General features: G+C 42.0%; 2 protein-coding genes across 4 annotated transcripts in view; both read right to left on the bottom strand.

The window, feature by feature from the left end:
* LENG8 (leukocyte receptor cluster member 8) overlaps positions 1 to 18,900 on the bottom strand; it is a 25,305-nt gene extending 6,405 nt beyond the window's left edge. Inside the window, exons 1-12 of one of the 2 annotated variants that reach the window (XM_014065777.2) lie at positions 17,991 to 18,900; positions 14,331 to 14,508; positions 13,716 to 13,817; positions 11,876 to 11,986; positions 10,330 to 10,654; positions 8,880 to 9,054; positions 6,660 to 6,845; positions 5,784 to 6,101; positions 4,541 to 4,669; positions 3,218 to 3,506; positions 1,645 to 1,746; positions 265 to 333 (exon numbers count right to left, since the gene is read on the bottom strand). In XM_014065777.2, the coding sequence (XP_013921252.2) occupies positions 265 to 333; positions 1,645 to 1,746; positions 3,218 to 3,506; positions 4,541 to 4,669; positions 5,784 to 6,101; positions 6,660 to 6,845; positions 8,880 to 9,054; positions 10,330 to 10,654; positions 11,876 to 11,986; positions 13,716 to 13,817; positions 14,331 to 14,508; positions 17,991 to 18,028 (2,022 nt within the window). In that variant the 5' untranslated portion in view covers positions 18,029 to 18,900. The remainder of the gene's footprint in view (positions 1 to 264; positions 334 to 1,644; positions 1,747 to 3,217; positions 3,507 to 4,540; positions 4,670 to 5,783; positions 6,102 to 6,659; positions 6,846 to 8,879; positions 9,055 to 10,329; positions 10,655 to 11,875; positions 11,987 to 13,715; positions 13,818 to 14,330; positions 14,509 to 17,990) is intronic. The other variant, XM_087713877.1, reaches the window with a different exon arrangement.
* Positions 18,901 to 26,371: 7,471 nt separating this feature from the next.
* On the bottom strand, positions 26,372 to 128,848 carry TTYH1 (tweety family member 1). Of its 2 annotated transcripts, none has more exons than XM_014065782.2 (14): positions 128,587 to 128,848; positions 93,162 to 93,334; positions 62,489 to 62,600; positions 58,650 to 58,870; positions 56,030 to 56,125; positions 48,469 to 48,541; positions 39,573 to 39,648; positions 37,659 to 37,714; positions 36,794 to 36,886; positions 36,554 to 36,646; positions 33,729 to 33,871; positions 31,122 to 31,313; positions 28,740 to 28,818; positions 26,372 to 27,179 (listed from the first exon to the last, which is right to left on the bottom strand). In XM_014065782.2, the coding sequence occupies exons 1-14, from the start codon at positions 128,710 to 128,712 to the stop codon at positions 27,099 to 27,101; spliced, it is 1,614 nt and encodes a 537-aa protein (XP_013921257.1). In that variant the 5' UTR covers positions 128,713 to 128,848; the 3' UTR covers positions 26,372 to 27,098. The 2 variants fall into 2 exon arrangements, with proteins under 2 accessions (XP_013921257.1, XP_013921258.1); XM_014065783.2 differs by having other exon boundaries at positions 31,265 to 31,313; positions 128,587 to 128,845.
* Positions 128,849 to 144,179: the final 15,331 nt, after the last annotated feature.

Genomic DNA, 144,179 nt, shown 5'->3' with positions numbered 1-144,179 from the left:
GATGTAAGATGACTACTTCAATATATTTATCCAGTTTGTGGGGTTAAATCATTTCAAATTCAAAACAGGGTGTTTCAATTTCAAAATGGTTCAAATGAGAACATTTTGCATGCTACTACATTCTTTCTTCCAAAGGGTATAGCTATATAATATTTATGTGAATAAGAAGTCAAATAGGGGAAAGATAGCAATTGATAAAAATGGAGTCAAATCTGGATCCATGGAGCATTATCTTATTAGAAGATTATACTAGGTAGGTCCTACCTTTTCCAGAGCTATCCTGGCATGGGTTTCATATACTTCCACAGTGAATTCTGCACGGATTCCTTGAACCTAAACAGAGCCAAGAGAGAGATTGCCAAGAATTCATATATTAGCTTGTGTGACTTGAAATTTCTACATACAGCAGAAGAAAGGAATTGGAATAGATATTCACTTAATGGCTACCACTATAGAGATTCACTTAATCACTACCACAATCAACTGTAAAATTGAGCCTGTCATATGGGTGATCCACTTTATAACCATCACAACTTAGGACTCTTAATGAGCAAGGCTCCATCACAATTGTAGCTCAAGAAAAACCCCTTTGATGATCCCCATTCAGATGTACATTAAGGGCAGACTGTGAATATCTTTTACTTCCAGGGGATATTCCAACTCTTATTTCTAAAATCTACTTAACCTTTTGCAATAGAAGGCAACAGTTGGTAATGGTGTAGGTGAACGGAGTAAGTTTTAAATTACTGCCCCACTAATGTCATATAGATGATAATCTATTTACAATTGGCTATATTTAACTAAACTAGCTATCAGGTAAATAGCAATAGCACTTATATTCCGCTTACATAGTGCTTTACAGCCTTCACTAAATCGTTTACAGAGTAGAAGGCTGAGTCAACCTTGAGCCTGGTGAGTCAACCTTGAACCTGGCTGAGTCAACCTTGAGCCTGGTGAGAATTGAACTGCCAAACTGCTGGGCAGCCGGTGATGAGCAGAAGTAGCCTGCAGTACTACATTCTAACCACTGCACCACCATGGTTCATAAAGAACCAGGGATCATTCTAACATTAAAAAATACAGTGTTTGTAGCTCATTCTCCTTTCATGGCATTAGAGTTAAACTCAGATATGTCATTAAGCATGTGTACATCAAAATTTAGAATGCATTCAGCTTCTGGATTCAGCAATTCAGCAATGTTTTAAATCTGGTAAAAAAAAATTCTATGGCATGCAAAAACTTGAAAACCTCCGATTAAAAAAATTACTGTCAAGACATTTTCTGACCTTTTTAAAAAAAAAAGAAGGGTGGGGGGATGACGACACAGGGATTGTTCCAGGTTGTCAAATTTTGCTTTTTCTATCAAAGATTACTCCAATTAGTGTATAAAGCTCTGCTCCAATTTAAAAACCCAATTCTTATTCTAAAGTAGCTGAAGTTCCTCTAACTTCTCCACCTACAAAATGACAACTAGCAACCAAATATATTAAGATACATTTTGGCCTAACTATCACGGTGATAGCCAGCATGAAGTGGCCACATGTGACTTAACATGGTTAAGTCTAATCATGGTCAAAAATTATAGCTTAGCATGCAAATTGTGATCATGACTTTCTGTCCCCACCAACGCCTGAACTGGCTTACTGTAAGGTCCTGGCGGATGGATTTCATCTGCTCGCAAGCATAGGCATAATCTTGCTTCTCTTTCCAGTGGGATTTTACTGCGGATAAGGATTTTTTAAGCACCTGGGGGAAAAGAGGGAAGCAGTTTAAAGATATCTGACAAACATTAAATGACTTCTAAAACAGCTCTGAATAAAACTGGACATAGCCCAGAAAACAGAGCCTTTAAAAAAAAAAAAGGACAAATGAAATATTTTGTACAGTCATAACTGCTGATGGAGGAATGATGACGCCAAGACTGTAGGAAGGCATAATTGATCTACTGGATTAGCCTGCACTTTCTGTCCAGGGAATATTCAACATGATTAACAGAACTTATATTTAACAGTTCTCCATCCTCCCACCCCAAAAGAACACACCCAGTTTGTCATTTCCTGCCTATTATTATTATTAATAATAATAATAATATTTTTAAAGTCAGTCTGCAATTTAGCAGACCAAGTTGGGAGGTGATTGCCCATCCACCTAACTTTAAAAGATGAATACTGTACAAAGCAATTCTGTAGAAGAGCAGTGTATGCTTGTTATAACCATAATAGGAGTAAAGGGATATATAAAGGAAGAGGAGGAAGAAGCAGATTTGCCCAGTCAGGTGTACAAGAATTGAGATAGTGTACTAAGACAGGATGAAGCGGTACCATTTCATCCTATCTTAGTTCACTATCTCAATTATTGTACATCTGACTGGGCAAATCTGCTTCTTCTTCCTCCTCCTCTTCCTTTCTTAGACTTTTTCACATCCTATGAGAGCTTATTTCCTTGAAACCAATCCAGAACTGTATAAAGCAGTGGTCCCCCAACCTTTCCAGCTTTCCGGACCAGTGGTGGCAGAGGGAGAGAGGGATTGGTTCCGTGCAAGTAGTGAGTGAATATGCATAGCTCCATTTAAGCAAGCAGCAGGGCGCCCACCGCTCCCACAAATGGAGCTTCACACACATGTGCATTCACCTGCTGATCACATAAATGGAATTACGTGCATGCACACTCGCCCGCCACTTGTGTGGCCCAGCTCCAGACAGCCATGCCACAGCCTGGGGATTGGGGACCCCTAGAATAAAGGACAGGTCGAAATAGAAAGCAGAAATAGAAGCAAAAACATGTAGTCCTCAACTTACAACTGTTAGTTTAGTGATGTTCAAAGTTACGATGACACTGAAAAAAGTAAGCTATGATCCTTTTTCACACTTATGACCATAGCGGCCTCCTCATGGTCATGTGATTTACATTCAGACACTTGGCAACTGGTTCATATTTATGACGGATGCAGGGTCCCGGGGTCATGTGGTCCCCCTTTGTGACTTTCTAACAAGCAAAGTTCATGGGAAAGTCAGATTCCCTTAACAATGGCGTTGCTAATTTAAAACTGCAGTGATTCACTTAATAAATCTGGCAAGAAAAGTTGTAAAAAGGGGCAAAACTCACTTAACAAATTTCTCACTTAGCAACATAAATTTTGGGCTCAACTGTGGTTGTTAAGTCGAGATCTACATGTACTAGCCAGGCTCTTTTTGCTTTCCCCTTGGTGGTTACTCACTGAGAGAGGCCGGACAGTGGAGGGGTCTGGAGCACAGGTGAGGCGCAGGTAATGCTTTGTGATGTCTTGGCAGGTGCCTACAATTTTCAACTCATTCCAGTCAAGGCCATCAGAGCCAAGAGGGTCCAGAGCATTGATCTGTAAGATAAGAGGTTCGAGACGCAGCTTTTTCGGATGAGCTCCGTGCTGGAAGCGTGCTGCCCTCCGTTCCTTCTTGAACTCCTTTTCAGGGTCTTCATAATCCATAGTGTTGCGTTTCCGATTTCGCTTGGGAGGACCTTGATCATGTCTAGATGGACAGAGAGAGAGAGAGATGAACTGGATGAGTTAGTAAGACCCTTATGTAATCTCCCATGAAATACTTACAAGTGCTCGTGCAAATGTTTTTATACCAATTACTGTAATCATAGATTATTACTGCTTTAATATCTCTGTTCACGGATTACAATTGAAACATAACATAAGCACTTCAAAGCATGAATGGATGTAGGACAATACAACAGGATATAGAAAAAAATGGGCAGAGATGGAGTCAAAAAGCTACAAGCAAAGCAACCATATCAAGAAATGCAATGAGCTAGAAAACTGAAAATTATGCCAAGAAGGTAGGAGGAACTTATGAGGTCTCTAAGAAAATGATTTGTTATCTGCAATCTAAAAAAACGAGACCAGAAATGTATAGAGAAGCTGGAGAAGTCCCAAGCCAATCAAAATCAGAAATGACTTTTTAAGAGCACATTTAAGCAATACACTTATTATACCTCTCCATAGATCTTTACAGCCCGCTCTGAGTGGTTTACAGAGTCAGCGTATTGCCCCCAACAATCTGGGTCTTCATTTTACCGACCTTTGAAGGATGGAAGGATGAGTCAACCTTGAGCTGGTCAAGATTGAACTCCTGGTTGTGGGCAGAGTCAGCCTCCAATACTGCATTCTGACCACTGAGCCATCACAGCTGCTCAGTATATATCTGTAGAGCCAAAACTGAAACTTCTGAAGAAATTTATGGTACCTCAAAGAAAAGCCACATCTGCTATACAAGTAATCGCACATGTCAGTGGGAAACAATAATAAAACTGGATTAACTCTGGGCTGGGCTTCACACTTGAATTGTCCAAATTCCCTAAGGCTCTTGCAGAGTAGCATGTGCCAAGGACTTTATGCGTAACAGTCCTGGATACAGCACTGCTGATTGCTGCTTCCTCTGAGGGCCAGACAAAAACTAAAAAATTCTTACAATCACTCTTACAAGTTCTACTTCCAAATTCCCTATTAGCAACCAGCAATCACATCGAAGGAAGGCCCTCTCCCCATGCAACTTGCCTTTTTCCTCGCTGTGTTCTCATCCGTCCTCTATCCATGTGGCCTCCCCGCCCTCGGTTTTTCTGAGCATTCCGCCGGCCACCCAGGCGACACTCATTTCCAGAATAGGAGCTGTCAGAATCTGAATCGCTATATAAAGATGAAGAAAATATTTACCTTTGGCTGTTATGTTAAACTCAAAGCCTGGTGTTGTTGCAAAAAGCCCCCCCCCCCCCTTGCAAAAAAAGCTCAATAAAATGAACAGTATTATTGGTGCTGTAAAGGAACCAGTTTCCACAAAAGATAGTTCTCAACTTAACAAGTTTGTTTAGTGATCATTTGAAGTTACAAAGGCACTGCAAAAAGTGAGTTATGACCTTTTCACTCCTATGACCGTTGCAGCATCCCCATGGTCACACAATCAAAATTCAGACATTTGACAACCATTTACCACAGCTGCTTTCCAGACTCAGATCTCCTTTTGCAACAACTGTTACTAATTTAATAACTGCAACATTTCACTTCACAAATGTGGCAAGAAAAGTCAGTAAAATGGCACAAAACTCACTTAACCAATTTTGTACTTAGCAATTAATTTTGGCTCAATTGTGCTTGTCAGTTGAGGACTACTTGTAGTCTTGGTTTGTAACTTAAAAAAAAAAACAACAGAAGATTCTACTCTAGTTTAATAGGCATGTCCTTACCAAACAGGTGAAGTTGGTCACTGGGACCAGAGGTTTAGTAAGTTCCCTGAGGATGAGCTCCAGTTTCACAAATCCGAAAGCTTCCAAGACTTACCGTATTTTTCAGACAATAAGATGCACTCCCCGCCCCCCCAAAAAGTGGGTGGTTGTGTCTGTGTGTCTTATAGAGCTAATATTGCCTGGGGATGGAGTGGGTGCAGTGCCAATCAGCTATTCTAGGCAGTGGGGATTGCTGCTGCCTATCACCACTGCCTGTTCAAACAAACAGGCCGCGGAAGCAATTTTTTCCCCTTGTTTTCCTCCTCTAAAGCTAATGTGTATCTTATAGTCCAGAAAATATGATAAATCTCTGGTGCTGGTAACCAACTCAGATTGGATTCTGCAAAATTATTCTGGGACACATATATTTTGCCTTCATTTATCAGGTGGCATTATAATCACCGTAGCTGGGAACACATATGCAGGGAATGAAGTGATAGCTCCAACATAGAACCAATGGAACTGCACGATCCAAGATAACGGTTACAAATATATTCTATTCTTTGACCTCCATTGTTTACCTTCTTCGGAAGTGGCGACTGGGAGATCGGGATGATGACCGTGACCTAGAACGTGAATCAACACTTGAGGATGAACTGTTTTCCTTCATGAAAACATTGCGGTTTCCAAATTTGGTGGGGAAGGCATTCCCACGAATCCGACCAGTCCCAGCTCCTCCGCTACCTCCCCCTCGCTGGGGCTGAGAATTGCCCCCACCACTCCTCTGCTGCTGTTGAGCAAGACTTGACTGCACAGAGGCACGTGGTGGGTGCAGAGAAGACACTTCCCAGCGCTGCTGTTTTTTCTTGGGGCTTTCAGCCAAGTTGTCTCGGCCCAAGCTGTAGAAGGAATAACAGATCTGCTGAATCTTAGGAAATGAGCAAGCTGCTCACCATGGCAATTAGATCATGCATTCATTATATGCACGCTCAACTCTAAAACACACACCAGTTAAAAAAGTGGAACATATTTGTGACCTAACTCGACTAGATGCAATCAAGTCTAGTAGCCTTATTTGCCTCTTAAGGAAAATCCTTAAAAAAATAGAAATCTTCGTTTCTGGCAAAAATGCCCATTTCGGACAACGTATTTGTTGAAATAAATAAAAGTCAGTTACGTTTTGACCCACTTAATGACTGGCACAACTTCTGACCATAAATCAGAGCTCAATCATGGTCATAAGTGGAGGACTACCTTTATTAAAATCGCCAATAAGTGACCATCTTTATCGCTCTCTTGGTGATCACTATCTTTTTGCCTCTTCTTGTCTTAAAATAATACTATCAGGAGGGACATGCATACAAAGCACTGAGCTAATTTGGCTTAATTTATGCACCAATAAAAAGATCAAATGCTCTCCAAATCCTGTGTCACCCTCTGCCTGCAAAGCTACGCACCCAGGCAATGGTTCCCTGCTCCAGTCAATGGTATAGGCAGTGCCATCCTGTAGCCTGGCCTGAAGGACCTCTTTAAGCAGCTTCTCTGTGCGGTCTTTGTCCTCCTCTGACTCACAAGCTGTGAAGCAGCGCTGGACATACTCTTTCATGTCCTGTGGCCAATCTTCAGGCTTACCTGTGGAAGAACTATATGGAAAAAGAAAACATTAAAATAGCAAGGTTCCACTAATATGTTTATTTAACTGCAATCCATACTTTAGAAATGGTTAAGATTAGTTGAAAAGAAGCTAAACAGTTTGCAAATCATGAATGAAAGCTTAACTATCTCAAGTATGCAGCTTGTTCTATTCCATCTCATTTTTTAAGCACAGAATGCTCCACTTTTAAACATTTGCATACTTTCTCATTGGCCCATTTGTTCCTGGTTATATTGTAACATGACAAGTCATAAGCAAATTGGCTGAGATTCAACCACCAATCTAAATAACTCTCCTAGGGCCTTACAAGGTATTACCGGTACAAGGTATGACCTCTATTGAGCCCAAAATTTCTATTGCCAAGTAAGATAGTTGTTAATTGTTTCCTTAATTTTACTACCTTTCTTGCCACAGTTGTTAAGCGAATCACTGTAGTTGTTACGTTAGAAAGGTGGTTGTTAAGCAAATCTGGCTTCCCCATTGACTTTGCTTGTCTGAAGATCAGAAAAAGTAATCACATGACCCCGGGATCATGCAACCATTACAGTTGCCAAGTGGCTGTTTTTGATCACATGACTATGGGGGATGCTGAAAGAGTCAGAAGTGTGAAAAGTGGTCAGAAGTCACTTTTTTCAGTATTGCTGTAACTCTGGTCACTACACAAATGGTTGTAAGTCGAGGACTCCCTGTATTTCTTAACCAACAAACACAATTGCCATGAACCCTGACTCTTAGCATCCAAACATGCGGGCATGGCAGCACTGATTTTCCTGCTTCTGTCCTCTTGACATTACTCCTTCCCTTCCAGTGCATCACAACCTATCTAATGAGAAAGAGGCATCCTTCAAAAGGCTACTGTCACATTATCACAATCATTCCCCTGGATGTGAGGGATGCTCTTATACAATTTTCAAACATCCTCACAGCACCCGCACATGGCTTTATTCCATACTTGTACTTTTCACTTAGCTAGCTGCTAAGTGACCATTCAGAATTACAACAGATGCCCAAAAGGAGCAACCTAAGTATGGAATTCCGACAGCAGAATCCCAGCCACATCACTATAATCTGAGTGTTTGGCAAACGGCTCACTCTTATGGCTGGTTGCAGGATTCAAAGTGACCATGGTTTACAATGTCATATGCTGGTTTTCCAGCAAAACTGTTCACAGGGAATACATCGAGTAGCTTTTTTGAGCACTACATTCACTTCACAAGCACTGCATAAAAGTAAAAGTGTCAGTCATGTGGATGCCTCCAACTTACAACCATCGTGACTTACGAAGGAAATTCTGAGCTTCGCTATGGTCGTATGTTGAGAATTACTCGATGGATCACCTGGTGGTATCAACTATGACCCTTACACTCCATAAAACACTGGAAAAGGCTGTACTTCCTAATATCCCTCAACGAGAACACATAATTTCCATAGCAACTTCATCATATCTGAAGCACCACCACTTTGTGTAAAATATATTTCACGCAAAATATGTCCGAAAATCACCCAGCTAAGATGACCCAAGGATGGGTTATATGCTAACATACTATGATAACCCAAAGAAAAAGCACCAGTATTTTGAGGCTTCCCCTAACCACTTGGCTGGCACAAGTTCGGATTGTGATGCAGCAATCCCTAGCGCACTTTTAAATAAATTTCCAATGAGCAGAATCCGATATATTTTATTTACATTATATTTATATTATTCAGACTCTAAAAGCTCTAGGAATGAGAAACAGCAAGTGATTGCTTCCCAATAGAATTTTCCCCCAAGTCTGGGATTTGCCCAGTGCTTCATCTGAATTCTTTCATTTTACTAAAGCACGATAAACTCTCTATTCAAAGACAAAGAAACAAGAAGGGAGGAAAGTTTTTAGGACATTCCCACACCAAATTATTATCAATTTTGGCCCTCTAGCCTGATTTTAATATTGCTTAAACCCCAAGATGTAAACTGCATGGAGTTACCTGGGTCATTTGGGCTGCAAAATAAATAAACAAATGAGAAAATAGGAAAGTTGCAAACCTGTGATTGTGACGTTTCTCTGAATTCTGCTGGGAGGCAAAGTTTGGATGTTGCTGCTGCTGCTGCTGCTGCGGCTGCTGCTGTTGCTGCTGCTCCCCAGAGCCGAAGTTCTGATTTGTTACTACAAAAGGACGTTTTGGAAGATTGAATTTTAGACCACCAGAACCAGGCGCTTCTGTTTATAAAAATAAAGAGAATCCATAGGTGTGTATATGCATGCATAATTAAAAAAAAAATCTTTCCAGACTATAGCCTATCTCTGCCTCTCTAAATTTACAGATAATCTTCCCCTGAAGAGAAGCAGAGGCACGGAAGATTATTTTAACGGATTTCAATACTCCCAAAATTGGGAACAGCATATGTGAGGAAGCAGCTGTATGCATTTACAAATGCCCCTATGACAGTACCAAGAGCACTTTTGTGCATTTTCAAAAACATTAAAGGATGATATAAGGTACCATTTCCATTTCAAGCCATACATAACTCTTGCTAAAACTCTTGCTACAAAGGCAAGAACCTAGTCTTAGCACCAACAAAATGGCCTGAATCCAGAGAGCTTCTCACATGAATGAAAGGTTTTCCACTTGCCCACTGAAATGCATAAATTCATACCAAACTCCTATTCAATTATATCCTCCTTTATCAATTTATTCATCAGCTTTTCTCTATTCCCGTTCTTAATGCTGAGCTAACAATAACAACAAAATCATGATTTTTGAATCTGGCATTTTGCTGCTTGAATTTGACAACATATTCTTGGAGATATACTAAGATGCATAAGGCTATTTATGTCTTGCAGGATATCCACTACATCCTCAGGGGACTAAAATGTCAGCAGCAGGGAAGCCCCAATCATGATGCCCGTTTCCCAAAGCCCAAATAAGATTTCTAAGTTCAGTAAAGTAGATAGAACCTTTTGCACCACTGTCCAACAGAAATGAGGGGGGACTGTGTATGCACACTGCCAACAATTACTCTTTTAATCCATACCAAAAACATGATGTGAATCTAATGTGGTTTAATATCCCTTCTCGAAGAGTCAGTAATTCTTTAAAAGATGGGTATTATTTATTCTGCATTAGAGAACATTCTCGATTTGACAGGTGAGCTACATTTGTTAAAAATGGCTTGGCAACTCCTTCTATAGGCTCAATCCAACAAATGAATGAAAACTCCTTTTTGAGTATGACACAGGAAGCTAAGCATTTCAGAGGCATTCCTCTTCCCATCTCCCTGTATGCTAATAAATCTCAAAGCAGAAATTATTTCATTAAAGCAAATGCCAGTTTCAACTATGCCAAACAGAATGGCATAACACCAGAAGCCGGAAATAATGCTTCCTCCAGCTACTGACAACTCCCCTTCCAAGTAACAAAGTCCCTGAAAATGCTTTGCCTTCCTTTTCTGAAGGCCTATCCAGGCCCCTCCACCTCTACTCCCGGAAGCTCACGTTTCATGCGATTCCACAGCTGCTGTCCTTTCTTGGGCTTGGCTGCTTCCTGGTAAGAATGCTGCTGTTGCTGCTGCTGCTGCTGCTGCTGCTGCTGGTTATAGGAGGCACTTGACTGGTTTGACTGAGAGGAGTGCAACCCTCCAGCAGGACCACCCTGCTGCTGCTGCTGCTGCTGCTGCCCCCCAGGGCCCATGGGTTGGTTGCTATGCTGTGAAGGGTGGTTGGAATGCTGCATAGAGGACTGTGGCGGATTAGAGATTTGCATTTGCTGAGACTGGCTTGAGTACGACATCCCTCCGTCTTCCATGCCTGGGACTGGAGGCTAGACAAAGGAGATTTGTGCCATTATTACCTCTGCCAGTCCCATTTTTAAAAACAGTTAAAAGCAGAGAGCTTACGGTGGAGTTGGGGAGCTAATTTAAACCCTCTCTCTTTCATGTAAGTTGATATAAAGATGAACTTCTGTACTGTTAACACTAAAAACCCCATCTATCAGATACAATGGCTGGGGACAAGAGAAATACAATACAATGCCCTGAGGATCACAAACTCTTCCACGTGTTTACTCAAAGAGTTTACTTCTTTCTCCAAAACCAAAGATTATTTTAAAGTCCTGCTTTTATTATTTTTATAAACAGCTCAAGGTAGCAAATCATCTATTTTATTCACAACCACCGAGATTGTACTGAGAGAGGCCCAAGGTGGCTTAATCAGCTTTCGTGCCCGACGTTGTACTAGAACTCCATCTCCTGGTTTTCAAGCCAGCACCTTAACCTCTTGACCAAACTGGTCCTCATTTTTCATAATTCCAAAGTGTCTGCTCTCTGCCATTAGTGCAAGAAGAAATGAGAAACCAAACTGGCGACACAGGATTAGAATGCAGTATTGCAGGTTAATTCTGCTCACAGCCTGGACTTTGATCCCAACAGACTCAAGGTTGACTCAGCTTTCCATCCTTCTGAGGTCAGTAAATGATTGTTAGAGGCAACATACTGGCATTTTAAACTGCCCAGAGTGCTATAAAGTGCTATTGGGGCATTATTGGGGTGATATATAAGTCTAAGTGCTATTCGTATTGCATTGCTTTGTTTAGCTTCTGGATTCACAAGCTTGTTTTTATATGTTATTATCTTCCATTAGACTTCATTAACTATTGCACCATTGTCAGATGCTGCTGAAGCAACAGAATTGAGAAGGCAAATTATATTCGCATATTGTACAGTATACAATTGTCTGTGCTCATCAATTGCATGCACCAAGATGGCATTACAACCAGAAAATCTGCTCATCAATTGCTCTCACAGAGCTAGTATTACAGCCAGAAACCTTTAGGAAAGTACCAGAAAAATCTAATCATCTCACTACTTGGCTATCTCTTCTTAATAAGGTAGTACTGAGAATTTCTGAGATGAATTTTGAACCTTTTGTGATTGGATTTGTGTATTTACAGTATATCCTTACCCCACTCCCCCATAAATAGGGGATTTCTTCTATTTCTTAAAATAGAAGAAAAGCAGTATTTAAATAAAGTGAAATATATTACCTGGCTCATACTCCCTTGATGCTGCCCAGGAACTGGTGGCTGTTGGGTTGTTGGGGAATAAGACCCTGAAACACCATATTGCCCAGAACCATATCCAGAGTAAACATTTTGCTGGGAAGGTAAATTATGGATTCAGATCAGTGAAGGGATACTATACACAATATGCAATATATAATTTTTGTTTAAAAGCAGAAGCTAATTGGGTTTCTTGCCTGGATTCCATTTAGTGAATTTCTGATATTTCTGAAATCCTGGCCTCTCTTTGTACAACCTTTATGAAACTTCTGCATTTGTCTCATATATGTACAGTACAGTCCTGTGCTTAAGCCATTTCCCGCACTCTTTTGTGAGCAGCTTTTTTCACAAGTTTATAACTTCTACTCTGTGACTTAATTGATTCTTAGAACCCTTTGCCCCCCCGCAAGGCTGCCTGAAATTGGCAAGACCTGAATCAGTTACATACCCAAGAATTTGCCCCCTAAGTCTCCCTCTAGGAAACAGCAGGAACTAGTGCATTCCTCCCAATGTGTATTCCCCATTGTGTGCCTGTATTCCAAGGGGTGGGGGAGGAAGGAAAAGGTTCATTCCATGAAGTGATATCCTTGCGATTTGGGGTTACCCAGCAGGACTCCCCCCCCCCAATATACTCAGGGTCAATTTCTGAATAAACATTTGCTAATAGACTTGTTGCCATACTGGTATCTTTTTTTGGTGTTCCCATTCTTTGGGATCCATCCTGCAAATCCTAAACTATTCAAATGCGTGCTCTTGAAAAATCTCTTTTTTCGTCATTAAAAACAAAAAGCGAGGAAATGTAGGGTTATTAAAATGCTCATCTGGATGGTTTTTGGAACTGCCCTTACATGTAATTGCAAACTTCAACAATTCTTTGCTTGCAGTGTTCCCAAGCATGTACAAGGACACAGGATGAAACAATGTATAACCTGTAATATTTGCTGCTTTGAATGTATAACATTTGATTCTTTCATTGTGTGTGAAAACATGCATATTCCCATGAACACCAATGATGTAATTACTAACAATTACTGTACCTTGGAGATTTGTTAACCAATAATGAAATAACACGCAAAGTAGGTGAGAACTGAGAAACTAAGAAACTATATAAATCATGTCTGATGCTCAATAAAGGGCTGTTGATTCTGCTATCCAGGGATTGGTTTCTTTTCCCTCATCCTCAGCCTTCAGGAACAAATGCAACATTTTGGCACACAAATAAGTGCCAAGGAGGATCTATTTGCTTTCATCACATTATATGACCACTTTGGGATCGTTCTATTAAAAATGTAGAGTTGCATAGCTGAATTTTCTCTGGAAAATTCTGCCTTGCCTCATTTATTCTACAGTAGTACACAGGTAGTCCTCAACTTATGACAACTGAGCCCAAAATTTATGTTGCTAGGTGAGACATTTGTTAAGCGAGTTTTGCCCCATTTAGGACCTTTTCTTGCCACATTTGTTAAGTGAATCGCTGCAGTTGTTAAATTAGTAACATCACTGTTAAGTGAATCTGGCTTTCCCACTGACTTTGCTTGTCACAAAAGGTGATCACATTTCCCTGGTACACTGCAACAGTGATAAATATGAACCAGTTCTCAAGCATTAGAATATAAATCACATGATCTTGGGGATGCTGCAATGGTCATTAGTGTGAAAAATGGTCAGTGCCGTTGTAACTTCAAACAATCATTAAACGAACTGTTATAAGTTGAGGACTACTTGTATTCTACTTTTAAAGACTTGAATCCCTCTCCAGCATCCTAGTTTAAGACATTCTAAAGGGACCTTATAAAGTTAGCCAAAGCCAAATGCTATTACTTACCATAGGATAATAGTAATTATAAGGGTAGAGATAATTGTATTGTTGATACCACTGGTAGTATTGCTGTTGCTGCTGCAGGGATTCCCCTTGCTGTGCTGAGTACTGTAAAAATAGAAGTGTGTCATGAACTTATCAAAATGCTTCCACCCACTACTATAAAGTGAAAATAAGAGAACTTGTGTAACAAGTTCAAACCTTTTCCTCTGATTGATTTCAGAATGGCAGATCCTGTGGCAGACCAGTGCTTTAAAACTCCCAAAATGCAGATTCTAAAACCGTTTCAGAATACAGAAGTTCTCCTCTTTTTACATAGTCCCCAATTAAAAAAACAGTGTGTTCCATCATCTCCAAGAGATACATCAATAGAATACTGGCATTAACTTCATTCATTTCCAGATTCCCCACTTAAGACTTTCCTCAGAATACAGATTTTGAACAGAATTTGGTTTCTTATTGATTCTGAAATTCCAGGTTATCAATAAACAAAATGAAGTAAATTTTAATCCCACTTTAAATGACCAAGGCTGATTCAAGCAATTTTATGTTTTCAAATTATAAATTTAAGACACAAACAGTAACGCAAGCACATTTAAAGAATCAATGGCTCCCTCTTACCTGTGCGTTAGCTTGGCCATTGGTGGCCCCTTTACTGTTGCCAGAAGCAGCTGCAGCATTGGCCTTGCTAATATTAGCCAGTGCTTGCCGAGCCTTCTCCCATTCGGGGTTCTCATGCATTGGGCCTTCCATCCCGTTTTCTCTGGTGCTTGCAGTACCCAAGTTGTACTGTGAAACCCTATAAAATAGAAGATAAAATAGATGAAAAAGAAAAAAGAAATTTGCTAAGACTTTTATTCCCATTATCATTGAAACCACATAGGATCTTCAACTTTCAGATGTGTTTGTCTTCAGTTTTTCAGAACTCACTGCCCAAGAGTTTGAATAAGAACAGCTAGTAAATTTAATTTGAACTCAGATTCAGTCTAATTGAGCATTGTTTTTCAGTTCCTGAGTCATCACAGAAAATCCATCTACATAAACACCAGCTATTATGACTTTAGAGTTGCTAAAGAATAGTTTCAAACCAGGTCGAGAAAAAAGTGATGCAGGAAGAGATTCTGTTTCATTAGCTTCACATGATTACAAGAGTAAAAATTACCAAAGATGTTATGCTTCTCTGCTCATGGACCTTAGCCAATATATAATGCCAACTCAATTATATCTGTCAATCCAGAATCTATGTTTTACTTCCATTTTTTATGTCAGTTTCTAATTCCACCTTGAAATAAGATTAACAAGCTCATACATCTATGTAGACTATTATCTGCCCATCTATTTGCATTCAAAATATTTAACATTTATAACCTCTTTACTTTATTCTCCATATAGTATACTTCAAATTAATTAATTGTGAAACCAGCTTTCAGATTAATAAATTTCTGACAGTTCAATTATCAATTCTAGTCACAATGAAAGTTTTCGTAAGTGTATACATTACAGGTACTCGACTTACAACCATTCATTTAGTGACTATTTAAAGTTAAACGGCAAGGAAAAAAGTGATTTATCATTGTTTTTCTATATTTACGACCATTTCAGTTTCCCTGTGGTCACATGATCAAAAATTGAGCCCTTAGCAACCGGCATGTATTTATTATGGGATCATATGATCACCTTTTGTGATCTTCTGAGAAGCAAAATCCACGAGGAAGCCAGATTCACTTAACATCCTCATTACTAGATCAACAACTGCAGTGATTCATTTAACAACTGTCACAAGAAAAGTTTTAAAATGGAGCAATGTTCACTTAACAATGATCTTGCTTAGCAATAGAAATTTTGTAGTTGTAAGTTGAAATTACCTATGTAAACTTTTTTACCCAAGCTGTCATTACTCTTTTCCTACATTAGGCACTAGGATATTACACTGAAACTCCCAGTATCAGTCATCATACTGTCTGCTATTGGAAGGCCAGACACTGCCCACTTGTGACTCAAAAACCTTGTGAAAAATGACATTACAGTATATTCCTGTTTACTTCATTTTTATGATGCATTCTCAGGTACGTCAGAAAAAAATATTTTTTTTAATGAGACAAAGTACTTAGTACTTTTAGATTATTTCTAGAACACAACCAGTTGCATATTCCACCGATCCAGAATTCTGGGATTTTAACCTCATCTTAAATGAGCAACATACTTTTCCTGCCAGCAAGAATGAAGTGCCTTCTGTGCTGTTTAGTATTATGCACTAAGAAATTTGACTTCTCCCATTAGCAAAATGTGTTTAGTCACTCCAACTGGCAAGCATAAGCAGTTTTGCTCAACTAATACCGGCATACTTTTTTTTTAGTTTCACAATTCGCCCCCTTTACAACATAGGTTATGGTAAGTCTGTCAGGTGGCACAAGATACTGGATTTTGTTTTTTAAGAATTAGAATTTTTATTCATATATGTGGCAATGCTACAAAAATTAGTTTCACATTTAATATTAAGAATCTGAAAAAGGTTCTTTTTATATATATGTTGAGAGCCTGCCCCCTTATTATGTTCTGGTGATAGGAGTAAGGAGTTAAGAGAATTAGCTTAATGCTTAGCTGCCTTATAATCAAATTCTCAGGACAGCTCACAATAAAAATAAGAACAAATTAAAGCTGCCTATATATCACAAAAAAGTAGAAAAATAAAATTATCAATAATCATGCATTTTACTAAGACAAAATGACAACAAAATTTCAACATTATTTGCCCAAGAATTGATTTTTATCAAGTAATGAATGAGCCAAAACCAATACTCACCCACATCTGATGGCTAAAAGAGTTATTTAACCTATCCTTCTACCATGATATCTTGATGGTCAACTATGCAAGACCTATAAGCTTGTGATATCATCAGCATTATGATGTCATAAGCAGAATGTTAATTTCAACTTGAATCAAGTTTAACAAAGTGGTTTTGCTTTGAATTTTGTTACAAAATACTGCTTTTTAAATTAATACAAATACATTGTTTCCATTCCTTGTCAAAAAACTCAAAATCAAATAATTCTCACGAAATCACTCTTTGAAGATATGAACACCTTTAGCTAAGATACATTAATTCAGAAAGCTGTTGTAATTAATCTTTATTGATGAGATTTTTTTTACTTTATATGGTCTGTTATTTCCAATATCTAATTTATAAAGTCCTAAAATATTTTATGTAACTTTAATTATTTACGTATTTAAAAATCCACATTGTCTAACCCAAATCCAAGGAAGTGCATTAGTTTTAAAGCAGGGGTGTCAAACTCGCAATCTGAATGCAGCACATGCTTGCCACGCCCATCACTGGTTTAGCGAGGGGGGGGGAAGTTGTGATATGTCATGTTGATGATGTGTCATCACGAGTTTGACACCCATGTTTTATAGTGTTTTATAACAGAAACCAAAAGAGTTATCTTCAGGGAACATGTTTATCTTTTAACATGCAAAACGCAGTTAACCTCTAGAAAAGTTAGATCAGCTCTATAGGTTAGCAGTAACTAAAATATAAGGTTAGATAACAATAAAAAAGCAAATCCAAATTGCTTACAGAAATGAGATGATCTGAAAAATTTGAAAGAAATTACACTAATTTTTTCCCCAAAAAACCTTATAAACAAGTCTGAAAGCAAAACTTTTTAAAAAAAGAGCTAAATTGAAACCCAGACTAATCATTCCTGATTAGTGTAACAAAATTTACTGCATTTACTAAAGATACTGCAATGATTATCCCTTTTACCTCAAACCTCTTACCCTTGAGAATTTCGTAGGAGTTCCTATCAAAAAAGTCAACATGTCACAATTTAATAGCCTTGCCGTCCCATAATTACAAACAGATGCAGTTGCTTTTCTTCCCTCTCTCTCAGTTTTAAGTTTGACTGTGATATTATCAGTTGTAGGTTGGAATCCTCACTTTAGAGATACAGAAGAAAAATCCAATACCTAGTATCTTTCAATTCAGAAGTGAATAATTTGTATTTCAAAAGATGTTGCTGTCCCAGCAGCCATTACAGCAGGTGGGAGTTGGTCCATCAACATCTAGACTTGTTGCCTATCTTTAATTACAACATGGAAAGAGGATAATGTGCTTTTAAAAACAAACACCCACTTAAAAAACAGTACATCACTTCACATAAACAATGCCAAGTTATAAGGCTTTGCTAGTAGACATATTTTAAATCGGCTCAGCCGTACCCAAATCTTAATTCTCCCCTTCATCACAAGCTGAAATTAAAATAAAAGTGTGCAATCACCATTCTGAAGAATGCTGGTCCCCTATATTGGCAGCCATAATCTAATTTGTGGAAGACAGCAGCTGTAGGTATGGAATGGTTGCAAATCCACAGCCTGGCAAGGTGTCTTTTCTTCCTTCTTCCACAAGTAGAGGCCAAAGAAAGGAAATTAACCAGGGAACAGGCACATCTCAAGATCGTGGGTACACCTGTATAGCACACCTCCTGATGCCCCTTTTAATCATAGGGCAAGCCAAGCGCTCAAGAGCCTCGGGAACTTCAGATTTCTCAACTAGTAAGTCAAGGGACCCTCTCTTCCAGCTTTTTCAACAAAGCGAGATGCTATGTAGTATCACCCCGCGTCCCCCCCCTGGGTTTTATATTCTTTGTGCTCCCCCCCCGTTTGTAATTACATCACACCTGAGGCCCTTCTGTAGTGTAACATACTCTCCCCGCTGTCTGAGGCATTAAAGGCTAAGATTCCCCCACCCTCGGGGTCCAAAAGCTTCACCCACAACTCTCTTCCTTGGCAGCAGACCCCGCCGCCCACCCTTCCCTGCTACCCCCTCTCAGCGCCCCGAAAAAAAGACTCCCACCAGAAATTACTCGCTCGGTGCCTGCATACCACAGGCACCCCCTGCACGAGCTGCCCTCGGCCTTTTCCCCCGCGCGGCACTTACTCCGGCAGTCTCACTGCCCTCGCCCACCCACTCCCCACTTCTTCCTCCTCCGGCCCTCAGCCTAACGGAAGGAGCGACGGGCCACCCGCTCAAAGCCCCGGCCGCCTCGCCCCCCGTGGCAAAAGAAGGCCACGTCCTGGCGCCACAGTCCGAAGCAGCCCCGCAGATTTCGTCAGCTCGAGTACGGAGCAGAGGAGCCCTAGCGCTTCCCAAAATGGCGCCCGCTGACTCTTCCCTTCCTCTCCCCAGTCTCAGCTACCAGACTCCTTCCTTCCGGTTGTCCCCCGGAAGCGATGAGCGCGAGGGCGGTGAAAGGGAGGACGTCGGCGTGCGTGGTGACGTTACGCCCCGCGACCGACGTTTCGCGGAGCTTCCTCACGTGGTTTGTTCCGGTGGGTGGGATATTACCTTCAGAAGCTTAGAACTACAACTCCCATGACCCTGCAGGTTTCATTTAAGTCCAACCTGAGGGTCTGTAGAGATTCAGTCATCTAATAGATCATGGTTGTTTCAAAGCAAATGTGCTTGTTCAGAAGGCAACTGGACTATCTGGTTTTTTTTTCTTTTGAAGGCAAGAAAGTCCAGTTGCCTCCCAAATAAGCACCTTTGCATCAACCTGAGGGGATCCACTACAGGATGTTATCTCAGGACATGGGAGATGCAGGTTGCAACCGCCATCCATCTCAGTGTCTTTGGACCGTTCGTTTTCTTGTATCCTAATTTACCTTACTCGAGGTCCCCTGTCTTGAAGATCCAGAAGAAAGACAAAACAACACACATGAAATAAAGAAGGAAACTTTCTGTCCCGCATCCTTTATCTTTTACCAGCTATGTAACTTTAATAGCTGGGCAAAAGAAAATTTGGATAGTTGGGCTTCTTTTTCCATTAATATTATGATTTTTTTTGTGGTTTTGTTTCTGAAATGTGTCAGGCAAGGATGAAAGATTGCACTGCTGCAAATTCCATTTCCTAATGTAAAGACTACTATGCCCTTTTGGAAAATAATTATCCCTTCCCCTCCCTTTTTTTTTTCCTTTTTACAATTTCCCCACCCAAAATAGAATAATTATTTTGTAGCATGACCAACTTTTACTAGCTCTTGGTCAAAACAACTGACTTCTGATGTGTTGGCTTCTGTACCATCTAACTGGCCCTGGATCCATCTGCAGCACTCCATGCTCCATTTCTAGGGTGACATGACAGCAGAATTCCAGTATTTGAGGGACTGCCACAAATAATAGGGAATCAACTTATCTTTCAAAGCGCCAGAAGGCAGGGCAATAAGCAATTGAATTGAATTGAATTGAATTTATTGCACTTATATGCCGCCCTTTGCCCCGGAGGGGACTCAGGGCGGTTCACAATCCAAGTCAGGGAAGGGGATACAGATAAGGGATAAAAGACAAACAAAACAATACACAATTTAAAAGCACACAATAACCATACAATTCGAGGGGAGGGGGGCAATGAATAGAAACTAATCAAGGAGAGAAGCAACGTGGAAAGAGAAACTTTTTAACAGTGAGAACAAAACCGGTAAAACAGTGTGCCTTCAAAGTTGTGGGTACTTAATAACTGGAGGTTTTTAAGAAGAGACTGGACATCCCTTTGTCTGAAATGATATAGGGTTTACTGCCAGAGCTGGGGATTGGACTAGAAGACGTCCAAGCCCCCCTTCCAACGCTATTATTATTTTATGTTATTTTATATAGGAAAAAGTCTGAAACCTGAACTCATTCGCTGTAGGAATGGAAAAGTATATATTGCTCAAATGGACCTGTTATAAGTATACTTTTACGGGTGTTTTAACTGAAAACCATTCTTGGAGCAAAAGTGGGCTGAATCATGAGATTTAAATGTAATGCTGGAAGTGCTTCAATATGGCTGCCCAGTGCTGCTCACTTGAGTCTTCTGCTCCTCCTTGCAATGGTCATCATCTTGAGTATTTCTCTATTTTCTTCCCTTAGCAAGTTATCTAAATCAAGTTCAAAGAAATACAGTCATGAAGTGGCTTCCTGTGGAAGATGTCTGTGGAAGATTCTCAGTCATCCAGATCATAGTTGTCTCAAAGGTGTTATTTCTTTTCAAAAGGCAACTGGACTGTTTTTTCCTTGAGAAAGAAGAAGAAAACATTTCACTGCTCATCCAAGAGGCTTCATCAGTTCTGAAGGGGGGTGGGAGATGGAAGGATAGGTGCTGACAATTGAGACTGGACAGAGGTTTTTTTTTTTTTAATATAGCTTTTGATAGAATGATGAGGAAGGGAAATGAAAGCAGGGTTGGGATTCTACTGGGATTCGGACCAGTTGGGGTGAACCGGTAGCTCTGACTCTCAGCTGGGAGTGAACCGGTTCGCTGTGACTTTGAAGTAGGCCTGCCTGCCCGCCCCTGCACTATACTCTCCTATATTTCCTTTTCTGACGCTGATAGACGTGGAAGAGGGGATTGCCGCGCTTCAGCTGTTTTCCTCACCAGCAGTAATGCTGAAGGTGAGATTTCGGTAAATTGCGCACGCAGCACTCATCAGGTACTTTCAGCGCATATGCTCAGCGAATCAGTTGTTAAACTGGTAGGATCCCATCAGCGACCCAGGCCTGCCATGCCTCTGAACCGGTTCCTGGTTGCCACTGCCACCGCCATCTTGGTTTTTAGTTCTGCGCATTCTGCGTTTAGGCAGTGCGCCGATGAGGGAATCGGCAGTAGTGCCTGCCGGAACCCAACCCTGATCCCACCCCTAAATGGAAGGATTGTATTTCTTTGCAATAATTTTTAGCAGTCTCTCTGAGAGCTGTTGAAGCCACTTAGAGGGTTATTTGTGCCCTCAGGGTCACCTGAATCAGGGGGCGATTGGTTGTGAAATTTTCTTGGAATTGCTGCAAGGGCTGTGTTGTAGACTGGAGATAGGTGGTGTCTTATTCCTCTCTCTGTGTAGTGGGACGGGTGTTCAGTTCTGACCCTTCTTTCAAACCAAAGGACCTCTATCCAAAATGTGGACTTTGCTATCTTCAGAAGAGTGACCTTTGTCTTTCAAATGCAGATGGCCGCTGAATCTTGTCTTGATAGTTTTATTTTCCCTATATTATGCTATGTGCTTGTGAAGTGAGGAAGTTTTACTTTATCCCCTATCACATTGGTCTCACATCATGGTCAGGATTAGCATTGTATGTTTATATCCTGGTATATTTGTCCAACATTCTGATAGAGTTCATGTCAGAGCCAGCCTAAGAACAACACAGAATAATCCAGCCAAAGTTCAATTCTTTATTTGCTTATATCCAATAGACAAAATTTTGTCAACTAAACCTTTAATACTAATCACCCAAAGAGTATACCTTGGGAGATTCTATTCTCTTTCTCTGCCTCCTATCCAACTCCCAGCTGTGTAGTGTCTCGTCTCCTTCCCCTCTGGTCATTGGGGGGTCATTCAGATCTTTGTGAATGGAAAATTCACCCCCCCCCCAAAAAAAAAGATTCTGGAAGTTGTTTGCATTAGCATGCCTACTTTCTCTTTGTTTAAGAGTGAAGTAATAATAATAACAGGGAAAGTGTGTCAGTCAAGGAATATTACAGCCTCAAGCCAGAGTTAGGTTTTGGATCTTGAGGATATGGCTGTGGGATTAACCATCAAGTGTTGCTTGGAGTGCCAGATCATATATTTTTTAATGGTGCAGCCTATTAGCCAAAGGAAATGAGTTGTGACTTGTGAGGGATGGTACCTACAGAGGAGGAGGAGGACATTCGTAGTGGAGGCAGGAGCATCTAAAATGGAGTCACATGACACTAGGAAGGGGGGAATCGATGTCCAAACTGTGAAACCAGGTCATCAGTAGTTTTTGAGGGAGGGTTATAACTGTTATAATTTTAAACAGTTGCTAAACAACCGGTTGTAGGTTGAGGACTACCTGTAAGTAGGCAAAGTGGCTGCAGCTCAGTGCTTTCTATTCCAGACAAAAGAGAAAGTCGGTAGAGGGCTTTTAACAGTGAAATATCCTGAGGAGGGGACCCCTAATGAGAGTGACAGGGAACAGCCTCACCAAGTTGCTTTCTAGTTTTCTCAGCCCCTGTGGTGGTTACTTTGTGAATGAACATTGGTTCAGACAACACTGTTTAACAGCAGTGTAAGAGTCACGGTGGCGTAGTGGTTAGAGTGCAGGCTACCTCTGCTGATCACCGGCTGCAGTTCGGCAGTTCAAATCTCACAAGGCTCAAGGTTGACTCAGCCTTCCATCCTTCTGAGTGGGTTAAATGAGGACCCAAATTGTTGGGGGCAATAGGCTGACTCTGTAAACTGCTTAGAGAGGCAGGCAAAAGCACTATGAAGCGATATATAAGTCTAAGTGCTATTGCTAAGAATAGGTGACTTAACCCAGGTCCCCAACCCCTGGGCTGCAGTCCATTTCCAGGCCTTGAGCCATTTGGAACCAGGCCGCAGAAGTGGTGGGTGAGCATATGTGCATGAATCCTCACTTGCATGAGCAGCAGGCAAGCTGCTCACCACTCGTGCAGAACCATCCTTTCAACCCCACCCCACCCCTCCCGGCTGATTTGTAAAGCCAGAAAATTTGGGGAACTCTGAATTAACCCACTGCTCAACACTGGCAGGAAGCATTGTCACGTAATCAGATAAACTTGGATTTTGCTATGGCTAAAGAGGGCCCAGAGAGGGTTTTGCCGGAAGATCTTCAAACCTGGAAGCAGCTTCGTTGATGTTTCTTATATTGGATAACATAATTCTAAATGAAATCAGAAGAAGAAAGAAACTCATTTGTGACTGGATCAATCAACACTGCCCAATCATTTCAAAACTAAGCGGGAATGAAATGTGATACTATGTACATGATCACTAAGATCATGGCATCCTGCCCTCTCAATTCCTGGCAAATAGATGGGGAAGAAATGGAGGTAGTGACAGATTTTATTTTCCTGGGCTCCAAGATCACTGCAGATGGGGACTGCAGCCAAGAAATTAAAAGACGCTTGCTCTTGGGGAAGAAAGCTATGGCAAATCTAGGCAACACACTAAAAAGCAGAGACATTACCCTGCCAACAAAAAATTGTATAGTCAAGGCTATGGTTTTCCCAGCTGCAATGTATGACTATGAAAGTTGACTGCTCTTTAGAAGGCCAGATCCTGAAGATGAAACTCAAATACTTTGCCCACCTAATGAGAAGGAAGGACTCACTGGAGAAGAGCCTAATGCTGGGAAAGATTGAGGGCAAAAGAAGAACAGGACGACAAAGAATGAGGTGGCTGGATGGAGTCACTGAAGCAGTAGGTGTGAGCTTAAATGGACTCCAGAGGATGGTAGAAGACAAGAAGGCCTGGAGGAACGTTGTCCACGGGGTTGCAAACACGACTTCACAGCTCACAACATGTACATGATCAGAAATACAGAATCTATTTTTCCCAAATGCAGGGATGATGACACCATGCTTCATGCATTCTGTCCCTGGGAAAGAAGGAATTAGTACAGGTAGTTCTTGATTTGCAATTGTTTGCTTAGTGACAGTTTGCAGTTGCAATGGCATTGAAAAAAGTGACATTTCATATTTAGTGACCATTATCGCATCCCCAAGGTCATGTGATCAATTCAGATGCTCAGGAACTGGCAGGGATTTATGACGGTTGCAGGGTCTCAAGGTTGTGTGATTGCCATTTGTAATCTTCTGACAAGCAAAGTCAATAGGGGAAACCAGATTTACTTAATAACTGTATTACTCAACCACTGCAGTGATTCACTTAACAACAAGAAAGGTCATAAAATGGGACAACACACATATAACAACTGTCTTACATAGGTGTGGAAATTCTGCACTCAATTTTGGTTGTAATTCAAAGATTACCTTTCTCACAGCAAAGTGCAATGGTATGAAAAAGTACATTTTCACATTCTATTTAGCCCAACCGAATCACTGAAAGAGGATAGAAAAAGTAGCTGGTATTAAGATGCTCAACAGCTAAAAAAAACAACCCAGTTGTAAATATAAGAATGCTATGAAGAACTTTATCAAGAGAAGAAATAGTATCTTTGCAGTGACTTGGGAGTGCACCATTCAAATCCTTTATATCTGAATTTAAATTTCAACAACAGGTGTGTTTTGACTGTACAATGTGCTGTTTTGACGCATTCTCACTATCAGTGACCTTGAGTAGGGAACGCAGAGAGAAGTGGAAATAAGAGGCTACTCAGACGAAGAGAGTTATTGTGTTTGTGTGCTCAGAACAGTTTTTTAAATTAATAGAATTATAAAGCAATGGCATATACTTTTTCTGAAACTTCATTTCATGCAAATTGAGTATGTTCATGTTGATAAAATGTTGGAACAAAATTGTATTATATTACAGTTCTCAATGATTAATGATCTAGTTTTTGGTGTTACTTGAATTACCCAGTCTTGCTATTAATTTGATTGATAGGTGCTATCAACTCAATGTCAGCTGTTTCTGGCTAAAGATTTCCCCCCAAAGGGCAGCCTATCGCCAACTTAGTCCTTCAAGTCTTCCAAAGTAAATCCATTGCTACTATAATTGAGTCCATCCATCTTGCTTCTGGTCATCCTTTTCTCCTTCCTTTCATATTTCCCAGCGTATCACTTTATAGTGTATACCCATGCTGTTGTTTTTTTTATAATGAAATCCATGAGTGATGTACCATTAACTTCTGCACATTATGAAATGATACCTTTGTAATGCATCTGCCCCCAGCCTCTTTCTACGTTGCTGCTGTCCGATATATAATAGGTGGCCTTCTTGGTTCAGTTGGGCAGCTAGGATGATCCTTGAATTACGCCATCCGTTTAGCAACCATTAGAAGTTACGACTCTGAAAAAACCGACTTACAGCTGGTCTTCACGCTTATGACCCTAAGCAGAATCCCCAAGATCACGTGATCAAAATTTGGGCATTTGACAACGGGCAGGTATTTACAATGGTTGCAGCATCCTGGGATCGTCAGATTGCCATTTGAAAGATTTCCACCTACCCAGCTTCTGACAAGCAAGGTCAATGCTGAAAGCCACATTCGCTTAATGACTGCATGATTCACTTAACAACTGCAGTGATTTGCTTCACAACCATGGCAAAAAAAATTATAAAATTGGGCGCAACTTGCTTAACAACTGATTAGTTAGCAACAGAAATTCTGATGCCAATTGTGGTTGAAAGTCAAGGACTACAACAGTTCATTTAGTGACTGTTCAAAGTTACAACAGCATTGAAAAAGTGACATGACTCTTTTTCACAGTTATGACCTTTTTGGCATCCCCATGATCACGTGATCAAAATTCAGAGGCTTGGCAATGGGATCATATTTATGACCATTGTTGTGTCCTGAGATGATGCGATCACCTTTTTGCGACTTCTGACAAGCAAAGTCAATGGGGAAGCCAGATTCAATTGATAATGGGTTACTAACTTATCAACTACAGTGAGTCACTTAACAATGGAAGAAATGTCATAAAATGGAGCAAAATTCACTTAGCAAATGTCTCACTTCATAACAGAAATTTTGGGCTCATTTGTGGCCCTAAATCAAGGACTACTCGTACCTATACATACTCTTGGCATATACTCCTAATGTTCTTTGATTCTTCCTCCAAATAACATGCCTCCCCTCGCCAAGATGAGGCAGCATAGCAATATACAGATATACTTACCTCATGACTGCATATTCTCTCACACAGTTGTGTGTGTTGGTACAAAATCAGAGATGGACACCATGTAAAATAAAGTTTCCCTTTTATTTTAAACTGGGCAAGTTCCAAATGCTTGTTAGTGTGGGGAGGGGGGTTCTAATTAGGAGCAAGGAGGCTGATAGGGAAGCATGGGTAGCTCTGGGCCCCTAATGGATTCCCCTATTCTCTCAAGTCTCTTGGTAGGACGCAGTGGTGTCCTCCATTTTTCCGGCATGCCCACGGTCAGAGCAGGAGCATCCCTCTCTAGCTGGATGGCTTTTGCTGTTTTGTCTCCACCATCCATATACTCTTTCCATCTATCTATCGTGTGCACCCATCCGGTGTTTAAATGTATTTTTCCATCCATTCTCTGGTTTTTTCACACGCTTCTTTATATGTAAACTTCCATTTCTATTTTGAAAGTAGTTCAGCTTCTAATTATTTTCTGCCATTCACCCTTTCACATGGCTCGCACTCTTTCTATCTCTCAACCATGTCTCTCTTTATTTACATCTCTTAATGTATTCACACTGCTCAGCCCCTCCACTGAATGTCTCTTGTCCCAAGGAATAGTCTCTTTTCCCCTCCCCCTTTCCCTTTCCTTTCTTAGAGAAGGTAGGCAAATGAAGAGATTCAAGTGAAGGAGGAGGGGGCACCTGGTGAGAAAGGCTCACTTAAGTTGTATTCTAGTAAATGTTTGGGTGGGGGGGGAGGTCTCTCTGTGTTAGTTGGGGGGTGGTGTGCATCTGGGTTGGGGGGTCTTCGGGGTTGCATCTAGGACTGTAATCTGGTCTGGCGGGGGAGGACCACTTCTTCGCTAGCACCGACATAAGACGCTCGCATGCTGGGAGAATACTATGGAATGATAAAAAGAGAGGAGCAAGGAAGTTAATAACCAAGCCATATTACAACAGCAGTCATTCTACCTTTTCAACCTGACACTTTTCAGGTGAGATGGGGCTGCAAATTTTAAATCTCCAACCAACATACTGGCTGAGTATTCAAGTAGTTATATTTGTAGAAACATTGAGGGGTGGGTATTCGGTTCAATCAGGGGTCCCAATCCCAACCCCTAGACTGCAATCCACTCCTGGGCCGCAGCCTGTTCAAAACCGGGGTAGGGGAGAATTGAGCAAGCGTGCACGTGAAGCTTGCATTTGTGCACGAAGTTCCACTTGTGAGAGCAGAGAATGCTTGCCCTCGTGAGCAAATCTCCACTCGCACAAGTGTCCTCCACACAATGGAGTTGTGGGCACATTCATGCACCTGCCACTCACATGCCCTCCCCATGCCGGGCCATTAAGCTGGAAAGGTTAGGGTCTGCTAGGTCAGGTGATTAGGTAGCTCAGAAACTGTGTGTAGCTTCAGATCTTTTTGATGGCCCGGAATTACCACCAAATTACTTCTCATCCAAAAAAAGGGGGTTAAATAGATATATGGTGTCTCAGGCTAAATACATCTATGTTACAAATTGTACAAACCATGCAAGAAATCATAAAAAAAATCTGCTTTTCTGCCTCTGGTGACAGCCAGGGGTAGGTTGCTGCCGGTTTTACTACTGGTTCGCAATCCACGCGCAATGTACGCACGCCAGATGCACGCTACACAATGTAAATTGTTCTTCACCTATGAGCAAAACAATTTACAGTGAACTGTGCATACGCAGTCACTAAAAAACAAAATGGCGGTGGCCCAGTGGTGGCGAGAGAACCGGTTCGGGGGCATGGCAGGCCTGGGTCACTGCCGGTTCTGCGACCCAGGCCTGAATTCCACTACTGGTTCAGCCGAACTGGGCCATACCAGGAGCAACCCACCTCTGGTGACAGCAGCATCTGGAAACCCCCTCAGAACCACCACCACTGCACCCCCCCCAGCAAAGAAAGCACAAAGAAAACTTGTGCTGAAAAAAATGTTGCTTTACTGCACAATTTAGAAGTGATTCAACCCACTTTGACCAAAACAATTAAAAAAAGTTATTTTGCCACCTAAGTCCGTTGTTAACATTAGGTGATTGTCTTTGGAGACTCTCAGTCATCCAGATCACGGTTGTCCCAAAGCTGCTTTTCCAAAAGGCAACTGAACTTTCTTGGTTTTTCTTTGGAAATGTTTCACTTCTCATGCAAGAAGCTTCTTCCGTTTCTGAAAGTTCTTCAGTTCCGAAGAAACTTCTTGGATGAGAAGTCAAATGTCTTCAAAGAAAAAAACAAAGCACCTTTGGGATGGTTTAGGTGATTATTTTTATTATTATTTTGAGAATCCTACACCTCGGACATATATGCACCAGATTTTCAATCCCCCACAATTCAGTGGGGATCATAAAACCAAAGCCACGTCGTGTCTCTGCTCTGTCATAGCCTACTGCTGGCGTGCTGCATTTGGTTACCACACATGGAGGACTCCACGCTTCTGACTTACCGAAGGGGGTGGGGAATGACGGTCAATGAGGGGGATGCTTTCAAATTGAGGACTGCCACTGTACGAAGCGCTTTGACTCCTGCAAGGGACACCAAGAAAGATGCTGATAACAAATCCCTCCCTCCCCAAACTAAGCTATCTAAGCTCTGGAAGGCCAGTCCATCACTTCATAAATACTAGAAACCTCTATTTTATTGGACGTCGGCAACTTTCTGGAGGACCTCTGCAGAAATGTCTATATCAGGGGGCTGATACACAACAGCCCATTCAGAATCAGGCTGTGGAAATTATGAACGAGTACATGCATTTGTGAAAGCGGTGCATGCGCACACGAGAAACCATCCCCTATCCCGCCGCACTGCCTCCATCAGTCCACCAAGCCAGAAAGGTTGAGGACCACAGGTCTATGTGTCCATTGAAATGAAGGCCCTTGGTTTATTTAAATGTCATGACCATAAACCATAGCCGGGATTATACAGTAGATGCCAACGTTCATCATGACTTACTTGATCTTCTTTATTTGGAGGAATACATATATGCCCCATCTCACTATTGTCATGATAGTATGACATGAAAACTCCAAATGGAGATCATTTTTGTATAATTCCTCTTTTTTTTTTTTTAAAAAAAGGAGAAGATCAGGGATCTCAAGATTTGCGCATTTGCCTCTTTTTGGAGAGAATATTTATGTAGGGAGGGGCAATACCTGCTTTTCCAATATATAAATAGAAGTTGCAGCCCAATAAGTTAATTAGGTAGACGTAATTTCTCTGAATATGCATTTGATCCGGATTGCACTCCAGAGGATGGGGCATGAAAAACAGTGAAAAGGTTAAAGATTGGGGAGAAAACAATAAAACGGTAGCAGTTTTGCTTAGTATGGAAAGATAAGATAAGATAGTGTAAGCAACTCCAGTGTAGAAAACCTGGAGTGAGAAAAGGATCAGCCACTGGGAACACATTAGTGAAGGGACTAGAGTGGTATTTCCAGAAGCGCATTTTGATAAATGGATCATCTTAGGGAAGGGGTGCTCGGGCCAGGAATGGAAAGTGATACAAAGGGCTGGCACGCTGTTATGGAAAAAAGGTGGAAGACATTAAAAAAAAAAAAGACAGGTGAAGAAAACAAAGGAATTAATGATTCCATCTCTATGGGAAACTGCTTTAGTGGGATCACTCCTGATGGCACCGTAGTAAAAGAAATCTAAAATTGTGTTTAATGGAGAGGAGTAATGTGGAAGAGACTGCATCTCCAGGCAATAAAGCCTTCTCTGTTGGAGGTGTTTATATCCTTTTTTTGAGAGCGGGCAACAGAATTTAATTTTTAAGGCGTGCCAGTGTGCTCACAGTAAAAAAAAATGACAACAAAGGTTAACTCATCTCAACATCTTATGTTTAAACAGATGCTGATGGGCACAATAGATTCCTGTACTAGTCAGGGAGTCAGACTACATGATCTCCCAGGCCCCTTAAAATCTGTATACTCTATGAAAGTAAGAATAAGAAGAACTAAGTATGCTGCTTAGATGTTTCTATAGGAAACGGGGCGATATTATAATGCAGTATATAAAATAAACATCCTTCTCCTATTCTGGTGATCTAGACAGTGGGAAATACAGGTAGTCCTCAACTTACAACAGTCCGTTTAGCGACTGTTCAAAATTACTTATGGACATTGCAACATCCCCATGGTCAAAATTCAGATGCTTGGCAATTGACTGATATTTATGACGGTTGTAGGGTCTCGAGGTCAGGGGATCCCCTTTTGCGACCTTCTGACATGTGAAATCACTGGGGAAGCCAGATTTGCTTAACAACCGTGTTAGTAACTTAACAACGGCAGTGATTCACCTAACAAGGGTGGCCAGAAAAGTCATAAAATGGAGCAAAATTCACTTAACAACAGCCTTGGTTAGTTAAAAAATGTGCTCAATCATGGTCGCAAATCGAGGACTTCCTGTAAGCGTTCCTTACGCAAACTATTGTAAATCAATTATTCTCCATACTGTAAACTTCAAAATGGCTAAACAATGTTGACCATTGCATGAGCTCTTCTCCTTGATCAGGGAGCCCACTGAGGTGGTTTCAGACAACTAAAGCAGCGGTGGGGAAGGAGGATGAATGGGATGAGGAAAATGCCAGGGAAGTAGGGAAGGAGGAGATAGGAGTGAGGAGGAAAGGAAAAGAGCTCGAAGAGGTAGAGGGAACAATCCATTCCTAATTTTTTTGGGGGGGGGGGAGTCTGTCCTCCCTTCCCCCTCCCCCTCACGCACTCGGATCTGGGCCACTGGGGGCCTCTCTAAGCCCCTCCCGCCTTGCAGGGGGTATTAAGACCAAGCGCGTGGGGAGGGGGTTGGGAGGTGGGGGTTGGGGGTTACTCACATGTACTGTGAGACGGGGGCGTTGGAAATGGGGGGGGCTGAAAGGCGCAGGCTGCCCCGGCTGCCCCAGCTTGAACAGTGGCCAAAGGAGCTGGGCAGGCTGGGCCCAGCCCCCCCTGTGCGCACTGTTGGCGGTCTACGTGCCTGGGGCGTGAAAGGGTCGTCATCCTCCATGTCGTCATAGTCCGAGTCCCTATGCAGGAATTCAGGGGAAAAAAGAGGGGTGGGGGGGAAAGGAGCAAAGAAGTGAGTAACCAGGAAAGTGTTGCCTACTCTAATGACTGTGAAGAAAACTACGGTTCTAGAGCATCTATCCAGGAAACAAGAGTCTATCCCAGGGATAGTCAACCTTTTTATACCTACCGCCCACTTTTGTATTGCTGTTAGTAGTAAAATTTTCTAACCACCCACCAGTTCCACAGAAATTGTGATTTTATGAAAACCTAATGAAAATGTTTTTAAATAATGCTATGACATTTTTAAAAAAAGTCAATTAAATTTAAAAAAGGGAAAGTGCTTCAGTATCGGACAAAACCCTTACCACCCACCATGAAAGTTGGAACGCCCACTAGTGGGTGGTAGGGACCAGGTTGACTACCACTGTTCTATCCAGAAAATCAGCATCTAGGTTTTCCTTACATTCCTTGCATTGGACTGCTGGTCAGGATGGTCACTTTTATAACTTGTGGACTTCAACTCCCAGAATTCCTGAGCCAGCATGGCTAAGGAATTCTGGGAGTTGAAGTCCACAAGGGCCATGGTTTCCCCTTCCCTGCTTTAATGTGTAAATTCAGAGCAGGAAAACAGGACAACTTGGCCCAATCTTCTGATCTAGTTCACAGATTTTACATTTGTCTTGTCAAATAAGGCACACTCTTGTTTCATTTGGACTTCCAATCCCAGAATTCTCCACACACCTTTGTTTAAGGACATGAAGTGGGTGGGGATACTCAAACTTAACAAACAGTTAAAGCTTTATTCTGAATCGGATCATCTTGCTTTGTATTTTCTATATTAGGGATGTGCAACATTTTTGGCCTATGAGTGGCCTACTGAGGATCATCATCATTCTCTTTTAACAACCCCATAATCTCTTGCAGCACAGAGTTATTTCTCTCTCTGGGTAACTGAATAGAGCTGAATGTTTACTGGCTGGATGACCTTCCCGGTGCCAATGGAGGGTTTTTTTCAGCAGATATATTCTCACTGTGCCCAGAGAGAGACATATCTGCCTCTACCTAGGACTGAACTCACAGCCTCCTGATTGTGAGGCGAGAGCTCCGCCTCTAGGCCACCATACTAGTGAGGAAGCATGCCAAAAAATAGGCAGAGTTTGGACAAAACCAAGATTTTATTAATATACCATTTAAAATTGAATAACTTTTCACATTAAAATTCTTTAATTTTAATTAAATAGGACTAATATGATTTAACTCCCTATTGGTAGTCCTTGACTTACAACAATTCATTTAGTGAGCATTCAAAGTTACAATGGCACTGAAAAAGTGATTTATGATCGTTTATCACACTTACAACTGTTAGAGCATCCCCATGATCACATGATCAAAATTCAGGTGCTTGGGAACTGACTCACAATTATGACGGTTGCAGTGTCCTGGGGGTAGGGGTGGTTATTTGATAATCTTTTACGACCTTCTGATAAGCAAAATCAATGGGGAAGCCAGATTCACTTAACAACTGTGTTACTAACTTAACAACTGCAATGATTCAGTTAAAAACTGTGGCAAGAAAGGTGGTAAATGGGGCAAACGAATGTCTCACTTAACAACATAAATTTTAGGGTCAATTGAGGTCGTAAGTCAAGGACTACTTGCATTTCATAGTTCCTTCCTCTGGTTATATTAAAAGCTACAATTTGGTGACTGGATTTGGAGAAGCCCGTGAGCGTTCAAGGCTTGGGCATTTATACAGATCCTGAAGACTGTGGCTATTCATATCTACTGATGGACTGGCTGCTAAATCAAGGTCATAGCGCACACTTGAAAGTAAATCAGGAAGACTGTAATTGTGGTGGTCTGTCTGGCAAGAACAAAGAATGCTTATCCACCACATGAAATATGCATGTGTAAAGTTTGTAGCAATTATGGGTAGTTAGACAACTTACAGACCTCAGTTAAAAGTTAGGGATAACCTCCAGCAAATGAAATGTGTATTAAATAAGTCCTGGGGCATTCATTAGCTAAGGGACAGCTGGAGACCAATAGAACAAATTGTACAATTGTTACTAAAATGTTATTATATGATATGTCTTTCTTATCTCATTTTGTCCTGCCTTTTCCTTTAATGAAAATGTATAAAGCTTACTTAATCCTTTGTTCTTGGTTCTTGGCCTTTTGACCAGGAACCTTTTTCCTTGGAGTACTCCAATAAAAAGCAATCAGAAAACTTGCACCTCGCGTCTGGTGTCCATCATTGGCTTCGGCACCAGGCTCAGGCCCGAATTGGGGACAACCCTACAGCAACTACCTTCAGTGTATTTGAGCTGCAGGATATATTTCTTTTTGCCTAATCTGGAGGTGGTGAAGAGAAATTCTGCATGCATAAAACTGAGGCTCACAATTCTCATACCCTGGATATTAGCGCTCACCTGTTCTGGAACCTCTTCCAAGCCCGGGGCAGACTACAGACAGCTGTGGTGAAGGAAAGGGCAGAGAGGAAGGAGAAGAGGAGGAGGAAAAGCAATCCCTCCATGCCATCATAGCACAGCCCTTTGAGGCCATCCACATAGTCCTAGGAGACACAGAAAGTGACATAGAGGTAGCTTCCAGATGGACTTTTTAAAGTCTATTGGCAATGATTCCTGGTTTCTTATGAGAAACATTATCTTTTTTAACCACTAACCCACACTTTCTCTCCCTTTTACAGCCTCCTCCCCCCCTTTAATGGGAATTATTCACTCCGTCTGAAAAACCAAGATGAAAAGTACAGGTCTGTAAAGTTATAAGTATGCCATGGCTCATTCATCCTCTAGATTTAGAGCATTAGCACTTAGACTTATATACCGCTTTACATTGCTTTACAGCCCTCTCTGAGCAGTTTGCAGAGTCAGCATATTGCTCCCAACAATTTGGCTCCTCATTTTACCCATCTCAGAAAGCTGGAAGGCTGAGTCATCCTTGACCTGGTGAGAATCGAACTGCCAAACTGCTGGCAGTTGGCAGTCAACAGAATTAACCTGCAGTATTACATTCTAACCACTGTGCTACCATGGCTCTTCATGGCTTTGATATCTGGCCTGAGACTTATAATCCCTCCATGGTTCACTCTCATTGGTTGTGAGCAGGTGTACCGATGCTTCAAATCCTTGTGTGCAAACTGCTTATAAAATTACAGTATGCCGTAAGTGTGCCGTGTTGAGATTCTGCCCTGTAGAGATTGCTCCCTTTTGCTTTGAATGGAAAACTGTTCATATAAAAAGGAACATACTCTTTGGGATGACCCCAGGCAAGGCACAGAGGCAACACAATCAGCTAATAGTTCAAATCGCCCCTTAACTGCTCCCACATTATGGCAAATCCCTGAGCAAAGTGATCCAGGGGTGAAATGCTAGCGGTTCGGGCCAGTTCGCCCAAACCGGTAGTAAAAAAAAATCCTTTAAATAAATTTTTTTAAAAAAAAGCTCCAACGATCAGCTGTGTGACAATCAGCTGTGCCACGCAATTTATATTTGCTAGAAATCGCGCGGCACAGCTGATTGTCACACAGCTGATCATCGGAACTTTAAAAAAGATTTTTAAAGCATTTTTTTACTACCGGTTCGGGCAAACCGGCAGTAAAAAAATGCTAAAAAGTTTTTTAAAAAGTTCTGATGATCAGCTGTGTGACAATCAGCTATGCCGCACAATTTATATTCGCTAGAAAGCAGGAAATCCTGCTTTCTAGCGAATCTAAATTGCGCGGCACAGCTGTTTCCCCCCCCTCGCTGTTCTACTTACCTTTGCAGACTCAGAAAAGGCTTCTTAGCGCCTGTGCGAAACGAACCGGTAGCAGATTTCAGAGCATTTCAGCCCTGAAGTGATCTCACACACACACACACAAACACACACACACACACAAACAAACACTCCTCCAGCATCCTCTGGCTGTAAGTAGTCCAGCAAAATGCTGTGAGCACAATGGCTGCAAAGTAAGTAATCCAGCGGGGCAAGGGAATAAGTCAATGAGCCCAGGAAGCAAAGGAACAAGGCAATTAATCCAGGAAGCAAGAAATAAAGCAAGAAGTCCAGGAAACTCCAAACGTCGGCAATGGCACACAAAACTCCATGAATTCAGCGTTTGTTCCCGACAAACACCCTTCTCCACAGCATTTCAGTCCCCAGGTGTGCATTGTGAAGAGGGGCGGGGCCAGTGGTGGGATTCAAATAATTTAACAACCCGTTTCTCTGCCCAGCTGGGTAGGCGGGGCTCGGTGTTCATGTGACTGGGTGGGCGTGGCCAACTCAACGTCACTCACGTCGATGGGCGCTTCGCCTTAGCTGTTACAATGTAATAAGGGTTAACCGCAGTTTCTGTAAGCAGGGCAATAAAGATTAGGCTAGAAACAACACCAGAATGTTTCCTTCCTGCCTTCCTTACAGGATTAGCCCTGTAAAGTGGAAAAAAACAAAATGAGATTTCTTCCAACAACCGGTTCTCCCAACTGCTTAGAAAGTTAACAACGGGTTCCCCCAAATAGGTGCGAACTGGCTGAATCCCACCACTGGGCGGGGCGCTCTCCTCCTGAGTCGTCTGGTTGGCTTGCGCTGTTCCCGCCTCCTCTCCACTCTCCGTGCTCGGGCATTAGGAGGGCTGGTTCTTGCTCATCGCCTGCTCCCCATTTCCACTGCTTGCCCTCTGTTGGTTGTCCTGGCTCTGATTCTCCCTGCTAGCAAGCCGTCCCAATCCTGAAGGGCCCTAGCCTGCCTCCCCCCACATTCCTCCGAAGCCAACGAAGCCTCCTCCTTGGTCTCCCTCGGCTCCAGATCTGGCTCATCTTCCTCTGCAGATTCAGGCTCTGATGGGGACATGACACCCTTATGATGTATAGAGGAAGTCATATCTATGCTCATGGGGAAAGAGCTTGGGTTCTCCAAATGTTTCAACTACAGATTCGACAATTCAGCACTATTGGCCTGGGACATTCAGCTTAAGATAATGGCGAGGGATCCTGGAAGATGCAGTTAGCATCTGGAGAACCGTTGTTTTCTATCCTTGCCCACGACTGTGCATGCAATATTTGGAGAGCGCCAAGCTATCGATTCTTGGCACACAAATGATACCATTACCATGATACCGTTACTATGCATGCATGCCCATTGTGTCCCGAGGAAATAGGCCCAAAAGTCAGGATCTCAAAATGTATCCAGAAATACTGAGAAATGTTAGGCAGAATGGCTGGATAAATTAAATGACAAATAAAAGTAACGAGGGTACCTTATGAAGTCCCCGGCAGTTGAGGAGAGCTACAAGGTGATGGAAATTACTTTCTGTGATATTCAAAGTACTCTGGATGGATATGATGTTCTTCTGCAAGGTACAAATGGTATGAATGAGAAACCTAGTTGCCCTAATTTGCAGCCTTCCCTTCCCCTCTAGCTGCCTCCCATAGCTTTTCCCAGTCCAAAAGAATCATGTAATCCTAGCATCCCTTTCTCTCCGAGCATTCCCACTGACCTCGGCTGCTGGGAAGTGGGGGATGGCTTCTCTCTCCAATCCGTACAGCTGCGAATGTATGTTGGATAGCGCCCTCTGACACACAGTGAGTCTCTGTAGTAGAGTTGGCAGAAAGGGGATGAGAGAAAAACACACAGTGCAAAGGGTAGTCCTTGACTTACGACCTCAGTTGCAATCAGAAAATTCATGGTTAGGCAGTGGGCAGTCATTAGCTAGGCATCGGGTGAGCCAGGTACCCAATTTTACAATTTTGTTTTTGCCACGGCTGTCAAGCAAATCACCCCAATTGTTAAACAAGACGTCACACAATTGTGATTTGTGACTCTGACTTTGCTTGTCAGAAGCTGGCTGTGAAGCTCCCAAATGGCCACTATGTGGCCCTGTAACGCTGCAACTGTCATACTGTAAATGTGAGCCGGGTGCCAAGAACCTAGATCACAATGACACAACTGCAGAGATGCTGTGACATTAGTAAGTGCCAGGACCGTTCGTAAGCCATTTTTGTAATTTGGAATGGTCACAAAACAAATGGTTGTAGGTCAAGGATTACCTGCATTTGAGGTTAGCCAATTTACAAGCCCCCAATAGAAGGAACCCCCAAATTGGGATAATCCTCCCCTCCACAAATAAGCTTAAATTCTATTTTTTTTGCATAAAACCAGGGGATTTCAAACACAAGACCATTTGCAAAGCATCAAATGAAAATAACAAAGCAAAAATGTAACTAAGTTTTTATTTTAAATCTGCTGCTAGAGGAGAGCTGAACTAGCCATTTGGTAAATCAGAGAATTCAATACACCTTCCTCAAACTTCTGCAACATCCACACGTCACATTTTATTTGAATGGAAAAGAGGGAATACTTACCTGCTGAAAAGGGTTGAAAATATCTTGGCTGCAGGTTAAATAGTATTGTAGGATTTCTACAGGGTTAAAGGAAAAGGGAAAAAAGGCATCAAGACACTGGGTCCAGCTACTGTACACATTAAGTCTTTTAAATGCTTTCTTAGAACTCCTGAGTTTGTTTATCTAACATTTGTACTTGTTCAGATAAGCCTAGGCAAAGAAAAATGTGCATACATGTGCGCACACACCGAAGCAGCAAGAAGAACAGAGACCAGTCACCAAAATAAAATGCATTAAATAGCTATACCCTGGGAACTGTTGGAAGGAATTGGAATTATCATCTTGGCCATATGTGAGTTGAATATTCTGGAAATTGCAACCCTGATGCATATTTATGGATTTTTCACTCCTGCCCACTAAAGGAAACTCTAAGCTGAAGGATGACCAACTTTGGCAAATTTAAGATTTGTGGATTTCAATCCCCAGAATTCCCTAGCCAATATAGGAGTTGAAATCCACAACTCTTAAAGTTGCCAGGGTTGGACATCATTTGCTCCAGCCGTTTGATACTTTCATGACAGGCCAACCTTTCAGCAGGCAAGACAAATCACATTGCTCTAGGACATTAGATGTGCATCATTTAAATGTGATGGTTTACTTTTAGTAGCCAAAATGGTGAGACTCATTCATTCATAACTGTTATTATTTTTATAAACATTTCCAGGCAACAAACATATCTAATGCTTCTCCTTCCTCCTATTCCTCCAACAAAAAACCCATGATATGAGTTGGGCTGAGATAGAGTGACTGACCCAAAGTCACCCAGCCTGCTTTCATGCCTAACTCACCAACTCCTTTCTAGCTTGGAGGTTAAAACAATAGACCAAACCAGGACCATAATGTAAGATTACTTCCTGACTCCCTCATTATATTCAAGACCAGGGTGTTGCCACCATTCACCCACATTGACTGTTAAGCTTGGAAAATTATTCTTCTTATTAAAGCTGCTCTGTTTTGAATTGCCTTTTGAAGCTAGGAAATTAAAAACAGGTGCCTTTTTTAATGAAATAGCTGCCTCTTGTGTGTACAAAGAGGTTCACTGTTATAATGATAGAAATTGTTATATATATAAAATATAAAATCAGACTTTTATTTCCTCCTAAAAAAAACAATTCTGTTTGAAAACAGAATTTAAAAAAATCACTGTGGATTTGGAGGAAAAGAAATGATAGATTATTAGCATAATATAGGTATCATGTCTCCTTGGAAATACGCTCTCTGCTCTCACAACCCCTTAACACTTCCTTCTACTTTCCCCAACAAATGTCCCATGAGCAGGTTGGATTCAGAAATTATCAAAACACCAGAATTAACCTTTCCCCTCCTATAATCATGGCAAGGAAAAATTGCATCCCATTGCAGAAAAGACAGCTGCCTAGAATATTGCTTCCCCCCTGTCTTTTCTAAAGCAACAATTCTTATATACAAAATCCCCAAATCAGTGTTCCTGTTCCTTGAAAAGCAGTACAAAATAACTGTACAAAACATATGTAACTGCTTTCAGAACTCACTGAAAAGCAGAATTTTAGGGACAGGATATTAGTTCTCCTTTGGATGATTTTGAGATTTCAATTGCTTAAAAAAGTTCAGCACGGATTTGCCAAAGACCCTATAGTCCAGCTAACAGGTAAACTAAATTTAAAATTTAATTTAAAATGAGTTTTTTTAAATATAAAAACTTGCCAAATGATTTGGAAAGTGGGATTTAATTTAATTTCTCTGGAGCATATATCACAATGACTACTAAATTTTGCACATTGCATTCTTGTTGGGAAGGTATTGCTACAGTGCAGTTTCACAGCTTGGGAGCTCTGATATTCCCCAGATGCAAATCCAACATCTTTATTCCTTAAGATGTAACAGATCTTATCTTACCTGGATTAAGTCCAGTCCTGGCTTGGGTTGTGTTCATCACGTAACCATCTGGCTCAAAGCAGAAATCACTCAGTCCCTGGAGGGGGCATAAACAAAAGTTTATTTTACTGCAGTGCATTCATTTGCTGTCGATATCCATACATATTGACAAAGGTGGATTGGAGAAAGTGCCAGCTGGAGAACAACACTGGATCAGTTTGATCAATATCAGAGACTACTAAGTAAAACTGTGGGAGAGCTTAGACTTTTAAGGCATGGGTGAACCAGAAGATTCAAAAGGAGATCGTTAAAAGATCTATAGCTATGGGAAAACAGGAAAGAAAAATACAGGTAGTGAACAACACAGGTTGGAATTAGGAAAGTTTGTTAAAGGAATTGCTGACAGAAAGTTATACCTGTGATGAGTGTAACATATAGTGAACACTACTGCCTAGTAACAAGAAAGTTACATACTAGGGCACACTACAAGGATGCTAGCTAAGGCACGTACTGGAGATATATAAATTTTGGTAACCTCTAGCTTATTATAAAACACACACCTCCTTTGCTAAGAAAGCTTATTAGCATAAATGTCATATATGATCCAATGTGTGACTAGGGTATTAACTTATTTAATCATAATTGAATAACATTTGTATTTCTGCATTGTTCCAGGGCCTTGGCTCCTTTAGCTGCTGAGACCCTTTTGCAGGACTACTAAAAGAAGCTGAAAATGCCATTCCTTATGTCTGGTGGGCTTTATTGGCTTCTGCACCAGGCTAGGGCCCATTTTGGGTACAACAGTAGTCGGACTTGCAACCACAATTGAGCTCCAAATTTCCAATGCTAAGCAAGACAGCTATTAAGTGAGTTTTGCCCCATTTTACAACCTTCCTTGCCACAGTCATTAAGTGAATCACTGCAGTTGTTAGTAATAGCAATAGAATTTAGACTTACATACTGCTTCACAGTGCTTTACAGCCCTTTCTAAGCGGTTTACAGAATCAGCCTATTGCCCCCAACAATCTGGGTCCTTGTTTTGCTGATGTCGGAAGGATGGAAGGCGGAGTCAAACGTGAGCCGGTCAGGATCAAATTCCTGACAGTTGGCAGAATTAACCTGCAATTCTAACCATCACAGCTGAATAATATGGTTATTAAATTAATCTGGCTTTCCCATTGACTTTGCTTGTCAGAAGGTTGCAAAAGATGATCAGGTGACTCCCGAACACTGCAATTGTCATCAATACCCACCAAGCATGCGAATTTTGATTACTTGACCATGGGGAATGCTGCAATGGTCATAAATTTGAAAAGCAGTTGTAAATCTCTTCTTCCAGTGCCATGGGAACGTCAAACGGCCACTAAACGAATGGTTGTAAGTCAAGGACTACCTGTATAGCAGGAATGGACATCCTGGGACCTTCTGCAGCTTTGGGGTCTTAACTCTCGTTAGACCAGATCAACAAGGTTACGGGCAAAGAATTTGAAGTGTTATCTATAATATGTATAGAAATAAAGCTTGCCACATAACAATAGCACTTATATACCACTTTACAGTGCTTTCCAACTCTCTCTAAGCGGTTTACTGAGTCAGCATATTGCCTCCAACAATTTGAGTCCTCATTTTATCGACCTCGGAAGGATGGAAGGCTGAGTTAACTTCCAATCAGCGAGAACTGCTGGCAGCCAGCAGAAGTGGACTGCAGTAGCCTCTGTCCTCAGAGGAAAACATCCAGGGGTGAGATTCAGCCAATTTGGACCGATTTGGGCAAATGGATGCTAATTTTACACCAGGTTCGCCGAACAGGTAGTTGCAAGGACTGGCTGGCCCTCCGACCCCTCCCCTCCCTTCCCAGGAGTTTCCACGCAGCCCATTTTGGATGCCAGGTAAGTGCAAGGCCCACACAAAGGCTTTGGGAAGGCGAAAAGTGGGCCTCCTGGAAGTTCCGGAAGTCCATTTCTGGCCTCCGGAGCTCAGGGAAGGCAGTTTTCACCTTTTTGGAGGTTTGAGGAAAGCTTCCAGAGCAGTGGTGGGATTCAGCCAGCTCGCACCTATTCGGGAGAACCGGTTGTTAACTTTCTAAGCAGTTGGGAGAACCGATTGTTGGAAGAAATCTCATTTTGTTTTTTCCACTTTACAGGGCTAATCCTGTAAGGAAGGCAGGCAGGAAGGAAACATTCTGGTGTTGTTTCTACCCTAATCCTTATTGCCCTGCTTACAGAAACTGCCTCTCTGGTTAACCCTTATTACATTGTACATGCGAAGTGCCCATCGACATGGCTGACGTTGAGTTGGCCACGCTCACCCAGTCACATGACCACTGAGCCCCGCCTACCCATCTGGTCATTAGGGCAGAGAACCAGTTGTTAAATTATTTGAATCCCACCACTGTTCCAGAGCCTGGGGAGGGAGTAAATGCCCACTTCCCCAGCATGGTGCAGAAGGCTGAGTAGACCATGCCCACTCAGCAATCAGGCAGAGAACTTTTTGCTTCAATTTTTCAATTCCACCCCTGAAAACATCCTGATAAAATCTCTACCAAGAACACAGATGGAGCACATCAAAACAAAACAAAAAAAGCTTGCTTTTGATTTGCTAGAACATGGAAAAAAGCCCTACAGTCTGGGTGGTGTGGAGCAGAAGTTTGGCAATTGTCAGAAAGGGACATTTACGGTCAGTGGCCTTCGGACCCCACACATTGCTATAATTAAATTGGAAAAAAAGAAAGCTGGAGCCAAAGGGGTTGGGATTGACCATAGTAAGAATGCAAACGGTGAGGAGGAATGAATTGTAAAAAGTAAGGAAAGCCACAGAGTCTGGAAGAACCACCCCCCTTGTTGGGAGAAGTAAAAAAGGAGTCATATTAGCTGCATTTGCAAACATATGACTTACTATTCGCCATATTTAAGCCTCCCGGGGTGTTGTGCAAAGCAGTGTGCTTGATTAATGGGTCAGTGTCTTATGCAAACTCAGAACATTGAGCTAATGGGGTAAACTGGGGTTAGGGCAGTCATCTGTAAATGTTGGCAAACACAACATTAGAGAATTAAATAAAGTGAAAATAAATTTAATATTCTAGTCAGTTCTGACAATCTGAGGGTAAAAAAGACAGGTCTATTAAAAAAAGAAACAGTTGATGGTTTGGAAGAATGGGGACGAGGATGATATAACCATCAAGGACATTTAACTGGAATGTGTGAAGTGAAGACATGGTTGAGTTGAGGATTCCTGAATTTTTGCTTCCTCACAAAGAAATGGGTGTATCCATGAAACGTCTGCAAGAAAACAACCAAGCTCAGAGAGCACCAAGGATCCCAACAAACTAGTCATTTGCACCTTCTCCCTCTGCTTGTCTTTCCTTCAATTGGGAGAGAGGGGAATCGGGATTATCCGTTAACTAGCTGAGCTGTATAAGTCTCTAACAAAAATGCTTCGGTTCGCTTGCTTTCCTCTTCTCTGTTTCCTTTCCTGCCATCTGTTTTTAGACTGTAAGCTTGTTGGTTGTCTTTAGTTGAAGAGTAGGGTCAAAATGGTTTGAATGAATGCATCAACAAAGGCCACAATTGTGCTTTCTTTATGGACAGGCTGATCAACCAATACTGTGCAGGGAGCCCACATTTTTCACTTTTGAGTTTGCGGATCCAGTTCCTAGAATCCGCAAAGATGAGGCAGCCAACATTCACTGACAAATCACCAGATGCTAACAGAATAATTTCCTGCCAACATCAGCTGGGGAGACAAAGAAATGAAGTATGTTAAGATTTTGGATCAGCTTGCGGTATCTAGGAACTCTTGTTCTTGTTTTACTTCTTTGGGGTGGATTTATGTGAATTGCGTTGTATGTGTAAACTGTGTACAATGGCAATAAAGTAAAGAAGTAACTTTGGCCATTTGAATGACATCACAATGTTACGACTCCTGTGGTTCTATCACCCAAAATATTCATTATAATAAGTGCCTCCTTTCAATGCAAATATTTGGCTTCAAAACCACCCCGTTTCAACAGGTTGTTTGTAAATGCATTGAAGTTATGGGAGGTTCATAAAGAGGGCTGGTGGGCAGCAGATTGGAGAAGACAAATGAGAACAGGAGTACTTCCACATCTGTGGGAGAGTTATTTCATCTTAATGAGGTAGCCCTAAGATGAGGGAGGGAGGGAGGAAGGGAGAGAGAAAGTGAGAGAGAGAGAGAGGGAGAGAAATTACAGGTGTAAGACAGGTTCTGGATTTGGAATAGCATTTTGTGGGGAGGAGGGGCTGAGTTGGCCTAATGGAGCAGAAGTGCAGTTTGGCAGGGGGACAACTCATAGGGGGGGGAGGCTTGCGTACCATTGCGAGAAGCACTTAAATCACTCATTCTCAGAAGAATAGAATTAAGAAAGAGTTAGTGAGACAGATGGAAAATGCAATGCTTTCTCTTATTTTTTCCAGGGACTCTGAATAACGCCTACTAATTAAAACATTAGTAAGGAGAGAGTGTAGGCATGGGTGTGCCCATATGTGTGTTGTATGGGCAAAAATATATATGGAGAAGGTGAGATGGTGAGAAAATCCCTTCGTCATCACCATCGTTTCTCCCCCACCTACTTTCAAATGCCACCACTCTCCTGGGCTGAAAATGCCAGCAATTAAATTCTTGTGCTCCAGAGAACAGAAGGCAGTTTCTCAGGCAAGACCACCAGCCAGTTTGGTTGGCTGATGTCACTCTGATTTCAGAAAGTAGCCTGATGGGCAAAAACCATGCCAGTTCCTCTACGTGCAGTGGCAAGAAACACAACTGCATTTTTATTTCTCTTACAGACATTGCCTTTACATTAGGGGTGCAAAGTGTCAGGAATTTCATGGGGCCTACAGGAATTCACTTTTGCTATCCAGAATAACAAGAGTTGGGAGGGACCTTGGAGGCCTTTTAGGTAAACCCCCTGATTAGGCAGGAAACCCTACACCATTTCAGACAAGTGGTTGTTCAATCTCTTCTTAAAAAATCTCCAGTTTTGGAATATCCACAATTTCTGGAGGCAAGTTGTTCCACTGATTACCATAATTGCACTGGCAGAAAATTTATCCTTAGCCCTATGTTGCTTCTCTCCTTGATTAGTTTCCATTCGTTGCTTCTTATCCTTCCTCTAGAACTTCTCCTGGATGGATGGGGCCAACCATCTCCTCCTCCCCTCCCCCCTCCCCTCTCCTTTCCTGCATTTTCCCTGTCATTTTTTCAGGCCTCCGGGTCATTTCCCTGAATTACCTCCTAAATGAGATTCTGATCCTGTTAACTTTGGGATCATGCCTTAAACCACAGGTTCCCAAACTTGGCAACTTTAAGACTTGTGGACTTCAACTCCCAGAATTCTGCTGGCTGGAGAATTCTGGGAGTTGAAGTCCACAAGTCTTACAGTTGCCAAGTTTGGGAACCACTGCCTTAAACATTCTGTGCAAAAACTGAAGAAGTCTTGGAGCTGGCCCAAGTTATGCACACTTGGATTTATGGAGGAGCTCTGTTAGATGATGATTAGATCCCCAGTTGTTACAAAATCCAGTAGTAGCTTTACTTCATTTTTAGGTCCTTCTGAGTGGGGTGCTGGATTTCTGCCCACCCATCCCTTGGGCATCCTATTCTGGTAGCATTAGTGGTAACAATCTGTGCCTATAAATGAATAAGATGTGATACCTTGCAATTATACAATTGCCCCAATAGGCTAGCTCAAGTTTTGCAGAAGTTCACTAGAGACCCTATCCTTGTATGTCCAGAGAATCTGAGGCACAGTCTGTGCAGGAGAATATGATTCTCCCATGTTTGCATAATGGCTAAATATAAGGTAAAGGTTCCCCACGTACATATGTGCTAGTCGTTCCCGACTTTAGGGGGTGGTGCTTAGCTCTGTTTCAAAGTTGGAAGACGTCTCCGTGGCCATGTGACATGCATTTCTAAACGCCAAAGGCGCATGGAACGCTGTTAGCTTCCCACCAAATGAAATTCCTGACACTTTGCACCCCTAAATTTTTCTACTTGCATTTTTACATGCTTTGGAACTGCTAGGTTGGCAGAAGCTGGGACAAGTAATGGGAGCTCACTCTGTTACGTGACACTAAGGATTCGAACTGCCGAACTGCCAACCTTTCTGATCGACAAGTTCAGTGTCTTAGCCACTGAGCCACTGCACCTTTTAGCTAAATATGCAGTACTGTATACAGGGATCTCCAACCCCAGTACAAGCTCATGCTCAGCTGCAGCCTGTTCAGAATCGGGCAAGTGTGTGCACAGGCATGAAACTGCATTTGTGAAAGTGATGCATGAATGTGTGAAGCGATCCCCTCTCCCTCCTCCACACTCCCTGCAGCCACTGCCAAGCCGGAAAGCTTGGGAACCACTAATGTAAGGCACAGCCCTAATGTTATTATCTGCCTTTGCTAAATTACTGACCCTATTTGTGTGTTTGTCGTGGCGAAGCATGCTTTATTTTAAAAAGGAAAGTAAAACATCGTCCCCAAAGGTGCTTTTTCAAAAGGCAACCGGACTCCTTTCTCCTTGAAGACGTTTTGTTCCTCATCCAAGAAGCTTCTTCAGTTCTGACTGAAGTGACACGTCTTTAAGGGAAAACAAAGTCCAGTTGCCTTTTGAAAAAATATCTTTGGAACAACCGTGACCTGGAGGTCTGAGAATCTCCATAGCAAGTAGAATGTTCCATTATAAGACTTGGTGTTCACCCGTTTCAGTCTCTTAGGCTTCCCAGTAGAGAGAACAGAAACATTTTGTTTCTGTTGATGGATGGAAATGCTTGCATACAGATGGTAGCATGCTTTATTCTGCAATATACTTTATTCTGTACAAGCTGTCTGCTCTTTTTATATACTGTCGCTCCCGAGAGTGTTCTGAACCATGATACAGTTCTGTCTTAATATACCTCAAAGAACACATACAGGTAGACTGCAACTTAACTATTTCTTTAGTAACCGTCCAGAATTACAATGGCATTGAAAAAAAGTGACTTACAGCCAGTCCTCACACTTATGATTGTTGCAGGGGCCCCACAGTCCCATGATCAAAATTTGGGTGCTTAGCAATGAACATGTATTTATGAGGGCTGCAATATCCCGGGGTCATGTGATCATCATATGCGACCTTCCCAGTTCGATTTTGACAAGCAAAGTCAATGGGGGAAGCCAGATTCAATTAACGGCGGCATGATTCACTTAACTGCAGCGATTCGTTTAACAACGGTGGCAAAAAAAGGCCATAACATCATGTGAAACTCACTTAATAACTGTGTTGCTTAGCAGTTGAAATTCTGGTCCTTCTGTGGTCCTAAGTCAAGGACTAACTGGACAAGTAATCCTCGACTTGTAACTCCAAGTAAGTTATCCAGTTACCAAATTTCTGAATTGCAGTCATAAATCATAGCAGTCATAAGTTAGTACCAACATGACTGGACCTGATTTTATGACAATTTTTACAATGGTCATTAAGTAGTAAGTAGTAAGTCCAAATCCACTTTCCGTGTTTTTTTAATCAGAAACTAGCTGATAACCTGGTGTTGCCCGGGTATTTATTTATAAGGGGAAAATGTCCAGATCAAATGTAATTTCTAATGTTGGATTTTCCCCCTTACCACAGGGAGCCCCCTTGTGGAGTACTGTGAAGCTGTTACCATGTCAACTCCACTTGCTGTACAGTAAAAGCCATTTTAAAGCACAACAGGCTGTATCTTAGCAGAACACACACACCGAGGGGTGTTAGGGGTGTCTTACCCTCACAGTATTTTTTCCCAGTGAGTAAGTCATCTGTGTACCAAGTATATATATACTGTGTGTGTGTATGTTCCAGCATAACTCTGGAACGCCTGGAGCAATTTCAACCAAACTTGGTACACAAATGATTTACATTATATGTATAATGTATGTATGTATATATGTATGTATGTATGTATGTATGTATGTATGTATGTATGTGTATGTATGTATGTATGTGTATGTATATATATATATATATATATATATATATATATATATATATATATATATATATATATATATATATATATATGTATATCAGCAAAACACTCACAAATTGTGGTCATGTGACCACAAGTCACTGCAACCAGTTGTAAATGTCAACCCAGCTACAAGAGCCTGAAATGCAGTCATGACCACAGGAGAGTGTGTTTGTGTGTGTGTTTGTGTGAATGTGGTATTTTATAGTGACCTGATGTGCTTTCTGGACTGTAAAGCAGCCTTTGAGGTTGTCATAACTCTGAACAGTCAATAAACATTCAGTTATAAGTTGAGGATTATCTGTATTACAGGTTGTAAATGGTTATAGGACAGCCTCTTGGAAGAATTTGTGAATGTAGTGTAAAACAGTAGAATAGCCTCCTAACCCACAACATAGTACTGTCTCCAGTTGTGTGGGAGTCCAGTTCCCATAATCCCTAGCTAATGAGCCATGCAGAATAGACTGAAGATCTATTGATAGGAGATCTCCCAGCAGTGGTACCCAAAGCAAATGTTGAAGCAAAAAAAAACCCGAAAAACCTGCTGCGAACTCTATGTGGCATCAGGAAGAGCATCCGGCCAGTAAATGCTCAGCTTCATCTAGTCACCCCTACACTACCCCGAATTAAGGGATTAGAGAATCTTAAAAAGGGTGTTTGATATTATCATGGCGATGTTACAAATATGCCACTATTTTCATTTATGAAACTTGGAATATATCAGTTCATAAAGAGAGGGCCATATCAGAAGTGAACTTCCCTTGGTTTTGTTTGTTGTAGATTGCTACACAGTTTGCCAATATTGCTAGGTTAACCTTAATTGCCCCCCCCTCTCCACTGGCGCTCTCCCAAAATGCTGCTCGTTGCCATTTTAACCCTGACCAACATCACCCTCCAACCCTACCTACCCACAGCCCCGTCACTCACCACAGCTGCTGCTGTCTCCAGCCCCATGGAGCCCCAGCTGACAATGAGGACCAGGAAGCTCATGACAGTCATCCTGTTAGCACAAAAAACAACAACAGCCCCATTCAGATGAGCATGGAGATCGAGATGGGAGGGGGGGAGGGGGTTATGTTCTTTCTGGTAGGCATTCCATGTCTCCAAAATTTTCGCGGAGAGCAAAAGTGGCTTCTTTTTTATGTCCTGCTCTCCATGGCATAAAGACGCCCTTCTAATCACCTTTTTTAAAGCTGTCTTAATAACAGTCTTCATCTCATCCCCAGTCTATTCCGATGGCTGCTTAAACTCATCCTTAACTGTATCAGGGTAAAGTAGTGCTTTCCATCTTTTCCCAGTAGAAATCTTGCTACGGGAATGATCTAAGGTGCCCCATTCATGAAGATGATGACGATGATGCAGTCAGGAACTGCATCTATTTAATTTTCTATTCATTGAATGCAGGTGCTGAAGCCCATTTTGGATTGGGCTTCAGAAGAGATTGGATATCTGGTTTACGCAGATAGATCTGACTCACACTTTCCAAAGCACCATGCAGGCATCACATGGATTCACTGTATATAAAGGTAATCCTTGAACTTATTTACTTACTTATTTATATTTCATATGTCTAAACCACCCATTTCCTTCAAAGAGAGGCTCTGAGTTGGTGTACACCAGTAGTGGATTGCTAACCAGTTTACTACCAGTTCACTTGTGCTCACGCTTGTGCAACGCTTCTGCGTATTTGGAGAAGCGTCTGGCCGGGCGGGCCGAACCGGGACACACCCCACCTCTGGTGTACACTATCATATAAAATACAATATATTTTAAAACAAGTGTGCTCTATTGTATTAAAAGGTAACGGTTACCCTTGCACATATGTGCTAGTCATTTCCAACTCTAGGGGGCGGTGCTCATCTCCGTTTCAAAGCCGAAGAGCCAGCGCTGTCTGAAGATGTCTCCGTGGTCATGTGGCTGACATGGCTAAATGCTGAAGGCACACGAAACGCTGTTGCCTTCCCACCAAAGCTGGTCCCTATTTCTCTACTTGCATTTTTACGTGTTTTTGAACTGCTATGTTGGCAGAAGCTGGGACAAGTAACCGGAGCTCACTCCGTTACATGGTGCTAGGGATTCGAACCACTATACTGCCGACCTTTCTGATCAAGAAGCTCAGTGTCTTAGCCACTGAACTACTATGTCCCTAATATTGTATTATGTTCATATTATTACTTGCTTTATTTTTTTTAATGTATTGTAAATGGTTTTGAATTACAAATCATTCAAATATATACATATTTATTTATTTAATCGAAGTGATATCTATTTATGGCTATTTTGCTTCAGATAAATGCACTGATGTATAGTTAGCGCAGAATCATGAAAACATTTGTGGCTTTTCCCACGTTGAAATACTTTCTGTGTTAATTAGTATTATCTGGGGAATTTTGGGAGTTGAAGTCCATACATGTTAAAGTTGCCAAGGTTGAGAAACACTGGGGTTAACCATTTATAATACTGAAATGTTCTCTAAAGGGATTAATTTAAATTACAATTTTAAATGAGTGTTTTAAATGACATGTTTTAAATGAGTGTTATTACAATCTACAACAACTCTGTGCCTCTCTTTTTCTCCTCCATTTTTTTTTTACAATGAAGCAATAAATGAGTAATAACATGCTATATAGGAAGCTAATAACAATCCCAGCCACTAGCCTGAATGTTCATATGAAAGAGTTTAGGGCTCATACAAGTCAAACTAGCTTATGATGTAATTGAGCCCAGAATTACAATTGTAAATCATTCCATTGACCCCACAATGGACGTTTATGCCAGAAACCGGAAGTAAATGCTGGTTTATAGGGGAGGGGAGGGGGAGTTATAAATTGCAGTCATGTGACTATGGGGCTCTAAGTGCCGACTGGTTGCTCAGTGCCTCAGAGATGCTTTTTTCTGAACTGAAGAAGCTTCTTGGATGAGAAGCAAAATATCTTCAAGGAAAAATAAAGCCATGAGCTGGATGATTGACAATCTACATGGACAAGTACCCCAAATGCAATCACTTGACTATGGGAATGGGCCTGGGTTGTTAATAGTCCTGGGGGGTTCTGTTGCAACTTCAAACAGTCATTGTGACCAATCAGAAGTCAAGGATTACCTTAGGATATTGGCTTTCTAAAAGTCCAGTAAATAGGTTATTAAAATGTCTTGAATTCAAAAGACCAGGAAGCTTTCCTGATGTATTATGCAAGGTCCTTACCCTCCTCCCAGGCTATTTTGGGATGTGGTCAGCTGGTCACCAAAAAACCCATAGAGCCATACTCAGAAATAGTCCTAGTGATAAGTTCTTGCCATGAAGCACTTCCATACCAATAAATTGTCAGATGGCAACTTCAAAGATGATTAAGTTCTCCGTCTCAAGTATTTACCCACCATCACGCATGCCTTCCCATCACACTTTGAGTGGTTTTCCCACTGGTTGATGACACGGGATGGGGACAGAGATGAAGCTAAGGGGATCAAAACATTGCTGTCCTTAAATTGTTCTGAAATAAAAATTTAAGGATAAAAACACTTGAAGGCCATAAGCAGATTTAGCATTCCTTTGTCAGGAGAGAGAAAATTACAGGTGGTCCTTGACTTATGACCACAATTGAGCCCAAAACTTTTGTTGTTAAGTGAGTTTTGCCTCATTTTATGATCTTTTAAATCTCACCAGGCTCACTGACTCAGTGGGTAAAATGAGGACCCAGATTATTGGGGGGCAATAGGCTGACTCTGTAAACAGCTCAGAGAGGGCGGCAAAGCACTGTAAAGCAGTATATAAATCTAAGTGCTATTATTATTGCTTTTTTGCCAGTGGTTTAAGTGAATCACTGGAATTGTTATGTTAGTAAGACAGTTGTGAAGTGAATTTGGCTATCCCATTGTCCTTGTTTATCAGAAGTCGCAAAAGGGGATCACATGACCCCAGGGCACTGCAACTGCCATGCATCATATGCCAATTTTGATCACATGACCATGGGAATCATACAATGGTCGTAAGTTGACAGTAACCACTGTCATTTCAAATGGTCACTAAATGAACTGTTGTAAGTTGAGGGCTAACTGTATGGTGGTACATTTTCTGCCAACTCAGGGACTAAAGGAATGTACATTAAAACAGCCAGGAGGAAGAGCCTCGCAATTGTGGGAAGGTCACACCACAATAAAGATTTAGTCTGAATTTAAAAACAGCTTTTGAACTGAAAGGCAGAATTCTGGATCCAAGGAGAGCTTTTACACAATAGGCTGTGGATTTCATAATACGATTTCTGTGACTGAGCTGATGAACGAGGCCTTCCAGTCAAGTGATGCTTGACTAAGGCGACACAAAGGAATGTTAACAATCACAATGATTGTAGATGTGGCTCAGCATAGCAACAAGCCTGCAGGATCAAGTACCGAAGGTGCAGGGACACATCAGTACTGCCAAACATTCTACAGGTACTCTTTGACTTACAACAGTTTGCTTAGTGAACATTTGTAGTTACAACCGCATTGAAAATGTGACTTGTGACCATTTTTCACACTTATGGACAGTTGCAACATCCCTGTGGTCATGTGATTTACACTCGGATGCTGAACAACTGGTTCACATTTATGATGGTTGCAGTGACCCAGGGGTCATGTCATACACTTCTGCAACCTTCTGAGAAGGAAAGTCAATGGAGAGGCCAGATTCAATTGTTGTTGGAAGAAATGTCCTTCTGGATTCCGCTCCAAGTGGGGAAAAAGACACTGGAAACATGGAGGCTGCTTGGAAAGATGGTTTAATGGTCGACAGGAGCTACTGAACAGAAAAGGGGGATCACATGCTTCCAGATGTTGGGTGAAGAAGAAAAGAGAAAGAAGGGGCTTGCTGAGAGTTCTTGGGTTTTTTATACTCTCTGTTCAGCCCCACCTCTCTGTTTCTTGTTCCTGTATAAGAAATGTATTCTGATTGGCTGTTAGACTCCCAGAGACAGGGCGTGTGTGTGTCTTAGCTAACTTTGTAGGTTGTGTGCCTTTTGAGTCCCAAGCTTGGTTGAGTTCCCAGATGCCATGTGGTGAGTATCTGTAGAAGGCCAATCCTACCTTTGTTATGTAGACTAGCTCAGACTTTTTAATGGCCAATTGACAAAGGTGGGGGCTATTAAGAGTGAGTCTGTTTCCTGCCTAAAAACATGTTTCTCCATTTCTGATCCAGGGAAATATAATATTCTGCCTTTTCAATATTTCCCGGGATAGTTCATTTTTCTAGCAGAGGGGTGGGTGTTAACTTCCTACACACTTAACAACCGAGTTATTAACTTCACAACTGCAGTGATTCACTTAACGAATGTAGCAAGAAAAGTCATAAAATGAGGCAAAACCCACTTAATGAATTTCTCACTTTGCAACATAAATTTTGGGCTCAGCTACGGTAGCAAGGCGAAGACTACCTGTATTCCGAGCCTTTTCCCATTTAAATCCACTCATGAGGCAAATTTGCCTCAACAACCTACTTTTCCTCTTGTTACGTCCCTCTGATGTTCCGTTTGCCTTATTCCCCAATCCATACCTCAGTAGCCATTCTGCTCTTTGTCATAAAGTCACATTGTTGTTTGAGGCAGTTTTAAGCTGGGGACAATCAAACACTTCACCAATCATTCTGTTAATGGTGTGGATACGTGACTGCTAGGAAATGGAATCAACCTTATTTTGATTGGGGAAATCAGGCTGAGGTAGGCATACACATTTCCACCCTGATTCCTAGATGCTGCCTGCTTGGGCCATGCTAGTTTCGCAGCATGAGAGACCAGATCTCTCAAAATGGACTCTTGCTTATCTACCAGGCCTCTGAGTTCCAGTTCAGACACCTGCCAGGTAAATTAGCAGCTATTTGGAGCTAGGTGGTTGTTGACAGTGGATGTTGTTTTTAAGCACCTCACAGTTGCACAGCGCTCTTTGGGTGTTAAATAAAGTTGGGAGCTGTCTGGGTGCTTGAAAACAAGCTTGGTTAACAGCTGTTGAGGGGACAAGCGAGATTCTTCTGCTTCGCCACACAGCCTCCCTGTTCAAGTGTGTCTGTTTTGAATGCATTCATCAAAATACGCAGAGCCATGAGTGAGTTTTCACAGACAGCTAAACCACCATTCTAGCCATCTGTCAAAACTCACCGCCTTCCTAAGTCCCAAACCTCATTTTAATGAAAGTGATTGGAAAAGAGGTTTTTTGTTCCACTGGTTGTCTGAAAAAGTGCTTTTTCAAAAGGCAAACTGGACTTCGTTTTTCCTCGAAGACGTTTTGCTTCTCATCCAAGAAGCTTCTTCAGTTCTGACTGAATGGTGGAAGAGGGATTTATATTCCTTGTAGTTATCTGATCGTTAGCACTTTCTGACAGTCATTCAGACCACCTGAGGGGTTATCTGTGTCCTCAGGGCCACCTGAATAGTTCAAATGGGTGTGGAGCAGTGGTGGGATTCAAATAATTTAACAACCGGTTCTCTGCCCTAATGATCTCTTCCAACAACCAGTTCACCAAACTTCTCAGAAAGTTAACAACCGGTTCTCCCGAAGTGGTGCGAACTGGCTGAATCCCACCACTGGTGTGGAGCCTTCTTGGAACTACTGAAAGTTTCCACACCCATTTGAGCTATTCAGGTGACCCTGAGGGTACAAGTAGCCTGAAAGACTCTCAGAAAGAGTACTAACAACCAGATGGCTGCAAGGAATATAAATCCTTCCACCCTCCACCATTCAATCAGAACTGAAGAAGCAAGCTTCTTGGATGAGAAGTCAAATGTCTTCAAGGAAAAACAAAGTGCAGTTTGCCTTTTGAAAAAGCACTTTTGGGACAACTATGACTTGGATGACTGAGAATCTCCATAGATGTTTTTTCACTGGTGATGATATTTTGGGATGGGAGGAAAACAAATTCTGGGGAATCCATCAACCCTACAACACAGTGGCTTTATAAGCAGGTACGATGGGCTGTGAGATCAGCAAGTTTTATACTGTATGGGTTTGTGCTGACTCATAAATAAAACTTTAACTCAGCAGTAGAGAATAGCCCTCTAGCTAAATCCATTTCCTCACCAGTGATTTATAATATTCCTCTACTGTCATTGTGCTGAGATAACAGTAATGAGGGCAGGCTTCATAACGGGTTGGGTTACATACTACAAGCTGCTGCAAATCACCAGGAAGGAATGGTGGTTGTGTACTTGTTGTTTTTTTAAAAATGGCCTTGATATAGAATGTAATGAGGAAAAAAAAATTAAGGAAGAGGGAACAGAAGATAATGACTTTATATCTGTAGGATATCAGATTGAGGAAGCCAGCTATAAACCAAAGTTGGAGATTACATACTCCTGAACCAAGTTTTTTTGGTCTCAGTAGCACAGCATACTAACCCTTGATTAGCTAAACTGAATTAACTTAAAAACACTGAAGCCTAATTGGCTCAGAAAGGTTTTCATAATACACTGAGCAAACACATCTGGTGCAGTAATGGTTTCCTCTTATCTTTGCGCATAGAATCTTCTGCGTATGCGCAGAGTGTTCATAATGATGTCTGGGCGGGTGGGCAGAGCTTCCCGCCGCCGCCACTATGGGTTCGCCCAAACCGGGATGAACCGGGAGAATACCACCACTGATCTGGTGCAAACCCAGCATATATGAGGTACTTTGATGTCTAAGGTCTGGGTGGTAAGAAAATCTGAAGAATCATTGGAATTGGGTGGCATATAAATCTAACAAACCATTATGGTGGATTGTACGGTCAGACAGATGTCTAGACTGGATTCAGCAGTTTTAGTTAGTTTCCCAAGCACCTGAGATAATTAATCTTCTTGGAGAGTTAAAGGCATTTTTGCAGGCGGTAAGTTGTTCCAAGTAAAGCTGCCTTTTGCAATTGACTGGTGGTGATTTTGTCAACAGCAAAAGTGCTCAAATGATAAACCAGATATTTTGAGTTTGCACAGAAGGCACCTTTCATTATTGGTAAACAACTTTTCTTCCAGTGTTTCCGCAGCTGCTGGCCCAGGTTGCTCAGCCAGGACGTGTCTACTAAGTCCTATAGCCCATTTGTTACCAGATGTCCAGGAACTCCATAACTAGCGCAGTCCTATTATTATTATTAAATCTGCTATCTTGTGAAAGGATCCTTCTGCCTCCATTTATACCCTGCGGTATATCTGTGAATAAATTGAATATTGCAAAGTTATCTCTCCCCAGTTTGTAGAAAATTAAATTTATCAGTGCGACGCTTTAGGACTGGTTATTCATCATCTCTGGATATCTTTATAATACCTCATTACCTGTAGTTATATTTGATAGCAATCATTTCCCCTATCTGCCAAAAATCCCAAGGCATTGGTTATCTTTAAAAGAATTTGATTTATATTTTTTGCAGCCATAATTGGGATGGATGATAGAAGATCAGCCTAAATCTCCCTTGAACTAGGACAGCCCTGATAAGTTTGCTCTTGCTTTCTGTCCCCGATAACTGTGCCCAAATATGCCCACCAGGTGGTGCACTCACATGATTACCAGCCACTTGATCTGCTTTGCCAGTCCTAGCAAGGTGAGGAGACAGATGATAAGGTCCAAGAGCAGCAGTAAGATGTAGGCCAACCACCTGAGGGAGTTAGAGAGCAACAGAGTAAGTAAAACTGAAGAGGTGTTCTAACTGTCAGAAAAATTTCTCCTTATTCCTAGACTGGATCTCTCTTTCATTACTTTCCATCCATAGCTTCTTCTCCTGACTTTAAGTGCTCTGGAGAATAGGTTGTCCCCCCTCTTCTTTGTGGCAGCCGCTTAGATATTGGAAGACTGCTATAAGAGTCCATCTTCTTCCATCTATTTTGCCCTATTGTGGCATCTTTCAAGCCCAAATAGTTGTTGCCTCATTTTCAACCAGCGTGCCATGTGCTTCAACTCTCATTTCTTCTAGTCATCTCCCCTTGGGTCAACTCAACCCACCTATGGATCCTTAAATTATATTTTCCTCTGTGCTGTTCTATTTTCCTAGCTTCAGACTGAGATCAAACAATTATTATCTGCAGCAAAAAACTAAGACGGGATCCTTCCTCTTCATGGACCAAATTGACTGGACTGATGTTGAATTTTTCTACAAACATGGAAATGAGGCAGGAGTCTCCACTGAAAGAATCAGGATGCTTTATGGACACAAATGTATAGATAACCATTATTGTCGTGTTTTTCTCTTTTTTTTACTGTGGGCACACTGGAACACATTAAAAATGAAATTCTCTTGCCTGCTTTCAAAAGTGTACACATACTGTTACATAGCGCACATATACACATACTATCTACATACATACATCATGTTGAAACTGAATTTTTTTTTACCACCGGTTCTGTGGGTGTGGCTTGGTGGCGTAGCAGGGGAAGGATATTGCAAAATCTCCGTTCCCACCCCACTCTAGGGCCAGCCAGAGGTGATATTTGCCAGTTCTCCAAACTACTCAAAGTTTCTGATACTCGTTCTCCAGAATATGTCAGAACCTGCTGGATTTCACCCCTGCCATACATACATACTGTACATAAATACACATATAGAATACATTAGAATAAAGGAGTTGGAAGGGACCTTAGAGGTCTTCTAGTCCACTCCTCTGCTTAGGCAGGAAACCCTATACCACTTCAGACAAATAGTTATTTAATCTCTTCTTTAAGACTTCCAGTGTTGGAGCATTTACAACTTCTGGAGGCAAGTTGTTTCCACTGATTAATTGTTCTGACTGTCAGGAAATTTCTCCTTAGTTTTAAGTTGTTTTTCTCCTTGATTCCACCCATTGTTTCTTCTCCTACCCTCCAAGCTTTGGAGAATAGCTTGACTCCCTCTTCTTTGTGGCAGCCCCTGAGATATTGGAACACTGTTATCATGTCACCCCAAGTCTTTCTTTTCATTAAACTAAACATACCCAGTTCCTGCAACTGTTCTTAATATGTTTTAGCTTCTAATCCCCTAATCATCTTTGTTGCTCTTCTCTGCACTCTTTCTAGAGTCTCCACATCTTTTCTACATCGTGGCAACCAAAACTGAATGCATATTCCAAGTGTGGCCTTACCAAGGCATTGTAAAGTGGTATTAACACTTCACGTGATCTTGATTCTATCCTTCTATTTATGCAGCCTAGAACTGTGTTGGCTTTTTTGGTAGCTGCTGCACACACACACACACACACACACACACACACACACACACACACACACACACACAGACTCACTCACTCTCTCTCTCTCACACACACACACACACTCACACTCTCACACACACACTAATCACTGTCCATTTTGAATAAAGGGTTGAAAGAGGAAGCTTGAGAGTTCACAAGGTTGATACTAAATAAGGAACAAAACTGTGACCGAATTTGGATGTTCTGCTTTGGATACCAAGAAGTCCCCTCCCAGAAGGTATCAAGGAAAACAAGTCGTGAAGAGGATGTCTCCCAGACAATCCTATGGACGCTGCTTAAGCATCGCTTATGTCTTATGTCCTGGATAGATGGAAATGAATTGCCAATAATCTTCTCTGCCACCCTCACCACCACTCTCAGCACCTCCTTCCTGTCCCAAGCAGTAATGCTGCCAAACCAGACAGTAATGCAATGTGACAGGATGCTCTCGATCGTCCCTCTATATAACGTGGTAAGGAAAGGGGAAGGAAGATGTACTTTTCTCAAGCAATGCAGAAAATACAGGCGCTGCTGTGCTCACTTCACCAGTGTATCGCTGTTGAACGACCAAGCCAGCCTACTCATTAGCTGCACTCCCAGAAACTTGATGCTGCTAACCACCTCCAACGGTGAATCATTAATCATCAGATGTGCGTGGCTGTACCTCCCTTTTCTGAAATCGATAATGTTCTCTTTAGTTTTTCCAAAGTTCAAACAAGACTGTTTTTTTTTACACCAGTTCGCCAAACCCTCTACCTTCTGTATGTGTCTATATATATACCTGTATATACAGCATGCAGCCCTGATTTCCAGCACCCAGTCTTTGCTTTCAACTACCCACTGAAGCAGCTCCCTGCCTCAGCCACTTAGTGAGGCCAATCCTAGTTTCTGCAACATGTCTTTCCTTAAGTTGGTTCCCGTACTATTAAATCATAGCCTCTCCACAGCCTTGAATCTTACCGGTAGTCTTCCAAATAGCCAACTTGTTCTGCTAGGATGCTGGCTCCTCCACGGGCATCTTTCCAGAAGGGGATGCCATCCAAGGTCTGTGCCACTGCCTCAGCCTGGCGGCGTGTGTTCCGAACCACAGCCACCAGTTCAGTCCTCTGGGACAGTGTCTCCTCAAGCTGTGTCAGTTCTCCCCGTACTGTGGCTGAAAGAAGCGCCACAGTTTCAGAGACCTATATGGGTGTAAGAAGAGGAACATGCTGAGGTACACCAGGAGGAGGAGAGTCATGTATATTATATGGTGTTGTGAGTCATTCATGGTCTTGGCAGTGAACTGTAGATGTTCATGTACATCAGGGGTGACAAACTCAAGGCCCGTAGGGTGCTTAGATTCCAGGGCCATCCTGGAAACATCAAAGGACCATCCTGCGGTGCCTCGGCCACTGAAAATGGAGCTCCGTTTTTGCTGGCAGAGTGCTTGGGTCACCACCCTTGACAAGAGTGATGTCAAGATGGTCACACCCACCCTGACCATATCCACTCCAGCCCTGATGCAGCCCTCAGTGAAATTGAGTTTGACACCCCTGAGCTACATGAAAAAGTACATGAACAAGCTCATGATAGAGTATCTTATTTGCCAAATGTTCCTGCTTAACCAAATAGCTCACAGCCAAGTTGTTTCACAAGAATATACAATTTCTCCCCAGCCAGCCAACTTAAAAGCAAGGCAACCATCAAGAGCTTTTGATGAGCCACCATGATGAATTGATGTCACTTAGAACAGAGGGACACATTGTGGCTGAAAATTGCACTTAAATGTAGGATTTGGCCTGCCAAAATCTCTCTGGAAAAAGGAGAGATTGCAAGATTACCCCTATGTATTCCAAACAGAGATTGCAAGATTACCCCTATGTATTCCAAACAGAGATTGCAAGATTACCCCTATGTATTCCAAACAGTTGTTTCATGTGTGAGAACTGCTGGCTTGCTGTTGACTAGAGGTCATTGGATTCCATTGTGCCTAGAACTGCTAGTATTGCCTATACTGACTCTGTTTGACTGAGACACAGCTTTTAATCATTTTGTATTTAATTTTTTGGTTGTTTTTTTAAAGAGCAAGAACCGTCAGACTGGCAAGTTTGAGTGAAATCACCAGGTGAATTTTCTTTAATTCTTTGAGAAAGAAAATTAACTACAAGTTTAAATATTTGTAACAAAAATATTTTTTTTGGGAATATACAACACCAGAATGATTGTGAATATACAACACCAGGTTTTAGAAAATTTTAAACAGATTTAAGAGCTCAAATGAATTTGACTTAAGACTTTGAAATGAATTGAAAGGATCCTTTCTTGTGGGAAAATGTCTATGTTCATACTTCGAAATAACTGATAAGATATAGGTTGGACACTGGAGGGCACCAAAGGCTACTTTAAAAGAGGGTTTTTTTTAAAAAATGAATGGGTGCAGGATGTTTTCAAGATATTTGCGTTAATGGAAGAATTAGAAGTTGAATAAGAACAAGCCCCCTTCAATAAAACTGAAATTGACTTGCAAGTGAATTAAGAACAGATAATAAGAAAGAGATGAAATAATGTGTTTACAAATGAAACTCGATGATAATTTAATGATTAAAAAAGAGGTGCAAATATTAAATCAGAAGAGAGGTGTGGATTTTATTTTTTCCATTGGATTTACAAATGGGATTTGCTGACATTGCCACATTAGAATTGCAAAAGGGATTTGACAAAGACACCAAGAATTTTAGGAGAATAAATACAAGGAGTATGAGAAAGATTGGGTTAAAAACTTCCTTTGAGGAATATAAAGATCATTGGGAGAAAGAATATAGAATTTGTTTATTTGATCAATGTTAAAATAATGGGAAGCTATTTCTGGTTAAAATTTATTTTACCCGAACTTTGAACTTTCCATACAAGGAGTATCCTTCTGAATCCTTCCGCCTTCAAAGATCAAACAGGTAGAACATCCATGATAGTGTCCTTGCTACCCTGGCATTAGAATCCTCCTCTCTATCTTTCTTCGGATTCTTGCCCTTCCAGCTTACTGGAGGTCTGTTTTGTTTTGTGGAGTAGAGGGTTAAGATTTTATTGCTGCATTCTCTAGGCTATTCAGAATTTCATTCTATCAGCTGCTCTTGCTTTATGAATTTTTTTATCAGATTTTGATTGCTGTATGCTTTTTGTTCTTAAGTACTTTGGGAGGCAGCACAAAGGTTATAAATATTTTAAAATAAACAACCAAGAAAATTGCAAATAGATTTCCAACGGCATATCATTATTTACCTTCCCTGCAGTAGATGGCTGCAAGAGAATGTACCGTACCTATCGCACTCTGTGGTCATACAGGGAACCATGAAATCCAACTGGTTTAGTAGTCTTTGATGGGAAGCAACTGTGCCACATAATGTGCTCCAGAATCCTTTGCAACATGCAAAGTACTGTAGTGGGGTTTCCTCAGCAAACGAGTAAATATGAAAAAGACATTTGCTTTCGGTGGAAAGCGTATGAAACATAGGAAAATAAAATACAAGCTTAAACTCTCTATCCAGTAATCCGTGCATCGCTGATGATTCACAGGTTATGCAACTGCTTTTGGATTTTACTTGAGTTCATAGAAGAGAATATTTGTAGCTCAGAATTGAACTGTGGGGTTCCTTGGTGTTCTCTTGCTTTCTTGCAGATACCAAGAACACTCCCACAAACCACTGGAAGTCACTGGTTTATGGAAGGACAGCCAGACTTCTAGCACTTGATGATGTTGCCTAGTTTGGTAATGAAACATCTGCAACAAAACAACCAAGCTCTGAGAGCACAAAGAACTTTATTTGATAAATGAAGGTGAATATATGTGTTCAGGATAATGTCGCAATGTTGCAGGATCCAATCAGGGTCGGACACTGGGACCAGAGGTTTAATCTTCTGAGTTTTTGGACTTGCCCATCTTCAGAGAACAAATAAAATTTGGGGGGAAAAAGACTTCACTTATTACTAGGACATATCTTCAGTAGGACTTACAGGTAGAACATGCCTTCTGTCCTGTACATAGATGAGAACTATGTCATATACTGCTTTTGTGTAGGGTGCTTGATGCTTTCTGAGGTTGGTTGTTTTCTTGCAGATATTTCAACACCAAACTAGGTAATATCATCAGTGCTAGAAAGGAATGTGGTTTGCTCTCTTTTCACTTGGTGGTTTCTCGGTTAGACTATGATTTGCTGTTAGCTTGTTTTCTGAGTTGGTAGTTCCTTGATTGGAGTATTTTTTATGTCTTGATTGTTGGTCTATCGCTAATTTTGATGTTAATCCTGCTCATTTAGGCATTGAGCAGCTAGTACATAAAAAGAGATCAACCCCCGCTCCCTTCTAGCTAATGATAATGATGTTACCTAGTGTGGTAATGAAATATCTGCAAGAAAACCACCAAGCTCAAACAGCACCAAGGATCCCACTCCCACAAGCTCAATCTTGAGCTACAAATATTTTCTTCTACCAGTGTACAGCTTTTGCTCTATTCACCCGCATACCAATACTTGTGAAATAATAAATAACCTTTTAGTAGCCATAAGGCATCGCGTCGGCTGCCCCTGCAACATACATTAAGAGCCAACAGATTCACACTCAATATGTGTATCCCTGAAAGAAACCTGAGTCAGGAGTCACAAATCTCGTCGAGGGTTGTTGACAACTAATTTCAACCTTTGATTCATTTCTAGGATGTGAATATAAATGTGTTTCCAAGTTTCATCTGAGGACAAGGGGTTACATAAAACATTCAGGGGTGGTTTCCTGTATCTCTTGCCTCCCCCCCTCCCCATTTGTTCACTTACCAGGCTGTCAATGGAGCTTAGCGTGTGGTTAGCATTGAGCAAAGAATATGTGACCTGGTATACTCCATCATTGGTCTCACTGTTTCCATAGAAACCGATGCCGATCCCAGCGCTGTGACGGGTTGGGATAAGCAAAAGAAAAAGAGAAATATATGAACATAAGGATTTAAAAACCTTGTAGCCTTGTTCCTTAAAGATGGGTATGTGCTTTTCTAAAAATGTTCACATCCTGGATTTTTTTTCTGGCATCACTGTCTCTTTATGCTATGTGAAATAATACTTAGATAAAGTAGACAATATACGTGCTGTACTATTTCAAGCACTACCATACAGGGAGTCCTCAACTTACGACCATAATTGAGCCCTCAATTCATGTTATGTAAGTGAGAAATCTGTTAAGTGAGTTTTGCCCCATTCTATGACTTATGTTGCCAGATTTGTCAAATGAACCACTGCAGTTGTTAAATTAGTAATACGGTTGCCAAAAAAAAGGGATCACATGACCCTGGGACACTGCAGCTGCCATAAATATGACTCAGTCACCAAGGATACGAATGTAAATGACGTGCCCATGGGAATGCTGCAACAGTCAAAAGTGTGAAAATGGTCATAAGTCACTCTTTTCAGTGCTGTTATCATCTCAAACAGTCACTAAACAAACTGTTGTAAGTTGAGGACTACCTTTATCTCAGTGGTGGGTTCTGGATCCCATTCCAACCGGTGTGGTTGGAACGGGCCTGGCGTCGCCCACATGAACGACAGAGTGTTGCGCAGGCACTGTACCCGCCATGCCCGTGCATGGAAGTGCCGAAAGCTTTAAAATACAGTAAGGAACTTGGGCAGGTGGGTGGGTCCTCCAGAGCACCGTACCGGAACGGTTGATATGTTGATATGATAAGTAATAATTGGATATGAGAAGGGAAGGTTAGAAATGTATTTGGACTACTATATATAAAGATCATTAATAACAATAATTATTATAAAAAATAAAATAAAACTACGTACAGTTAAATCTTAACTAATATGGGGAAAATGCTATGATATACGATATAATTAAATAAAGAAAGGAGAATGATAATAAATTATATACATGGAGGATGAAATTTTTGGTATTAAATATTATGGATGTTCAGCTAAAACAGGATATGAGGATTTGATGTTAATGGAGGATTTTATAAACAAGTAAATGAAATGCCAGCATGTGGTTATGGATTAAATTTTTGGTATAGTTAAGGATGAAGGATGTTTAAACAACTGTAGTCAACTAAAAGTGGAGGTATGATGATGTTAATATGGTACACATTTGAGTTAAGATATTTGAATTAATACGAATTAATGGAAGAGATGCACAAAAACTTGTTGTAGCCAGCTGATATACTTTTTTATAACATATACTTGTGTTTTTTTTCTTTGTTTTGTTTTTTGTTCTTTTTTGTTTTGACTTTCTTTTTTTCCCACTGTTGTGGGTATGTGTTGTTTATGTAACAAAAAAATTAAAAAAAAATTAATATTTAAAAAAAAGTGTGAAAATGGTCATAAGTCACTCTTTTCAGTGCTGTTATCATCTCAAACAGTCACTAAACAAACTGTTGTAAGTTAAGGACTACCTTTATCTCAGTGGTGGGTTCTGGATCCCATTCCAACGGGTGTGATTGGAACGGGCCCGGCGTCGCCCACATGAACGACAGAGTGTTGCGCAGGCACTGTACCCGCCATGCCCGTGCATGGAAGTGCCGAAAGCTTTAAAATACAGTAAGGAACTTGGGCAGGCGGGTGGGCCCTCCAGAGCACCATACCGGAACGGTACCCGGTGCTCCGGGCAGGTTCCGGTACGCCCGTACCGGGGCGTACCCCCCGCAACCCACCACTGCTGTATCCAATTGAATCTTCCTCCTCTCCAAAATATTTCCCTATGGAATAAACTACACAGGTAGTGCCACATTGAGGCAGGATGAGGCCATTGCCTCAGGGAAGCTGTTCAGAAGCAGCTTAAAGGTGGTAGAGCAGTGTTTTTCAAACTTAGCAACTTTAAGATGGGTAGACTTCAACTCCCAGAATTCCCCAGCCAGTTATGCTATCAGCTATGCTGGCTGGGGGATTCTGGGAGTTGAAGTCCACCCATTTTAAAGTTGGTGAGTTTGAGAAACATTGCAATGTAAGGAAGTGATCTATCGGGTGTGGTAGAGATTGCTGTCACATGATTATTGAGAAAGAATTCCATTACAAATCCAGCTGTATATTAAATAACAAGGGGTACCATCTTATTCTGCACTTCAGGAAGCAAAATATCTTGGAAGCTTAGTAGTTACCGTTATATCAGGAGAAGAATATTCTAGCCTTCTTACTGATATGCTTATTTTCTACCTGATGGGGCTTATTTGTTCCCACAGCATAGAATAATCCCCAGTTTCTCGTATGACTCTAAATTGGTACTTCAGAAGCATAAGTTCATTAGGTGCATGTCTTCATATTAGTATGGATGCCTGGCAATTCTCTTTGGCCTATAAAATCTTAAAATAAGCTGACCTGATTCACAGGTCTCCATTAAATACACAGACTGGATATAATTATCCATTCTAGTCCACACTTCACAAATCTCACAATCCTACACTACTCCTCCCCCACAACATTCTGTGATACCAAGTACCTACACAATCCCATTGCATTACAAAACATCTATAAATGTGTCCATTCTACACAGATGTATGAAGGACTGTATATGTAGATATGCAACAGACACAAAATCAAATTTGCCCTTCCACAAAATGGTGAGAACAGTCTTCCTCAGAAGTACCATCTTATCTGCTTGGATTTAGGAAAATTTTTTTATAAATGATATTTATTGGTTCTTAATTTGTTGGGTTGTATGAGTATTTTATAGATGTTTTATTGTGTTCATTGTAAACCACCTACAATTAAGATAACCTTTATTAGAATCTGACTGATGGAATGGCACATAGCCAATCATCAGATGGTCAAAGCTAAAACTAAATTTAAATATGAGGATTTAAAAGTCTTGGTCTATTGATTAATGTAACAAATTAACAAATATCCTTCTTCTATATTCCATGTGAAAACCTAAGCTCCTTTCCTTTTTTAAGGATGCCTCAGTTTTGTTTTTCCTTCCTACTTTACAGCCTACCAAACCATGATTAAAAAATAAGTGCCTGTAATCGTGCTAGGAGTTCCTCACATAAAATAGGCCGCTTGCAATAACAGTGTCTCCAGGAGGCAAAAGGGCAACACTTTGACAGCATAAATTACTTTCTGATCCCTCTAAAGCAACATGTTCAGCTTCTGAGAGGAAACACAGCATCATTCTTTCATCTCAGGCGGCAAAGAAGAAAAAGACTTTGTATTTTCTGCCCAACCACATGTTAATTATATATTTATAGTTCTGGAAATATTTTATTTACATATTTGCAAACAGCACCTGCTTCTTTCCACTCGGGTCATTAATGAGGAGAAAAAAGGTTAGATACCCTTAGCAGATCTTTTCTTAGCTTGAGTCACATCTCTGTTTTGCATTCAGCCTTTACCCAGGAATATTACTGGCTGAGTGGGAGATTCATTGCAGTAAAACTAGTGTACAAATAAAAATACCTCTAGTATGCTCCTTTTTAACAATGCAGAGGTGGGTTCCTACCGGTTTGGCCGGGTTCAGTTGAACCGGTAGTGGTATGCCAGCCTGGGTCGCAGAACTGGCAACAACCCAGGCTGGCCACGTCCCTGAACCGGTTCCCCAGTTGCTGCTGTTGCCGCCACCATCTTTTTTTTTAGTTCTGCACATGCCCAGAACAATTACCATCGAACTGCGCATGCGCAACAAGCATGCATCCAGCATGTGCAAGCCTGCAAGCAAAGCATGCACACAAAGCGCGCCCGTGAGCAAACCAGCAGTAATGCCAAGTCGAAACCCACCCCTGCAACAATGTAATAGAAGTTTATAGTCATGCTTTCTCCTTTTTCTGTGCAAAGGTAAAACTAGAGTGTCTTCCTTTGGAAAGTGGGACATTCAATATCCATGAAGACCTATGTTCCAGACCCCAAAGGGATCTGTAATTCTGCAGCCAAAAAGTAATTATTTCTTTTTTGAGCAGGGAGGCGGGGACAGGAACAGAGGAAGGAAACAATGGATGCTCTCACTTTTCTTCTTTCCCAGTTTTGACCGCTTGGCCAAGTGTGAAAACCACCCAGGACAATAAAAACTCATCTACATGACAAGCATCTCTCTTCCCGTAGACTCTGCCTACCTCTTACATCTCCCACAATGGCAAGAGGGATGCTTGAGGAATTTGATCACTGACACAAGCTGATCTTATGCACACACACTCCAAGCCAAATAGGCAGTCACGCTCCCCAGTCTCTGAATTTTGCAATTGATTCTCTGTTCAAAGGAATATCAACATTTACTTTAAATGTATATTTTATGATACGCTCTGCTTAGAAATAAGTAACTTCAGAGAAAATATATTTAACAGACACATTCAAATGGGCCTTCAAATGTGAATTTCATGGAAGCTTTTTATAGACTTATAAAGTCGTACAGAAATGGGAATAATGAACATGCATGAGAATGAGATCATCTGAAATTCATCCCTCCCTTTTTTTGAAGTCTCTCTCTTCTTGTTTTGCAGTAATCTCTAGCTAAGTCCAATAAAGCTTTGGCTCTACTTATATTACACATACGGTTTTTTTTATGCCTTTAAACAGCTTCCACCTGGGAATAATAGCCTAGTTAAAATGACCTGATTCTCCATGAATAGCATCAAAGAGAAGAGGTATAGAAGATGACCTTGAAAATAGCCTAATAGTTTCCCATATTTCTGTTCAGTGATTATACACAAAATTATTATTTTTGTCTGTCTACACCCTTTTTGTTGGTCCCACCACTCATATCTGTGAGGAGACCGGGCAAAGAATGGCAGATTACTTGTGGTGAACTTTCATGGATGGGGTTTGGAAGCACATGGGAAGCAGTCACTCATGCTGTTACCAAACTACAGCATCACCATGCCCCGAAAAATAAAAAGAACTGAGCAAGAATAAGGAGGGTTCCTTTTCTTGAAACTGGGGAAAGAAGGAGTAAGGATGTCTTACAAAGAGGAATCACATCAGATGAAACTGTACAGATGGAGAGATAGGACAGGAAAGGAAATTAGGGAAGACCACAAATACGCACGAAGCAAATAGGAGCTGCCCTCACAACTACAGTTAGGCAAAACTGTCTAAGCTCCTTATGGCAGCTGGCAGGGATTGGGAACGGATTTGGGGAGAGAGAGAGAGAGAGAAGAGAGGGAGGGAGGAAAGGAATAAGGGAGGGAGGGAGGGAGAGAGAGAGAGAGAAAGAGAGAGAGAGAACAAAACAGAGGAACAATGTACAGGAAAGCCTCAGCATCTTCTCATCCATTCCCTTCTATCATTTTGGATTGGTCCTGACAACCTGTGCTTGCTCACCCACTCCCCAGCTTGTTTCTTAACTGTAATTAGGAAGCATGCAGTTGGGTAATTATAGCCTTTCACAAAATGACACAAACACGCAGGAAACAGCTGCAACTGAAAGTATAGCGATTAACTTGAGAGGGACCAAAAATACCAAGACTCTTTTCTTCAGTCTATCTTGGCTGCTGCTCCTTCTCCATCTCCGCATCCATCCTCCTAAGGCTGATCTATTCTGGTTCGGTCCATATCTCGTGATTTATTCCAGCCGTTTCTATAAGGCACGCCCGTATTTTACATGGATTTTTTTCCACTTCTGGAGAAGTTCCATTGTAAATGCTCTCTTTCCATTCATTTGCCCAAATAAAAGTAACTTTTCCATTAGCACAATGTGCACTTAGTTGCAAGCTAGCTTTTGTTCATTATGAACAAAAAGAAAGACAGCCTATAATCAAATCCAGAAGTATCACTTCTTGACTCCTCCAGCTTTGGTCAAAGGATGATTTCCTGTGATTTAGAAAGAGCAGCCAAAAGAACCATCAGAATATTAAAGAAGGGGAAGAGATGCGCCTGTGCACACGCGCGCACACACATACACATGTCCTCTCCCCATTAAACTAATGTTGAGTTAGAATTGGTGTGGGAAAACCACTCCTTTCTTTCTCAGTTTAGGAGAGGTTTCACTGACAAATGTTGAATAATTTCCTAACCAACCATCCATTCCTAGTCAGCTCAATTTGTGGCATTTGGAGCAGGACCAAGATTAGCAACTGGCGACTGACTCACTTATGCAATTTTTCTAAAGGCACCTGAGGAAATTTGTCTGACTTCCCCATTTAGCCTACTCATGGGAGTATCCTGGGAGTTAGCTTTCTTTTCACCGATCCACCTGCTCAGCCTTTACCCATCATTCCTGTCATTTACTACACATCAATCCCAGCCATTCTCCTTTTCTCTCTCTCTCTCTCCCTCCTTCCATTCATGTATTTACCCTGCTCCCTCCGAGGTCTTTGCCCCCCATTCCTCTCTCTGAATCTTTCAGTCACACCAGGCCCTCTTTTTCCCTTTCTCCCTAAATCTTGTTTCTATGACAACCACCTCCCTCATCCTCCTCCTTTCACAGCCAGGCAGGGCGGGAGAGAAGCGGTGTCATTCTCATGATAATCAAGCTTTTTTCTTTAGACTGGAGGCAGTTCCCAGACTCAGGGTGTGGGGAGATAAAAAGCTTTTGGGGTGAGGAGGGGAGAGATCCCTGGCTTCCATCCTATGCTCCTCTCTCTTTGCAAAGAAATTGGGAATCTCAGTTCCCATCCCACGCTCCCAACAACCCTCTAGAATTTATTCCAGCATGGCTCAATGATATATTTGGAATCATCTCACAGAACTTTGGATTTGTTCAGAAATCCAATGTGAGTGGAGAAAACTGTGACCTCCATCTCTTCCAGAGTTGGGTTCCTACCGGTTCAGACCAGTTCTGCCGAGTAGGTAGTAACTTGGCCGGACACTTGAACCGGTTCTATCCTTGGCGGTGCCAACTTGATTTTCTGTTCTGCACGTACGCAGAACAATCTTCATTGAAAAAATGTAATTTTTTCCCTTTTAAAATTTTTCAGACACCGAACCAGTAATAACGCTGGCAGAAACCCACCCCTGATATCTTGGAAGGTTGGAATGTTTATTCAACTTGTATGCCGCCCTATTCCCGAGGGACTCAGGGACTTCCTATCTCTCCCATCTTCCCATCTCTCAGTTTCTCACACAGCAGCATCAAACTCCATCCCACCTCAGGAAGTTCAAATGAATAGATAGTAGAAGGCAGAAGAAGAGATCACATAGTGTTTTCCCTCAACATTAACAGGGTTCTCTCATCCTACCCAATGAGAGGGAAGGACTCCCTGGGGAAGAGCCTAACGCTTGGAAAGAATGAGGGCAAAAGAAGAAGGGGACGACAGAGAATGAGGTGGCTGGATGGAGTCACCGAAGCAGTAGGCCTGAGCTTAAATGGACTCCAGAGGATGGTAGAGGACAGGAAGGCCTGGAGGAACATTGTCCATGGAGTCGTGATGGGTTGGTCATGACTTTGCAAATAATAACAACTCCTCCCAGTTGCCTCTTTTGCAAAAGGCCCAACCACAAAAAAGCCCTGACTTTGTTCTACATATTTAATGATCCCACGTCTGGAGGGTAAGGAAGATGACCCTTGATGGAGATAGGCAAGAGTTGTTACCTGGGCAAAAAATGGTAAACAATTTTTAAGTCCAGGACAGATAGATAACATTCAGAAGTGGATTGAACAAAAGCACCCCACCTTAATTCACTGAACTTTAAAGAGGAGGAAGAAGAGGTACAATACAATCAGACTTATAAGAATTCTATTATAGTAAGTTGATTTCAATAAAAGTGATTTTAGCCTTTTTGCAGAGTTGCTTTCTTGGTGTGGTTCATCTAGTGGGGCTGTCACCACAAGAAGAGGGAAGCATCTTCACTCTATTTGCACAACCTGGGATGGACAGACCCTAAACCATCATTATGGATGCAAAAGATCTTGGCTACAAGTTCATTATTCTTAGGGATGTATAACCATTTTTTCCACAACTGTTACATTTCTCTCCTTCTGTCCTCAATATCCTACCTATAACCTGTCCCAGCATTGCCAGGAAAGGAGACTTTTCCTTCATTGAACATCCTAGGATGGCCTTCCAGACTTGTGATTAAGATGGCATGGAGCAGCTTTTAAGTGTATTCGTTTGAGATATTTCGGGAGCAGCTTCCACATGAACATTTATCCCTTGCCTGATATTGCATCTCTTCAGGTATCAGAGCCATGATATAATCAGATTCTATTCTGTCTGAACCAGGGAGCAGAAAACAATATGAAAGCTTCTTATATAGCAAAAGTATCAGAACCCAGTTGTGATGGACTAGCTTCACTTGGTCTTGGCTGGACATATTTCAAATTGTAAAACAACTGTGTTTTCAGATGATCCTTCATGGGATAGGACTTAGATGTAGGAGATGACAAGGCAAAGCATGGCAGAGTGGTCAAAGACATCATCAGACTCAAGTCCCTTCACATCTACAAAAGAATTCCTTGAATTCCATTGACTCTGATCTACCACCAACTCGTTTTAACCATTAGTAGTTCAGATTCTTGTAGAGAGCTTTAGTGTATAATAAAATTATCTATACCAATGGTGTCAAACTTGATTTCATTGAGGGCTGCATCAGGGTTATGTTTGACCTCGGGTGCTGGGGTGTGTGGCCAGGGTGGGTGTGGCCAGCTTGATGTCACCCATGTTGGAGGGATCTGTGGCGGCCTTAGCACTCTGCCAGTGAAAATAGCAATAGCAATAGCAGTTAGGCTTATATACCGCTTCATAGGGCTTTCAGCCCTCTCTAAGCCCCCAAGCTCTGTTTTTGGCTGCGATGGCTTCCTGCAACCCTCTCCCAGTGAAAGGGAGCTTGGGAGGGCTGCATGCAGCCCTTGCAAGCTTTGTTTTCACTGGCAGAGGCAATGCGAGCCAGATCCAAGCACCCTGCGGGCCGGTTTCCAGGCCCACAGGGTCTGTTTCCGGGACATCCCGCAGGCCAGATCCAAGCACCCTGTGGGCCGATTTCCAGGCTCACTGGGTCTGTTTCCGGGACAGCCCCCCAGGCCAGATCCAAGCACCTTGTGGGCTGGATGCAGCCTGTGGGCCTTGAGTTTGACACCCCTGATCTATACATTCATCTGAACTGCCCAGTCCTGATTTCCTGCTCTTAGTGGCATGTGCCCTGAGTCCTACATAAAATCTAGAATATTAATTGTATCTGAATCTTTCTTCAGTAGATCTTCATACTCTTTACACCATTAAGAGATACTGCAATAGTTTTATATATGCTTTTTTTCTTTAGGAGCTATACAGCATTGTCTTCTCTAATTTACCCCAGATCACTAATCCTTTGAGGTAGATTGGGATCAGATAGAATATAACTGGCCCAAAGACACCCATTAAGTTTCCATGGTTGAGGATAGACTTGGGTCTAGGTCTCTCCAGGCCTAATCCATGTTTAGCCAGCAAAATCCACATTCAAAGTACTTCTCAGCCTTAAGATAATCTACAGCTGAATCATGGTTTGTTAAATATGTTACAACACACTAAATCATCAGTAAATGATTTACAACCTATCTCCTATACTGCACTTTAGATAGCATGGATTATCTGAGAATCTGATCATTTGGAATAGTGGATCACACTGGGTTTTTTTTAATCTCATCTGTATATGACGATCCTTTGGTTTGGCCTCAACCAGATACAATACAATAGCAGAGTTGGAAGGGACCTTGGAGGTCTTCTAGTTCAGTGGTTCTTAACCTTTTTGAAAGAATCGCCTCCTTGAGCCAATGAGGAAATTATCATCGCTCCCTCCCCCAACATAACCTCTCAATCACAACACAGGGAAATAATTCTTCAATTTATCCAAACACATTTTTTGTTCTCTTTAAAATTGTCATCAGGACATATCGATGCAAATAATTTATTTTAAGTCTTTTTCCCATAGCTCAACTGTGTGAAAAATTCTGATGCCACCCATCACTTTACTCCCAAACTTCGTGATACATGTATTTCATTATTATCTTATTTATTCAAGACACTTAAATGCAATGACCACTGAAAACAAAATTCAATAGCAAGAAAATGAAATGCCCCCCCAAAACAGTAACATTTAGGGATTTAATTACAAATGAATTTTAAGGTGCAAAAAAATATATAAAAAGGCCATAAGAACAAACTGCAATGCAGGAACTAAGAATTTCAAGACGAAAACTCTGAAACTAAATTAAGATTTGAGGAAAATATATATTCATGCACACTGTAAAAAGGGTTAAAAAGACACAAAGAAAATTTTTACAGAAGGAAAGCAACAAAAATCAGAGAGACAAATTTAATGCCTTAAACTGAAGAAAAATATATATATCTACACAAAAAGTTTACACGAAGAGCAGAACAAAAAAAATTGAAACCATAAAACCAAGAAAATATAATATCGAACTGGAGTGCACGCTAAAAAAGTACAATACAAAGAGACACACAAAATGTTTTAAAGAGCGCAACAAGAATTCGAAAACGAAGCCGAAAACTCAAACTGGAACGTGAAATCCAATGCAAGCAAATACAACGATAAGAGCTGAGACGATTATTAACGAAGAAAAGGTATGTGCACAAAAAGCAAAAAAAGAGAACATCAATGGCTGCCTTGTGTTTGGTGAGCTGATGCTAATTTCTTGATGTCTGGAACCATTTTTCTTAATGTCATTCTTAAATCGCTGTGCTGAGTGATCTTCTACATGTTCCTTGACTTAGAAAGGATCTGTTGGACAGCGCTGAAGCCCCTCTCCACTAAGTAAGTGGAAGGAAAGGCTAAAAGAAGCAACTTAACTTCCTTCCACAATATTGGGTAAGTTTCCTCATTTTCACCCAAAAAGCTTCACAGCCGTAACTCTGAAAATGTGAGCTTCACAGTCGTATTTCAGATCTGTCAGTGGCTCTTGCAGTTTGGGATGAAGTTGTGCAAAGTCTGCTGTGAAAGGATTTAGCACCCAAGTGGGCACTTCCAGATTTATCAGATCATAGAATCTGGTTTCCATATCTTCTTTTAGTTGCTTCAATTGGCAGCAAAAAATGTCCAAATCTTCTGCTTGGAGTTGACATTCATTACCAAGGCTTGGGAACTGATACAGTGCTTGGTGACTCATATTGCTTGCAAGGAGGTCCAAGTTGGAAATAAATGAGCAGATTACTCCTTTGGCCTTAAGAAAATTGATTTTATCTCCTTGCAGCTTTATGTTCCCTTCATTCAGCTTGTCAAAAACATCTGCGAGATAAGCTACGTCCAGATGTTGAAGTTTAAGAGAACTGCTTAGACTTGGATCAATGGATTCAAGAAATTCGACAACTGTGTCAAAAAGTTCGTGGAATCGCCACAAACACTTTCCTTTTGAAAGCTACTTTACTTCGGTGTGCAAAAGGAGACGTTCAAACTTTTCACAAAGCTTGTGAAAAAGTCAGTTGTTCAAGGCATTCGACTTAATTTTATTCACAGTATTAATGACATAATGTATAGACTCATGTAAATGCCCACTCAATTTTTTTGAGACAAGGTGCTGTCTATGAATGAGGCAATGGACAGTCATAACTCCAGGTACAACCGATTTTAGATGATCTTGAAATCCATGATATCGTCCAACCATGGATGCAGCTCCATCAGTTGCACAGGCCACGACGTTTGTCAAAGGGGTGTTTTTCTCATTAAAAAACTCTTCAACCTTTTTAAATATCGAAGAACCTTTTGTGTCGATGGCTAAATTTTGAGCAAATAACAGTTCTTCCCCGATCTCTTCATTTCCGTTGATGAAACGGACATAAGCCAATAACAAGGCTTCATTTTCACGAATCGTTGACTCATCAATCTGCATCACAAATTCTGTACTTTTCAAGTACTTGTCAATAAGCCTGTCTTCCATTTCAGCAGCCATTTCAACAATTCTTTTTGAGATGGTGTCATTGCTCAAAGGAATTGATTTCATGAAAGTGCTTGAGCTGGGCCCCAACATGGTGGCAACAATCTGTTTCACTGCTAGTAAAATCAGTGTTTCTCTGATAGTGTGAGGTTTGCCACATTTTGCTATCAACAAAGGTACTTCATAGGAACAAATGAGCCCCTTGTCGGCGTTGAGTGACGATTTTCCAAATAACTTCTCAACAGTGCTGCGACCCTCAAACTTGGCCTTTAAGGATTGGAAAAACAATACCGGTTTGTTGGCTTTATCCGAATGAATTCTTTCCAATAGTCTTTCAGTCGGGAAGGCTTCATCGCTTCATTTGAAAATGTTTTCTCACAAAGAAGACAAAACGGAAGCTGTACGTTGGATGGAATGAATCCCAATTTTAGGTATTCTGTCGAATATTGGCGACATTTCCTCTTCTCGGCCATGTTGAGAGGTCTTCGAAATAAAAGGCACTGATTGCAAATTAAATTTTCGACTGCACTGGAACACTATAACAGACACGTGGACATCAATAAACCCAGTTTCAATAGTTACGTTGACATTACAGCTGACATCACAAGGGACAGCCACTCAGCATGCAATGTTTCGAAAGAAGCTCTCACCCCTCCATCACTGCCCATTCTGGCCAATGGCATGCCACTGTATGGGTAGAGTGATAGAGACTGCTGCGCAACGCGCATGAAGATGAGTGATGCATATTCACATATGTACGGCGTTCTGTACTGAAGCTAGCTGGAGGAACATTTTAAAACACAGTTCAATCCACTAATAGCGAGCAATCTGATGTTTTTGCACAACAGATATTCAGCGGTTCACTGTACAAAAAAGTCTCAAAAGTGTCCCCACAACTTCTCACTCGATTGCCCCCATATCACCCCCCTTCCTTTCCTTCGCCCCTGCGTCGCCCCTTTTTGGTCCATCGCCCCCCCTGAAAAACAAAATCGCCCCCTGGGGGGGCGATATCACCCAGGTTAAGAACCACTGTTCTAGTCCAATCCCCTGACTAGGCAGGAAATCCTATACCGTTCCAGACAAATGGCTATCCAACATCTTCGTAAAGACTTCCAGTGTTGGGGCATTCACAACTTCTGGAGGCAACTTCTGTTCCGCTGGTTAATTGTTCTAACTGTCAGGAAATTTCTCCTCAGTTCTAAGTAGTTTCTCTCCTTGATTAGTTTCCACCCATTGCTTCTTGTTCTACACTCAGGTGCCTTGGAGAATAGTTTGACTCCCTCTTCTTTGTGACAACCCCTGAGATGTTCTTATATGGTGTACAACTTCCATCTCTCTGGACTGGATAGACTGGTTTCTATATCTATAGATGCATTCCTCAGAAAACATCTCTTGGCTCCCAATCCTAATTCACAAAATGTCTCTACCAATCCAGAAAACCAAGAGACTCTGGTCCTTTAGTTTGAACCAGTGCTGTTCAGATTAATGAACAAATAATCGTTCATGGCTCCAGGAAGATTTCTGCACTGCAATGGATGGCATCTGGCTGATGAACTATCTCTGACCATCTGGCTATTTCTCCCTGGGCTAAATGAATAAAGGTCTTTATGCTAAATATATTTCCTAGCCACCTGGCTTTTTGGTACAATGCACTCCAAAGAGCAAGAGAATTGCATAGCTCATCCATCCACACAGACTAAGACTTCTATGAACAGGGGTCTTACTATATAAGCGTCTGGGCTATCTATTGCAGAGATACACATTTTAATATATAACTATATTGCAACCTTAAAGGTGGAACTTCAGGGTGGCATGTACTGCATATCTTTCTAATTTTTAGCCCATTCCTCCACATAAAAAACACTTGCCTGATTTTTCACGGACTGGTTTTTCAAAAGGGGTAGAATTGGTACTTTCACATCACAATCCAGAACAATCTGCAAATGGGCCAAACATTTTGGCTCCTCCCACATTGAGATCTGGAGAAGGATTTGGAAGGGCACATGAGTATGTAGGTTTTTCTGTTTGGTCTGGAACTAAGATGAGAGCTTATTATTAGCAAGAGAAAGAGGAAAAAATGCCCCCGCTCATTTTCATGTGGGTAATTGGTTATTTCATGGGTAGCTGGAGAGATAAACTGGAATGGGTGTGGGGTGGAATGATGAATGAAGTGTTGTGACATTATGTTTCTTTCATACGTGCAGGGAACATCACAACACAAATATAAATATGCTGAATTCTTTTGTCATTCTGTCATCATCGTCGTCGTCATCATCATCATCATCATCATCATCATCAGTTTGTGGCAGACATCATTAGGACAATGGTAATGCAAATCTTACTTTAATCTTCATGAAGGTTTGAAAATACAGGTAGTTCTCAACTTATGACTACAGTTGAGCCCAACATTTCTGTTGCTAAATGAGACAGTTGTTAAGTGAGTTTTGCCCCATTTTATGATCTTTCTTGCATAGTTGTTAAATGAACCACTGCAGTTGTTAAGTGAGTAACACAGTTGTTAAGTGAATCTAACTCCCCCATTTTGACTTTGCTTGTCAAAAGGTCGGGAAAGGTGACCACGTGACTTCAGGACTCTGCAACCATCATAAATATATGTCATTTGCCATTGTGGGGTGCTGCAATGTTTTCCAACATTGTTGAAACTTTGAATGGCCACTAAATGAACTGTGGTAAGTCAAGGACTACCTGTATCCTGGTTGAGATTTGAAGAGCTGATGTTAATCAGTGTGAATATTACAGGGTGAAATGGGCAGGGACTTGACCTGCTGTTTTAAGAATTAAAAACAATTATCACATAAGATGATATTCTCCCGAAACAGTTAATATTAGCCCAAGGAACTTCTGAGCTTTTGAAATGTACCTACTCCTGACCCAGTTGAAGATTTTAAAATGTTCCTCCTCAAATACTTGCCTTTGCCTTCATTACTTTTTTGCACCTAAGGTGGTGATTAATGGAAAGCCTGACATCTTCAGTGAATTATAACAGGATGGCCAATGGCAGGGAAACAAAAGCATTCTTGCTATGTGAAGAGCTGAAGAGAACAGAAAAATGAGGTAGATGCTACCTGCAGAGAAAAATCTACTTACTGAATTTCCCTTTTTTTTTTTACACCATGGATAAAAATCAGATGGAGGCTGGCAGCACCTTTTCAGACTATCACATTTTATTAAAAGACTTGCTTGCATCTGATGAATGATCTACAGCTCACAAAATTTTAGATTAATAAAAGGTGTTAGCTTGAAAATGTGCTATCAGATTCCTCCTGATTTTTGGCTACCGAAGACTGCTTCCTTCCTACTGTGACCATTATTAAAGGTGCCGGCAACTAATTTTATTTTGCTCCAGGACAATTACATAAAAAAATTTCAAGAGTCTTTCTATAAAAGTTTTGGATAAAACAGAGAAACATTTTTATTATAATATCTGTCAAAACCAGATCATGCCAAATAAACCTTATTTCATTCTTTGACAAAGTGATTAAAGTAGTGGATCAGTGAAATGCTGTGGGCATAGTACACTTAGATTCCAGTAATGCATTTGATAACGTAGAGCACAAACTACTTCTGGGTAAGCTACAAAAATGGGAGAGAGCAACACCACCAGTTGGATTTGTAACTGGCTGACAAATCATACTCAATGTGTAGTCCTCAAAAGACCTATATCAACATGGAGGGAAGTAAGCAGTGGGGTACCCCAGGATTCTGTTTTAGGCCCAGTATGCTTCATAAATGATCTAGTTGGGGGTGTCAAATTCGCTGCCTGTGGGCCGGTTGCGTCATGTGCTGGCCCCGCCTCCTCCTAGTTTAGCGAAGGGTGAAAAAGTCCTGATACATCAGGTGATGCCGCTGTGATGCCGCGAGTTTGATACCCCTGATCTAGATGAAGGAATAGAAGGGGAACTCATCAAATTTGCAAACAACACAAAGCTGGCAAGAGTAACCAATACCCCAGAAGACAGGCTCAAGATCCAAAAAGATCTTGACGGACTTGAATATTGCGTCATATCTAACAAAATGAAATTCAACATAGAGAAAAGTAAGATTTTATACTTAGGTAAGAAAAACCAACTGTATAAGTAGAGATTACGTGAACAATAATTGTAAAGTGGAATTTTGGAATCTAGTGGACAATCATTTAAATATGAGTCAACAGTGTACAGCAGTAGCAAAAAAGCCAATGCAATCCTAGGCTGCATTAACACAGGGATAGAATCAAGATCATGGGAAGATTTAGTACTACTTTACAAAGCCTTAGTAAGACCACACTTGGAATACTGCATCCAGTTCTGGTCACAACAGTATAAAAACGATGTTGATACTCTGGAAAGAGTGCAGAGAAGAGTATAATCAGAGGGCTTGTGGCAAAAATATACGAAAAACGTTGCAGGAATTGGATATGTCTTGTTGAGTGAAAAGAAGGACTAGGATAGACACAATAGCAGTTCCAATATTTCATGCAAAGACGAGGGGTCAAACCATTGGTGAGTTCTTACCGGTTTGGCCCGGTTCAGGTGAATTGGCAGTGGTTTGGCGGTCTGCCAAGCCCCCAAACCGGTTCTCTTGGTGGCACCTATGGTGCTGCCCTCTTGTTTTTGGCTTCTGCACATCCGCATAACAATTTTTATTGTACTGCACTAGCATGCACAGTGTGAATTAAGCATACACAGACTGCACGTCTGCAGGCAAAACTGGCAGTAGTGGCTGCCGGAACCCACCCGAATCAAACTATTTTCCAAAGCACCAAAAGGCAAGACAAAGGATGGAAACTAACCAAGGAGAGAAGCAACTTAGAAATATATTTTACTATAATCTCAGATATCTCCCTAGAACCGTAATGGTGAACCTATGGCACACATGCCACACATGGCATGTGGAGCCATTTCTTAGGGCACATAAGACATTGTCCCGTCAGCTCCAGAGCACATGTGCATACTGGCCAGCTGATTTTGGCCTTCACTTTTTGCCCATTTTTCGCCCTCTGGAGGCTTTAGGGGCTTCCCTGAAGCCCCCAGAGGGCGAAAAATGACCCTACGGGCAACCCAGACCTCAGAAAACAGGCCGATTCCAGCCTCTGGAGGGCCTGTTGGGGGGCAGGGCAGGGCATTTTCACCCTCCCCAGGCTCCTAGAAAGTCTCTGGAGCTTGAGCAGGGAGAAAAACAGGTCCACCATGCCATCGTGCCTCAAAAGTGGGGTGGGAGGGTGGGGTGGGGGTCGTACAAGTATATGCGGAGGAGGGCATGCATGTGCCCGACCCCCCGCGCTCCCCCTGCTTTTGGCATGCGATGGCAAAAAGGTTATCCATCACTGCCATAGAAAATAGAAGGAAGGATTTAATAATGAAGAGGATACAAACATGTTGGAATCTTTAGTATCACTCTAACAACAGAGACTTTAAATTGTTGCTGTACTAAACTGGATTTATTTTTATTAAGCTTTGATGAAAAAATAATATTTGGCTGGGGCCATACAGCATGCCAAACCACACATCATGACTTAGAAAGTGGGATAACTAGATTCACACAGTATGTCAGCTCAAGTAATATCCCTTGTTTAGCGATGATATACCAATCTATTCTCTGGCTGGATTCTTGCATCAGACCACCTAATGTGGTTTCTTTGCTTTTGATGTAGCGTATTATATCAATTTAACCGCAATGGCATATACAATAAATGTTATCCTCATAACAAAATGTCTGCTGCAAGCTATTGCCGTGGGAACCATATTCTAGCATATAATGAAGCACTAATATGGCAACAATGGGGATTGCAGATGGATAGAACTCCCATCCTCTTCTATATATAAAAACAACCTTATAGCTTTATCAAATGGAACCAGCAGTTGCTTCAGTAAGGGGCCAGTTATAAATCAGTCACACTCCACTAGCAGGAAACCGATAGTGCTACATTAAAAGAGAATTACCAAAGGAGTACTTATGTTCCTGGTATTTCTTTAGTAATTAAGGACTATTAATAAGGATTCAAGATATCATGCTAGACAATTTATAACGGAAAGAACTTCAAAACTATTAAAATAGGATAATAAAAATGATGTAAAGAAGTACAGAATTGTCCTAGTTAGAACTCGATAAAAATATACGTAGTGATTTCATGACATTTACCCATGATTAAATGACCCCACTTTATTCAATTAACACTATTGCCTGTTTTCAGGATACTCTAATCATAAATTAATCACAGGTCTAGTATCACATAATGCAGGTAGTAATAGCAATAGCAATCACACTTGGACATATTATACCGCTCCACAATGCTTTACAGCATTCTCTGAGCATTGTTTTTACAGTATTGTCAGCGTATTTACCCCAACAAGCTGGGTCCTCAGTTTACCAACGCTGGAAGGATGGAAGGCTGAGCTGGTCAGCATCGAACTCTTGGCAGTGGGCAGAGTTAGGCAAAGCCAGCTGGGAAAGCTGCAAATGGCAACCACATGACCCAAAAGATGTTGCAACCATCATAAATACATGACAGTTGCTAAGCACCTTAATTTTGATTTTGTGACTGTGAGGATGCTGCGCTGGTCATAAGCGCAAGGACCAAATGATATTTCAGTATCATTGTAACCTTGAATGATTTACTTTATCAGCCATATTGTAGCCTAGTGTAGTAAATGCATTCAATAAAGTTTTGTAAAACAAGTAAGTGGAAGCTTTTGTTACAGGAGTCAAGCAATTCTTTGAGAATAATCAGAGAATATTGCAGTACAGGTATGTTCCTTCTATTCCTTTTAGAATTGCACATCACCTTAAAATACAGGTAGTCCTCGATTTATGACCAGAATTGAGCTCAGAATTGATGTTGCTAAGTGAGAAAGGTGTTTTTGTCCCATTTTATGACTTTTCTTGCCAGATTTGTTAGTGGATCACTGCAGTTGTTAAATTAGTAACATGGTTGTTAAGTGAAGCTGATTTTCCCATTAATTTTGTTTGTCAGATGGTTGCAAAAGATAGTCACACAACACTGCGACTGTCATAAATATGAACCAGTTGTCAAGCATCTGAATGTAAATCATTTGACCATGGGAATGCTGCAATGGTCATAGAGGTGAAAAATGGTCATAAGTTACTTTTCTGGTGCCACTTTGAACAGTCACTAAGCGAACTATTGTAGGTCAAGGACTACAGGTAGTTTAAAATATGTAGTGCAGTGATTTGCTTAACATAATAATGTTGTGGTAATAAAACAAAACATTGGTTGAGTTCATTCAATATATATACCCATGGTTAACCTGTCTTATGCTTTATTAAACTGACCTAATTACCAGTTCATATAACACAATGAACCTTAAAATAACTAATTAACCAATTACTCCTTTGCCTACTGTGTCCTGTGCTATGTCTGCATGCTGATTATTGTATTGTTTATACAGCTTATCATACTGCCAACCACTATGGTTTCTCAGCAGTTTAGGGGGAAAAAACATTAACTTAACTCTGAAATATTAAAAATGATTTAAAGCAACAATTTAAAACAACTGAAATTAGCCAATAAAATCAACTATTTAAAAAGCCTACTTAAAAACATGTGGTTTTAGGATATTTAATTGCGAGTCCCATCTCAGCACAATAAGCATTTCAAAGAGGGCATTTATAGAGAAAGCTGGACTCTGTCTAGTCATAAAATAAGGATCTGGCAACCATAGGCAAATCTCAGATTTTCTCAAGTCTTAAAAGAGTGGAGGAGCTCTGGGTCCTTGAAGGTGATAAAGTAGCACTTTATGTTTCACTCAGAACAGATTGGCTTTTAGCACTGATGTAACATAGTTCCTTTGAGCTCTTCCAGGACCAATTTGGATATTGAGTTCTAGTGGAAAGTGAATCACATCAAGAAGATACCAATGGAGGATTAATTTCACCTTGGTGTTTAATAATATACAGGTAGTCCTTGACTTAAAACAGTTTGTTTAGTCACCTTCAAAGTCACAAGGTGACCTATGACCGTTTTTCACGCTTATGACTGATGTAACATCCCCATGATTACATGGTCAAAATTCAAAAACACTTGGAAACTGGCATGTACTTATTACGGTTGCACTTTCTGGTCTTTCTTTTCATCCAAGAAGCTTTGACTGGATGGTGGGGAATCAGAGTCAGACCTGTCAGAGCTGAAGAAGCTTCTTGCATGAGTAGCTAAACGTCTTCAAAGAAAAACCAGAAAATCCAGTTGCTTCTTGAAAAAAGCACCTTTGGGACAACCATGACTTGGATGACTGAGAAACTCCATAGACTTTAACCTGGTAAGCTCCAGACACTTGGTATGCAACTTCCAGTGTCCCATCCCATAAACCAGCTGCCTTTGAAGATTGAATACAGGAAGTCCTTAACTTACGAGCACAGCCCAAAATTTCTATTGCTAAGCGATACGATTTGTTAAGTGAGTTTTGTCCCATTTTACAGCCTTTCTTGCCATGGTTGTTAACTGAATCACTACACTTGTTAAGTTAGTAATATGATTGCTAAGTGAATTTAGCATCCCCATTGACTTTGTCAGAAAGTCACAAAAGGCATGACCCTGGGACACTGCAACTGTCATAAATATGACATTAAGTTGCAAAGCATCTTAATTTTCATCACCTGACCGCAGGAGGCTGCAACAGATGTAAGTGTGAAAAACGGTCATAAGTCATTTTTTCCCCAGTGCCATTGTAACTTATAATGGTCTCTAAACAAACTGTTTAGATAAATCAAGGACTACCTGGATTGAAGAATGAATGTTGTTGTAGCTAAATACATTTGGGGGAATTAGTCTGGGAAAATATACCATGTTTTCCCCAAAATAAGGCAGTGTCTTATTTTCTTTTGACCCCGAAATAAGCACTTGGCCTTATTTTTGCAAAGGTCTTATTATTTTTGAGGTGCAGAAAGCGGCGAGCATGGTCACCTCATGGCTGCTGGTGTGTTGCAATATTTTCAGGGGAGGGCTTATTTTTAGCACATGTGCTCAAAAGCCCAATGGGGCTTATTATCTGGGGAGGTCTTATTTTTGAGGAAACAGGGTATTTTATGAACTTCCAAATCCATAGAAGTCTGGATCTTCTGCTCCTGCTTAAATGCTCCCTATATCTATGCCATATTTAACCCACTTATTAAATTAGGATTGTACAGCTAAGCTAATGCCTTGGCAGCAGAAAATTCCATTTATTTTAAAAGAGCAAGAAGAAAACCAAGGATATGAATTGTTTTAGGATGAAATATTTAGCTGATATTTCTACCCACTCGGTTCTACAGGCAGAATGTCCTAACCTCACCTCTGAACTCTTGGAAACCTCAAGCTTGTTCTCCTGTTCAAGACAATCAGATTCTGAAATAAACTCAGGATGGGGAAAAAACCCCAATTCAACAGCCTCCAATGAAAAGCAGCAATGGAAAAGTCTTAGTTTGAATAGAGGAATATGAAGGGGTCTTTTCTTCTCTATATCTCGCTTTCAGTTTTCTAACCCTTCCCGCATCTGTTATTTCTTTTTACTACAGTAGTGGAAAAAAACAGTTGCTGGGGAAGAAATGGTTGTGGAAAAAGTATTAAAAAAAAGAAGAAATATTCAAAGATTAGGATTATTTAAAAAACCTCCAACTCCATGGTTTCCTAGTTTCAGGGCTGTTCATATTTCTAAAAATTAACAACAACAACACCCACTTGGGATAAGAATTCATCTCCTCTCTCATCTAATGGCTTGTTGTGACTCTCCATCTTATTTATGAATTTTTCCAGCATGTAATTTTTGAATGGCCAAGGAAGCATCCCTTTAGGATTACTCATAACTCTAAGCTAAGACTTCTTTTATAACCATGATTTGTTACCAGAGGTAGGCTTCATAAAATTTATTCACCAGTTTGCTGCGCACCAAAACTGTGAGTGCACGTGTATGCACACTTGCTTCATGAGCATGCATACCTTCTGCACATGTGCTTTGCTTGCGCACATGGCTTGCACGCATGCATGCAGCTTAGGAAATGTGGCTAAATAGGGCTGCATAGAGCTAGGGTGGGTGGGTGGAACCTGCAGGTCGCCACTACCGATTTGCCCAAACTGGTCCAAACCGGCTGAATACCACCAATATTTGTTATTCAAATCATAATACAGGTAGTCCTCGACTTGCAACATTTCACTTACTGACTGTTCAAAGTTACAAGGGCACTGAAAAAAAGTGACCGTTTTTCACACTTAGGCAGCATCCCCATGGCCGTGTGATCAAAATCCAGGTGCTTGGCAATTGATTCATATTTATGACAGTTGCAGTGTCGCAGTGTCTTGTGATCAGCTTTTGTGAACTTCTGACAAGCAAAGTCAAATGGAGAAGCCGGATTCACGTAACCGTATTACTAACTTAACAACTGCAGTGATTCATAACTGTGGCAAGAAAGCTCGTAAAATGGGGCAAAACTCACTCACTCAAATGTTTCATTTAGCAACATAAATTTTGGGCTCAAGTGTAGTCATAAATCAAGGACTACCTATAGATAGAGTCACACATTATGCCCAACTATTAAGTGTGGTACATAAATTGCAAGCAAACTAGCATAGATTCACGTGGATCATTCAAACCATTCAAAACTCTTAATCTTCCCTGAGAAAGAAAGAGAGAGACCAGGGGAGGGGACGGGGGGGGGAGGTATTTCTCTTTTTAATGTTGTGGCTTCCCCCATTGTGATGGAAAAGAGTGGCCCAAATCCTTCCCTTCACCCATCTCTTGCAGAACTTGGGCCCTCTCTTGTTATTAAGCCGCCAGTAGTAAATATCCTCGGCTCACCCGGCCTTGAACCAGGATCACAGGCTGCCATTCATGAGAGTGACTAGTGAACAGCCTTGCTGGTAAGGTGAAGGTAACAAAGTGCCATTAGCATAAACGGGGACAGACTGTATGTAAAAGGCCTGGTCCATAAGGCTAAAGCCGGCTCTTAGGACGCCCCTAGCAACAGCTTTTGTTCCCCGCTCTATGGGCCGATCCTGCCTCCATTGTCAAGGCTCTTTACTGTGGGAAGGATTTGGAAGGATTGTGTGGTGGGGCAGAATGTCTTTAAGCAATCCGTCCCCATCCACCCTTAGCCTACCCCAACTGGGACCAAGGAAGTAGACAGAGGCACCATTGTTCCAGCCATGAATGGGCCCAGCCTCCTCATGAATGGCTGCCTTATTTTTATGGTTGCTGGGCTTGTTCCCAAAGCGGCTGGGAATGGACCCCAATACGACCCTTGTCAAATCAGGACAGGGATGGGGTGTTGAGGGGGGGAAAGGGGGTAGAGGACAGAAGCTAGACTTTTTTTCTGTTTTAAAAAATGGGGGTGGTGGGGTTAACAAAAACCCCTCACAGTTTTCCCTCCAGAGATGGAGAAGAATTGAAGGAAAAGATGGTAGATTTGGTGATGGGGGTTAGTTCAATCCCCCCCCCCCACTCTCTCACACAAACACACACAGAGGAAGATGCAGGGAGATTGCTTGCCAAGTTTTCCTGCTGAACCAATTTGGGCCAAACGATTGAGGCAAGTATTGTGGTATCACACAATCGTTGTCAGCTTGTACCCTCCCAACTATGCAGGGTTCTGCCTCCCGCAGCTTGTTGTTGGCTGTTACAGGATGTAATGTCCCACACTTTTTAAAGAGTCCCAAATCGGGGAAGGAAGACTCATATAACATAGCCCAAGGGATGCCCTGAACAAAAAGTTGCTCCCACCGGACCAAATATGTTTTCCATCTCGGCCCATTTAGTTTGGTTGTCTTACACGTTGAGCCGGTTTCTAAAATTTTGCAAAGGGAAAAGGAGGAAGACGCTGGTGGCAATGAATGATTTGAAAAATGTAGATTCAAGGATCTTCAGTGGTTTTAGCCTTCCTTTTGCTTAATTGGCAAGGTCTAATTAGTCCTGGATCATTTTTTTTTCTTTAAGTGGACACTCAAAGGTGCAATGGGCAGCCATATAAATCACGTAACAGGTGCACAATTGATAGCTTGTCTGTAGTACCAAATGTTTGATGTTTATTTCTAAGTGAGATTTCCAGGGATTTTAGGCACCTTTTGATGATTTCTATTATCTTTAGAAAAACTCCCCCCCACTTTTTTTTTTTTTTAAAAATCCCTTATTTAGTACCCTCTCTCAACCTTTGGACTTTTAACATGTAACGGAAATATAATTTCCAGAATTTCTAACATCGGGAATTTCTAATAGATCTGTTGGGAAGGTTGACATGTTGGAAATGAAAAAATTTACAGGTAGCCCTCAACTTACAACAGTTCATTTAATGACCGTTCAAAGTTACATCACTGAAAATAAGTAATATGACCGTTTTTCACATTTACAACTATTGCAGCATCCCCATGGTCACATGATCAAAATTCAGATGCTTCGGCAACTGACTCATATTTATGACCATTGCAGTGTCCCGGGGGGTCATGTGATCCCCTTTGGTGAGAAGCAAAATCAATGGGGGAGCAGGATTTACCTAACAACTGTGTTACAGACTTAAAAACTGCAGTGATTGATTTAACAACTGTGGCAAGAAAAACCATAAAATGGGGCAAAATTCACTTAACAAATGTTTCACTTAGCAACAGAAATTTTGGGTTCAATTATGGTCATAAATCGAGGACTACCCGTACAGTCAACAAGGCTGTAATCTAAGAACGCAGACTCTCAAGTTCTTTGATATATGCAAATGTTCCTTTTTTATGGTTTTGGGAAGAGAGTGGCTTCATACAGCTTAGGTTAGGAAGGAAAGGCTAGGAGTGAGGATTCTATGGCAGGATTCACACATTCCAATTTATTGAGCAAACTACAATCGGCTTTCTTGTTACGCACTTAACCGAATGCAAACAATTCAGATACATGTGTTAAGTGCTACATGTGGCTCAATCAAAAAGTTCCTCGAAACAGGTTTATAGGTGGCAGAGAAAAGGCATATGCTGTAGTATGCTGGCTGGGGAATTCTGGGAGTTGTAGTCCACACTTTTTAAAGTTGCCAAGGTTGAGAAATTCTGTGGTAGTGCCCTGCCTGTAATTTAACACTGAATTTTGGCTCTCAATAGGCAGATTAACTTCAATTTATTTGGCTGTATCAGAATTAGGCTCTAAAAGATAGTCCTTGATTTACAACCCCAAATTGGGTTAGAATTTCCATTACAAAGCAAGACAGTTGTGAGGTGAGTCATGCCTGATTTTGTGACCTTTTCGTCACACTTGATAAGTGAATCACTGTGGTTACTAAGTGAATCGTGCAGCTGTTAAGTGAATCTGGCTTTCCACATTGTCTTTGCTTGTTGGAAGCTGGCTAGGAAAGTTGCAAATGGCAATCATATGATCCCGAGATTCTGCATTCATCCTAAATCCACGCTGGTTGCCAAGTATTTGAATTTAGATCATGTGACCGTGGGGGTGCTGCAATGGTCATAAATGCAAGGACCCGGTTGTAATTCACCTTTCTTCAGTGCCACTGTATTTTCAAACCGCCACTAAAGAAATCTTTGTAAGTCAAGGACTAGCTGTACTACATACTGCTTCTAGCATTCCACTTCATTTTCTCATATCCAGGGGTGGGCTGCTACGGGTTCACCAGGTTTCGAGAGAACCCGTAGCTAACATTATGGCTGGTTCAGAGAATCTCCAAATCCCACTCCTGGTTGGCCCCTCCCACCTCACCCCCGCACCTTATCCCACCCCTCCCAGGAGTCTCAACGCAGCCTGTTTTGGATGCGATGTAAGTGCAGGGCCCACACGGAGGCTCAGGGAGGGGGAAAAATGGGCCTCCCAGAAGACTGGAAACGGGTCTCTTTCTGGCCTCCGGAGGGCCCAGAGCAGTGGTGGGCTGCAGATGGTACGCCCCAGTATGGGCATACTGGAGCCTGCCTGGAGCACTGGCTACCGTTCTGGTATGGTGCTCTGGAGGGCCCACCGCCCGCCCAAGCTCCTTACCTATCCTTTAAGCCTTTGGCGCTTCTGCGCACGTGCATGGCGCATACGGAGCCTGCACAACGCTCTGCCAAGCAACTAGAGCGTCACGGAGGCTTGCGGAAGCGTCACAGGCAAGTATGACATATGTGCGCACTGGGTGCTCATGTGTGTGCACTGCAAGTGTCCATGTGGGTGACGCCGGGCCCTTTCCAACCGTACTGGTTGGAACGGAATTGGGAACCCACTACTGGCCCAGAGGCTTGAGGAAAGTCTGGAGCCTGGAGAAGGTGAAACACCACCACCCCTGCCGTGGTGCAGGAGGCCGACTAGGCCACGCCCACCATGGCCACACCCACCCAGCAACCAGGCAGAGAACCCGTTGCTGAAATTTTTGAAGCCCACCTCTGCTCATATCCATGTCCTCTGTGTACAGATGATCAGGATATGCTTTAATATTGCTTATTTTGCTAATTTCAGCAACCTCTTGAAGCTTGAAGGAGTGTATGTGTGTATGTGTGTGTGCGTGTGTGTGTGTGTGTGTGTGTGTGTAGATGGAAGAATCTTGACTTCTAGTCTGAAAGCATATAAATATATTACAAGTTGGCTATAAAACTAACACCATGCTGCTTCCCTTCTGCCCACTAATGTCTGTTCAGCAAATGTGTTTTTACGTTGTTACTATTTTGTAGTAAGTACAACACGCTCCATTTGGAGCTTAAACATTCTGTTAAAACATCCGGCAGCTTCTCAGAAGCGAAGCTGTTATGACCTCCTTTTACTAGCAGGCTCTCCTTGGGAAAACTCTGCAGAAAAAGCTGCCGAGGGAATGAATGGCAGAGTGAAGGGGGAAAGGAGGAACTTTTAAGCGGTTTTCCTTTATGTAAGAACAAACAAAGTGTTAAAACAGGAATTGTAACAGATCTCTCCCCCGCCCCAAGACGAGTCCTTCCTTTCAGCTTCATTCAAGTAGAAATTGACAAAAATACATGCACCGGGATGTCAGTTCCGTCATCAGTTTTGATGGTTGGCCATGTGTGTGTGTGTGTGTTTGTGTGTGTTTGTGTGTGTGTGTGTGTGTGTGTGTGTGCCGCACACCTTTCATTCTTTAAAAGAGGGATGCATTTACAGCAGTAGTGGGATTCAAATAATTTAACAACCGGTTCTCTGTCCAAATGATTTCTTCCAACAACCAGTTCACCAAACTGCTCAGAAAGTTAACAACCATTTTCTCCCGAAGTGGTACGAACTGGCTGAATCCCACCACTGATTTACAAGTATCGTTATTCACTCTAAGCATTCACTGATTATTTTTTTTTAAAGCACTGTGAGTTTTATAAAGACGACGCTATCTGCAGCCAGCTATGACAGAGCAAAACTGACAGGGGCAGCAGAAGGATGTTGTGAAGGTGCAAATCCTGTCTTTGGGAGTTTTCATCCCAGGGTCTGGCACAGATGTGTACGTTAAGCATCCTGATACATGTTTAATCTCCTGTCTCTCCTGGTCCCACCTGAGGACATCCAGATCTACAGAGCTGCAAAGGTGGAACAGGGCATGATAAGAAAGAAAAAAATGACAGCTCAGCCAGATAACTGAATTCAAGTGTAGCAAGAAGAGAACAAGAGCTCTTCCTTTGCTGTCCTACTCTTCCAGGAATGTCATGTCTGTCTCCGACCTACCTGGTGCAGATCTACAACCTCTGCCAATCCTTCCTTTTACCTTTCCAGCTCTGAAGAGCAGATTTTTGATGTAGAAATGATGGAATACAGATGAGTATTTCAAACCTTTGCCTTATAGCATAGCTAAGCTCCCCCCACCAGTTTGTGTGTGAGTGTAGGCGAGGGGTAGAGTGGGTGGAGGGAGGGAAGCTGAAGGGGGACAGCAGTAGAAACAAGTGAAATTGGGGACTGGTTTGCAGAGAGTGCAAGACCTGGAATAACAAGTACACAAAGGGGCCTGGTGAGGATGTGATGGAATAGAGAGAATGGGACACAATTTCTTATTCTGAATGGAACAAGAGGTTCATTGTGGCTTCACTTCAGTGGGGGGGGGGGAAGGGTGGAGGGTGGAGATGATGGGAGATGAATGAGAGATGGGAGAGAACCACCAGAGGCTTGAAAGAAACAGAGAAACCAATAATATTCTAGACAGTAGATGTCTGGAGGGGGTGGATATTGAGGAACTGGGCTTTGTAGCTTTTCTCTTAGAGAAGGAACCGTAGAATTCCCACGAAAGCCACTTTTATTGCGACTTAGCTGCCAATTGATACGTGCACCTTACGTAGTTTCTTCTAGCCTGCGCTGCTGAATTAACCAGGAATTTAATCTTGCCCTATTGACTGAACCAACGTGATTGAACCGTCGCTTTATAAACCAAAAGAAAATCTTGTTACGCATGACTGGCTTGTAAAGGATGCTAGAATCCAAGAAGCTGAGCTTGGCTGAGTGTGGTAGATTTATGCATGCATTGAGGAGCACTGTCTTGTGCATGACCCTTATTTGTGAAATCATTACCTTGGCAAAGGATTAGCGTGTCCTTCCTTCATCTAAAGTCAAGACTCCTTTTTCAGTTGAGCTCAGCTGCTGGTGACTTCATGGCTGTTCCCATCTAGCTGTCTTGGCAGCAGTATGGAAATGGTATCACTGCCTTTTTCCAATAAGCCTTTTCCATTTTCCAGTCTACACCAAAGCCCTGGGATTCTCTGGAGAACTCCCATTCAAATACTAACTGGATCTGAGCTCAAGCAAAATTGACCTGATGCTGCCAACTGGCTGATCCCCAATCTATTACTTGTCAATGTTTTAGACCATAGTTCCCCTTTTCTTTTATCATTATCCTTAACGACTGTCTGGGATTCAGAGATTACTTAAACATTAGATAATTTTGGACGGAGAAATGGTATCTTTGATCACTCTTAGTAATACCGGTAGTCCATGACTTACAACGATTTGTTTAGTGACTGTTTGAAATTACAATGTCACTGACTTACAAGTAGTCCTCACACAACCAGTGCAGCATCTCCAGGGTCACATGATCAAAATTTGGGCACTTGGCAATTGCCCAATAATTGCAAAGGTCTTAATGCCATGTAATTGTCACTTGCGACCTTCCCCTCTGGCTTCTGACAAGCAAAATCAGTGGATTTAATAATGACCATGCGATTCACTCAACAGTGATTTGGTTAACAACCACTGCAAAAAAGGTAATAAAATCAAGTGCAGCTCACTTAACAACTGCCTTGCTTAGCAATGGAAATTCTGGTCCCAACTGCAATTATAAGTCAAGGCCTACCTGTAACAGGATATCAGAGTTTGAAGGGACCTTGGAGGTCTTCTAATCCAACCCCTTGCTCAAGTAGGAGACCCTATACCATTTCAGACAAACAGTTGTGTAACCTCTTCTTAAAAATCTCCAGGTGTTGGAGTGCCCACATGTAATGCCACCCTCCGGAAACTCTTAGATACAACCACAAATATATGTACACTTCCAGAGTAATTAATTTCATCAGATAATCAACTGTCATAATAGCTATGGAAATGAGCCTATAATTTTCCATATGCAGTTCCCCTCAATGAAAACGGTTGTTTGGTTCAGATGAACTTTTTTTTTTTGCATCTTAGTGACTTGAAGATGGGTGGGCTTCACCTCCCGGAGTTCCCCAGCCAGTATGTGAGATTCTGAGAGTTGAAATCAAACACTGTTTAAGAGTAACCTTCCCTAAATTCATGTCCTTTAGAGGTGTTGGGAATACAACTCCAAGAATTCTCTGGCCAATATGTCTTTACTTGTGCTATTTAGGAATTACGGGAAGTACAGTCCTGAAACATCTAGAGGCCATTAGTTTGAAGAAGGCTGTTTTAGACACGGGAAATGGAACATAAGACCTTTCTATCCGAACATGGCGATAAGGCTGTCCAATAAGTGAAACGGGACTACCGTGTCTTAAGACTGAAAGTGAAAGTATGCTGGAGAGAGTAGGGATATGTAGCCACCAGGTGGGATCTTACCAACTCCTCAAGTCATTTGATCCAGAGTCTAAGGGCTGCAATACAGGTAATCCTTGCCTTACCGACCACAATTGAATCCAAAAGTTCCAATGCTAAGCAAGACAGTTGTTAAGTGCATTTTGCCCCATTTAACAACCTTTCTTGCAGCAGTTGTTAAGTGAGTTGGTGTGGTTAAGTTCGTAACACGGTTAAGTGTATTTGGCTTCCCAAATGCATGCCAGTTGCTTAGCGGCTGAATTCTGATCAGGTGATCACGGGGATGCTGCAACAAGTCATAAGCGTGATATAGCTGTGTCACTTTTTTTCAGCGCCATTGTACCTTTGAATGGTCACCTAGCGGATGGTTGTAAATCAAGGACCACCTATATAGATTTTTATATCTGTCAGAAATTAGCAATAGCAATAGCAGTTAGACTTATATATCGCTTCATAGGGCTTTCAGCCCTCTCTAAGTGGTTTACAGAGTCAGCATATTGCCCCCAACAACAATCTGGGTCCTCATTTCACCCACCTCGGAAGGATGGAAGGCTGAGTCATCCCTGAGCCGGTGAGATTTGAACAGCCGAACTGCAGAACTGCAGTCAGCTGAAGTAGCCTGCAGTGCTGCATTTAACCACTGCGCCACCTCGGCTTTAAAAATTATTTTAAAGCTGAATCAAGTTGGGCATTGCAAACATGTCTTGAGGATTAAACCAGGCGGTTTTGCTAATGCTGAACTTGCTTCAACGCCTGCTTGCCTATTTCATAGAAAATGACATTTCTAGCCTAGAAGTGACAGCTATTAGGGAACAGGGGGGTCTTCCTTTACCAGCAGATGATAACCGCAGCCACACAGCTCCAGGTGACACAGCAAACCCTTTGTGTCTTCGTCTCCTCCTCATCTTCATTACTGCAGCAGCAAAAACGGATCAGGTAGACGCAGATAAGAACTAGACTGATGGCAAAGCACAAACCCGAGACGCTGGCCAGAAACAGAAGTGCCTAAAGAATGAATAGAGATTTAAAAAAATAAAAAATAAAACTAAGTAGTTTTCAGTCCATAGGTTAGTGTTAAGAAAATACAGGTACTCCTTGACTTACGGCCACAACGGAGCACCCAACATTTCTGTTGCTAAAAGTGAGACATTTGTTAACTGAATTTTGCCCTGCCTTAACTACCTGTCTTGCCAGGGTGGTTAAGTGAATCACTGCGGTGGTTAAGTTAGTAACATGGTTGTTAAATGAATCTGGCTCCCCTTTTTGATTTTGCTTGCCAGAAGGTTGCAAAAGGTGATCACATGACCCTGGGACACTACTACTACCACCATAAATATGAGTCAGTCTCTGAATTTTGATCACGTGGCCATGGGGATTCTGCAACAGTTATCATAAGTGTGAAAAACGGTCATAAGTCACTTTTTTCAGTGACGTTGCAAATTTGTAGGGGCACTAAATGAATTAGAAAAGTCGGGGATTAATCTGTGAAATGCAACATTGTACATGCGTGCTCTTCTCCTTATCAACATGAATGCTATGTGTCTACTTTCTTCCTCTGTCACGTTTCTAGGTGTGATGAATAAGGAGATGGGTTTGATAGCATGTAGGTGGGATCCATCTCTAAGACCATTTTTCCATTGTAGCTTTTTTGAGCTTTCTCCTCATTGACAACCAATGATTGAAATATTTTTAGAAGACGCTGTCGAACACCGATGAGGAAACAGCACTAGAGTTCTTGTAGGTCAAAGCTGCCTAGTATTGCTATTCAAAAGGCATTGTGTAGCTTCTCCTTAATTTGTTTTTTATATGGTTAAAAATTAAATATGGGATAAGCAGTTAGAAAACACAGCTAGCTTTAGTAAGAAGACAACATCTCTCCCCCCCCCCCCCAAATCCTGGGAAATGAATGTACCACTGGAAGCATAAGGAGAAAGCTGTGGGCAGCTTTCAAAGCGTTTGGACAAATGCAGCTGCCTTTAATGTTTCAAAAAGAGAAGCTTTTATGCTTTCTGAAGCGTCTCTTCCAAAGGGTTTACACAGGCCTATTGTGCGATGAAAGTTTTATCTGGGAAAACTGTTGCAAACCTGGTACCCTCCTGATGTGGCCTCCACCAACATGCCTCCTTTTCACATATCCATTAGCCCTCCTATCTCTTACTTCATTCTCCCCATGAAACTGTTTGGACCAGCATTTCCCTCTTTTTTGATACAGAGTAGGAAAATGGGAGGACGGAACGGACAGAGGCTAGTTCATATTCCAATATCCCTTTGCCATGCTTCTAATTACTTCTAAATTACAATCCAGAGAAAAGAAGCGAGAGCTCATTTTGCATTTATAGTGGTAATCCTTGCATTACAATTGTTCGTTTAGTGACTATTCATAGCTACAACGGCACTGAAAAAAGTGGCTTGTAATCATTTTTCACACTTACGACCATCACAGCATCCCCATGGTCACATGATTAAAATTTGGATACTTGACCACTAACTAAAATTTATAATGGTTGCAGAGTCCCTGGTCACATTCAGTGGTGGGATTCAAATCTTTTTACTACTGGTTCTGTGGGCTTGGCTTGGTGGGTGTGGCAGGGGAAGGATACTGTAAAATCCCCATTCCCTCCCAATCAACTGGGACTCGGGAGGCAGAAAATAGATGGGGGCAGGGCCAGTCAGAGGTGGCATTTAGCGGTTCTCTGAACTACTCAAAATTTCCGCTACTGGTTCTCCAGAACTGATCCGAACCTGCTGAATACCACCTTTGCATCACATGATCCTGTTTTGCGATATTCTGAGAAGCAAAGTCAATGGGGAAGCCAGAATTACTTAACAACCATTTACTAATTTAACAGCTGCAGTGATTTGGTTAACAACTGTGGCAAGAAAAGTCATAAAATCGGGCAAAACCCGATTAATGACTGTCTCGCTTAGCAACAGAAATCTGGGGCTCAATTGAGGTTGTAAGTTGATAACTACCTGTACTGCAATTAAGGATTTTATTGCTTATTTAAATCAGATTCTATAGTATACTTATTCTGCTTGCGTTGTCTAGTTTTGATTTCCAAATGAAAGATAATTTATAAAAATACATACCGGTACCCAGGCTTGAGACCCAATCTTTCAGAAAGCATAAAAGATTTCTTAGGAATATTTGACAAATAGGTTCAAAACTATGGCTTCCTGCAAATCTTCATTGCTTTATAGATTTTGGAGAAATTAATACATTTCCCAGTCATTATTGTTTAGCTTAAAAAAAATCCAATCTACTGCAAGCCATTTGTCACAATAATAATATATGTCCCTCAATCCTACCTCCATGGGATTCTTGGTGATCTCTAAGCCTGGTGGTTTTCTTGCAGATGTTACATTACCAAACTACATGGTCAGAGAGCATCGAGGATCCATATTTTGAACCCTGAACCACAAATATTCTCTTCTATTAATCCAATCTCCATTTTCTTTCCCTTTCCCTAAAAATTGCTGGTTCATGCCATGATACTTGTGCATGTGATGTCATTTGCCCATTTTTCTGCCTTCTTTTATTGTCCTCCTCAAAAAAAACAACCACATGAATTTATATTCTGAATTTATTCCTGTGTGATCTTCTATTCTGGTTAACACCAATAGGAAACCTGTAGCCTACCAGATATTGTGCTGAAGCAGCCAGCAGTCCTACCAGTAAGATCAGGATAAGGAATACTGGAAATCAGAGTTCAGCAAAACTGAAGGATCACAGGCCCCATAAATGGATACAGTAGAGTAATAGTACTAATGAAAACAACATAATTTAGTGGAGTCTAAAGCTTCAGTCCCATTTCCACTTAACTTGACGATGAGCCAAAATAAAAGAGAATTAGGCTTCCTTTTTGGTAAACACACTCTGTGTCCTTGCTTTCTATTTGAACTCAGAATTTGAGCGTTTGGAAAAACAAAGGCTTGAATATTTTAAAGTAGCACAGAATATAAACAATCCTGCATTGTTTTCTGTTAATCCTGGCTGTACAGACTTAGCCAGATACCAAAAGCCACCCTCTGTTTATAACTTTAAGGGTTCTGGATTGGTTTACAGCATCTGTGCACATGTTCTTCAATCTTTGATGTCTAGAGTAGGTGCTTCAAAAACCTATAGACCAGGGGTGTCAAACTCAAGGCCCAGGGGTTGGATCCAGCATGGGGTACTTAGATCTGGTCCACAGGACTGCCTTGGAAACAGTGAAGGACTGACCCATGGTGCTTCTGCCAGCATTACTAACTTAACAACTGCAGTCATTCACTTAACAAGAGTGGCCAAAAAAAAAGGTTATAAAATGAGGCAAAATTTACTTAACCAATGTCTCATTTAGCAACAGAAATTTGGGGCTGAATTGTGGTTGTAAGTCAAGGTCTACCTGTAAATATTTATTTATTTATTTTTCTTCCTGCTCCTTTCCCACCCAGGATTATTCGACAGTTTTTCCAGCTGATGTCCTGACTTGGAATACAGCAGGTCCCAAGTGCCGTCCTGATGTCTGAGATTGCCCGAAGCCATACGTTCTGGGCATGAGTAAGAGTATTTATTTGCTTCATTCTCTCTCCCTCCCTCCCTCTCTCTCTCTCTCTCTCTACCTCTCCCTCTGACAAACAGATTACAGGCAATCTAACAATTTGCTTGGGCTGAGACTCTACAATCTGTGCCGACAGCAGCTGGCAGGGGAGGGATGGAAAAGTCTGTTACTAGCCTTTCAAGCCTGAAAACATTTTCAATCACAAGAGCTCATCCAGAAGCTATTCAAGGCTCACACAAGCAGCCATCCATTTTCACCCAGAGGTGATGTACCACTTCACACAAAGGTATTTACCATATTTTCTTCCTGCAGATGCTATTCATCCAAAGTACACTAACCTTCGCCTACTCTTCGTCCTCCCGAGCTCCATTTTCGCTGGCAGAGGGTTGCAGGAGGCAACAAAAAACGGAGCTAAGGTGCCTGTTTTCTCGGCAGAGCACTCGGGGCGCCACAGGTCCGATATGAGCGACTCGAGGTGGCCACTCCCACCCTGGCCATGCCCACTCCGCCGCCCCCAAGGTCAAATGCAACCCTGATGTGGCACTCAATGAAATTGAGTTTGATACCCTTGGTCTAGTACTATGTTTCTCAACCTTGGCAACTTGAAGATGTCCGGACTTCAACTCCCAGAATTCCCCAGTCAGTGAATGCTGGCTGGGGAATTCTGGGAGTCGAAGTCCGGACATCTTCAAGTTGCCAAGGTTGAGAAACACTGGTCTAGTAGATGGAAGAAGACAATTATATCATGCTCAAGTCCTTTCAATTTGTGACTGGGTAATGTTTGATCATTTCTCTGGAAATAATACGGTGATATTTGAGTTTGCACTTTTGAGACCCTATCCGCCAACCAAATATGCCATCTCAAACACACCCTGTTCATGGTCTGATATTTCCTATTCTCCCTCTAAAAACTTTCGTTCCAGCCTCGTATCTATCTTGCAAAACACTTGACAGCCAAATTAGACAGAGTGCATCAACTTTAGCACTTTCAAAGGGAGAAGAGGTTTATATTCTACAAGACAAACATTACAATTAAAAAAATAGCAGAGGTTAGATATTTCTATGAGAATCCAGATCCAAAACAAATGCACTAAATCTCAGCACTGTAGGTCAGTCAATGAAAACTAGAAGGGATCTTGGAGGTCTTCTAGTCCAACCCCCTGCTGAAGCAAGAGATGAGCGCTAGGACTGTCTTCTTGTGTTGTCCAGCAACTGGAATTCAGAAGCGGCTATTGCCACTGGATGCAATGTGTAGCCATCATGCTTAATAGCTTCTGGCAGTATTATCCTGCATGAATTTGTTAACAAGGACCTGCCCATCACTTAAGATCTTCCTTGGAAGGCCTTCTCTTGAAACATTAATAAAGAAGAATCTTCTGATAAAGTGGAAGGCCAGAAACACTTACATCATAATAATAAATTTGTTAGCTTCTGAAGAAGTCACCAGACATTTTATTGCTTATGCTACAACATTTGGGAGATAGCTATCTTTCTGGGAACTCTGCTACAGTATGCTCACCTTTTAAAAAACAAGTCTTATGTTCCATATGAAGTCCTTTCAGTGGTTCCAGGCATTTCTTTGTTTATTCATTAGATTTTTATTCCATTGAATATACCACTGTCTCCTTCATTCCCACCTCCCCTTAACAACTATTCTGTGAGATAGATTTGATTGACATAGTGACAGATTTCTTTGGAACATATTTTGCTTCATTTTAAATGATAGCTGAAAATAATTTTATTGACCAGGAGTCTGTAAAGATTCTCAGTCACCAGGTCATGTGTCAGAACTAGAAGCCATCTTTTACCTTTGGGACTTCAGGCCTGCCACATTTTCTACTGTGGGAAACTGGGAGGGGGTATTATATGGAGTATGGGTGATAAATAGTCAAAATAACATTCTTTTCTCGGAAAGTCAAGGACACCTTGTCCTGCAGCTGTGATGGTGTGAGTGGGAGGCACCTCCAGTTGTGGTTGATGCCTGATTGGACCATGTGATGGACATGTGGGTGCTGGGCAGGGACCTGAACTTTCACTTGGGTGGTGAAAACCTGGAAACTTTCAGACTTGGGTTTTCCCAGATGTGCCAATATAACATCTCTAATAAAATGTAACTTTGAGTCAGCCTTTATTTTTCATAGGAATGCGATGATTAGACAGAAAGAGCTGTGTTATTCTAAGTTCTTGAAAGGAGAACCATTTAATAATACCAGGATATGATAGGGCTAGGTAGGATATTTGGGTGGCAAACCTTGGATAACCTTTAGATGGCAGCAAATAGATGCTGAACACGGTAACATTTGCTGCTAATTTATGGTAATCTGGATATCTGCAGATATAACAGTACTAAATAAGCTTAATAGGGAAGCATTTTTTTTAGAGAGCAGCTACGTTAAAATGTAGGTGAATGGGTGACTCCTGAGAAGAACAGATCAAGGTTCCACGTGCTTTTTAAAAAATATCAAGTTGTCCTGAAAAATCACACATATTGGGCAAAAACAACCTGTGAATGTGTAGAATGTTTTTACCTCAGTACGGAGTACTTAGAAACAGCTCCTTTCAATCTGGGGCTGGGAAGAATGGACATCCAATGAAGTCTTGGAGATAAGCTTGAATTCAAGGCTGAGACATGTAGAGTAGGTTGCTACTGGAAGGAATCTTTGGGTTATCTGTCATTTGAGTCTCATCCATCTCTCTTGCATACACATATCATCAGCAAATTGGATCAGCTGCAGCTGTGAGGCTCGGCCTGACCTATATATCAAAATGAGCACGCTCAACTCCATTCTAGCTGTAGTAAGGGAAATGACTCCCACAAACGTCCTCCTACTCACTCACAGACTCTGATGGTGGTGTGCAGTTCCAGAATTACTCACAACTTCCCCCTGGCAGTTGAGCAAGAGGCATTTCTCCAAACTTCTGCTATTTCCCATGATCTTGGCTTCAACTCTCTGTGCCCTTTCTGGTATCACACGCAATATTTACTTTTTCTTTGGCCCCGAAGAATCACATTTCCTCTGCTGGTAGAGACTTCTGCCTTACTAGAGAGATGAATTTCACATATGAAAAAGTTGAGGAGGAAGATGAATCAATGGTGGGAAATCCAAGAGGGGAAACATCTTGAATTATAAAAGTCTATGGAGATTCTCAGTCATCCAGGTCAAGGTTGTCTCAAAAATGCTTTTTTCCAAAAGCAACTGGTCTTTCTTTTGTTTTTTTCTTGAAGATATTTCACTTTCCATCCAAGAAGTTTCATCACTTCTGGCAAGGTGGTGGTGATGGTGAAAGGGGAGGGTGGAAGGATACCTTCTGATGGACCGGGGGTGGTGGAATTAAAGGATCATATTTCTTTGTAGTCATCTAGTTCTTTACACTCCCTCTGAGAGCCATTGAGGCCACATGGGGATTTATCTGTGCCCTAAGGATCAACTTAATCAGAATGTAAATGTGTGTTCTTGGAACTGCTAAAAGGACTGTGGTAGACAGGAGATACATGGTGTCTCATCTCCCCTATCTGTGAGAGCAGGTGTTCAATTGCACCCTAGATCAGGGTTGTCCAGCCCCTGGGTTGCGGCCCACTACTGGGCTATGAACTGTTCAGAACCGGGCCACAGAAGCAGTGGGCAAGCGCACACGCGAGTATCTGCACTTATGCAAGCAGTGTGCGTTCACTTCTTAGCCGCTTGTATGGACTATCCCCTCCCCCCTCCCTACCGGTCCACAAAGCCAGAAAGGTCAGGGAACTCTGACCTAGATAATCTCTTTTACCCCTCTTTCAATAGTTCTTCCTATCCAGAATGTGGACTTCGAATAATACTTTACAATAGCATTTATTGACTTAAAACTGGAACTGAGGAAATGCAGGCAAATCCCTGTAATTTATACTCTGGGCCCACAGGGCCTTAACCAGTCATAATACTTGAAAAAGCCCACCCAAATATGAATGTTCAAAGTTTCCCTCCAAAACAGTTGGAGTTAACTGTTAGGGTCATCTAAAGGTTAGTTTCACTTTAGCAGGGATTAACACAACTACATATATATTTGATACCAGGTGTGAAATCAAGTTACCTTAGCTACCGGTTCACACATGCATAGATGTATGCGCCCCCTCCTTTCCACACATGCACAGAGCATCAAAAATGGATGTGATGACATCTGGATGGGTGGGCGGAGCCTGATACCAAGCACGCCTGCAAAGTTAAGCAAATAGCATGGGGGGCGAATCCACTGTACCACATGATTTAGATTAGCTAGAAAGCAGGAAATCTTGCTTTCTAGCTAATATAAATCATCTGTCACAGATGATCGTCAGAAATACCAATTCGCCCGAACCGGTAGCATTTTTTTAAACTATTGGTTTGGGCGAACTGGTCTGAACCGATAGCATGTCAGCCCTGTTCAATACATAACACTTTGAACAGAATTATACTTTGCCTCTTCAAATAATGAGATGAAAGCACTGGGGTACTTCCTGTTTTGATTCTTTTAGAAATAAAGGCATGATCTGTATTTTGGGAGAAGGGCAAGCTCAGGCAGGAAACTGAAAATGTCTCGTTCAAATTGGAAAGGAAAGCCGATATTGCCCCATACCTTAAAACATAGAGGTATCTTAAGGTACTGTACAGGGCCAAGAAAGGTTTTACTTATCACAGGAAACTACAACATAGTTTGTTCCTTTCCTAAGTTGTGACTTGTGGTTTACTATTTTGTTCAAATGCAGCTACTCCTTTTGGAATCTGTAATTTATGACTTTGTGTGCTACGGGAACCCAGCCAACTCTGGTCTAATTATACTCGATTTAATGTGTGAAACCAGTCATAAAGCTGGTCTGGTTTTGACTTGGCTCACTATATACAAATTTGTAAAGTGAGTGGGTGGGAGCCATATTGATATCAGAACAACCAAGGACAATATTAAGCTGCCTCAGGGATGGGATGGGGCAGTGGTGGGATTCAGCCAGTTCACCCCACTTCGGGAGAACCAGTGGTTAAATTTCTGAGCAGTTTGCTGAACTGGTTGTTGGAAGAAATCATTCGGGCAGAGAACCAGTTGTTAAATTATTTGAATCCCACCACTGGGGTGGGGTAAAATTAAAGAACTATCTTGGTAGGGGGGGAAATTGCTAAGAAGTGTTTGTAGCAAGAAAAGCACGTCAAAGGCCCTGAGCCAAAGAGAAATAAACCAAATAATGCTCACCATATTATTTTCACCATCTGCCTCTCCCATTCCCATCCTAGCTGACTGTACCATTCTTCTGATCTATATCTAGTTAGTTTTATTTGATTGTCTTAAAAAGCACAGTCAAAAGTCATACCTCCTAATCCTAATTTCTCTGATGGTAGGAACCTACTTTTGTTATTAATGGGGTGTCAGTGATGCAGTCTCCATTATTCAAGGGTGTTGTGTTCACTCAAGACAGAACGAAGCAAGTTAGATTCAAGGAGAAAAGATCCTTTGGAATATGTAGCAATGTTCCTATAACTTCTGTAGGCCATTCTTTTTCTATGGTGCACGCATGTGTGGTTTTAAACAGCTCACAGCCCTGTAGTTGGCTGACACCGGGGGGGGGGGGGGGGCTGGGGAGCCATGGTGTAGGGCTTCCTGCTTGAGCAGGGGGTTGTATTAGAAGATCTCCAAAGTCTCTTCCAACTCTTGTTATTCAGATGCTTCAAGCATCCATTTTGTTCTTCAAAGCATCTGTATCCATTTCCAAAATGAGCAGTAACCTCCACCACTTTTGAAGTAAATAGGGCTCTTAACATGTCTCCCAATGTCAAGGAGGTGGCCCTTGGTTCAAGGATACAAGAATCAGTATCCCTTTGGGTGACAGTTTCATGCTACCGTAATATTAGCAAGGAGACATCTTGTCACCACTGGGAATCTCAAGTCTGTGTATTAAACTGCAAAGCTTTATGAGAACAGAATACTCTTTTCTAAGCAGGAAGATTTTTATAAGCAATTTCTGCTAATGCTCCTCTAAATTAAAACTTCTCTCTTGAGCATCTACTGCATACACCATGCAGTTATCTGAGGATTTGTACTGAATAAAGTATCCACAGCTATGAAGAACATGTAAACCTGTATCCCATATAAAACTTGGTTCTCTTACAATAAGCATGCCCTGCCTGATGAATATAGTCCTTGATCATTTAAACTAGGCAGCTTAAAAAAAAACCTGTACCTTTTTTGCTTATCTGTCCCTTGAGGGAAGCATAAATTGGGGACATTCCTTCCTCCCACCATTTTCCGGACATCTGGATGATTCTTTGAACAGATTTACAATAAACTGAACTGTTTGTTTTACAATGCAGTTCCTTGATTTGAAGTTCCTTTGTGGCAACAATACATACTTCTCTTAGCAGCATTAGCTAAATCAGTGTTTCTTAACCTTGGCAACTTTAAGATCCGTGGACTTCAATTCCCAGAATCCCCCAGCCAGCAAAGGTGGGGAATTCTGAGGGTTGAAGTCTACACTTCTTAAAGTTGCCACGGTTGAGAAATGATTCACTAAATAAAACAGATGAGATAGTACATCATAAAAGCAGTTTGGAGTAGGATGGGGAGATTATATGGTGGGAAAATAGCATCAGAGGATAGGTTAAAGCAGGTACTGTTTAATGAATGAATCAATTATCATCCGGGCAGAATAAGCCATCTGGATTTCTCTGCCCTCGATCAGATCGAGATCCCCCTCAAACAGCATTCCTTCTAACCAGCCTAACAAACAGCAAATAATATAGAATCCATAAACTTGGCCAGTGATTAACAATGGATTGCAATCTCCTTACAATTAGCCGCTGTTCTAAATGTGGATTTTTAGAAGCAGCATACTAAGGATAATCTGCAGTAAAATGATCGCTTTTACAGTAGATTATAGGTTGGCAGGAGAATATGAATGAGACACATTCACCTGGTGCCAACCTGTTTCTTAGGCTTGGCAGGATGTCATAGGTTCTTCCTATATCTATGCCATCCCATGAGTTTGGGTAAGTTTCCTGGCCAGTGCAACAACATTCTCAAACAGTATTATAATGGGGTTCTTGAAGCTGCTAGTTTCAAGAGGAAGTACTATATAAATATTTTAAACATCCTATAAAAACCAAGGGTGTCTAGGATGTAGGCCCGGTTGACAATGGAGGCTGCTCATTCCGGTCATACATTGTGTCACCATGCAACACAGCGGTCCCCAATGTTTGTGGCTTGGTGATCTGATTGGGAGAGGGAGGGAGAAGGGAAGTGGGTTACGCAAGTGGTGAGCTTGCACGCACCCACACTCCAGCCACTCACTCAGCCCATTTCTGAGTAGGCCACGGTCCAAGAGGGGTTGGGGACCCCCGATGTAATCGATCTGACTTCATGACCTTTTTTGCGGCGGTTATTAAGCAAGCGCTGTGGTTGTTAAGTCAACACCAAAAGTGTTAAAGCAAGCCAGTGGTTTTCTGTGGACCAGTTTTGCCACAAAACCAGAAGTAAAAATTGAGTTTTGGCAAAACTGTTACAAAATGAGGTCAAATGACTATGGGACACTGCAAATGACCACAAATCCTGACTGATTGCCAAGTGCTTGACATGCAGTCATGTAATTGGGGAAGGCAATTGTCAGAACTGGGTCATAAGTACACCCAAGGAAGACTATGATAACTTTGAACAGTCATTGAGCAACTGGTCATAACTAGAGGACTATTTGTATACCATAACGTGGATCTTGTCTATTTTTGGCACTCTAACTGAAATCTAACCAGTGTGATTTCCGAACTGTGCTTTATGGCTTAACATTCTGCATTAATTATGGTTTAAGTAAACCAATTAGAATAACAGAATTGGAAGGGATCATGGAGGTCTTCAAGTTAACCCTCTGCTCAGGCAGGAAACCTTATACCATCTAGACAAATGGTTGCTCAATCTTTTCTGAAAAACTTCCAGTGTTGCAGCATCCACAACTTCTGGAGGCAAGCTCTTCCACTGATTAATTGTTCTAACTGTCAGGATATTTCTCCTTAGTTCTAAGCTTGCTTTTCTCCTTGATTAGTTTCCACCTGTTGCTTCTTGTCCTGCCTTCAGGTGCTTTGGAAAATAGCTCGACTCCCTCTTCTTTGTAGCAGCCCCTGAGATATTGCAATACTGTTGCAATATCACCCCTCACTCAGCTGCATTATGTGAAATATAAATGTCAGGTCTCGTTGAGTCAACCTTTTAAATTATCCACAATGCCGTTGAATGAGACTGTGTTGCAGACAGCCTGGGCACAAATGTAATTGGCTAGACAAGAACTGCGTCAAAGAGGGGGCAGAGAGAGCAGATGGGCAGTTGGATCTCCTTGCTGCCCACCGAGGAGTAGCCAGGGCTCTTGCAGCCCCCTGCAACAGGGCTTAGTAGTGGGAGATTGAAAGATAATCCGACCCTTGCTTACTGGAGCCACAATGAGGTATTAATTAAAGTTCCAAGAAATCTGCGCAGATGAACCATGCAATAGCCAGAAGGTGCAAAGAGAGCTGCCAGGTAAAGAGCTATATCTGGGATATTTTAAAGAGCTGTTAAAAAAAAAAAGGTTTGTGGCATGGAGGAAGTAAAAGAGTATTTTGTTCAGATCTCCTGGTTCAGCGTCACCAAAAAGGAGGTTAGAAAAGGGCAGCTCACATTTTATGTGATAGGAAATCTCAATTTTTAAAAACCGAATTACCCAACATTGAGTTGAAAATGTTAATATATATTTCAAATACAGCTATTCCTCAACTTAAAGGTAAAGCATATGTGCTAGTCATTCCAGACTCTAGGGGGCAGTGCTCATCTCCATTTCAAAGCCAAAGAGCCAGCGCTGTCCAAAGACGTCTCTGTGGTCATGTGGCTGGCATGGCTAAACGCTGAAGGTGCATGGAACGCTGTTACCTTCCCACCAAAGGTGGTTCCTATTTTTCTACTTGCATTTTTACGTGTTTTCGAATTGCTACGTTGGCAGAAGCTGGGACAAGTAACGGGAGCTCACTCAGTTACGCAGCGCTAAGAATTCAAACCACTGAACTGCCGACCTTTCTGATCGACAAGCTCAGCGTCTTAGCCACTGAGCCACCGCATCCCTTTAAGTCCTCAACTTACAACCATTCATTTAGTGACTGTTTGAAAATTACACCAGCATTGAAAAAAGTGACTTATGAGCAATCCTCACACTTACAACTGTCTCAGTAACTCCATGGTCACATGGCCAAAATTTAGGTCCTTGGCAACTAGCATGTTGCAACATCATGTTATCACCATTTACGACCTTCTGAGCTGGCTTCCGACAATCAAAGTCAATGAAGGAAGCCAGATTTGCTTTATGACTGCAGGATTCACTTAACAAATGCAGTGGTCCACTTAGCAGCCATAGCAAATCTTGTAAAATTTCATGTGACTCACTTAACGACCATAACAAAAAAAAACAGTCGTGATTTACTTAACCATTGCCTTGCTTAGCTATGGACATTCTGGTCCCAATTAGTGTTGTAAGTCAAGGACTATCTGTGTGCAATTTTGTGGAATTCACTGTGCTTTTTAAGCAATGAGGAAGTTGAGAAAAAAAACCAAAACCAAATAGGATTCTGGTAATTGGGCTTGGATGCTAGGGTGAAACTCAATGCTGTATCTGTCTGGAAAGTTGAAATTCTGCTTATGATTCTAAAAATAAGGTAATAAGAATTAGAATTGAGAAAAACAGCTCTTCCCTTACATTGTTACTACATGAATGTAGTAGTTTTTTTTCCAATTCAATGTCCCCCAGTTATGTTAGATTTCAACTACAGATATTCCTCAACTGGGGACAGCCTGAAAGGGCTGTGCTATGATGGCGTGGAGGGATTGCTTTTCCTCCTCCTCTCCTCCTTCCTCTCTGCCCTTTCCTTCACTACAACTGTCTGTATCTCATCGAGATGAAGTGGATCTGTTGCTTTTGTGGTGTGGAGACAATAATTTGGTCCCTAACACCAATAAGATCAAGGAGGTTATAGTGGACTATAGAAGGAATAGATCAGACATCCAGCCCTTGCTTATCAATGTAGACCCAGTGGAGCAAGAGGCTAGTTTTAAGTTTCTGGGTGTTATCAGAGGACCTGTCCTGGGGCGCTCACATTGCAGCACTGGTCAAAAGGCCCCATAGAGATTACCCTACCTGAGACCTCAGGAAACAACAACTGAATGAAAAAACTGCTGGTAACGGTCTACCGCTGCACCATAGAGAGTATTTTAACTTACTGCACCTGTGTATGGTTTGCCAATTGCACAGTGGCAGATAGGACAGTGCTCCAGAGGGTTAACACCATTGCCTAGAGGATCATTGCTTGCCCTCTCCCCTCCTTGGAAGAGCTTTATGGCTCCCACTGCCTTAAGAAAGTTCAAAACATCCTTAAAGATCCATCTCATCCTGGGCACCCATTTTTTTGAACTATTACCATCTGGCAGACGGTACAGGATAATTAAAAACAAGGACAAATGGGCTGAAAAACAGCTTCTATCCCAGAGCAGAAACTATATTGACTTCTACTGTACAGTGCAATATTAATGCAATATCAGGGGTATTCAATTCAATTGTATAGAATGTGAAGGTTGTGTGTTTGTGTTTTATTTTTATAGTTATAATGTACACCGAAGATGGCATTTAATTTCGTTGTACAAGGTGCAATGACAATAAAGTAAACTAAAAAACCAAAACTGTACTCCGCTGCGGATGTGGAAGATGTTCCAGAACAGGTGAGCGCTAATATCCAGTGTAAGAGAATTGTGAGCTTCAGTTCTATGCATGCAGAATTTCTCTTCACCACCTCCAGATTAGGCAAAAAGAAATATATCCTCCTGCTCAAATACACTGAAGGTAGTTGCTCTAGATATGAATAACCATAGTCCTCAGGGTGTGTATAAATACCCAAGCCTGGAAGGTACCTCATGGCAGTGGTGGGTTGATCCCTATTTGGCCCGGTAGTAGCGGTAGTGGGAATCCACTATCGCTTCTACCGCTGCCCACCCTCCCAGATGCTTCTGCACATGCACAGAAGCATTGCATGTGGGAGTGAGCATGCTCTGAGCGAGCTATGCGGGAGTGCGCCCGAACCAGTAGTAAAAATATTTGCAACCCACCACTGCCTCACGGACTTCTCCAAAACCAGTTACCTAATTTTAGCTTTTAATATAACTATGAAATAGAAGTAGTTCTTGAGTTATGACCACAATTGGGCCCAAAATTTATGTAGCTAAGTGAGACATTTGTTAAGTGAATTTTGCCCCATTTTATCACCTTTCTTGCCACAGTTTTTAAGTGAATCATAGTAGTTGTTAAGTTCGTAACATGTCTGTTAAAAGTGAATCTGGCTTCCCCATTGTCAGAGAAGGTGATCACATGACCCTGGGACACTGCAACCGTCATAAATGTGAGTCAATTGCCAAGGGTCTGAATTTTGATTATATGACCGTGGGGATGCTGCACAGGTCATAAAGGTGAAAAATGGTCGCAAGTCACTTTTTTTCCAGTGCTGTTGTAACTTCAAACATTCATTAAATTGTAGTGGTCCGCATGGTTTTGTGCAGTTCACATGTATCACCTCTCCTGCGGGAGCTGCATTGGTTGTCGATTTGCTTCTGGGTGCAATTCAAGGTGCTGGATTTCACCTTTAAAGCCCTTCCATGGCTTGAGATCATGTTATCTGAGGGACCGTTTCTTGCCGGTCACATCTACCCAACCCATCAGAGTAGGGTGGCAGGGAATGTTGTGGGTTCCATCCTTGAGGGAGATACACCTCAGAAGAAGGGCCTTCTCCATGGTGGCTCCCTCTCTGGGGAGCATCATCCCCACAGAGATTAGAATGGCACCCACTCTAATACTCTTCCGGAAGGGGCTGAAGACCTGCCAGTGGGCCTGGGAAACCCAGAGTGAGATGGAGCCTTTTGCATCTTGGAGCGGAAGGAGGTGGACGCGACAAAGAAGGTAGTAAACAGCAACCTTTATTCTAGCAGAGTAAACTATGATTGACCTGGCGTGGTTCGCGCCAAACATTTATACCCCCGGGTTTGAGCAATGAGCCAATGGGGCGTCGAGTGTCTCGGCCAATCAGGGAAGACATTGAACCGGCTCCGCCCGCAAGCCAGTATTCAACACCCCTCCCCCCCTAGTCAAGTACCCTCACAAAGGGCAAACATAGTCCTGTAGATAGGTGGGACGGTGCCGCTCTCGTCCCGACCTTCGTAGCTCCCCGGCAGCTGTCGTCGGGGGGGGAATCGCCAACAGAGGCAAGTCTGTGGCGGAACGGTGATCCTGTGATGCGGCCCCGAGAGATGGCGCTCCAATTGTCTGAGATGGTATCTCCGCAACAGCCGGAGTATCCGACGATGGACCCGTACAATCTGGTTGGAATGTATGGTCAGAGTCTCGATAAAGGCTTTGAGGGAAAGAATGGCCAAATGAGGCACGTCTGTCCGAAAAGTTCGTATCGGCTTGTCCCCCGTTCCCCGAGGAAAGGCAGTCCGTTGGGGATAAGGTCATCAAGGGTAGCTCACGCTGAGGGCGAATGTCTGGGGGACCCGGGCCGTCTATTTCCGCAGGGAGGCGGCGCCTTAACTGGTCCAGGTGGCGCCTCCATTGCGTTCCGTCGGCCAGACCGGCCCTGAAGGAACAGGGGCCAGTCAAAGCTGTGATTGTTGCGGGAACCCACCGTGGATCCCCTGAAAAGGAACGAGCCCAAACGGGATCCCCTAACTTGAACGTATGGGACGGAAGGGCCCCCAAGTTGCTCGGTAAATCCCCTGCATAAAGTGGATGGAGCCTATCTAGGGAGGTTCGCAATCTCCTACCCATCAAGAGCTCCGCAGGACTTTTATTAGTTGTTGGACAGGGTGTAGAGTGCTGGCTCAAGAGATAGGCCGCCACTCTCTCCTGCCAGTCACCCTGGTCCATGCGGCCCAAAGCTTCTTTAGCTGAGCGAACTGCGCGCTCCGCCCTACCGTTACTAGCTGGATGATACGGGGCTGTGGCCGCGTGTCTAATCCCTTGCTCTGCCAAAAATTCTTGGAACATAGTGGAGGTAAACTGGGGCCCGTTGTCTGAAACTATCACATCTGGTAGCCCGTGTGTGGCGAACATCTTACGAAGAGCCCTCACGGTACTCTCTGCCGTAGTGGAGGTCATGATTACCAACTCCACCCACTTAGAGTAAGCATCAACCACTATCATAAAGTTTCGGCCGTGAAAGGGACCGGCAAAATCAATGTGTAAACGGGACCATGGGCCTCTAGGGATTTCCCACTCACGAGGGGCGGCTGTGGGGGGATTCGGCCTAGAATTTTGGCATATTCTACATCGACCTACATAATCTGCGATTTCCGAGTCTAACAAGGGCCACCACACATAACTACGGGCTAAAGCTTTCATTCGCGCTATACCTGGGTGATTTTTATGGAGCGCGGGCAGGATTCGTGCCCGTAGAACTTTGGGGATCACTACCCTATCCCCCCAAACAAGGCAACCCCCGTGAAGGGCAAGTTCGGCTTGTCGTGCCTTAAACGGTCGAAATTCTTCCGCTACCTTTTTTTCGGGCCACCCCCTCAACACCCATGAAGCTACTTGGGACAAAATGGGGTCAGCCTTTGTGCAAGCTGCAACATCCGCGGCTGAAACGGGGAGATCGGATTCAGCAATAGACAAAATGGAGAGAGAAGGCACGAGGGCTGTGTCCGTCTGTGGCAAAGGGCAACGACTCAGGGCGTCTGCGTGTCCTAGCTGCTTACCCGGACGGTATACCAGCGCATATGAATACGCCGCTAAAAACTCAGTCCAACGTGTCATGCGGGGAGACAAAATGGGGGGGGTTGGCTTATCGCCCGCCAATAGGCCTAAAAGCGGCTTGTGATCCGTAACAAGGGTGAAATTCCTACCGTAAAGGTAGTCATGAAAACGCTTAATACCGGACACTGCAGCTAGAGCTTCTTTGTCAATTTGGCTATAATTTCGCTCCGTTGACGAGAGCGTCCGGGAGTAGAAAGCTATAGGAGCCTCTGAGCCGTTCGGGAGGACATGGCTCAGGACCGCCCCTATGCCATAGGGAGAGGCGTCACACGTTAAAACTAAGGGCATCCTGTCGCTATATTGAATTAGGACTGCTGACGAGGTTAAAATGTCCTTTATAGCCGCGAACGCCTGCGCTTCACGGCTACCCCATTTCCAGGCCGCTGACCGGTCAAGCAATCGATGTAACGGTTCAGCTAACGACGCCTTGTGGGGAATAAAAGGGGCATAAAAGTTTAAAAGCCCCAGGAACGCCTGCAATTCCGCCCTCGAGGTGGGTGCAGGAGCGTTTTTTATGGCCGCAACTTTCGAGGGAGTGGGGTGAATGCCCTGTGCATCAATAAGGAATCCCAAAAACTCTACTTGGGGAACAGCAATTTCGCACTTGCTGCGCTTTAACTTCAATCCAGCCTCCCTAAAACGTGTAAGAACCTCCCGCAGTGTTTTTAGGAGTTCCAGGTGGCTAGGGGCTGCAACCAGGACGTCGTCAAAATAAGGAACGACGCCTGGGATCCCATGGAGCAACCGCTCCATGAGGCTCTGAAATATCCCTGGGGCAACCGAAACGCCGAATTGGAGGCGGCGGCAACGGAAAGCCCCGCGATGGGTAACAATGGTCTGGGCTGTAGCCGCATCATCGTCTACGGGAAGCTGCTGATAGGCCTGTGCCATATCCAGCTTGGCGAAAATGCGGCCTTGCCCCAAAGAGTGAAGTAGATGTTGCACTACAGGAACAGGATATGGATTTGCCTGCAGGGCCAAGTTGATGGTCGACTTATAGTCGGCACATATCCTCACCGATCCGTCGGGTTTGACCGGGAGGACTATAGGGGTTTCCCAAAGGGCATGATCTACGGGCTCTATTACCCCCTGCTCTATAAGCTTATCCAATTCAGCATCTACCTTTGCTCTCAATGCAAAAGGAACCCTACGTGCCTTCAGCCTAACAGGCGCGACCTGGGGATTGAGGCAAAGGGAAATGGGGGTGCCCTTATAACAACCTAATTTCCCATCGAACACATCTGCGAACTCATCCAAAACGCTATCTACGGCACGGGGAACTATCCTATGCACCCCTTCTATAGTGAGGCCCAAAACGGGGAACCAATCTAACCCCAGAAGAGCGGGCAGGTTATCCTTAACAATTAAAACTGGAAGTTTCCCTTTAAAATCTCCGTATTCCACCCGGATGTGGAATATTCCTGCCGTGGGAATCCCATTTCCCTGGTAATCTAAGAGGGAGACCCCGGCAGGGCGCAATTTACTCTGAGGAACCCTAGGGCAAAGGCGGGAAAACAAAGCCCAAGATAAAAGGGAACGGGAAGACCCGGAGTCCACCTCCATTCGGCAAGGCTGACCTTCAAGACGAACGACGGTGCTAATTTTGCGACCGCCGGCAGGGACGTGGGAAGCCTGATAGACTACGCACTCAGCACTAGGGAGCTGGTGGGTTGAATAGCAGTCCTCAGCTCGCCTCGCTGGACGTGGTTGTCGGCGGCGTTGCAATGTCTGACGCTGGTTGCTGGGCTGCATGAACGATGGGGCTGGCAAGAGAGCCCGGCAAACCTTGGCGAGGTGTCCTTCTCCTCGGCAACGGCGGCAGACAGCGGAACGAAACGGGCAAGATACGCGGCTGTGGCGGCCGCCGCATCCACGGCAAGGCATGTTTGAAGCTGGCTGGACGGACGTCGGTGGTTGCTGGTGTGGCCTCTGCTTCGGCTGCGTCCTCATCTGTCCGACGGTTTCCTCCTCCTCATCTTCCATGGGGGAGAGGTCGTCAACGAGGTTCGTCTGATTGGAAGGCCCCGCAGCGGTTTGCGTGAAAGGTTTCAGCTGAAGGCGTTCCATGTCGGCCGTGGATTGTTCGGAAAGTTCTGCTGCTCGCGCAGTCTCCACAGCTTGCGCCAAAGTAATCTTGTGGTTCCGGAACATACGGCTGCGCAATTGTACGTCGCGGACCCCGCATACAAACTGCTCCACAAGATTCTCCTCTAGGTCTGCAAAATCGCATTGGGCGGCCACTGTGCGCAATGCCTCGAGGAACTGACTGATAGATTCGCTGGGCTTCTGCACTCGGCGGCGAAAAGTAAACCGACGAGCAATCAAAGAAGGTGAGGGGGCGTAATGGTCCCTCAACCTGGACATTAGCTCGTCCCACCCAAGTTTGTAAGCTGGCCTCGGAGCGGCCAGGGCTCTCGCAGAAGCAAACATAGAGGGCTCGCAGCAAGACAGGAAAAAACTGCACTTCTCCTCGTCAGTCTGTGCCCTGTTCTTTGACGCGATTAAATAGCATTCAAAACGCTCCATGAAGCCGTCCCAGGATTCTCCCGCAGACCCAAACGGCGCGAAAGGAGGAAGCGCTGTTGCCATTCTGATGCAAAAGCCAGGGAAAAGGAAAGAAGAAACAGAGAAGATTTTTGTTCGCTGCCGGCGTTCCTAACCTGAAAGGTATGATTCAAACGCGGAGGCAAGCTGGTTTGTTCTTCTCTGTGGTCACGGGAATCTCATCCCACCTTCGTCGCCAGTTTTGCATCTTGGAGCGGAAGGAGGTGGACGCGACAAAGAAGGTAGTAAACAGCAACCTTTATTCTAGCAGAGTAAACTATGATTGACCTGGCGTGGTTCGCGCCAAACATTTATACCCCCGGGTTTGAGCAATGAGCCAATGGGGCGTCGAGTGTCTCGGCCAATCAGGGAAGACATTGAACCGGCTCCGCCCGCAAGCCAGTATTCAACAGAGCCCATTAAATGGCTCGTGTGATCTGCTGTTGCCCGGACGGGGTGGGTGGGAGGTGGGGTGTGATTTTGTTATATTGTACTATATTAATTTATTTAATTCTTTTTGTTAGTTTTTATTGTTTTAAATGCGGTTTTATATTCTGTAAGCTGTCTTGAGTCGCCATGGGTGAATATTTATAGCAATATAAATTCAACAAATAAATAAAAATAAATTAAATGAACTGTTAGAAGTCAAGGATTATATCTGTACTGTAATATCACCCATCGTGCCTATTTTGAAAAACCTAATTTAGGGATTTTTTTTTAATTCAAGGAAGATTATTTTAAATAGTTTAAATAGAACTTTGACTCCTCTGCAGGGTGATCAATCCAAACTGAGAACATTTTGGAGAAGGATCCCTGCCAAGTGCTCTTCCTTGTGGGTCAGCCAAGACTGCCCTAGGGGAAGAAAATGGCTTCCACTCCTTGACTCTAACGGTGAGATTAGTGTTTCTAATTAGGGTGAAAAAACCCTAAATTAGTTTTTTTCAAAATGGCTACGAAGGGTGGCATTACAGTACAGATATAATCCTTGACTTATAACAGTTCAGTTAATGACTGTTTGAAGTTACAATGGCACTGAAGAAAAGTAACTTGCAACCATTTTTCACACTTATGATCTTAAAAGAACATTACTAGAGAAAGTATGCCAATAATTACCATGTTTCCCCCAAAATAAGACAGGGTCTTATTTTCTTTTGACCCCCAAAATAAGCGCTTGGCCTTATTTTCCGGGTGATCTTATTATTTTTGAGGTGCAGGAGCAGTGAGCGTAGTCACCTCATGGCTGCTGCTGTGTTGCAATATTTTCAGGGAGGGCTTATTTTCAGGGGAGGGCTTAATTTTAGTGCATGCACTCAAAAGCCCGATTGGGCTTATTATCTGGGGAGGTCTTATTTTCAGGGAAACAGGGTATTAGATTAGTAAGTGCTCAACTAATGACCACAATTGAGCCCAAATTTTTTATTGCCCTATTATAGAAGATTTTTTGCCACAGTTGTTAAGCAAATCACCTCAGTTGTTAAGTGAATAGTGCAATCATTAAGCGAATCTGGCTTCTTCCATTGACGTTGCTTATTGGAAGCTAGCAAGGTTATAAATGGTGATCACATGACCCCCCCGACAGTGCTACTGTCATAAATACCTGCCAGTTGCCAAGCGCTTGGATTTTGATCATGTGACCCTGGGGATGCGTAAGGGTTGTAACGTGAAAAATGGTCATGTGACCTTTTTTTAGCACTGTTGTAACTTTGAACAGTCACTAAATTAACGGTTGCAAGTCGAGGACCACCTGTATATTTCATTTCTTTCATGTCTTAATTGGCTTATGTACAGGCAGTCCTTAAGTTACAACAGTAAGGGTGCGTGCCCATCAGAGTCATAACTTGTTATGGTCGTAAAGCGGATCAGTCACATGACTGATCTGATTTTTATGACCTTTTTTATGGTGCTGTGAAATGAATGCCATAGTCATTAAGTGAACCAATGGTTCGGTATGGGCAAAAAAGAAGTAAATGTTGCTTTTCACCAAACTATCATAAAATATGGTCGCGTGGCTGTGGGACACTGCAAAGAGCAGCAAATGTGGTCATGTTGGCAAGTACCTAAAACGTGGTCATGTGACTGGGGATGGGGCAACTGAATCCAAATCATAAATACCCCCAGGAGATCCATTGTAATTTTGAACAGTGACTGATCATAAATCAAGGACTACCAGCCCTTGATTTTAGTCATGACTCAAAGTACAAGCTCCGTATCTTTGGGCCAGGCCTGCAACATGAAATGTAGACAAGGCAAGGGGATTGTGTTGTGATTGTGGCATTGTGACTCTGCTTACATTGCTCTATCCCTCCCAGCAAACCTAGATTGGTTAATCAATATGATAAATGAGCAAGGAAAACTCTCGCATAGATTTTCTTGTTTCTTCTTTGAAGTTGTAAAATGATGCAAATGACCAGCTGTCTGCAAGGAATATAAACCCTTCCATTCCTCACTGTCCTGTCAGAGCTGAAGAAGCTTCTTGGATGAGAAGTGAAACGTCTTCAAAGAAAAAACAAGGAAGTCCAATTGCACCCCCAACGAAAGAAGACTCTGAGGCTTGAGTCTCCTCAAAGTTACATTTTATTAGAGATGTCATATTGGCACATCTGGGAAAACCCGAATCTGAAAGTTTCCAGGTTTTCCCCACCCAAGTGAAAGTTCAGGTCCCTGCCCAGCACCCACTTGTCCATCACATGGTCCAATCAGGCATCATCCACAACAGGAGGTACCTCCCACTCACATCTTCGAAGCTGCAGGACAAGGTGTCCTTGACTTTCCGAGAAAAGAATGTTATTTTGACTATTTATCACCCATACTCCATATAATACCCCCTCCCAGTTTCCCACAGTAGAAAATGTGGCAGGCCTGAAGTCCCAAAGGTAAAAGATGGCTTCTAGTTCTGACACATGACATGGTGACTGAGAATCTTTACAGACTCCTGGTCAATACAATTGTTTTCAGCTATCATTTAAAATGAAGCAAAATATGTTCCAAAGAAATCTGTCACTGTGTCAATCAAATCTATCCCACAGAATAGTTGCTAAGGGGAGGTGGGAATGAAGGAGACAGTGGTATATTCAATGGAATAAAAATCTAATGAATAAACAAAGAAATGCCTGGAACCACTGAAAGGATTCCTGAAAAAGCATCCTTGTGGCAACTATGACTTGGATAACTGATAATCTCTACAGACTTTCACACAGATTGAAAACCAGCACAGTAGGAAAACAACAGAGGTGATAAGTTCTCTCTGCGCTATTCATCAATCTTTTGCAAAAAAAAAAAAAAATCCAACAAAAGAATATACACACAGGGAAGATATTGTTTTCTAAGAAGGTGCACGCCAAGCCATGGCCTATAACCCTCCTGATTTTGCTATGGAAATAAGAGCTGGCCTGATTGAAAGGAAACGTGTCTGCCTCTTCCTTCTTCCTTCAACTTAATGAATGTATGTATGAAATCATAAATTTTATCATTCTGAATCAGTGCTTCCTTAATCTTGGCGTGTTAAAGAGGTGTGGACTTTAACTCCCAGACTTCCTCTGGTTGCAAAATCTGGGAATTGAAGTCCACACATTTTCCAGTTATCCACGTTCAGAAATATTGTTCTGTGTTCACGCTATATTGTAATGTGCGGCAGCAACCAAAAAAGAAAATACAATTCTTGGTTGTATTAACAGAGGCATAGAATCAAAATCATGTGAAGCATTAGTACTGCTTTATAAATTCTTAGTAGGGCCACACCTGGAATACTTCACCCAGTGGTGGTTCCTACCAGTTCGGACCAGTTCGGCTGAACCGGTAGTAGTTTGGCGGCCTGGGTCGTCGGAACCGGCAGCAACCCAGGCCTGCCAAGCCCCCAAACCAGTTTTCCCAGCAGTGCCACAGGCACCGCCATCTTGTTTTTTGCTTTTGTGCATGAGCAGAACAATTTTTATTGATCTGCGCATCAAACATGTCCATGCGCACATAGCACGCCCACGAGCAAACGGCAGTAGTGACTGCCAGAACCCACCCCTGTCTTCATCGAGTTTTGTTTATCACAGAAAAAGATGTTGAGACTTTCGAAAAGTGCAGAGAAGAACAACTAAGATGATTAAAGGCCTGAAACTAAAACATGTGAAGAATGGTTGCAGGAATTGAGTAGGGCTAGTCTAGAAAAAAGAAGGAGTAGAAGTGACATGAAAGTAGTATTACAGCGTTTGAGGGGTTGCCATAAAGAAGAGGGGGATGTTTCAACTTATTTTCCAAAGCACCAGAAGGCAATGGATGGAAACTAATCAAGGAGAGAGGCAACCTGGAATTAAGGAGAAACTTCATTACAGTGAGAATAGTTAACCAATAAACCAGGCTTGCCTTCAGAAGTTGTGGTGCTTCATCCCTAGAGGTTTTTAAGAAGAGACTGAGCAGTCACTTTTCTGAAATGATATAGAATCGCCTGCTTGAGTAGGGGGGTGGACTACAAGACCTCCAATGTCCCTATCAGATCTATTCTGATTGATTGATTGAACTGTCTTGCCTATTCCACAGACAACACTGATTTAATTAACCACAATCCACTCTTGAAGTTTTTCAGACGATTTCCTTTCCGTTCAAGATTACACTCTGAAAACACTTCCCCAGCATTTGTAGCATTTTCAGTTCTGTGCATTAAATGAAAAGGAACTATTTCATTCAGTTTTTTTCTTAGCTTCTGCTGCCTAGAAAAGCTTTATAAAGTACATGTACATTAAGAAACACACTGCACAGCAACACAGATTAGTGGTAGCATCTCATTTCCTTGTTAAATACATACCTGTGTCTGCCAAGGCTTTCAAAAATTCAAAGAAATGTATTTGTGCTCAATGACAATTTGATGTATTTGCCCTCTCTACTTAACGAGGCAATAGCCAAGCTGATGTATTTTTACATGCCTTTGCAGATGCCTGTTAACCTCGATTAATGTTAACTCTGGTTGGTTTTTCAGCTCAGCATCTTGTGCAAACACAGCCCATTTAGTTAGGTTATAGGTTAGTGGATTGTGCGAAGCCAGCAAATGAATTAATTCAGCAACGGGGTTAAACATATTGCAGGCTCCAGTATCACACCTGAACAAAGCCTTGAGGAATTCTAGCACAAAGCTAGTTAACAATTTACATTCCCATCTCTACCATACTCTGTGCTCCTTCTCAAATGCAACTCTTTTAAACCCTGGAGTGGATGAAGGAGAGGCTAATTCCAGTTGTGGGATTCAAATTTTTTTACAACCAGTTCTGTGGGCATGGCTTGGTGGGTGTGGCAGGGGAAGGATACTGTAAAATCTCCATTCTTCCCCACTCCAGGGAAAGGATATTGTAAGATCTCCATTCCCTCCCAATCAGCTGGGGCTCGGGAGGCAGAGAATAGAAGGTGGCGGGGCCAGTCAGAGGTGGTATTTACCTGTTCTCCGAACTACTCAAAATTTCCACTACCAGCTCTCCAGAACTGGTCAGAACCTGCTGAATACCACCTCTTTCTAATTCACAATGGAAGTTATAGTGGTACCTTGGTAGTCAACTGCTTTGAAACTCATTGAATTTGGTACTCAACATAATTGATGTGAAAATCTTGTCCCAATACAGGTAAACCTCAACCTATGACCACAATTGAGCCCAACATTTATGTTGCTAAGTGAGTCATTTGTTAAGTGAGTTTTGTCCTGTTTTGCAACATCTCTTATCCCAGTTGTTAAGTGAATTACTACAGTTGTTAACTTAGTAACCCAGATGTTAAGTGAATCTGGTTTTCCTATTGACTTTTCTTGTAAGAAGTTCGCAAAAGGGGATTGCATGATTCTGGGACGTGGCAACCGTCTCATTGATGTGAGCCAGTTTCCAAACATCTGAATCTTGATCAAGTGACCATGGGGATGCTGCAATGGTGACTGTGAAAAACGGCCATAGGTCACTCTTTTCAGCGTGTTATAACTTTGATCAGTCACTAAAAGAGCTGTTGTAAATTGAGGACTACCTATACTGATCATTTGTTTAGTACTCAATGCACAAGCTAGAACCTGTCAGTGTTGGCTACCTTGTGATTCATTACATTATTTCTTATGGAAAAAAATATTTGATACTCATTGTTTTTGGTACCCTGCGTCTCCCAGAACCAATTAACAATGAGTACCAAGTACACTGTAGTTATCTTGCTTGTTGGATCTCTTATTATCGTGTTTCCTCCCCCAATAACAAGGATTTTAAATTCAAGCTGGTCAGGAAAATAAGTACTCCACTTATTATATTAAAGAGCCCAAATTAAGAGCATTTGTTAGTTTTTCATCTGGAATATCTAAAGTTAAAGCATGTTTAATAGAGATGCCATTATAATTTCTGATCATGCGTCTGTAAGATTTATTGCTCAAGCTGATGACCACTCTTTGAAGATCTGTGAATGTATTTTTTGCTGAATTATATGTATTTTATGAAGCAGAAATATTAATTCATGTATATCACAGAAAAAGTTGCATGAATGCTACATTTTAAAATGAGAAATCTCAAGAATTGTTCTTGTTTTATGCATACTTCCTATATCTGGAGCTGTATAAACCTTTGTCCTCTGCTAAACACAAACTTAAATAAACAATACCAGAACTGTCCACAGAAAGGAGATATTATTTATAGTGAAAACTGTTTCCCATTTGTATAAACTTTGACAAACATTAAAAAGGGGCAAGGTTTGATCACAGAGCTGTGGCCATCATTGTTTCAACCAGTGGTGGATTTCAATGTATTTTTCTACCGGTTCACTCGTTCGCGATGCTTCTGCGCATGGGCGGAGCCTCCTGCTGCCGCTATTACCGGTCCACCCGATCTGGGCCGAACTGGCAGAAACCCATCTCTGGTTTTAACCCCCTCTATGCAGATATCCCTCAGCTTTACATTTCAAAAATATTCTTTTTGAAACATCACATTGTAGATTACAATAATTTTCAAACTGGGAGAGAAATGTCATAAATATTGTACCATCTACTAGGGATATAAATGGGAAGGTATAAATGGATTCCATTCATCAATCAACTTTTTAAAAAATACAACAACAGCAGCAACAACTGTGTTCTAAATTCTGTAATTCAGATTGTTCATCAATGGCTGTTTTTAACTTGGCTGTTTTGTTTTGTGTATGCTTCTAATTGTTTTAATTTAGTATTTCATTTTGAAAGCCACTCAAAGTCTGCTGGAGTGAGCAGTTATGATAAATTTAAGGTAATAAGAACAAGATGAGACTCCAGTTTACAGAAGGTGGGTACAATCTTTATCACAGGACAAGCTTATTCATGTTACTTTATTAAATTGTCACTGATTAAATCTATGAAATTGGAAAACTCCTGGTACTTACAGTTTTAAAAACTGATTGGCATACAAGGTATATTGGGGTTCCATCTCCCATGGAAGGCCCACAAGGAAGGTTTTTCAGATAAAACCTTATATTTTAGTTTTTGATGAGGCTGGGCAAAATCTCCAATATCTATTCTCACTATAGACCTCATTGCTTGATAAAAACAAATGCTAAGATGCTAACAACTAAGTTTATTTATTTACTTATAAAATTTGTTGGCCGCCCATCTTAACCATAGTATAACTCTGGATGGCTTACAGTCATACAAATGTATCTGGACATTGTACATTATATACATATAAGCATAAATAAATTAAAACCGAACATTAAAACCTAAGGACACGTAGGGAAGGCTGGGGCAGGAGGAATCTGTAATTGCTCAATCAATCACCTTCACTGTGCTGTTGCCCCCAATGGGGACAACTGCCCTCTTGTCACAGATTGGATACGGGACCTGAGGCGGAGTGGAGGTCGAGCAGGCGGCAGTCCAAAGCAGGGCCCGAAAGGCAGTCAAGCCCCGCCAGAGTGGATCTTCCCTCCCCGCCATCAGCCTTACATTCCAGCCCATGGGCCTCGTACCGTTTTCACAGTGGTGGCCCACGTTTGGCTGAAGGGCTTGGGCCAATGGGTGGGTGAGGGAGGGGCAGCTGGCAGATGGGCGATGCAGGTGGCATAACCTTGTGCTCCCTGATTTCCCCCGCCTCGTGCTCACTGGCCACATCTTTAGGCCTTTAAAAAAGATAGGAGAGTTTGGGCCAATCTCAGATGGTGGGGGATGACAGGATGTTCTGAAGTGCAGGAGCAACAGTAAGAGAAGGCCTCCTCCTGGACCCCACCAGCCAGAATAATCGGGTGAATGGGACCGGCATGAATGGGTCAATCCCAATGGGGTGAGACGGTCCCTCAAGTAACTTGAGGGATCCATGCTATGAAGGACTTTAAAAGTGAAAATTTGGTCCCACATGTTAGACTACAGTTCAAGCTGGATTTAGCCTAACCTGACAGGTTTCTCATAATACTAGATTTTAAACTGATGCTCTTGCTTTAACTCAAAATAAACAAAATCCTGCAGGTCTTATTTCTTCAAAACTAAAGTTTTTGCCAAAGTTTTGTACAGGTAGTCCTCGACTTAAAACAATTTGTTTAGTGACAGTTCAAAGTTACCTCATGGGAAAAAAGTGATTTATAAACATTTTTCACCCTTATGAGCGTTTGCAACATCCTCATGGTCAAATGACCAAGATTTGGATGCTTGGAACTCACTCATATTTATGACGGTTGCAGTGTCTGGATATGCTTTTGCAATCATCTGACAAGCAAAGTCAATGAGGAAGCCGGATTCACTTAACAACTGTGTTATTAATTTAACAACTGCAGTGATTCACTTAAGAAATTGTAAAGAAAATTGTAAAATGGGGCAACTTAACAAATTTCTCACTTAGCAACATTAATTTTGGACTCAATTGTGGTCGTAAGTTGAGGACTATCTGTATTATGAATTGACAAGATTTATTCAGCTCTTAAATTAGGAATAATTATTAATAGTGTGCCTTTTCCTTGGTTAAACATATGTTGAAATACATATCATGGATGTCCTTTAATTTAGCTTTAGCACCTTTTTGCAATTTAGGTAGAAATCATGAAAATATAAATTAAATTGCCTAGCAGAGAAACATAAAATTTTATATTACGTTAATAATGTGCTTTGTCAGAAAACCAGAAATGTCTGTCCTTAATCTTACTGTATTAGCACATGAATTTGGAATCATCTCTGATTACTTTTTGAACTGAGATAAATCCCACTTGATGTTACTAGTCACCCTCTGACCCCTTTACTTATCTTGGCAACAGAAGATTTCTCAGCTGGCAAACTTGAATTTACTCCTTCCTTGATGTCAGTACAGATCTAGCCAGATGGTTTAAAACTCTTGTATATGTAGTTGAAGTAAGATAAATGTGATTACAATGAGTAAAATTCAAGGCTTTGTTTCTATATTTCCCAGATATTTCCATTAAATAATTTTAAATAAATACAAAACACAATGAACACATTTCTTGGCAAGGACATCCTATAATATTTTCACTGAGTATATTATAGCTACTATTAAGAAAAGTGGTTTGAATGTCTCCTACACACACACATATTCATCACTAAGCATTCACCAGTTATTGTATGGCATTAAAAGTGTAAACATTTTCTCTTCTTTAGGCTTGTTATTATTATTATGGTTCATTGCACTGTCAGACAGATGTTCTGACTGGATTTGGATTTTTATCCACCTGTTGAGTATTTCCCAAGGACTTGGTATAGAGAGATGCTGATGTTTGGTGGTGTTATATATATTGTTGCAGGATATAAACTGTTCCAAGTAAAGCTGTCTTTTGCAATTAACCAATGGTAAGTTTGTCAATGCCAGTGATGTTTAAATGTGTTCCAGTTGTTGTTGCTGTTGCTGTTGATGATGATAACAACAACAACAACAACAACAACAACAACAACTACATTGAAATTGAGGTCCTGACAAATACTGGAATCCCTGTTTATATAGTTTCATATGTATGAATGCACACAATCTACAAACTTATATGGGAAATATTGGGTTGCAAACATAATTTTGAATGTTTATCCATGAGGAGCTTATGCTTATGGAAAAGTCTAAGTTATCTAAATGACTAGCATTTAATATGCCTTTTGGGTAAACTGGTCTTCTTGGATCCACTCAGCTCTGAGAAAACTTTTTAAAACTTTTGCTGTACTGAAAAAAAATTATATTGTCTCTGAGGCTTTCTTAGCAATATGTGCAGCTTAGATATTTGTTACCTCTTCTGATTTGTCAGCCTTCCCAGGTAGACCAGACAGGAAACAAAAACAAATAAATTAAAGCTACTTTATTGTAAAGCTACATTAACAGAACCTTGCAAATCTAAAAGTAAAATTATCCCACAATCACCTTTACAGCCCAAGAAACTAGGGAGGGTCCCTTCTGAACCTCCTGCCCCTCCCATTATGCAGTTGTGGGCTATGTTGTCTTTATCTGACCACTCTCCAGGCAGGATCTCTTCAACCCATCTCCCTGGATCATTCCCATATATATATGTTTACATCATGTTCCATCGAGGTTAGAAGTTCAGAAACTTTCTTTGAAAGACGTTGATAGAATTGATTTCATTTATTTTCACATCACAGGCTCTCCGCATTTAGTAACTGTAACTGGGATTAGCGACACAGCTGTTATCTGAAACAGTCACTAACTGAATAATCATGTAATTGTGACTATGATTATGATTTAACACAGAACTATATTAACTGGTTGTAATGGCAATCACATGACTGAGAAAAAGATGATGTAAGGATCGTTAATGTGGGCATGGGTCGCAGAGTTACTTTTTTTTGGCACCGTCGTAACTGCGAATGGTCACTGAGGCAGTTGCTAAGTGAGGATTGTTTGTATATTAGATTGCCCATCTAAGTCCCTGAATCTGAATGGCTAACAATAGTTTAAAAACACCACATAGCAATAGCACTTAGACTTATATACCACTTCACAGTTCTTTTACAGCGTTCTCTAAGCGGGTTACAGAGTCATTGTATTGGCCCCAAAAATCTGGGTCCTCATTTTACCCACCTCGGAAGGATGGAAGGCTGAGTCAACCTTCAGCCTGGTGAGATTCAACCTGCCAAACCTCTGGCAGCCAGCAGTAAGTAGAAGTAGCTTGCAGTACTGCACTCTTATCACTTCACCACCTCTATATAATAGTATACTGCAGTGATGGCTAACATTTTTCCTTATACGTGCCAAAAGCGGGGGAAGTGCAGGGGGGTCTTGGGCAGGCATGTCCACACCCATGATTCTATGTGCGTGACCTCCCCACATACATGGGCGCGTGATCCCCACCCTCCCGTCCTGCTTTTGGCACACGATGGACCTGTTTTTTGCCCTCCCCAGGCTCCAGAAGCTTTCTAGGAGCTTGGGGAGGCTGAAAGGCCTCCCCTGCCCTCCCCAGGGCCCTCCAGAGGCTTCAGGAGGCTTCCCTCTGGAGGGCGAAAAATGGCCCTATGGGCAAACTGGAAGTCCGTTCCTGAAGCATGTTGGGTTGTTTTTCGCACTGCAGAGGCTTCAGGAAAGCCTCCGGAGGGCGAAAAACGGCCGAAAAAGAAGGCCGAAGTCAGCTGGCCAGCATGCACATGCTTATTGGAGCTGACAGGGTAATGCCTCGTGTGCCCTATCAAATGGCTCCGTGTGCCATCTGTGGCACATGTACCATAGGTTTGCCATCATGAGTACAGCCTTTACATAGGCTCTGCCACACATCCAGATGCCTAGGTTTGGTGACACAACCATGCCAACAGGATTGATGCTACTCTAATCTCCAGAGAGACGATGTTCCAAAGGGAAGATGCCATGACAGAAGAGACTTCCTGAATCCTGCTGGATGACATCCTCTAATAGATGGGGACTCTGGGCATGGCTCTTTCACTGGACCTAAAGGCATGGTAGGCTCATGCCATGGAAAGGTTTATCGGTAATTATCAGTTGAGTTTGAGTTGAGTTTATTGGCCTTGTATGCCGCCCACTCCCGAAGGACTCTGGGCGGCATCTCAGATTGAACCTAGAAGTACACTGGCAACCAATGCAGTCCACATAATTGCCTGCACCACTGCATTCTGTACCTGCTGCAGCTTCCGGATGCTCTCCAAGGGCAGCCTCCTGCAAACCACATTGCAGTAGTCATTTTTGTGACTTTTGAAATTGATTATGTGCCATGAGGTCAGTATCTATAAGAGCTGTGGTGGCATGGTGGTTAGAATGCAGTATTTGACTCTGTCCATAGGCAGATGTTTGATCCTGACCAGCTCAGAGTTGACTTTGCCTTCAATCCTTCCGAGGTTGGGAAAGTGAGGACCCAGATTGTTAGGGGCAATATGCTCACTCTGTAAACTGCTTAGAGAGGATAGTAAAGCACTGTAAAGCAGTATATAAGTGCTGTTGCTATCAACTCTTCACAACCATGTAGATAGATTTTCTCCAGGGTGACCTTGAGCATTGGACTTGGTCCACCAAAGTGCATGTCAACGGTGAGACAAGTAAGGTCCTGCACTTGGGTGGGGAAAACAAAATGCGCAGGTACAAAATTGTCAACAGTGTCTGTGAGAGGAATCTAGGACCCCTGGTGGACCACCACTTTAAGTGTGAGCCAGAAATATGCTGCAGCTGCCAAAAAAGCCAAAGCAGTCCTAGGCTGCATCAAGATAATAGTGTCATAGTGTTACTCTATATTGCACTAATGAGGCCATGCTTGGGGTTCTGCATCCAGTTCTGGTCACCAAGATACAGAAAAGATGCTGAGTCCCTAGAAAGAAGGCAGAGAAAAGTAACAAAGATGACAAGGAGTCTGGATGCTAAGTTGTAGGATGACCGGCTAAGGGAACTTGGTAGGCTTAACCTTAAGGGGTGGCACAATAGCCATCTTCCAATATTAAGGGCTGTCACAGGGAAGAGCAGGTTGGTTGATTCTAGATAGCACCTGAGGGGAGGAAGCAGTGCGTGGAAGCTGGTCAGAAGGACATCCAACATGGAACCAAGGAAGAATTGTGTGGCAGTGAGAACAATTAATCAACGGAACAGCTTGACTTCCAGAGTTGTGAGTGCTCCATTGCTGGAGGCTTTCAAGAAAAGATTAGACCACCATTTATCCAAGATAGTATAAGGACTCCTGCCTTGAGCAGGGGGTTGGACTAGAAGACCTTCAAGGTCCCTTCCAACCTGATATGATATTCTGAAATACTGAGAATAAAGGACTGTACTAAACAATGTGAAATCAGTTCATTATAACCATAACAGGATAGTAAATACATTAACAACAAGAGAATTGTTTTATACATCGTGGACATTTCTGAAAATGTTGGGTTTCAGAAAAGGATGGGATAAAATTACCGTGGTGTTAGAAATATAATTCAGGAGCTGGAACATTATCTGATATGACTTAGCCTTGTCCTATTACTCTTGCAATGTGAGTTGACACTGGTTTGTTAATATAATTCTGGATCAATAGTGGTATATTAAGGAGGTATGTGATATTGGGTATATGACCAGGTTTTAGTATTTACCAAGGTATCAAGAATTGTGGATTTTTTCAGTCATGGGTTTAGATACAAGAGTTACTGTATAATATTAAAGGGAGAAATCTACACCTGATGTAACGAAATGGATGGATTTATGTTGTTTGCCAACACTGAACTTTTTTTTCTCTGCCAGACCAAAAAAAAAAGTTCTAAAATATATAGTAGAGCCTTTTTGCGAATGTTTTATGATCTTCCTTCCTTCCCTCCCTCCCCCCCTTCCTTCCCCTATATTTTCTATGATTCATGCTGGTATATGCATTTGAATTTTCTAGCAGTTTACATAACACAATTGCTTTAAAAGTGAGCACTTTTTAATGGGCAAATATCTACTTAATCCCAGAGAAGTAGTTTCCCAAGTTCCTTAGATCATATTTGTGTGGATAAAAAGAAGCAAAGGGTTGAGAAATAAAATCTTGAATTGTGCCTAGCTAAATGGAAATATGCAGATAAGTGCTTGTAATTTTGTGCCTACCAGTTTACTAAGCCACGTTTGCTTTAAACCACAGCTTGTTGAAAAAACTACCAGTGCCTGTCTCACTCATATTGCTTATTGCTTCTAATTGATAAATCATGGTTTACAAAGCAGAGTGGCTGAGTTCACACAACATATCAAGACAAAACTCATCTAGTGATGGCTTATGAAAATTGATACAGATAATATGGCTGCCATGTATTCTCAGTCATGCTAGATATGGCTGCTTTCGAGCAAACAGTGATGTTACTTGTGAATCCACCAAGCACAGCACCGGTTGATATCTACTTCCACAACCGGTGCAGCATTTGTTCTCAGTGACACAACTGCTGGATCATTGCCAGCTATATTCACACTCTCTTGGTTCCTCTGAACATGTCTTTAGACATTCTTCTCTAGACCAGTCGGTCTACAGAACTCAACTTCTAAGTGTCCCCACAAGGCGATGTCCTTTAATTTTGCACCTTCCCAATGTGTTAGATCTGTGATTTTTCAGGGTTCCCACCAATATGGCCAAACACATTCCATTACATCTGGAGGATGTCATGTTGAAAAAGGATACTATTAGGCTGATAAAGGCCAGTGAGTGTCAGCTAAAACAAGAGGACTACCCAAAATTCTTCCCTTAAGAGAAGAATGTACATTTTCTTGCATGTTGTAACCTCAAAGGAACTCAGGTTCTGGGAGACCAGGGATGCTCTCGACTGCTCCTTCCCACTGCTCTTCGTCCCCATCCTCATTTCTCTCACTCTGATCCCTTCCGTTTCCATTCCCTCCCCATCTCTCCCTACTTGAACTTCATTCCGATCTGGTCCTCCATCTTTCCCAGGCTCGTCTCCCTCCGGATATCTCCCATCCGTTCGCTCCTCCCTTAACCGCCTCCCCGCCTCGGGTTCCCCAGTCCATCCTCCCCGTCCCAATCCTCCCCAGGACCAGGCTGCCTCGCCTTTCCCTCCTTTCCTCCTGCCTCCCTTTGAGCCTCACTTTTTTTCCTCTGCACGGGGGCTTCTCTCCCTCCCTCCCTCTGCCTTGGACGCTTTGCATCTGCCCCATCCTATTTCGAGAGTCCCTCTTCTGCCCCGTTGCCTTTCTTTGCCCCGATCGCCCCCCCCCCGTCCCTCCCTACATCCATCCACCAAGGTTGCTCGGCGCTGCGCTGCAGTTGGATTCGCGCTGTTCAAATGTTTCCCTCCCGCCCCGCGCCTCTTTTCCCCCCTTCTCGCTTTTCTCCCCGGCTTCATCCATCCGCTGCCTTCCTTCGCCCCTCTCCTCTCTCTTCTCCCTTCGGCTGGCTTGCCTGCCGGCTCCCCATTCTTGTCCTAGCGAGCCCCGGTCCCGTCTCTCTTCGCTCCGTGCCTTCGGTTCCCACGTTCCCACGGGTGTGTGCGCGCGTGTGTGTGTGTGCGGGGTGGGGGGGGGGACACTCACCTGCTGGTAGCCCAAATCCTCTGGAGCAAATTCGCTCCCCGCTGCCTCGAACTGGAAGTTAATGTGCGGCGCCTGGTGCAGAAGGAAAGTCCACCACGAAGCTCGGTACCCCTGGGGGGACCCCATCCTTCCCTCCCGGGGCGTGCAGAAAGCAGGCGCTGCTCACCGTGCTGGACGTCGCCCTCCCATGCTGGTGCAGGGACGGGTTTGGGGAATGGAGTGAAGGGAGCCTCTGCAAAACATCAGGGCTTATCCGCGCGGGATATTGGGGGGAGGGAGGGGGATTGTGGGGAAATCGGGAGGGGGGAGCTGGTTGGGAATGGGGAAAGGATGGAGAGAGGCGCAGAGCCATCTAGCGAATGTGGCTGTTAAAGTCACCGAATCCTGGCTTGCCCTCCCAGAGATCGAGAGCCGGGCTCCCTCCGGTGGTCTTCGCCTTCTATGCAATAAAGATAAAACCCGGTTTAGCAGGCCGATTAGGTGCTGGTCCTCGATTTACAATGGTTTGCTTGCAATTTATGAACCACACTTAATGGTTGTGCCTTATGTTCGACATAAGTCCTCAACTTATGACCACACCTCAGCTCAAAATTTCTGTTGCTAAGTGAAACATTTGTTAAGTAATTTTTGCCCCATTTTCCCGCTTTTCTTGCCACAGTTGTTAAGTGAATCACTGCAAAATTCCTATTCTATTCTATTCTATTCCATTCCACTCCTATTCTATTCTATTCTATTCCATTCCACTCCACTCCACTTCTATCCTATCTTATCCTATCCCATTCCACTCCATTCCACTCCACTCCACTCTATTCCTATTCTATTCTATTCTATCCCATTCCACTTCTATTCTATTCTATCCTATCCTATTCTATTCTATTTTTTTCAATTCCTTTCCATTCCATTCTATTCAATACATGATCCTGTGAACCCCCATTTCCCTCCCTCTCCCCCTGCCTTCCACAATTTCTTTCTTTTAACCATGCTCCATCATGCTGAAACCTCATTTCAGGACCAGCTCAGAAGGAAAGAGAGGCAGCTTAACAAGCAGAGAAACGAAAGCTCTTTCCACTCGTCTCCTGCCAAGCCTTCTCCATTCAACTCAGATCTTTATTTCACTTCCATGCATTAAAAACGTGTTTTTTTTTTTTAAAAAAAAAACAAAGTGCAGTGTTATCATGCCGCCTTTCCTTTTTCTGAGGGTGCTGCTGAAAGCACACGGCTTGAATCCCTCTTTTGGAAGAGAAAAGGAAGCTAAATTTGCATTCAAGGTGTGACTCAGAAAGAAGCTCCTATTAGAAATCCTTCCATAGGTGTGCATAGCAAAGATAACGTGTATTTCTCCCCCCTCCTCCATTTTTTCTCATCATTGGTGCTCGGCCTCAGGCCGGTGTGCCTTATGCAGCAAATGACAAGTGCTATCTTTATAAACTAAGTTGAAGACTTGGGGGATTGGGAGGGAGGGAGGGAGGGAGGGAAGGAGCTAATAATAGGTGTGTGGGGACCCAATATTGATCAGGTTCACAGCATGCAGAAAAGCAAGTTTTATCTCTTTCATTCTGGCTTCATTCTTCACTAGAATTGCACCCTTGGGCTGCAGGTATCAATGCATTTTCTTAGTTTAACATGAATTCCAGAGAGCTGGGTCAAGTTTTGATCTCTATGACAGCTGGGGAGGAAGCATTAAGATTCCCTCTGTGGCTTGTGGGATTGTAAAAAAGAAATCTGACTTATTAAAATGTCAGTGTGGTTCCAGTGGTGTATTTAGCCACAGTAACCTCAGTCCCCAGAGGGGATCCAGAACTTGTGTATCAAAGGAGAGCAGATGCCAGACTTGAAAGGATTCTGGCATAACAACACTCTTACAAAATTATTTTTGTAACCTTTAAAGTTACAGCAAAAATACAGGTAGGCCTTGACTTACAACAGTTCATTTAATGACTGTTCAAAGTTACAAGGGCACTGAAAAAAGTGACTTATGACTGTTTTTCATACTTACTACTGTTGCCGCATCCTCATGGTCACATGTTCAAATTTTGGATGCTAGGTAACTTGCGTGTATTTATGACGGTCGCTGTGTTCTGGGGCCATTTTGAGACCTTCTGACAAGCAAAGTCATGGAGAAGCCAGATCAGTGGTGGGTTTCAAAAATTGTTTGAACCTACTCCGTGGGTGTGGCCTCCTTTGTGGGAGTGGTGTGCCACCCATGTGACCGGATGGGAGTGGCTTGCCACCCATGTGACTGGATATGAAGATGCCGACGACACATGTCAGAACCACCTTAAATTACCTCACACACAGCACTGGCATGCATAAGAATATGATGTAAACTTGTTTTTTAAAAGGCATCTTTGGTTTGCATTAAAACAACTTCAACACATACAATGTTCTGATTGTACCACAAACGCAGTAGTCATCCTTACCTTTCACAGAGGCACTGAGTTTTATAAATATGAGCATGATAGTGTAGAATGATCATATCCAAGGACCAGTGGTGGGTTTCAAAAATTTTTGGAACCTCTTCTGTAGGTGTGGCCTGCTTTCCGGGTCCACTGGTGGAACCTCTTCGAACAGGTTCAGTAGATTTGACGAATCGGTTCTAACGAATAAGTGCAAACTGGTAGGAACCCACCTCTGAGCCAGATTTACTTAACAACAATGTTAACTATCTTGTGGCAAGAAACGTTGTAAAATGGGGCAAAATTTGCTTAACAACAGTCTTGCTCAGCAACAAAAAATTTGGGTTCAATTGTGGTCATAAATTGACTACAGATAGTCCTTGACTTACAACAGTTCATTTAGTGGTGGTTACGATGGAACTGAAAAAAGTGACATGATGGCTGTTTTTCACATTTTCTATTGTTGTGGCATCCCCGTGGTCACATGATCCAAATTCAGACAATTGGCATCTGATTCTTATTTGTGGGGATTGCAGTGTCCTGGGGTCATGTGATCCCCTTTTGCAACCTTCTGACAAGCAAAGTCAACTTGGAAGCCAGTTGTGATACGATGGTGGATATGGTGGATGTTACCATCCATCCATAATTAGATCCCCCTTTGGTTGCTTTGGAGCTGTTGCTCCCAGCTTGCAAAAGTAGGATTTTTTGGAACTAGAGGACCTTGAGGACCTTCCTGATGTTGGTGGGTCTTAGTCAAAGATTGGGATTCAGTTTGGAATTACATGGTAACTACCGTACATCAAAACCTCTTATTTCTCCATTCTTTCCATCTCTGCAGATAGCAGTTTCAAGTGACCCTGTGATTCCTCGAACAGGATCCTAAACTCTATCAGTCTGACAATTTTTTTAAAGGATCCATGCCCATCCTGGTTAATTAAGATTTGCAAGGTCATGGTGTGTGTTTGGATCTATGTGAATGTTTCTTTGTGTGAAGGGATGGTGTTATTTGCCCTGAATAAGATAGTGACATGAACTCTCTTTAAAAAGGTATGGATGGATCTGATGGTCCCAGGCAACTTTTGTCCAGTCTCCAACCTTCAGTTAGGAAAATAGTTTGGAGGTAACATTTGTGAGTCCATTTGTGAATGACCTCTGACAGATCCCAAGTGGGAGTGGTACAACAATCCAGATTCTTCTTGGTCTCTCAGTAACTTTCAATATTATTTTCTATGGTATCCTTAATCTACAGGATTAAGTGTGGGAGGCACCATGTTGAATGCTTCTCCTTTCTCTTAGGTGGGTTGTAATCAGTGTTGGCAGGGAGTGGGGAGATGCAAGACTTTGCCTCCTTATCTGAACGGTATGTCCCTCAGGCCTCATTGTCTTCTGTTTAAAACCTGCTAAAAACAGTAGGTGAGGCCCTTCATTGACAGGTGTGTGTGTGTGTGTGTGTGTGTGTGTGTGTGTGTCTGATGTTATCCATAGGCTGATGAAGTTCAGTTGGACATCTCAACCTCAGATTAACCAATCAAGGTTATCATGGTCAGACCACTGTGCCTGGAGTGGAGATCTGGATGAGGAAGAACAGATGTAAACTTAACCCTGACAAGAGTTGAGTTCTTCCAGTATCAGAGATTTGCCACCTGTAGTTTTCAATAAGATGATACTTCCCAAAACAAAACCATTGTGCAATTTGGAGATCTTTCTGGACTCTCAGATCCTGCTCAAAGAACAGGTGACAGCTGTGGCTGGGGGAAGGAATTTGGTTGCCCAGATTCATCTGGTGTAACAATTACACCCTTTCCTGGACCAGGATTTCTTCCTCATAGTCACTTATGCTTTAATCACATGTAGGCTATGGTACTTGTAGTTGGCCTTGAAGATCTCTTGGAAGTTGTGAGACAGCTACATGGACAATTATGGACATCCCTCAGAGTGTCCATGAGTTACCTCTTCTGAATAAGCTACGCTGATTGCTGGTGTGCTTCTAGGTACAATACAAGAACAGGTTGCAATCTGAATGATATATGGCCTTGTTTGTTTGTTTGTTTGTTTGTTTGTTTATATTTCACATTTCTGAACTGACCATTTGTAGGAGATGACTAGGCTGAGTCAGAGAGAAAGATCAAATGTGTCATAAGTCATGAGTCCCTGTGCACCCTAAGAGAGATCTAAGTTCAGCCCACTTTGAATGCCTTCTTAATTCCTACTCATTTCCTTTGACTATTAGTAGCTCAGATTCTTCTAGAGAACTAAAACTTGCAATAAATATTTATACACCAACACTGATGTTTCCTAAACTCCGCTGAAGATGTTACTTATCCTGGTAATGAAACATTCAAAAACTAACCCACAACCTCGGAGAACACACGTCCACCTTCAACCTAAACCCAAGCGACAGATATTCACCATTATCTCAAACAAATGGTTGTAAGTCAAGGACTAGCTGTAGTGCTGTTCAACTTCCAGCCAATCATTTAGTAAACATCACTTCAAGTGGGGCTTTAAAATAATATTGCAGGATCCAATCTGGGTCGGTCATGGGGACCAGAGGCTTTGTCTTCCAAGCTTTTGGACTCATGCTGAAACTCAGATGGTGGCTGACCTAGATTTGACCCTGCAACTTTATTCTGGGACACATATATTTACTTTCATTTATATTAAAATAATATGTTATGTGTTAGATACCAGAAACATTGGTAATGGTTTACACCAAGTCCTTTGTTCCAGTGGGAACAGAGATTCAATCTGATTGGTCGAAGGGTCTGACAGCTCCATGTCAGACTGAACCTTTACTGGATTGTACATAGTGCTAATAAAGAGCTGTTTATTACTCTGAAGCCTGAGGGTGCCTTCATTGACCCAATCTAACATTATGAAATGGCTGTAGAAACTTCTCAATTGAGGCTGTCTCAGAATTTCATCTATAGAACAACTAGATGAAACAGCAAGTTGTTTGGAGAATTGCAAGCAGCTGATCCCAGCAGCCGGTTAGGAGGGCAGCAATGAGGAACCTGACCACAAAGCTTACCCATTCCACTCTGTCACTTGAAATAGCTCTTTCATTTCACCTAACTACAGGGTCAGCCCTGGTTATGGTGGCTTTGGTGGCTGTAGGTAAGAATGTTAGTGTATAAGCTAAATGTATATGAAATGGAGGAGCTTCACCAAACTAAAATACAGGTAGTCTCGACTTACAACAGTTCATTTGGTGACCATTCAAAGTTACAACAACACTGTAAAAAGTGACTTATGACCAGTTTTCACACTGATGACGTTTATAGCACCCCCAGAGTTGTGTGCTCAAAATTCAGACACTTGGCAATTGACTCACATTTATGACGATTGTCCAGGGATCATGTGATCCCCTTTTGCGACTGTCTCACAAGCAAAATCAATTGGAGAGTCTGATTCACTTAACAATGGTTTGACTAATTTAACAACTATGGTGATTCACTTAACAACTGTGGCAAGAAAGCTTGTAAAATGGGACAAAGTCACTTAACTAATGTTTCACTTAGTGACATAAATTTTGGGCTCAGTTGCAGTCGTAAGTCAAGGATTACCTGTAAAGCTAAGCTGAGCGAAAAGCAGCGTTTCAGGCACATAAATGTGAGGAACTACTCAATTCAGAATGACTCAACGTTCAGCTTAACTACACCCAAACCAACCAGCCACTTTTTGGTTTGCTGCAGTTTACGAAATCAGGTTCCTTTGATGTGTGGCTCAGCAAAGACTTTCTCAGATTAATTGCTATATAACCACATCAGAGGCTTTGATAATTACAAGAGACATTCTCTATTCCTTTCTTTGGTGGAGGATATTTACCTATCTTGACTAAGCCTCTGGGGTTTCCTGGTGATCTCCTAGTCACAAATCTACTTTGATTAGCTTTCTGGGATTAACCAAGATCGACAACATGCACTTAGTCTGGCTAAATTTTGTGATAGAATGGGGATTTTGAAATTATTGGAGAAAAAAAATCCACTTAAGTTTTCGCAGAACTATAACTACCACTGTGAGAAAAATATCTGACTTTTTTGGATGAAAAGTCCTAAACCATGTTAAACTTCCCATGATAGAAAGAATTGATCCTGGTCAAGTTTAAATAAATAGTTTCAGCGCACCAGCAAAATGTGTCTAGACCTAAGCACCAAGCAGAGAAAACTCTACATGCATAACTGGGAGTCAATTTGTCTGAAACAAACAAACAAACAAACAAACAAGAGACAAAGAACAGATTTGTTCTTTGGGACACTTCCGTGTTCCCCTGAGCTGTGGTGGTACAGTGGTTAGAATGCAGTATTTCTGACTAATTCTGCCTACTGCCAGCAGTTCGATTCTCACCAGCTCAATGTTGTCTTAGCTTTCCATCCTTCCAAGGTCGGTAAAATGAAGGCCCAGATTGTTGGGGGCAATATGCCAACTATGTAAACTGCTTAGAGAGGACTATAAAGCACTGTGAAGCGGTATATAAATCTAAGTACTATTGCTATTGCTAAAACTGATGGGAAATAGGAACCTGATGGAGCCCCGTTTTATGCTTTACCTGGAAACTAAAGAGTACTATACTGTAATGTGATATGGTACGATATTACAGTAGTCCTCTCTTAATGACTCTCATTGGGGCCAGCAACTCTGCCTCTAAGCAAAGCAAATGAGAAATCAAGACCATGACTGTTTTTTTCAGCTGGAAAAAACAAGACAGTCAATTTTACACCTTTGTTTGCCTTTGTTAGCCATTCCTTGCCCTTTGGAATGCTCACATCAAAAGCAACATGAATGGACAGTCCAGAGTTTGGAGCCACAGACACACAATGCAAACAGCTTATTCTCCTGAAACCCCTTTCTCTCCAATGTCTCCATTCTTGGATGGGACTCAGTTTAGTTCCATTTGATTTACATTTAATTCAAATACAATTTAATTGATATGTTTCTTGTTACACGAATAATTACTGATTAATGTGTATTTTTGATGTTCTCCAAGATTTAGTGTGATCCGTGTGAATAAGGGCATTACCTTCTGACTGCAATATGGAAAAAAAGAAATTAGGGAAAACTTCACTTTTTTGTTTTTTACTCTGAAACCAAGGGTGAATGACTCACCTCCACAGATGTTTTGATGACTACTTCATCCATCTGAGAGCAGCTGGCTTGGACTTGCTTGCTGATCGCAGCTCAAGGAATGTGCTATTTGAGGGAGAGGGAATTATCTTTGAGTAGCTTCTCTTGCTTTCTTCATTAAGTGTGCTAGACAAATTACAAGAACAACTATCCATTGTCTGCACTGGCCAACTATGAAGTTTTTATTCATTGCAATCTTTGAGTCTTTCTTCAAATAAACCAAGGGGGTCTTTGCCAAACTCAGCAGTATACTTGGACAGATCTTCAAATAGCCACAGTTTTCCTATTTCTGCCTTCTTTCCAATAGCACAGTTGATTCCAGCTTGAACCCAGGACTGAATATCTGGTCTTTCTAATTCAGCTTTTCTTAATCCGGTGTCTTTCAAATAGATTGGACTTTAGTTCTTGTATTACAAGTCAGTTGGGAATCCTTGAAGTTGCACTCCCAGCACATCTGGAGGACAACAGATTGGAAGAAATGCTGGCCTAGCTGGAGGCATGAATGTGTTTTGGCTCATGTTAAGCATTTAAGCAGTTGTGAAAGTTTTAACAGCTAACATTTTGAAAACAGATGATGTTTTGACCAATCATTTGGTGTTAAAGATGAGTTTTCATTTATATGGGTTATTATAGAATAACTGAAGAAAGATTGATGAAGGAGTGGTTGAAGATCAGTGGATGGGCACATTTTTAATATAATTATTTGCGTGTCTAACCACACTTGGCCAAATAACTAAAGTATAAGTGAAGGCAATTATTAGAGCCAGTGAAACTTCAAAGACTGCTTGCCTTCTATGAAATTTTGAATTGAGGCACCCCACTCAAAGCTGTTTCATGAACCCATAAAGAACCTCTTACTTCTAAGGGTGTCAGGCCCAAACAGCCAGATCCACCTGGGAAGGGTTCAAGTGACTATCTTATTGATATACAACAGTTCATTTAGTATCCATTTAAAGTTATCACAGCACTGAAAATAGTGATTTAGGACTATTTTTCACACGTTTGACTGTTGCAGCATCTCCATAGTCACATGATTTATATTCGTATGTTTCACAACTGACTCACATTTATGACGGTTGCAGTGTCCTGTAGTCATGTGATTCCCTTTTGTCACCTTCCAACAAGCAAGGGAAGCCCATGTTACTAATTTCAGAACTGCAGTGATTCTCTTAACAAATGTAGCAAGAAAAATTGTAAAATCGGTCAAAACTCACTTAACAAATATCTCACTTAGCAACATAAATTTTGGGCTCAATTGTGGCTGTAAGTCAAGGATTGCTGTTTCATAGTTCCCCTGGTTATATTAAAAGCTACACTTTGGTGACTAATTTTGGAGAAGCCCATGAGCTACCTTATCTAACAAATTTCTCACTTAACAACATAGGTTTCAGGCTCAATTGTGGTCAAAAGGTGAGGACTACCTGTATTCTATCTATAATCCAAAATCTTCCCAGATTGCTTGCCATCTCTTGGGAACAAAGAGATAAGGTCCCATAGAATTTAGAGAGGATCAGTCTTTGGCCTCTTGTGGCTGCTCAATGACTCAAGGCTAATTCCTCACTTGACACTCCCACATCTCTTGCCTCATTGGCAATTCTCAACCAGGAGTGAAGCAAAGCAAACATTTTGCTTTACCTCATTCTGCATTGACAACTCCACAGAATGTGCAGTATAAGGAAAGGCCAAAAGGACCTACAGTATATGTGGAGGCTTTGTCTTAAACTTAACAGATTTCTGAAATGTCGGGGAAGGCTTCACATAAAGTGAAACCTTTTTAAAACCACAAGTGGTAACAGTGTATAGAAACAGAAGGAGCAAAAGCATAGGTGACAATTTCCTTCCTCGTCAGGATTATTTTGTTCATCACATTTGTTAATCCACCCCATCTTCCTCAGAGAGTATTGGATATTTTGGGCGGTGTACCATAAAATGTTAAAAAATAAAAAACAGCATATGAAAGTTAAGGTAAAAAAGAGGCAAGGGTGATAAAGATAATGCTAAAAATTTATTAAAAGTGAAAGGAAGGCTTCAGGACACCAATCCGCCCCCATGGTTGCATGCTTGTCTGTACTCCCCAAGTAAGACCACAGAGCCATGTTTTTACAACTTTCCAGAAGTCTGGAGAGTGGGGTCCTTCCCCATTTCTGGGGGGAGAATGTTCCATGGGGCAGGGGCAACAGCAGTGAAGGTTCTCTTCCTGGAGCCTCACAAGTGGGAAGTGTGTTGGGATTCAGAACATGCCTTCCCTGCCAGACCAGGTGAGATGGGGTGATGTAATGGGATGAAAATATTTCCATAGGAAGCCTGATCTCCTGGCATGCAGGGCTTTTAGATAGTAAAATTAAAATTAAAGCATAGCTTCCATCCAACAGAAAAACTGGGCATCAGAGGCAGGTAGTCCTAAACTTTGCAACAGTTTAGCAATTTATTGATTGAAATTACAGCAGCACTAAAAAAAGTGATTTGTCACCATTTTTCATACTTATGAGCATTGCAACATCCCCATGGTCACATGATCAAAATTGGGCTGGTTGGTAACTCACTCATATTTATGACGATTGCATATGGGATCATATGATCAACTTTTGTGACCTTCTGACAAGCAAAGTCAATGGGGAAGCCAGATTCATTTAACAACCATGTTACTAACATAACCACTGCAGTAATTTATTTAACAACTATGGGGGTGGGGGAAAGTCATAAAATGGGCAAAACTCACTTAACAAATGTCTCAGTAACAGCAATTTTGGGCTCCATTGTGATCGTAAATTGAGGAGTACTACTAGTCACAGGTCCAGAGAAGCAGATATGGGCTGAAGTCTTGAGATTGTTGGAGTGAATAGGGATGAATAATGATGCATCTAATGATGAGTTTGTGCTGGTAAGGACTTTGTGGAAGAAATAAAAATAATGGGGAGATAACAACATGTGGACAGGAATTGTACAGAGAATAAAGGGATGCATTGAAGAAAGAGATGGGTGCTATAGTGCCGATAGAAACTTGGTTTTAGTTATCTTGCATGGGTGTGATATTGGCGTTTTTTCAAATTATGCTTTGATTCAGGAAGCGATGCTACTACTCAGATCCTGAAATCAAGTTACAACTGCACTCCTGAAGCCTAAGTCTCACCTCTTTATAACAGATCATAGATAATTATAGAAGTATTTTCACACTATTCCAAGATTAGGTCTGCAGACAACAATATTTTTTCCCCTCTTCTCCAGGGCAGGTTAAATATAAGTGTTTCCCTTAATAATGCCCCCAAACTAAAACACCTCCACTCAAAACAGATTCTAGCAAAGATTTTTTTAAGTGTGTAATTTAATAATTTAAAAACAAAAGTCACTTCCAAAACAGGAAAATACATATTGCAAATGCAAAACTATCAAACAGGTAACACATAAATAACCATCAAGATAGACCAACATGATAAACCAATGCGTTATACAAATATCTTTGCATTTTTTCTTTTTAGCAAACACAGCAAACCTTTTCGTGGAACCTACACATTTATGATAAACAGATTTTATCAAAATCAAAAAATCCCTTTAGAATGCTCATATTCCTCATAATGCTTTTACTAAGAATATAGTGCAATGGACAGTATAAAACATAACAGTAATATATCCCATTATATTTTAACCACAAGGCAGAAAGCTATTTGCGATATATGTTCACAGTTAGAACATGTAGACAAAAGTTTATTTATTATTGCATTCATTGTCCATGTTTTTCTAGGACAGGGATGTTTGAATTCCATCTGCTTGAAGGCTGAGCCAAACTTTGAATGACTTATTCACACTCCAAAAATTAAGAGAACCCAGGATCTGTTTTAGGAAGGAATTTCAGAAGTTTTAATAATAAAACAAATAATTTAATGTCTTTTAATTTAATGATGCTTGTTATAACCACCCTATTATATTAGGCTTCGGGTGGCTTACAAAATCCAGAAACAACAATGACAAACACACCTACTCAGGCAGCCCACGCTAAAACAAAGTAATACACAATACAACTATGACTTGAGCATTAGGGCGGTTCAAGGCACTCCTTTCATTCCTCTCAAAATCCCCCAGCTATTTCCTAAGTGCAAAAAGAAGCCTAAGGTTTGGGCCCCGTTATGCTGATTTTATATCCTTAATGAAGCAGATATTTTTTCTGTGAAGTAGTTTATGCTGAAAGAGAACACCCTCAGGAAACTCCCTGAATATCTGTCTGATATCAGGATCTTATCTTAGCCACACGGATTATCCCTGTTTGGGTTTCCAACCTCTTCATTCTACCACCCTTTCACAATCCACCTAATGTTCTGCCCTCCCCCATTCCACCCCTATTATGAGTTTCTGGAGCTTACTCAGTTCTCCTCTACAATGGAAGACTCTGCTAAGAATAAGACTTTGTTCCATAAAGAACATCCATGCCCTCAGTTACGGTGACAATGGGGGACTTGAAACAGGAGATTAGGAATAGATAAGTATGGAGAAAATCCACCTATCTGTTCATTATCAATCAATCAATCAATCAATCAATCAATCAATCAATCAATCAGAGTAGGGTTGGAAGGGACCTTGGATGCCTTCTCTGTTTATACAACTACTCTGTATTAGCTTTTCTGACTGCTGCCACACACTGCTGGCTCATGTTTACCAGTAAGTGATTGTCTACTACAGTGTTTTTCAACCTTTTTTGTGCAAAGGCACACTTTTTTTCATGAAAAAAATCACGAGGCACACCACCATTAGAAAATGTTAAAAAAAAATAACTCTGTGCCTATATTGACTATATATAAAGTAATTCTCCCACGGCACACCTTACACTATGTCATGGCACACTAGTGTGCCGCAGCACAGTGGTTGAAAAACAGTGGTCTACTAGGACTCCTTCAAGGTCCCTTTCACAGTTCCTGTTTTTGATGCAGGTTTCACCTAATCTGTGCTGGTACTTTTGTTTTTTTTCCTGCCCAGATGTAAAACCTTGCTTTTCTCCACGTTAAATGTCATGTTGTTGGATTTCCTTGTTCAAGTCTGTTAAGATCTTTTTGGATCCTTGTCAATAAGTGTCAACAACAACATGGCAGCACAGCATGGTGGCAAGGGGGAGGCCATGGTTTTGCCCTCAGCCTCTGTCCTAAAAATGAGCTCTTGGGAGAACCAATGCTGCAGAAATTTAAGGCATGGACAAAAATGAGGGCCTTTAGCAGTCCAGATGTTTTCTCCAGAAGGGAAGGAGGTTAGAAGTTAAACAAATCAAGTGAAATGGCTTGAGCAGCATCCGTCTCTTGTTGTGATCAGACAGAAGCTCAGCCAACACAATCCAGTTGGAGCTCTCCGAGATGGGGCAGGCTATTGTCTTTTTCACCAGATAGGCTCCTCCTTGACTTGCTTGCAGTGTTTGATTTTCCTACCTGCTACCGTGGATTCAGTGCAGAGGTGGGCGTCACATCATGTAACAACCGGTTCGGCCAGAACAAAAAATGTGAGTCATGCATGCAACACCAAAACCACAATTATATAGCAAGGTATAGTGGTGGGGCGATGGGGTGGGGGTGGGGCAGGCCCAACTGCTGTTTGGAACTACCAGTTCACCTGAACTGGTCTGAACTGGAAGCAGTTCACCTCTGGTTCAGTGGCTTAGAGAAGCATCCCTGTTGCAGTTCACAAGGGATAGAGAAACTTCCCTTTCCCCTCCTGACGTCAGTAGACCTTAACTTTGGAACATTCCAAGTGATTCTTTAATGTCAATAAAGAGTGAAAGTTTTCTGCATCTTGTTGCGTCCATGTGAACAGTTCTTGGACTTTAGTGGCCTGGACATGATGCTCCAAGTCTGCAAGATCCTAAGAGGAGCTAAAGTGGCAGAGGTGGGCAGTGAAAAGGAAGGAACGAGCAAGGGTAGAATTGCTAACCCCCAACCCCTCACAGTTGTGCTTATCATCTCCTTCTCCAGTATCATTCCTGAATCAGTGGTCACTTGAGGACTTACTGCATAGTTTGGCAGCACAGAGATCTTGGTGGTCCTGATGACCTCCTTATTGATTACTGCTGGCTGATCTCTTTTTCTTCCCCTCTTCCTCATGTTCATGAAAGAATGGAGAGAGAATAGATGTACCATATTTGGCTGCAAATATCTGGGTGGTTATTAAATGGCAGTTGAAGGAATACAGAAAAATCTGAGTGTTTATGTCCTTGGAGAGATTTGCCGTGGGAACCAAGGGATGCTGACATATGTCCCATCAGAGCTGTTTAGACTGGCCTTTCAGTCTATAGGTTTGCCATTATTGAATGATCTGCAGCTCTTGTAATGGTATGTGGGAGACAGAAGGAAGAGCTGCATCTAGGACAATGGATGGATAAGCAACAAGTTATCCCTCAGAAAGAATTTGGGTGAGACAATTGTCTCAGAAGGGACCCTTCTTAGTTTCTTGAGTTGTAAAGGCAACAGGGGGGAAACGTACTAATAAGGGAGAATATTTGTAGTTCATGGTTGACATGAGGGGTTCTTGGTGCTCTCCGTCTTGGTTGTTTTCTTGCAGATGTTTCATTATCCAAATTATTACTAATCAGTATCAGCACTGATGATGTAACCTAGTTTGGATAATGAAACATGTGCAAGAAAACCATCATGCTCAATGAACATCAATAACCCCTCATGTTAACCCTGAGCTACAATATTCTTTATTGGTGCCACATGTGGGTATTAAATGCTTCAGAAAATACACAAATGGGAAATATTTGCTTGCAGGGACACTTCCACCAAGGAACAAGTTGTCTTCCTGAATGGACACCTATGAAAGAATCTCTGAGGCCACCCTCTCCAACACTAACAGGCAAATCACTAGAATATAAACTGAGAGCAAACCCTACTCCTTACTAGCACTGATGACGTTACTGTCACCCCCCCCACACTGACAGTGGTTTCCACCAAGGTCCTCTGTTCTGGCGGGAACAGGGGTTTAATCCCATTGGTCAAGGGGTCTGACAGATCCCTTTAAAAGGGGCTGCTGTCTGATCCAGCTCCACCGGATGTTTTCCTATTTGCAATAAAGAGCTGTTGTTACTGAAGCCTTTGCGTGCCTATCCATTACCTGATCTAATACTGGCGATGAAAGTGGGATAGGAAGGCAACTACAAGAACAAAAAGAGCAAAGAGATTCTGCAAGTACATCCAGCCAGGAGTCCTGGTGCGGCATTGAGCAGACATCGTTGAGCGGCGAAAAACTGAATCACCCTCTCTACACAGGATGGCTATGCACGCCCCACCAACTCCGTATGACCCAGTCACCAAGCACTGGGAATCGTACATGCTATGATTCAATTGCTTCCTTGAGGCCAATGACCTCACGAGTGTTCCCAAAGGCCGTAAGAAGAACATATTCCTCAGTTATGTGGCCGAGAAGTGTTCAAAATGGCGAAAAACCTCTCAGAATGGACACCACTCCAAGCAGTGTCTTGGTCTGTGCTACAACAGATCCTGAAGACCCACTATGCGCCCAAGTCATCGAAGTATGTTCGCCGGCATGAATTTAACATCTGAAATCAGAAGGAGGGTGAATCGATCAACGAATATGTAGCGGCCCTCTGGAAAGCCGCAGCTTACTGCAAATTACGATACCTGGATGAGCTGATTCTGGACTGCATAATTTGCGCCGTGCGAGACATTATCCTACAGAGGAGGTTGCTCGCTAAATCTAACCTCACTCTGCAGATCGCATTGGACGAGGCCAGGGCATCCGAATCAGCTGCCAAATTGACAGAGACCCTACAGCGCCAAAGTGTATCACAAGACGTGCAGAAAAGTACCCGCATACATTGCGAGACTGCCAAGCCCGAGATCTCAAAAAGCGAGGAGGATGACAGCTGCCGCATGTGCAGTAGTCACACCAAGCCAGCACAAAAATTAAATTTGCAGTTTCCGCCTTGTGCTAGCTGTGGAGGAGACCATGCCCAACCGTCCTGCCATTTCTGCAAAACAACTTGCCAGCGTTGCGAGCAAAAGGGGCACATCGCCAAGGTGTACCGCAGCAATTTTCCTACTGCCACCCAGCAGCCAAAAAACACAGAAAGCCGCCAACAGA

Source organism: Thamnophis sirtalis, unplaced genomic scaffold, assembly GCF_051295495.1.
Source record: "Thamnophis sirtalis isolate CommonGarterSnake01/CBP01778 unplaced genomic scaffold, rThaSir2_p1.2 scaffold_4, whole genome shotgun sequence".
Taxonomy (NCBI): Eukaryota; Metazoa; Chordata; class Lepidosauria; order Squamata; family Natricidae; genus Thamnophis; species Thamnophis sirtalis.
Note: the sequence above shows the minus strand (reverse complement) of the source record. Positions and strands in the feature narration are given on the sequence as shown.

Bases quoted from the DNA above. Each gene is read 5' to 3' on its own strand.
- TTYH1 (XM_014065782.2), bottom strand. From the start codon at position 128,712: ATGGGGTCCCCCCAGGGGTACCGAGCTTCGTGGTGGACTTTCCTTCTG. The intron at 62,601-93,161 runs GTAAAGGAAGAC...AACCCGTCACAG, and splicing joins GCTGCGGTTATCATCTGCTG to CGCTGGGATCGGCATCGGTT. The intron at 58,871-62,488 runs GTAAGTGAACAA...ACACCCATATAG, and splicing joins TAAGCTCCATTGACAGCCTG to GTCTCTGAAACTGTGGCGCT.